Below are 144,179 nucleotides of genomic sequence, written 5' to 3'. Positions count from 1 at the left end.
ATTTTCCATAACCCTTCTTCTTAAGTTAGTTAGAGTCAAGGAAAAGAAGGAAGAACAATATGTATTTACCTCACAGCTTCTTTATTTAATCTGCAGCAGCAAGATTTAATTATGGGAAACCTTCCTCTCCAGACTTTTCCTTCTTGCTAATACAAAATCGCTGCCCTTGGGAGGAGGCAGTGTTAAGTGGGTTGAGTGAAACGTCTTTCACCCCATATACACACTAAAAAAACCTACCCAACCTGGATTGATTCTATTACATAAGCCTGATCCTGAATAGGGAAGAAAACTGATATTTAAAGAAATAATATACTAGTTCATTGGAACTTTGGTAGTCATAATATCTCCCGATTTAACCTATGACCAGTGTTCCCTCTAAGCTGAGTTAGCATGAGCCAGCTCACAGATTTTTAGCTTCCAGCTCATACATTTTTGTCCTAGCTCAGGAAGGATGACCCCAGAGTACAATAATTTATGCAGGAGCTCACAACTTTCATGCCAGTATCTCACAAAGCAGAATTTTTGGCTCACAAGACTCTGCAGCTTAGAGGGAACATTGGCTATGACTGGTCATTTTTTTTCTTTTGCCTCCCTCAAAAAGAAAAGTGTCAGGCCTAGTCAATGGTCACTTATGGGTCCATTAGCCTATTGACAGAGGAGCAGACTGAAAAGTGGCCCTGGAACAAGCCAAGCTGAGTGGCCACAGCTGCAGGGGTCACTCAGTACAGCAGTTCCAGCAATGGGTGTTACCTCATTACTTCCTCTTTCAAACAGATAGCAGCATGGGAGGCAATGAGTAAGCTGACATCAAAGACTATTGCCTCCACTGACCAATGTCCTCAGTTTAGTTTTTAGAGTTGCCAGGTCTGACTCAAGAAATATCTGGGGGCTTTGACGGTGGAGCCAGGAGACTATGGGGTGGAGTCAGGACCAAGGGTATGACAAGCATGATTGAACTCCAAAACAAGTTTTGGCAATCATATTTAAAGGGACCGCATGCCTTTTGGACCACTCCTCCATTTGGAAATAATAGATAGGGGCACCTTCTTTTGAGGCTCATGGAATTGGACCCCCCGGTCCAATCTTATTGAAACTTGGGGTGGGGGGTGTTTTAAGGAGAGGCACCAGATGCTATACTGAAGATGTGGTGCCTCTATCTAAACAAACTGTCCTCCCCCAGAGTCCAAGATATCCATGGATCAATTTTCCATTATACCCTATGGAAATTGGTCTTCATGGGGTATAATGGAGTGCCCAGTAGACATTTCCCTCCCCCCTCACTTTCAGATAGCCCTGAAGTAGGGGGAAGGCCTCCAAACCTGGGGATCCCCTGCCCCCAACTGGGGGTTGGCAACACTAGTCACATTCCCCCAAATAGTATGTCTAAGAGACAAAATCTCAGACATTCTACCAAGATCGCATGGGAGACAGGGCCCAAACAGTCAAAATAATACTGTTCTCTATTTAAAACAATTTAATATAAATCTCAAATGGGTCTGCTAGCAAATTTTGCAGTTCCACCACTTGAACTTAACAATCACTTGTTTTGATTTTAAGAAGGCCTATGTGAATAAGAAATTTTCAGAGCTGGCTCTTCTTATGCTAACTTGTAATTGATATGTAAGCTTCTGAATACTTAAAATATCCCATATTTTGTTAAACCAAAGATTAAATGCAGGTGCAGATTTGCTCTTCCAGTTTTGTGCAATTAGTAATTTGGCTGCTAACAAATGCCATAGAATTAGTTCGCTCTATGAAAAGTATGTAACATTACTTGGAAAACGATGTTGAAACTGTAATAATGGGCTTCTAGGTATTGTTTGAATTGTAATTTTTTGTACATAATTTTACAGGATGGTACTTTTTTCCTTCCATATAACAGCCCACACACATGCATGCACACACAGAGACAGACACAAAGCCTTTTGTGCACTACCCTAAAGAGAAATGTAGAAGAAAAGAGAGAAAGAAATCCAGATTTTTTGGGGGTGGGAGGAATCAGAGAGGAAGAATGGACTTTAAAAACACGAAAGTCTTATGTTTTGCAGTTCAAAATAGAAGCCAGGAAGTTCAGAGTTCTAATCTCATTTCAGCTTCCTTTGTTAAACAATAAAGATAGATTGGTACTTATTTTGCATTCAAAAATCACATTTCTGCAAAAAGGTTATAGATAACCAATATCCCAGACTTTACAAATACAATGTATAAATTTAACTTCACATTTGCTGTTCTGCTCATTAAAATGAGACCATATTTAAGTAAACAGAGAAACGCAGAAGCAAAGAGCTGGAAGGAACTTCAAGGATTACCTGGCCAAACCACTGCACAATGCAGGAGATTCACAACTCCCCCCCACTCCCCCAATTTCATCTACTGTAAACCTCCAGGGTCCTTGGTCTAATTTGGGCTGGAGGAAACTTATCCACCATACTAAGAATAGCACACACAAAAAAATTGCTAGAATATTACAAAGGTATGCTTGAAATTTCATCAACACTTTTCAATAAACTGTTTATATTTTCTTCAGATCTCATTACACTTCAGATGTCATCAGTGTTATAGCGTTTTCAAAAGTCCAGCTAAAAACTCATCTGACCCAGTCTCCAGTCAGAATTTTGTTCATCCATAGTCCAATGGAAAGTCAGTGTTGTTCAGTCTGTTTCGAACCAACAATGTCCTTTCTCAATTATCTTATAATTTCTGTTTACTGGTTAATTTTCTCCTGAAGTGTTCAAAACATTTATGACAATTTGGAATGCTGCCTTTTGTCTTCTGTATCACTGCCTTCATGCCATGCTTTGTGTAATCATTTCAAAAAGTGCAATGCATTGAGATTCCAGTGAGGAGGACAGTTCTTGAGTACTCCGGCATCAATTTTGGACGGCACAAAGAAAATTGGGAATGTTCAATCTGCAGAAGAGGAGGTTGAAGGGGAACATGAGTGCTCACTTTAAGTATTGAAGGGCTGTCACTTACAGGAGGGTAGAAGAAGAAGAAGACGACAGTGGATTTATATTCTGCCCTCCACTCAAGAGTCTCAGAGCAGCTCACAATCTCCTTTATCTCCCTCCCCCACAACAGACACCCTGTGAGGTGGGTGGAGCTGGAGAGGGCTCTCACACCAGCTGCCCTTTCAAGGACAACCTCTGCCAGAGCTATGGCTGACCCAAGGCCATTCCAGCAGCTGCAAGTGGAGGAGTGGGGAATCAAACCTGGTTCTCCCAGATAAGAGTCTGCACACTTAACCACTACACCAAACTGGCTCTCTGGGTAGAGAGCTGTTGGCTGCAGAAGAGAGGACTCATAGTGACGGGTTTAAATTAAGGGCAGGAAGGTGCCATCTGGATATTAGGAAAAACTTATTTACAGTAAGAGTTGTTCATTCAACAGTGGAATCAGCTACCGAGGGAGATGGTGATCTCCCCCTCACTGGCAGTCTTTAAGCAGTGGCTGGACAAACACTTGCTAGGGATGCTCTAGGCTGATCCTGCATTGAGCAGAGTGTTAGACTAGATGGTCTGTATGGCCCCTTCCAGCTCTGTGATTCTATGATTCTATTCTATAATTCCAATTATTAGCCATTTTGATGTAGTGGTTAAGTGTGGTGGACTCTAATCTGGAGAATGGGGTTTGATTCCCCAATCCCCACTCCTCTGAATAAAGTCTGCTGGATGACCTTGGGCCAGTCATAGTTCTCTCTGAGCCTCAACTACCTTGCAAGGTGCCTGTTGTGGGGAGGAGAAGGGAATGTGATTGTAAGCCACTTTGGAACTCCTTTTGGTAGAGAAAAGTGGGGTATAAAAACCTATTCTTCTTCTAAAAAAGAATGTAGCACATATGAGGGTCAGAATTTCAACAGAGAAATGAAAGGTGCTGTCCTGAGGGCTTAGTCATGTGCATAACCTCCATTGAATAGCATGAGAGTCACTTCTAGGTAAACCTGATTAGGCTTGCTCCAAAAGTGCAGCAAGAACTAACAAACATGTAATGTATTATCTATATCATAAAGTTGCAGTATTTTCTATAATTTACATCTCCCCACCTCCCCCTCCTACACATTGACTTTGCGATTACTCAGGATACTATCTTGTTATGGTTAATGCTGTTCTGTCCCAAACGTTCCATTCTGTACTACTCATCCCAGCTTTAAATAAGTTTGTTTTGTTTAAGTGTCAATTCAGATTTGAATGAGAAAAAATGCATCCCTTTTACAGCTGAAAGTGTTATAACAATAACTGTTTTAAGCATATATTTTTTCCTGTGAATTACAAAATTTCAGCCCAAGGAAATACTGAAAGAATCTATACTCCCCAAACAATGGAATTCCCTTCACTTGAAAATTTAGAAGATTTCACACTTGTCACATATTTCTGACTGACAGATTGAAGATACCCCCATGTATATATCTCCATGAACTATCTGTAGAGATCATCATGCAATATTGTTAAAGTCTCATTTTTGTATCTCCAGCCATTAGTTCTGGGATTTCAATCACACTACAAAATCTAGGAATAAACTTATCTTTAGGAAGATGCTTAGCACTGCACGTCCCAAATTTATCACTTTTCTTTTAAAATATATATTGGAAAAGGCTTGCTTTTATCCACAAAGAGCATATTTTTCCAAGTATGAAAGTACTATCAGAGCGTAAATGAAACAATGGGGTTTTTGAAAGAAGTATAGATTCTCCCTCTAGAAGGCTGAGTGAAATTATAAATCACTCCAGAAAAGAAAGAATGGAATAAATTGAAATGTAATTAAATGTCAAAATTAATGACAGGTCCAAGTTCTTTCTTGCCCATGGGCATTAGAACACAGATTTGCAAAACTAGTTCTCATTTTGATTAAAATAAAGTTGTATTTGTAGTCTACTCTCATGCTCTGCTGGAGCAGAAATCCGGGTGACGGGTCCCATGTCTGGCTAGCAGGTAGCAAATTGATAGGGACTGTACTTATTTTCTAACATAAGTGCCTTCTGGAAGGTTCATCCATGCTAAGAAGAAACAACAGGAGGTTCTATGCCATTACATTCATACCCCATTGACTATTGTTGGAACAAAATGTTGGGCTGGACAGAACTTGACCTGATCCAACAATGCAATTCTTCTGTGGCAGCAACTTGTATTTGGGGATTATTTGTTTAATGCATGAAAATTAGGATCCCCTGGTTCAAGGAACATCTTAAGCAGCAGCTCTATGTAGAGATCTGTACGAAATTTGAATTAGCAAGGGTAGAATTCTAGCAGGAGCTCCTTTGCACATTAGGCCACACTCCCCTGATGTAGCCAATCCTCCAAGAGTTTACAAGGCTCTTTTTTTGTAAGCTCTTTGAGGACTGGCTACATCAGGGGGACATGGCCTAATATGCAAAGGAGCTCCTGCTAGAATTCTACCCCTGGGTAGGTAATTAGGTTTAATGAAGATCTGTTTACTTATACAGGAATCTGTGCATATGGAAACAGGCACAATGGCAGTCAAGCTAAGGTAGCCACCATGCTTCCATTAGGATGGTTATTTAAATCTTAATGCAAGAGCAAGTGTACATCTGCTGGTGTCATACAGACACAAATGCTTATTAACAAACAAGACAATCAAAGGACCAGCTCTTGACTTTTTGAAAGGGGGACAATTCAGGAAAAAACAAACTTATCTCAAGAGCTACATAGACATGTGCAAGGGGCATGCACTAAGCTATTGGAATTTGGGACATTTTTGTTTGTTTGTTTGGGACTGCTGAGTGTCCTGGCATATTGCAAAATGCTTTTGAATGAAGTTCCCTTCATTTTTGCAAGGTTATTTTTTTTTACGTCCAAGCAGAATTTTTAGCATTGTAAGGGGGAAAGAACAACCCTGTGAGATACCTTAGGCAAGAGAGTATATGACTGGCCCATAGTCATAGCATTATGGTAGAAATATGGAAGCTGGGTCTCCCAGAACCCCATCCAGCACCCCAACCTCAATATCATTCTGGTCCTCCCCTTTTCTTAAGGTAGCATTTCAGAGAGAGGGAGAGAGAGAGAGAGGAAAAACAGCCTGGTGGCAAATTGGAACTGAAAGATGTATCAGGTATTGAAACAGTTAAGCACACACTAACCCCTAGGGTTTTACCTACACCAAATTACTTCTCTTGAAGCTGACCTTCAGAAAAAAAAGAACCAACATCTGGATTTTGTTCATTTTTATCTGTGTAATGTTTGGTGAGGCTTTTATGCCCATTCAGCCTATACAAACTTCCAGTGACTTTTCAGTACATTTGGAACCTGCAAATATGTTGTGTCACATGTGAACCAAATGAAATCTGCAAACTTTTACATCATCTTAAATGAAAGTGTTTTTGTTAAAATGCAATATTTTTTTTACAAATGTTTGATTGTTCAATGTTATATAATGTCTGCATTTTAAAAAATGGCTTCCCAGACATCATTTCAGAACATAAATGTCTTGAAAGCCATCTAATGTATGAACAGTTAATTGGGTACAATTAGGTCTCTAAAAACATGTGTTTGAACTTCGTGGACAACTAGTATTACCCTTATCCCAGGTATTAACCTTTTCTCTCCTTCCATTTGTAAATTGTTGCTGTAGAATCAGTCTTTTCTTAAATTGAAAGACAAAGAATAAAATGATTTTTTTCTCTCTCTCTCTGATATCTTGTATGTATTTCTGGTTTTCTTTGTGTTGAGATTCTTCTTTTAAGCCATAAGGTTACCAGACATGAAGATCACGAACTGTAAGTGAATGATGTAGAAAATGGAGCATCAGCTTACCGTCCTGCACTTGGACTTCTGACAGGTATTCCGTTCCATTTTAAAGTGTATTTCCTTTCTGTGGAAGTACAGCTACATACAATATGGTTGAAAACAAAGTCAGGCCTAAAAGGAGATTACACAATTTCCCCCAAAGGTATAATAAAAGTGAACAAATGCCTTCCTAGACAGGAATCCAGGATGTAAAAGGAGTAATTCCATAACCAGCTGTATATATATATATATATATATATATATATATATATATATATATATATATATATATATATATATATATATATTTATTACAAAGGTTGCATGAATCCCTATAGGGGATGTAAAAATCACTTTCAGATACCCCCATGGACATGAACCTTCTGCATGGCAAGCAAAGGAAGTCGCCAAGAACATGATGTCCTAGAATAATATAAAGCAAAATGCTATCCTATGGGAAGGGAATTAGCCAAAGAATGGGGTTGTTAAAGTGTTTGATTGGGCACAACTTTAGTGTTCTATGAAATCTATAAGAACATAAGGAAAGCCATACTGGATCAGACCAATGGCCCATCTAGTCCAAAACTCCATGTCACACAGTGGCCAAAACCCAGGTGCAAGAAATCTGGAGCACAAAATATGATAACATGTTAGCTGGAATAACTCAGTGGCTTAGATCACCTGGAAGACTTTTGTGGATTAAAGAAAATGTGCTCAGATAGTGCAACTTTCTCCATTTCATGGCAGTCTGACATGCCCCCTCACTTATTTCTTAGAAACAAGAACAAGATTTTGGGATGCATTTCAGGCTGCCATGGGAAGGGAGAGGTGAGAAAGCAGTATATCTTCGGGATATAAGTATTAGCAATGGGCCCTTTCCACTTTTCAATAGGATTTAGGCTATCATTCACCATAAAGTGATTTATGGTGCAGCAAACTGACCTATTAGACCTTGAACCTTTGTTGCCATGTCCCTATATCAGAGTTTGGGTCATACTATCAATAGCTTGAAGGTGTGCTCTGTGTACTCGAGGCGCACCACAACATTCAGAAACCACATTGAGAACAAGGGACACGCAGTCAATGACACAAGTTGGGTCACTCTTTCCCCACTACTTAATGGTAACTATGGACACTTTCATTTTATTTTCAGAAATGCATTTCTTTTCTTTGCATTCGTTATTGCAGCCATTCCTTCTTTCCCTTATATCTGTTTCCATTTCCCATTGGCTTCAATGTGAAACATGTTTCAATTAGAAACAGATATACCGTACTTTTGAAATTTTGGGGGTTTGTTTTCCATCCAAGTTGAGCACAATTTTCAACTATTGTCTGTCTCATGAGGAGATCTTTTTTGCTAGCTTTCAGACAGATAAGAGTCCTGAGTTTTATAGGTGATTAAAGTCAAGGCACATTGGCGCGGATCCTAGAATGAGGGCATGTAAGGGCAGTCATGACAAAGATTTTGCCTGCCATCTTCTCTTCCCTTAGCGAGCCCCCGAGGCCTTCAAAGAACAAATTCTGGTCATTTGCATGGACAAAAATCCATGTGGCTTGGGAAGCTACACTGAGGAAGTGAAACCAGGTCTAAAATTGTTTTCCCCTTTTCTGATTTAGCAGCACTATTCACAACCTGTTAGTATCTATTCACAGGAACAACCTATTTGCAGTCACCAGATGACTCCCAGATGGAGGATCTCCCAGCTCCTGATACCCTGCTGAGAAAATTTTCCTCTGTGCCAAACAGATAATTTTTAGAGTGAGATGGGGAATTAGGAGTTAACAAGCAGATGACTGTGGGAATCCACTAGAAGTCAAGTTCTTCTGATCTCCCAATGGAAACATTGCTGCATCCCAGACTTGCTTAGAATTGTGCAGCAAATTTGGAGATTCTCCTTCTCTTCTCCCTAACCATGACTATCAGCTTGAGCTATAAAAAAAGGTGATCACTTCTGTTCTCTGAAGCACTAGCTCTCAGTTTGGAGTAGAAGGGAAAAGCAGATTGCTTCTTTCCTCCCCACCGATTTGTTTGGGCTACAAGTCTCTCTTTCTGCTCTCTTTTTTGCAATGGGGAGAGTTGCTTCACTTTCACCTCCCCCAAAATGGCCTGCAGGGGGGAGGTGATTGATTTTTTTTTAAAATGTACCTTTCCGCTGAAAACTCTGCATTTGTCATTCTTCTTTGTTTTGGTGTGTTGTTTGTTTCCTTTCATAAAGTGAAGAAGGTTTCCTTTGTGGAATCCACCCCCAGAGTGTGTTTAACATCAAACAATATATGGAGGACTTTTTATAGGAGAGGGTCAAGTGGCTGGGTTTTTTTTTCAACCAAATGACTCTAAGAATGGCAGGGGACGTAGTACTGCCCATCCACTGAAGTCCTAGAACATAAGAGAAGCCATGTTGGATCAGGACAAAGGCCCATCCAGTCCAACACTCTGTCACACAGTGGCCAAAAACTCAAGCGCCATCAAGAGGTCCACCAGTGGGGCTAGAAGCCCTTCGCTGTGCTCCCCCCAAGCACAAGAATACAGAGCATCACTGCCCCAGACAGAGAGTTCCAACAATAAGCTGTGGCTAATAGCCACTGATGAACCTCTGCTCCATATGCTTACCCAAGGCTTCCCAATCTGCTCCATATACTTATCCCTCCCAATTTTCAAGGAGATTGGACCAATGGGTCCAATTCTACAGACCCCTGAAGAAGGTGCCCCCAGCCATCCTACAATCAGAGCTGTAGCCCCTCTCTACAGTAGAGGTAGGGAAGGACAGCAAGGCACCTGAAGATTTGTTGAGCCCTGTGCCTAACCGAAGCTACCCTCCCCAGGCCAAGTGCTATTCATGCCAGCCTTTGAGCTGCCTTCCCTGGGCCAGGCAGCACTTGCTTGATTGGATCCAGTTGGAAGGGAGAAATGCCACTGCCTGCGGATTATGGTGAATCAACGAAAAAAGACACCTGCTGCTGATGGTAAGAACATTTTAAAAATGAAATAAAAACCCTACATGGATTATTTTGGGGTGTTTGTAATGACTCAGAATCCCAGATTTTTGTTGCTGTTACAAAAAAAATTCATAGTAATGACCCAAAACAGCAATTTTCATGTATTTTAGGGAGTTGGGAGCATTGATTTCTTTATGCCTCTATTGTGACCCCTCTGGATGAGCATAGCTGCATCTGTATGGGGAGAGATTATGTTTTTATTCTTTTATGCTTCCCTTTTTGGTGGGGAGTGAGATGAACTGAGCTCCTTCCTGCCTTTAGCTTGGCTCACAATATCTGCAAGAGGCTCTTTGAAACAATCAAGTCTTTCCCCAGACATCACGCTGATCAGATTATCAGGAACAGAGGCACCAGTGCTCTTTGGAGACTGCTGTGAGGCAGCCCGGCGTGTTGCGCAGAGCAGGTGCTTGCCTTCAATATCTCACATGCTGTTTCCATCCCAAATAAGAACAATTTTATTTTTGCCTCTCATTGTATGCTGTGCTTTCCGAAAGCCATATTTTTATGCTCTTTTCTTGCCAATTTATTCTTAAACACATCAGCATGAGTGGCAAAGTGAGCAAGCTGAACCTGTACACTTGGCAAAACATGAAGAGTGTAGTCTGGCCTCGGCATATTTGTCTTCCTGCTTAGCATCATTCCATTATACACAAAATTGTTGTTGCTATATTGGTAACACAGAGGAACAAGTTGATGTAGCTAAAGAATGCTAAGCCATATTGGTAATCGAGTAGAAGTACTGCCTTATTTCAGAGCCAGTTTGGTGCAGTGGTTAAGTGTGAGGACTCTTATCTGGGAGAACTGGGTTTGATTCCCCACTCTTCCACTTGCAGCTGCTGGAATGGCCTTGGGACAGCCATAGCTATCGCAGGAGTTGTCCTTGAAAGGGCAGCTGCTGTGAGAGCCCTCTCAGCCCCACTCACCTCACAGGGTGTCTGTTGTGGGGGGAGAAGATATAGGAGATGGTAAGTCGCTGTGAGTCTCTGATTCAGAGAGAAGGGTGGGTATAAATCTGCAGTCTTTTTCTTTGTCAAATATATTCATTGCCACCTTAGCCACAGACAAACAATATTATTGTCTTTCAACATCAGTCACTCCCTTCAGTATTATTTAAGAGGAGGAATAGGAATTGGGACCAACAAATCAGGTTTTTAAGGCTCATCACCTGATTCTGATGCTCTGCCTCTATGCGTCAGGCAATTACCAGCAGGGAACCAGCCTAAAGCTCAGGTCTTCTCAGAGCATAAAGAGCCAAATGAGCTGCTGTTGTTCCCTCACTTGTTTCATCATGTCCCCTTTGAGCTTCTGGGTAGAAGGAGATACTAGGGGCTTTAAAACACCTAAGAAAGGTGGCTGAGGAGAATGTACCAGATCCGACTCCTAGTTTAGAAGGGAGTAGTGGTTGTGAAGAAATGTTGGAATAAGGATCTACTCAACTCCCACCTCTCCATATCTGCACCCCAGGGAAGGCATTTCATCCAAGAAAGATGCATTATTTATTTATTTATTTATTCCTCGCATTTATATCCCACCCTTTCTGCCGAAGCAGGCTCAGGGCAGCTAACAACAATAAAAAAACAAACAATAAAACAGTGAGCAAACAGTTAAAATTAACAATCATTACCAGTTAAACAATTTAAAACAGTTTAAAATAATTTAAAAAAAAATTTGGTGCTAGTGTTGGTACCATTACATTCAGCGATGTTGGGCATCTACTTGTACTGTAGTTTAACTAAAGGGAAGTTGAAATAGAACTGTTTTACAGGCCTTGCGGAACTGGGCAAGGTTCGTGCCAAATACGTGCCAAAGTGCCTGAGAGGGGAAATCTTGAAGCAGTGCCACTCTAGCCACCTGGCAGGGCACTTTGGTTACGTAAAGACGCTACACTTAGTAGCATGTCAATTCTGGTGGCTCTGGCCCTTCACTTGAATAGGTGGAGGCTTCATTCCATGCAAAAAAATGCCCATGGCCAAGAAACTGGCCTACCTATTTTTCCACCATGTGGTCCGCCTCCACTCGTTCCCAGATAAGGTAATTAGTGACCGCGGGCCACAGTTTGTTGCCAACTTCTGGCGGGAGTTTTGTAAAATCACCGGCATGGAGCAAGGACTCAGCTCCGCCTACCACCTCCAAACCGACGGACAGACAGAGAGGGTGAACGGGCTCCTGGAGCAGTACCTCAGGTGTTATGTCAATTACCAACAGACTTAACTGGGTAGAGCTCCTTCCTTTTGCAGAGTATGGATACAACAACAGTCTACACAGCTCCGGCAAAACCTCCCCGTTCCAGATCGTCAATGGCTACGAAGGAAAACCATTTCCCCAATTAACAGCACCCCCGGAAGCCTCAGGGCCAACCTCATGCCAACAATGGTGGGAGGGGATTCGGGAGGGGTGGAAGGTGATACAGGAGAACTTGGAGAGTGCGAAGGAAGAGTATAAAAAACATTTCAATCGGAAGCACTCCCTGCAGTGGGCATTCAGGGAAGGGGAAAGTGTATTCCTGTCAACTAAGAACCTACCCCTTCCCCAAGCTTGTCGGAAGCTGTCATACAAGTACTTGGGTCCATTAAAAATAAAGAGGGTAATCAATGAGGTTACCGTAGAACTGGAACTACCCAAGATGTTTAGTAAGATCCACCCTGTTTTTCATTGCAGCCTTCTTCGCAAAGATCCTGGAGCTACGTCTTGGCACCCTCGCCCTCCAGAGCCTCTACCTATTCAAGTGAAGGGCCAGAGCCACCATGAGGTGCAGGAAATCCTAGACTCCAGGGTCCAACGGGGGGTGTTGTACTACTTAATCAGGTGGAAGTACTTCCCCCCTAGCTGCGACGAGTGGGTCAAAGCTAGTGATGTGTCTGCTCCACAATTGCTTAAGAAATTCCACCTACTGTACCCATACAAGCCCAAGACGAGAGCTTAGGGGGGGCAGTATGTCAGAACTTGTAACTATCCTGTTTGCTGAGCTTGGGGCATTAGCCTAACCGACTCCATATTGTAAATGCTTACTAACCCCTTGTCCTTGTAACTGCGCTTGCTAACCAAATGCTTACACTTCAAACGAACTGTAACCACTGAAGTGTGACTGATAGCTTCTGGAAAACATCTGCAGGTGCCCTTTGAAGCCAGCCTGCCAGGACAACACAGCAGGGCTTCTCCCCCCCGCTTTGGAGATAAGGGGGCCTGGGAACAGACAACTGTCTCTTCGAGTGTGAGAAATGATTTTATTGTTTTGTTACAACCGCATAAAGAATGTAGCCATCACTGTACTAGTTATCAGAGTCAACTTGTATCTTCCCTGAATGCAGTTCTCAATAAACACCTTATACTTTTGAAACAAAGTAATGGGTCTCGTTTGAAATTCTTCAAGTTCTGACACTTACATCTTCTGGGAGTTGGTTCCACCCGTGGGGGGCAGCAATTGAGAAGGCTCTTTCTCTGGTAGCCTTCAGTCTCGCCTCCCTTGGCCCGAGGATTGACAATGAATTCTGCGATCCAGATCTAAGTACCCTCTGGGGAACATGTGGGGAGAGACGGTCCCTAAGGTAGTGCATGTGAAGCTACCTTATATTGAATCAGATAACTGGTCTACCAAAATCAGTTGTGTCTGTCTCCACCAGGGTTTTATGTAGAGGTCTTTCACATCACCTGCTGCCAGATTCTTTAACAGGAGGTGCTGGAGATTGAACCTGGGACCTTCTGCATGCCAAACAGGTGCTATACCCCTGGGCCATGGCTCTCCCTTTGGTGGTCATGATCTGGAACTTGACAAGAAGCAGTCTTGTAAGATAAGGCTGGGAACTGAAGGAGTACAGCTTGCCTAAGTTCACTCAGTAAGCTTATAGCCAAGAGGAGACTTGAAGTTGCAGCCTCCCAGATGACAGCTCATTCACATAGCTACTATGCTACACCATTTTCTGTTGAGCCAGTAAGTAATATTTATGCACATTCCATTGAAATGTGTAGTATTCAAAAGTGCTTACCTTTAGCAGGGCTGTACTTCTAGGCAGTTATCACTATTGAAAAGAAAGCTGATTTATAGTGAATACCAGGTTTAGGAGATGGTGCATACGTGTACTCTGAGCCAATTTAACAGGGTGATTTCATACAATGCATGGAACAAAGAAGGCTGGTGCTGATGAAGCATATTTTTTTTAAAAGTGTACTCTATGATGTATTTTGAAAAAGGTCTACATTAAGTGACTAAAAGTACCTTTCTAAGCAGAATACACCCTGTTTTAAAAGGAGGCTATTTCATAATTCTTTTTCATTTTTATCTGAAGGCAGCTGGATCAAGGCAGATTGGTGGAGCTGCTACTGTTATGAGATTTTATGGCAGTGTTTGATATGGATTGTGATCTTTTGACCACGGCCTTGCTGATATAGGAGTTCAAGGGTTCACCCTTCAAAGATTTAACTAATTTCTCCAAGGTTGGGGACAAAGGGTTGCGCTGGGTGAGAAGATGTCCTCTATATACGCTCTGACATGTGGAGTCCCTCAGGAGGCACTTCTTTCCACAACATTTTTAATATCTATATACATCCTCTTCCCCTGATGGTGAGGAGTTTTGGGCTTGAATGTACTGATGACACCCCAGCTGTATCTGTTATTGAATGGTCACCTGGATGCTGCCCCACATAGTTTGGCCATGGGTTTGGAAACTGTGGCTGGGTGGTTAACACAGAATAAGCTGAAGCTGAATCCAACTAAGACAGCTGGAGGGGGTGCTTCGGGACTGGGGCATAGATTGCCAGCTCTTGATGGATTCCTGCACAATCCATCAAGAGTTTAGGAGCGATCTTGGACCCCACCCTGACTATGAAGGCCCAGGTCACTCATATTGCCAAGCTGGCATTCTTTCATCTATGCCAAACTCAACAATTGACTGCTTACCTATCATGCTGTGATCTGGTCATGGTAATTCATGTAATGGTCACCTCCAAGTTGGACTACTGTAATTCAATCTATGCTGACCTGTCCTTGAGACTGACCCAGAAGCTTCAATTGGTCCAGAATGTGGCAGTGTGAGTCCTCAAAGGAACATCAAGGATGGCACATATACATCCTGCACTATGTCAGCTACACTGGCTTCCAGTGGAGTACCAAGTCAAATTCAAGGTTTTGGTATTGACCTATAAGGCCTTGAGTGATCAGGGACCAATATACTTACAGGACCATCTCCTCCATTATATCCCTGGGAGAGCACTGAGCTCCTTAGACAACAACTTGCTGGTAGTCCCCAGCCCTAAAGACATCCAGCTGTCCTCAACCAGAGCTAGGGCCTTTTCAGCCCTGGTCCCAAACTGGTGAAACTTTCTGCCAAATAACAACTGGTCCGCACAGGGTTTGCAAGGCAGAGATGTTATGCCAGGCTTTTGGTTGAAGACAGCAACAGTTTCCACCTGGCTGACAGCCTTCTCTACTAATTATGTCTATTTTGCCCTCTTCCCCCTTGCCCATGAATGTTGCCTGGCAGTTGGGACTGGGATTGTTTATCACCATCAGATTATTAAAATGTTTTGTGAAAGGTTCTGTAAATCAATTTTACAGCTCATCATAACTATCATCATCATGGATTTGTCACCATTTGTGTGTGTATGTAAAGTGTCATCCAGTTGCAGACAACTTATGGTGACCTCATAGGGCTTTCAAGGCAAGTGCTTAAGCAAAGATGGTTTGCCACTGCCTTCCTCTGCAAACTCTTCCTTGCTGGTCTCCCATCCAAGTACTGACCCTGCTTGACAACATTGGGCTATACTATATCTTCCTGCATCTAAGCCACCATTTATGCTGATGTGAAAATGTATCCAGCAGAATGATTTGAATAGGATTTGAACCAACCTGGACCGATAGGAGTATTTTTCCCAGGTTTTTGCTGATGGTTTATTCTGACTTTACAGCGCATAGGATAAGGATAACAAAATCATCATGTGTTTACATCATCTTGACAAGGTTCATTTCCAAATGCATCTTAGAATTTCCAACATTGATTTTTATCCATCTTAGCATCTCTCTATATCATTCTGCACATTCTGCACACATAGCTTTATTTTTTTGCTTGATTTGTTTTAATTTCTCAAAATGATCTCATTCATGACCTCTTTGTGTGGGTGTTATACCAGGGAATAAATAGCCGTGACTAAGATCTTTCTCAGCTGATTATGTATTTTAACGTCTCCTTGGAAGACCAGGATGGGATCCTTGTCTCAAGGCAGTGCCTGCAAATAGTCTCTGCAGGGGAAAGGCCCTTCAAAATGATCACCTGTTTGTTCCAGGCATCAGTGGCTTCAGAGATCTGAGCGTCGATTTATTTGCAAAATGCTTGGACTGTGATTCCTTCAAAGCAATCAAGGCAACCTATATCAGGGGTGGCCAACGGTAGCTCTCCAGATGTTTTTGCCTACAACTCCCATCAGCCCCAGCCATGCTGGCTGGGGATGATGGGAGTTGTAGGCAAAAAACATCTGGAGAGCTACCGTTGGCCACCCCTGACCTATATGGTTCTCTTCTACTTTATTTTTACAATAACTCTGTGAAGCAGATTAGGTTGAGAGAAAATGTTCTCAAGGTTCATTGAAGCAGGCCCATAGCTACAGTGGGGCCCAAAGGGGCAGGCTCATCCTTTCAACCCCCCTACTTCCAACTGTATGGCTCCTCCATTGGAGGGCCCCCAATCTGTCTCTTTTGCTCACCGCCACTCTGAACAAGTAGTAGTATTGCTGCTGGTCTTTTCACTTTTTTCTCTCCTCTTCCCTAACACAGCATGCAGAGCAAAGGAGGGGGGAGAGTCTTCTTGCAGCCAGCCTTCTGAGCACCCAACTTTAGTTCAAGAAGTCTCTGCCTCTCTAGGAGAGGGGCACATAAGAAAGGGGGGGGGGGAACGGAGCTGCTGTGACTACCCAGGCAAAGGGGGGTTAGCTTGTGGGACTCAAGGGAGCTTACAGTGCTGAGATCCCAGGGCTACCAAACTGGGTGCCCCCCCCCCCAGGTCCCCCAAACAAATCCTGCCGTGGGCCCCACCAAACATGAAATCCTGGCTACAGCTCTGCATTGTAGACTGGAGATTTAGATTTCAGCCTCCCCAGTCCGAGTCCAGCACTTGAGAAACTGTATGACAGTACACCAGTTCTCATAAAGGAATACCTGTATTGACCCAAACCATTTATTCCACAGCCCCCATTCTATCATCTCTTTCAATTAGAGGAGTTTGCAAACATCCCATTTTGGAAGAAGAGAAGTTGAAGCTTCCACTGCACACAGGTTGAATGCTAACCAGTTTGAAAGGCAACTCTGAACAGAAAGGGGTTTGTGGTGGTTGCCAACTCTGAGTTGGGAAATTCCTGGAGATATAGGGGTGGCAGGAGGGCTGACATTTGGATATAGATTTGGACATTTGCCATAGAGTTCATCAGGAAAACCAATCTCTTTCATCTGGACATGAGTGGTAATTCCAGGTGATCTGCAGCCTCCACCTGGAGGTTGGCAACTCTAGATATATTACTGAGATACAGGTTATTCCAGATTCTACACCTTTTTTCCAAGCAGCTATGCAGGAGGCAGAAACCAAGACATGATTTTCCTCAACTTAACTTAATTGTTAAGAGCCCTGTGGCGCAGAGTGGTAAAGTTGCAGTACTGCAGTCCTAAGCTCTGCTCACAACCTGAGTTTGATCCTGGAGGAAGCTGGGTTCAGGTAGCCAGCTCAAGGTTGACTCAGCCTTCCATCCTTCTGATGTTGGTAAAATGAGTACCCAGCTTGCTGTGGGGGGGGGGGAGTGTAGATGACTGGGGAAGGCAATGGCAAACCACCCTGTAAAAGGTCTGCTGTGAAAACGTAAAAGCAATGTCACCCCAGAGTCAGAAACGACTGGTGCTTGCACAGAGGACCTTTACCTTTAAAAAAATAATAATTATTTAATCCAACCATCCATGACCCTGGAAGAGAACAGATTTCACTTACTATATAGATAGAAAAGTAGCTTGCCAAGGAAGAAAAAATGAAACTGAAACACCACTGCTCCAGTGCATCTACAGAGGTGATCAGCAGCTGTTTGAGGTAGAAGGCAGTGAAGTAGATCCAAGACTCAGCTTGTGAATGAGTTTCAGTAATGTTTACTGGCCCAGCCTGATTGGTGCAATGTTTGCAGCATCCCTACTAGCATCTTGGGCTGCTTCCAATAGTACAGGAAGGCCAGCAAGATGGAGACTCCAGGAATAGCTAACTGTAGGAATGGGAGAAGGGCTCAAAGTGAAACCAATAAAGAGGGATCATGGAGCCCATAGCCTCCAGGGCTAGTTGTAGATCAGAATGGATGTGCTATTATAACATTTTTTTCTCAGGAAAAAAGTGCCTCACATCAATATTGACAGGGACCCTTTGAAAGCATAAATATCCAGAGCTCAGGATCTGCTGCAGTCTTTAGAGTCTTTTTGAAAATGAATGGGACCATTTTCCTGTTTGTAGAATGTGTCACATTTGGCCACTGTATTTTCAGGGGAAACCTCAATGGCTTATCTATTTCTAATTTGTGCAGGTCAATCCAGTCCCTGGGAGATCGAGAGAATGTTGCTCTCTAGAGAGCACCTGACGCCTTAGTTCAGGAAGCAGTCAATTACCCCAATTCATCATTCCCCCCATTCTGCCATTCCACATCTCTCGACCACAGCTATGATTATTGAAAGGATGCTCAAATGGCACATAATTGCCTTTTTATTGTCCATCATTCTCCTTTATATTTCCTAGCCAGTGATTTTCAGGCATTGCCATTTTGCTATTCCCTCCACTATCTCTAAATCATTATTCCCTGCATTGAATAAATAGCTACAGTTTGTTTAAGGTCCAGTTCTTAAGAGACATTGCTTATCTACTCAGAATAACTTTGTTTATTAACACCTTCTGCATCCTGCCTTTAAATATTGGATTAATTCTTTCTCTTGCTGGATTTTGTTTCCTAACTGCTAAGAGGCACATCTTTTGATATCACATCCTCAATTATTAGTTGTGCTCCTGGGGGTTATTTTAACTTTTCTTTTGGCATCCATGGCTCCAATTTCAACACTTTGTTTCCATTTGGCACCAAAATTTGGTTTATTTTCACCCCTGATTCCATCCACTTTTGAGGGAGTTGGATTTTCTTTTTCATCCCAGATTTCTCACACCTATCCCTTTCCATTTATTATTTTCAGGGGCAGGGGGAATCTGTTTGAAAATGTGAGCTGACTTCTTCATGCCCAGCTAATCTTTCAAGCATCTGAAAAAAGGCACAAAGATCAATGTTTACAAAGCGGTTGTGATGACAACCCTCATCTATGGCTCCGAATCGTGGGTTTTATACCGTCATCACCTGCGACTCCTTGAGCGCTTTCATCAGCGCTGCCTTCGCACTATCCTCAACATCCACTGGAGTGACTTTGTGACCAACACTGAAGTTCTCAAGAGGGCGGAGGTTACCAGCATCGAGGCACTGCTGTTGAAGACGCAGCTGCGCTGGGCAGGGCATATTTCTAGGATGGAAAACCACCGCCTTCCCAAGATTGCCCTGTATGGCGAACTCTCCACCGGCCATCGAAATAGAGGGGCACCAAAGAAGAGGTACAAGGACTCCTTGAAGAAATCCCTTGGCACCTGTCACATCAACCATCACCAGTGGTCTGACCTAGCCTCAGATCGCAAAGCATGGAGGCACACCATCCACCAGGCTGTCTCTTCTTTTGAGAACGCACGCATAGCTGGTCTTGAGGACAAAAGGAGATTGAGGAAGAATCGCACTGCTACAGCACCAGCCCTAAATCAGACTTTTCCCTGCAGCCACTGTGGCCGGACCTGCCTGTCCCACATTGGTCTTGTCAGCCACCAGCGAGCCTGCAGCAGACGTGGACTATTGCACCCTTCTTAAATCTTCGTTCGCGAAGCCAAGCCAAGATATGCTATATTCTTCCTGCATCACATATCAAATTCCTCTCACAAGCAAAATCACACTGAATGTTACCATATCATGGCCAACAGTTCACTTTCCAAATAGGAGCAATCAAGAAAACCCCTATACAAAAAAAAGTGTATATATATATGGATAGAGTTTTCATGTGTTCAAGAAGTCCAAATTCTTCCCACCAAAATTCTCTTTTTTAAAAAAAATCTCATTGTATCACAGAATTTTAGTCAAGCTTATTTTATGCCTGCCTTTTCTTTAGCATTTAATGATTTATTTAAAAAAAAATGGGATTGCTTTAGATGGAGTGAAAAAAACTGGAATACTGCTATGAGTAGTAGTACTATGACTTCTACTACTATAACTAGTTAAGGACTGCCTCTTCCCACACATTCCCCAGAGAGTACTGTAATCTGGAGCTCAAAACCTTGTTATCAATGATTCCCAGGCCAAGGGAGGCAAGATTTACAACAACACATAAAAGAGCCTTCTCTGTGGCTGCCACCTACTGGTGGAATCAACTTCCAGAAGACGCTAGAGCTTTGGGGGACCTTGCCCAATTCCACAAAGCCTGTAAAACTGTTATTCCACCTTGTGTTTGATTGTAAGTCATCAACTGGAATTAGTAACATCAAACCTGCAATGTCATTACCTAAGACATCAGATGAGAAGAATGGTTATAAAGTTTAATTTAATGGTGCCTACTTAAATTATCTATTTAATCTTTTATTGAATGGTATGGAAATTAGCACCAATTGTTTTAATTGATGTTTTAATCTTGTTTTATTATCATATGTTTTGAGCCACCCTGAGCCCGGTTGTCAGGAAGGGCGGGATATAAGTCAAACTGAACTAAACTACTATGGCTGCTGCTACTGATGATGATGATGTGGGGGCATGGACTGCACCAAGAACAATAACATTACAGGAAGTTCCTGAGCACTTTCAAAAGTGGCAGTGGTGCCTAGGTTTACCATTTTTCCTAAAAGAGACACCTGCACCCTTAACATGCAAAACTGCCTTATACTGGAGAGATCATTTGGACTGTCTAATCAATAGGGATGAGTGCAAACTGGTCCATACAGGTCCAGAGTATACCCATCAACCCAGAGACAGGTTGTGAAGGACAGAAGGCAGACATCCCCAGAGTTTTGACAGGCTCTTCCTAAAGTAACTCCTTAGCAGATTGGCAGAGTTCCATGGCAAGCACTGGAACCCAGTGAGAGGTGCCCATAATGCTCCCAGGCTCCCACAGGCCCAAACATATAGATCCTCTAGTCACAGCCCACCCTAGATGAAATTTCTGATTATTAAACATTAGCAGAACACATTGTACAGATAAGAAATCGCCTGTTCCGAATTGTACAGATGCAATAGAAAGGGGTAGTCAAACAGGAGCTTTCTTGTACAAGGTACATGTTTGCTAAGGTGGATGCTGTTCCATGAAGTAGGTGTTGTGTTATGAGGTAGACTTTTTTTCATGAGATAAGTGTTGTGTTATGAGGTAAGTGTTTCATGAAGCAAGTGTTGAGTGATGGAGATTTTCAGTAAAAGTAAAGGTGAATATTCAGGGTTTTCTCAGTGGAAGAATTTCAGTGGGAAAGACTTTCATGTGGGGCCAGCCCACCCCACCTCCACTCAGCTGAGATGGACACCTAACATACAAACCCCATACAAAGAGGTGTTCACAATCAGGGACAAATAAATGTGCTCTGCTTTTAACATGTTCCGTGCCTCTCTGTCTAACTGCCAATATCCAACAGAAGAGTGGATGCAGAACTGAGCAGGGTATATATAGCATTCTGACCCCACTGAACAGAATTGGCAGCCAGCAGTGCCTGTTAAGCTTTGGAGGTCCCCTAATAATATTCCCAAGGCTGGAAAATTCTATACTCTCTCCCTCCATAGTTTTGAAGTTTGGTAAACATTTTAATTGAGTGGAGACAGTCTGTCCAGAAATGAATCCATTCACAAATCATCACAAACCACTTGACCTGCCATGAACTGCAGTTTGTGAATCACAAACTGGCTAAAATTCATCACAAACTTTAGTTTGTGAACCAGCTCATGCTCATTTCTAGTAATCAATTGTCTTTTCTAATTGGCAGCTTGAGACTTCGAGAAGATGGGTTTTGGTGGTCTTCAGAAAGGAGGGAAATTTTTTTCTTGGAGATGTTGAGATGTAACCTGGAATTCTACCATTCTATATTTCAGCTACAGTCATGCAGTTTCACTGGAAAATTGAAGGTAAACAAAAAGTCCTTAAAATTGCAATATTCCTTAAACACAGCATAAATACTCATTAGATGCAAAAACTAAATGTTTTACTTGGGTTCCTTTCTTCATTACTGTTTATCTGATACTTGCAATAAGTTGAGAAGGGGAATTTTGTGCGTCTGCAACTTTCCCCTCCTTTCTGAATCCCTCTTTCCATGTTCCCTAACGTCAAGGTCCTTTTCAGTTCTTCACTGTTTTCAACTGATAAAAGGAGGCAGAAGCCAAGTATCTTGAAGCTACGCATCTCACAATCCCAGGTACCAAAGATTTGGAACATACATACAGTACACATTTGGAACAGTTTCATATTAGCCATAGTTTCTCCCTAGGAGCTATAGTGCTAAAAATTCTGTTCCAAAACTTCTCTAGGAAGCAGAAATGTTGATTAAACTAGATTAAGTTTGTGTATCCAGTATGTCTTTAGAGGGGAGTTCTGCTTTCTGTACAAATATTGCATAGACTCCCTTTCTATACTTTTTATACTTTTCCTGTTTTATCTATCAGCTTGAGAAGTATTTGACTTATATATATAAAGAAAGCAAATGCAGATATGCTAAAATCAGGCACCTTGGTTACAGAAAAAGCTTCCCTTCTTGCTAATGACTGATTTGGCCTCTCTACCTGCAACCATGCCCTCCCTAATTGTTGACAGATCTGTTTTCTCTCACTTCCTTAAGTGATAAGCAAGCATCACGGGAACCAAGCTACTGCAGGCAAGGAAGATTCTCCATTAGGCTTGTTCTGCAAAGAACAAATCCCCTTCCCCAGGTGCCACTACAAAGGCTCTGCTTCTTAATAAAGCTGCCTGTGTAATCAAATACAAATAGCTGAGCACCAGACCACAAATTATATACAGCCTAATTCTATAGACCAATGTCCTGTGCAGATGGCTACAAATCTTCAGATAATCAATATGGGCAAGGAGAGGAATTTGTGCCTGCTAGCCCTGTTCTTCTTCCACACAGAGCCTAAGTGTGCTCAAGCTGCAAATGTGTAGGCTTTCTCTGCATATACAGGAAAGAGGAGGTGATTCTTGGAGTTTCAGAGCAGTTTACAATCTCCTCTCCCTTTCTCTCCCCACAACACACAACCTGTGAGGTAGGTGGGACTGAGAAAGCTTTTTTGAGAACTGCTCCTATGAGAACAGCTCTGTGAGAACTTGTGACTGACTCAAGGTCACATCATCAGGTACATGTGGAAGAGTGGGGAATAAAACCTGGTTCTCCCAGATTAGCATCCGTGCTCCTAACTATTACCTGAAACTGCCTCTTGCATCTGTGACGTAAGAGACAGAGTAACGACGGGCAGTAGCAGTGTGCACACTGACACTGGGAGCCTTGCTGTTGCTTCTCAGTGGGCTATTTCAGTCCACTTAGAAGCACGGGTGGGAGAGAGGGCCCAGCTTGGCACTCCAGACAGCCACCTACTCTGGCTCAATGGATGTGCCATGCCTGCCTAGGATTTCTGAAGAATGCCCTATCAGTCAGGAGCAGGCCAGTACAACAGTCTTTAGCATGTATACTTTCATTATCTAGAGAGACACATAGTGGCTTTAGTGATTAAAATATCAGATTAGGAACTGAGAGACCTAGCTTCAACTTCCCACTCTGCCAAGAAGCTCAGTGGCTGATTTTTGGATCAATCACTGCCCCTCAGCCCAACTTGCATCACAGGTTATGAGGCAAAAGAGGGGAAGGGAGATATGCACCACCCTGAGAGGAAGGGGAGGATAAAACATGTAATTGATAGATATTTTTTTTAAAGAGAAGAAGAACAGAGCTGTAGTTCCTGCAGTAGAAGTTCAGTGCTTGTCCATCACACAAAGATATCCTGAAATGTTCTGTTAGTATAAAATGCTTGTTTCAGGATAACAGCAAAGCACTGCTGTGTTATTCTTTCTAGATGTAGGGGCTGTAGCACAGAGGGTGGATTATAAGTGGGTGTTGCTGACTCTGCATCCTTCCCATCCATTTTCCAACCCAAATAAAATATAAATCATACGGAAAAAAAGGTAATGCAACTACAGAAATGGCTGCTACTTCACAAATTCTTCCGTTGGAGTTACTTGGCTGATTGATTACTGGCACAGCTATCTACAGCTCAATTCAAACTGCAACTATCAATATTTTTTAATAATCTTTGGTCAATTGATTTCATCAAAACCTCTAATTCAGATTTGAACAAGAGGATTAAAGGCAGACTTTTTGATGCCTTTAAAATTGATAATAGGTATATTGCTATAGCATCATAACATTATACCTCAGATAATAGCCCCATCTATTGGTGCTACAAATGCCTGTGTAGCGATGAAACCAAAACCAGGAATTGTGTTTGTGGTTAAGTTTAACAGCTGTTTGTTGGCCTCAGCAAAAACCCTAAGGCTTTAAGCTCTCCATTAGCTTTCAGCTGCTGGTATGTGAGAGCCATGCCATTCTGTGACTCTAGAGCTAAGCCAAAGGCAGTCAAACAAACTGAGACACATCTGCCTGCCATCTCCCATTAGATCAACCATTCAATGTTGGGTGGTACTCAGTCTAGTGGCTTCAAATTTATTTAATACAAGGATAAGAGGGAGTGGGATTGTTTCTCTGCAGGTTTTGAGCTGTATTCCCTCCCCCAAAACTGCAGGAAGACTTTTTTGTGTGTGCATGTTTGCTTGTTTTGCTTTGCTTTGCAATCATACACCGCCTGGGTTTTCCCATGACCGACTACATTTACTCCAAAACCTGCTTTGGTAAGATCTCTCTTGAAAAAAAGCATATTTAAATCAGGTTTGGTTACCATGAAGGTGCAGTTGTCTGGATCGTCTTCTCTATATCTGCTACCATTTCTACCCGCATCCTTTTGTGCTCATCATTTCCACCACCACCACTGGCAGGATTTTTGCTGACTTAAAAAAAAAAAGACAATATATTGCTGTAGTGTCATTGACACCATACTTTGGAAAATGACCTCATGTTGGCCCTCTGATGCCATTACAAATGACCGTGCTGCAATGAGACCACACCAAGAGCGACCCCACGTGGAAGCAACCTGATACGAGGCAATGTGAGCTTCTGTTCGATGCAATGAGCTCTGATGTAAAATTAGATTTGGAAGGGTATAGTTGAATACAAGATTTTGCCATTATGCTTCTCAGAACTAATATCTGATTCATTTTGATCCTTGCAAACATTAAGGTGGGGATCAAAGAACGAAAACAGGATGGTTAATGTATCAATTCCTGCTGACAAGCATGTAGCAGCCAACCCTCTGAAGGAGGCAGCTAATTTTTAAAAGACTTTTAGAGAGTCAATATGTAAAGAAAACTTTATAGCAAAGACAAATAAGCCTAATATATCAATTCCTAACAGAACAAGAGGCTCATGTTCAAAATAGCTTCAAGAAACTTGAGTTTTGCATTAGACACAGATCTATTTTTAATCCACTAATTTTCCATTCCTGCCTCTGCTGTCTGACAGCTTTACCCATTCTCTGTATTAATTTATAATTCTCCAGATGATGTCAGGCAAACCTCAGATCCTACTGTTTATATCAAAAATAATTTGCTCCAGATTTTATTTGGTATTGTGTTTTTCTTTATGCCAAGGACCACACAAAGGCTTTTGAAAATTTATTTAATTTTTTCTCTCTCTCTCTAAGCTTCTGGTATGTGGTAAATCTTAGTTTTGGAAAAAAAATGCTTTTCTGCAGTTGGTGCCAGTTCTCATTTGAAATTTATTCTCTTTTTTAGGATAATGACTTTGTGTTTAATTAAAAATGACGATCAAAGCAATCCTATCCCCAAATTACACTCGGTGGAAAGGACAGAATTGCTCTTATTTCTTTTGGACCATAACAATAAGTCCACAAAGCACTCCAAAGAATAAAAAGCAGACATCAGCTAGAAGCAGACATCAGGATGGTGTGCCATCAAAATAACATTCAGGTGACTTTGTAGGTGCGTGTGTGTGCACTGCAGAGTTGTAATAAATGACACTTTGTTTCTTATACTGTTGAGCATTCTGAAGGCAGGAAGCTGAGCTCCGAATCAGGAAACTACAAACTTTCCCAACATCACAAGACTCAAATACTTTTTCTGAGATGCCTCTGAATTCCTCATACTGCTCTCTTACCCTCTAAGACCTGATGTGGTGGCATCATCACAGTGTGCTGATTAGTGGGGGGAGGGAACTTGCACACATGAAGCTGCCTTAAACTGATTCAGACCCCTGATCGATCAAGATCAATACTGTTTACTCTCATTGGCATTGAGAGCCAGTGTGGTGTAGTGGTCAAGAGTGGTGGTTTCTAATCTGGAGAACCAAATTTGATTTCCCACTCCTCCACATGAAGTCTGCTGGCTGACCTTGGGCCAGTCATAGTTTTCTCCAACTCTCTCAGCCCCACCTACTTCACAAGGTGCCTGTTGAGGGGAGAGGAAAGGAAGGAAATCATAAGCCATTTTGAGATGCCTGAAGGTAGAAAAAAGTGAGGGATTAAACCCAACTCTTCTTCTGGCAGCAGGTCTTTTCGCATCACCTACCTTATCTTTTTAACAGGAGATGCTGGGAATTGAATCTGAGACCTTCTGCATGCCAAGCACATATTCCGCTACTGAATCACAGCCCCTTTTATACTGTAACTCTGCTGGTGGTGGATAATAGAATGGTAACTAGCATTAACTTGCACATGGATGCCAAACAGTATGAACAAATTAGCTGTTTGTTTCCTTCTTCCTTATCAAGTTTCATACAAGTATAAAAATAAGGGGAAATATTAATATTTCCAAATGTACACACTCTGATTCTTCAGAACAGGGCAAGATAGATCAAAATACATAAATAACACAAAATGCAGTGAGATACAGTTGAACAGTCAAGTATGCCTGATGAAATCGATTCTGAAGTAGCAAGACCAGTTCCGCACTACTCCCTCCTGGAAGGAAGCCTCACGTTTCCCTGATTTCCACTTTCCAAAGCAACACTCACCTATTCACTATTGCAGATAAAAGCCCTTTCTATGGTTCAGTTCTACTTTACTCTGCTTGGGCAACAGCAGGAGCTCAGGACTGTGTGAGAGAAGCATGGGATTGTCTAGCAGGAGCATGTAAAGACAGAGGAGTCAGACTCAAATGCCTGGAAAACCCAGATCCTCGTCCAACAGACACTCCACTCCTCATTTTTCCATGGAACAATGTCAGTCGCACCTGAATTTTAAACCAAACCATCAATTTCAGTTAAACATCATATTTTTAAAGCAAAGATATTTTTTTGCTGCACCTGTGGCAAATTATCTGTTCTCAGGCATAACTGAGATGAATATGAAACCAAAATGCTATTTTTCATGCATATCTATGTCTTTTATGTGCAAAGAATTTAGGGGTTGGATCCTATCAGGGTTCCCCCTCCTTCTCTATTTGATCTTACCCAATTCTCTTCTTTACTGCAGTCATTTTTCTGTCTGTTTTTTTGTCTATGCAAGATCTCACTTCCTGTCTGTTTTTTGTCCATGCAGGCCTCAGCAGTACAACTTGGCAAGTGAACTCAGGCATGTAAAGAGACCCTTTAAATGGCTGAGTTCACACACCAAGTTGCACTACCACAGCAGCAGTGGTGGTGTGGGCTGCTTAGAGAAGCTGGCCTGTGCTGCCACTATGGTAGTGTGACTTGGTGAATGAACTCAGAAGGCATTTAAAGAGACTACGGTTGTAACTAAATAAAGTTGTAATTAAATCTCTCGGCTTGACTTCGCGAATGAAGATTTAAGAAAGGTGCAATAGTCCACGTCTGCTGCAGGCTTGCTGGTGGCTGACAAGACCAATGCGGGACAGGTAGGTCCGGCCACAGTGGCTACAGGGAAAAGTCTGATTTGGGGTTGGTGCTGTAGCAGTACGATTCTTCCTCAATCTCCTTTTGTCCTCAAGACCAGCTATGCGTGCGTTCTCAAAGGAAGATACAGCCTGGTGGACGGTGTGCCTCCATGCTTTGCGATCTGAGGCTAGGTCAGACCACTGGTGATGGTTAATGAAACAGGTACCAAGGGATTTCTTCAAGGAGTCCTTGTACCTCTTCTTTGGTGCCCCTCTATTTCGATGGCTGGTGGAAAGTTCGCCATACAGGGCAATATTGGGAAGGTGGTGGTTTTCCATCCTGGAGATATGCCCTGCCCAGCGCAGCTGCGTCTTCAACAACAATGCCTCGATGCTTATAACCTCCGCCCGCTTGAGGACTTCAGTGTTGGTCACAAAGTCACTCCAGTGGATGTTGAGGATGGTGCGAAGGCAGCGCTGATGAAAGCGCTGAAGGAGTCGCAGGTGATGACGGTATAATACCCACGATTCGGAGCCGTAGATGAGGGTTGTCATCACAACCGCTTTGTAAACATTGATCTTTGTGCCTTTTTTCAGATGCTTGTTGCTCTACACTCTTTTATGCAGTCGGCCAAATGCACGGTTTGCCTTTGCCAGTCTATTGTCAATCTCCTTGTCGAACTTGGCATCTGAGGAGATGATGCACCCCAGGTAGCTGAACTGCTGGACTGTCTTCAAAACTGATTCACCCACAGTGATGCAAGGAGGGTGATAATCTTGCTGGGGTGCAGGCTGGTGGAGAACTTCTGTCTTCTTCAGACTAACTTCTAGGCCAAATAGCTTGGCAGCCTCTGCAAAGCAGGACGTCATATGCTGCAGAGCTGATACCGAGTGGGAGACAAGTGCAGCATCATCAGCAAACAGTAGCTCTCGGATAAGTTTTTCCATTGTCTTGGAGTGGGCCTTTTGTTGCCTCAGGTTGAACAGGCTGCCATCGGTACGATAGTGGATGTAGACACCATCATCATCATCTAAATCTACTGCGGCTCTTTGAAGCATCATGCTAAAGAAGATTGTAAAGAGAGTTGGCATGAGAACACAGCCTTGCTTTACACCTGTGCCTATTGGGAAGGGCTCCGAGAGATCGTTGCAGTGTCTGACTTGGCCTCGCTAGTCTTCATGTAACTAGATTACCATACTGAGGAACCTTGGGGGACATCCTAAACATTCCAAGGTTTGCCACAGGCCGTTCCTGCTAACGGTATCAAAAGCTTTGGTAAGGTCGACAAAAGTCACATATAGACCCTTGTTCTGTTCCCTGCATTTCTCTTGGAGCTGCCTGAGAACAAATACCATGTCTGTGGTGCTCCTGTTAGCTCTGAAGCCACACTGGCTCTCTGGGAGGAGTTCTTCTGCAATGGTGGGCACCAGTCTGTTCAGGAGTATTCTAGCAAGGATTTTGCCTGCGATGGAGAGCAGGGTTATCCCCCGGTAGCTGGAGCAGTCTGACTTTTCCCCTTTGTTCTTATGTACAGTAATGATGATTGCATCATGAAAGTCCTGTGGTAGTTTGCCTTGTTCCCAGCAGGTGACAAGTACTTTGTGAAGTGTCCTATGTAGTACTATGCCACCATGCTTCCAGATCTCTGGTGGGATTCCATCAACTCCCACTGCCTTGCCACTTTTCAGTTGCTTGATGGCTTTAACAGTCTCTTCTAGGGTGGGGATCTCATCCAACTCTGTTTTCACTAGTTGAAGTGGGGTGAGGTGGATTGCTGAATCTTGAACTACGCGATTGGCACTGAAGAGAACCTGAAAATACTCCAACCACCGGTTCAGTATGGATGCCTTGTCTGTGAGGAGCACTTGGCCGTCTGCACTACGCAAGAGACTCTGAGCCTGATATGATGGACCATATACTGCCTTCAGGGCTTCGTAGAACCCACTTAAATCACCAGTGTCTGCACACAGCTGGGTTCTCTCTGCAAGCTTGGTCCACCACTTGTTCTGAATGTCTCGAAGCTTGCGCTGGAGGTTGCTACATGCAGCGCGAAATGTTGCTTTTTTCCCAGGACAGGAGGGCTGAGCAAGATGTGCTTGGTAGGCAGATCTCTTTTTCGCCAGTAATTCTTGGATCTCTTGATTGTTCTCGTCAAACCAGTCCTTGTTCTTCCTTGTGGAGAACCCGAGGACTTCTTCAGAGGTCAACAGGATGGTAGTTTTTAGGTGTTCCCAGAGTGCTTCTGGAGAAGGATCTGTGAGGCAACTGGGGTCCTCAATTCTTGACTGGAGTTTTGCCTGGAAGGCAGCTTTAACTTCGGCTGACTGAAGGCTGCCAACCTAAAACTTCCTCCGGGGGATACCGCCTCTCCTGGGTGTAGATTTAAAGTGAAGACGGAGATTGCAGCGTACAAGACAATGATCCGTATGACATTCTGCACTGGGCATTACTCGAGTGTGTAAGACATCTCGAAGGTCTCTCTGGCGCACCAGAATGTAGTCAATAAGGTGCCAATGCTTGGACCGTGGGTGCATCCAGGTTGTCTTCAGACTGTTCTTCTGCTGAAAGATAGTGTTGGTGATGGTGAGCTGATGCTCCGTGCAGAATTCTAGCAGGAGGCGCCCATTATCATTGCAGTTGCCAATGCCGTGTTTGCCAAGTACTCCTTTCCAGGCTTCCGAGTCTTTACCTACTCTGGCATTGAAGTCGCCAAGGATGATCACCTTGTCCTCTGTAGGGGTCTTCCATACGAGGTTACATAGATCAGCATAGAACTTGTTCTTTTCTGCAGGATCTGCTTGAAGGGTTGGGGCATACACACTAAAGAGGGTTGCATGCTGCTTGTTTTGAAGTGGGAGGCGCATAGACATGATGCGATCTAAGTGACCTGTTGGCAGGTTTTCGAGTTTAGAGGCAATGGAGTTCCTGATCATGAAGCCAACGCCAGAAAGGCGGCTCTCAGCCTTTGACTTACCCGACCAGTAGAGGGTATAGCCAGCTCCGTGTTCTTGAAGACTACCTTCCTCAGGGAAACGGACCTCACTGAGAGCTGCTATGTCGATATTCAACCTGAGAAGTTCATGGGCAACTAGAGCAGAGCGTCGTTCAGGGCGACCACTGTCTACTGTGTCAAGCATGGTTCTGATGTTCCAACACGCAAACTTTAGCCTTTGCACACTTTGTGAGGCAGGTGCATGCCTTTTCTTTGTTGTTATTTTTCGACCGCAAGTAAGGATGCCCGTTGACCGCAGCTAGCCAATGGGGGGGGGGGGAGGAGACGAGCTTTGTTTAGGCCACCTTTTCTAGGCCCCTCTCCATACGGAGCAAGCAGTGCTGTCCCTAAATAAGGCTGCTTGGTCGTTCAGGGTGCTGCCGAAAAAAGCTTTCGTCTCCAGGTCAGCATCAGGCGACCAATACCCTGAACCGCCTACATGCAGAATCGGGACTGCGGCTTCCAGTGGCATCTTCCACCTGCCATTTCGCCCCTTGCCCATCGCTGCAGGACTTAATATGTTGTGGGTTGTGGATGTGGATACCCTTCAGGCCTGCGCAGAGGAATTTTTAAGTGAAGCGCAGTGTGCGCAGTACTTTCACCATGGGGTCATCTGCCATGGCCCAATAAGCCAGGACACCAGCAGCGAGTCCTCCAGGTGGTAGATGTTACATTAACGAGCTCTGTCTGCCCGGGCTTGATGTTAGAGTTTTCCTTCTCTTGGCTGGCAATGTTGGTGAGCCCAACCTGCCCATCCGGTTATACCGCCGGACATTCGGTCGCACCATGACGTGGCAAACTCTGTGAAAATGGGGGGGACCAGCGAGAAGGTGTTACCATGGATGCAGTAATGTAGGAGAGGCCATTGCAGTGTCCATCTGCCAGGCATAGCCAGACAGTGACCACGCAGCGTTCACTACACCGGGAAAGGAGAGGCGATGTATTGTGCATGCACTTTCCCGGGGGGGGGCAGGACACCCAGAGGGAGCCCACCCCCACCCCCCAATTAAATTAAAATAAATTAAATAAAAGCCAATTAAATAAAAGCCAAATAATATCAGCATTTATTTGGGATCAGCTATACCAGTAGCCAAATCAGATTAGAGAATATGTATTCAGCCAAATAAATCCCCCAAAATATTGATAAGTGTTTTCAGGTATTTATTTGATTACGTTTATACCATACACATAGCCCTCGTCTGAGGTCTACTGCCCTAACACTTCTCTCTACCATTCCTACTTCCCAGTTTGGTAAAGAAGTTGGGTTATATTATACCATCCGGATTCTGACTACATCAATTTTCAGTGCTCTGCAGTGTGGTATTCGGCTTATCCAATGGTAATTTAAATATTTGGTTGTCTGTCTCTAAGCAATGGTAAGTAAATATATATGCTTAATTGCTTTCAGATGTTTGGGGTTTTTAATCGGGAGAAGGGGGAGAAAGCAAAAATAGTTACATCACATATCATATGAGCCAGGACTGAAGTCAACTGGTCTCAATGCATTTTAAAAATTAGACCATTAAACTTGGGGGAAGGGACAGGGATTCATAGTGTATACATTCTTCTTTGAAATATAAAAAATGGCCACATACAATGCATAGGGGAATAGGGAAAGTCTATTCAGACTCATCTTTCTGAATCCCTGTTCATGAGTCAGAGGTCTGCTTGGCAAGCTACTGTAGACAGAGAGATTTATAATGAATTACTCATTATATTGGAATAAAATCAGGGAAAATGAAAGAAAAGCTCCGGAAACTCTACACTGCCTTGCTTCTGTTCATTAAAAGAAGTCCAACCAAACAGTTATAAATAATTTCATCTTTAAAATTACTGTAATCAGCTGACCTTAAAAAACCCTCATCAGTGATGACTTAACTTTCCAAGATTCCCTCCCTTGCTGTGGTCAGCACCACTTAACGGTGCATACTAGAAAAAAAATGTAAATCCTTCCTAAAAATGAAAACGGACACACACAAATGATTATGTGTAATGCTAAAGGATAGGATAAAGGAGGGAAGTAATGAAGCTAGTTGATCTGAGATAAGGACTTTTTAAAAATGCTCGTTGGTAAATACAATTTCCCAGTAAAATGCTTGAAAGCTTTGTGGACTTTGGTGGATCAGAAAATAATACATGAGGCTTACTGCTTGGCATGGTTCCTGTCTCAACAAATCCCAGAAGATTTTGAGAAGAGAGTCTGGGGAGGGATAGGAGAGTAGTCTGGGGAGGGAGAAGTTTTGGAAGGATTTAATGTCACTTCCAGGTGATGCTTTAGGCTGCCTCTCCTAGCCATGATGTTCTTTATCATAAAGAAAAACTAAGGGAAACATCTAGAGCATCACTATGTGGACTCCATTGTTTTTCTAGCTCCTCAGCTCTTCAGGGCTAGGAATAGGAGTGGGTACAAACTGGCTGATGAACTAAAGTTCACCACAAATTTTGGCCAGTTTGCGGTTCATGTAGTGATGTTCACAAACTGAAGGATTTTATTTAGAACCTTCTGAGCTCTGTGTTGCAGACTGCTCTTCCTCTTGCAGGGGGTGCCACCATGGGCACTCATCTTCTTGGCTGCTGAAGCTGGAAGAATGGGCCCTTCGTTCACTGGAAGAATGATCCTTGGTACTCAAGACCCCCCTTGCCCCTATCTGCAGGGGGTTTCCATGTTAGCCAGGGAGTCCTGCCCCAGGGGAGTGAGCCCAGCTCTTTAACATATTCATTAGGGCACATCAGGACCTACAAGATGTCCTGTATTACAAATCGTGCTTTCTGACGCAAAGGGACTGGTGTGGGTACCCATTTCATTGAGAGCCAGTTTGATGTAGTGGTTAATTGTGTGGACTCTTATCTGGGAAAACGAAGTTTGATTTCCCACTCCCCCACATGCACCTGCTAATGTGACCTTGAGTCAGTCACAAGTTCTTGCAGAGCTGTTACTCTGAAGAGCAGTTTCTGTCAGCCCCACCTACCTTACAGGGTGACTGTTGTGGGAAGGGGAGGGGAAAGGAGATTGTAAGCCGCTCTGAGACTCCTTTGGGTAGTGAAGGGTGGGGTATAAATACAATCTCCTCCTCCTCTCCTCTTCCTCCTCCTCTTCATTGTTGTCTTCTTCCTCTTCCGTTGCTGCTGCATAAGACCTGACTAGTTACAGGCTGGCTCCCCTGACCCAACAAGGGCAGGAGGCCACTGTCTATTTGGTGGTAGAAGGGCAGGATACCACCAAACATTTGGCCAAGGATAAGGAGGAAGTGATGTCTGGTTGGCCAAGGTGAAGTAGAATGGGCCACTGATCACTTGATGGAGGTGGTGGGTCTCTTGGGAACTCATGTGTCAGAATTGTGCCTCCAGGAGCTGCTGCATTCACAGCGGGGTCTCTGGCACCTGGCAGGGCCACTGGGAGCCACTGTGTTGGTTGCAGGATCCCCAGGAGCTGCTGTGTCAGCAGCAGGGCCCCTGGCAACCAGCAGGGCCCCCAGGAATTGCTACATCAGCAGCAGAGCCCCTGACAGCTGGCAGAGCCCTGGTATCTGTTTCATCACATTTAATTGCAGTGAGGATCCAGGAGGCTACTGTACACATGCACATATACTTTTATTGTTTGGGGTGGGGGATTTAACCACACAAATATTCTTTTAAGAGTTATTTTTATTTTCTGCAAACCTGGGGCAACCCCCAAATTTGGAGAAAATGATCCTTTCTGTCAATGTGGGCCTAATCTATGGATTTAGATATATGCAGATTGGCCCAAACTTTAATATAGATATAAGAGCCTCATGGTGCAGAGTGGTAAAGCTGCAGTACTGCAATCGGAGCCCTCTGCTTACGACCTGAGTTCGATCCCAGCGAAAGCTGGTGCAGGTAGCCAGCTCCAGGTTGACTCAGCCTTCTATCCTTCCGAGGTCGGTAAAATGAGTACCCAGCTTGCTGGAGGGAAAGTTTAGATGACTAGGGAAGGCAATGGCAAACCACCCCATAAAAAAGTCTGCTGTGAAAACGTTGCGGAAGCAAAATCATCCCAGAGTCAAAAACGACTGGTGCTTGCACAGGGGACTACCTTTACCTTTCTTACTATAGATATATAGATGTCAACAGTATTCATATTCATACTGCACAAAAGATAAAGTCAGAATTAGTCCTAGTAAGTAAAGTAAAGTAAAATTTTATTTATATCCCGCCCTCCCCCGCCAAGCAGGCTCAGGGCGGCTAACAACAGCAAAACAACAATACATTTAACAAAACATTAAATTAACCCCAAACCGATTAATACATTAGTTAAAACAGTTACTAAGTTACTAAGTCTAAAAACATTAAGTCCTAATAGTAGGAGCCACCAATAGTTTTTTTTAACCTACATTAACTGGATGGATCAGATAAAACCCTCCCCACTCCATGATTCTGTTTCCATTAAAAGCCAAACAGAGGCTCATGGACACTTATAAACAGAGGACAGTGGCAATTGTCTCCCCTTGTAGCCCCGTGGCGCAGAGTGGAAAGCTGCAGTACCACAATCCATGCTCTGCTCACAACCTGAGTTTGATCTCAGCGGAAGCTGGGTTCAGGTAGCTGCCTCAAGGCTGACTCAGCCTTTCATCCTTCCGAGGTCTGTAAAATGAGTACCCAGCTTGCTAGGGGTAAAGTGTAGATGACTGGGGAAGGCAATGGCAAACCACCTCACAAAAAGTCTGTTGTAAAAATGTCATGATACAATGGCACCCCAGAGTTGGAAATGACTGGTGCTTGCACAGGGGGCTACCTTTACCTATTTATAGCTTATCCATGGCATCTGGTATCCAGCGGTGTACTGAAGTATACCTTAAAGTTCTGTTTACATGGCTAGGCACTATTTGCTTCATGGATTTATCAATTCCTGCAGGTATTGCTAAAATGAGGATAAATTTCACATATTCAAATCAAACGGATTTTTATAAAAACTATTTCTCAGTGAAGCCAGAAGAATCAGTAGGAGATGTTTAATAGGCTTACCATGAGCTTAAAAATTATCTATGTATTGTGATGGCTGGGCAGGGAGAGCAAAGCTCAGAGCGAAATGATGCAAGAGAAAACAGAACCAGGCTACGTCTTGTCTACAAGTTTAACACAGGCTGGGGTCCCAGGGGCATCTGAATATCTTGATAAAAACAATAAATAAAAAGAAAAGGGGAAAATGTAATAAACGGTAATGGAAAACATGTTTCTGTTCTATTGCCAGAAGGGATTACAATATTATTTTATGTACTTTGCCAAACGGAAAGAAGAGATAGGCAAAGGGGTGGGGGGGAGAAGAGGGTGGAAAGGACCAAGAAAACAAAACTTCCATTTGCTTTTATATCTCAAAATATAAAGAGATCTTTGGGGGGAAATTGAGTTGATATGAAGAAAGACAGTTTTCATGCAGTGGCCTCATCAAATACTGGAAAACCTCACACTCCTGGCATATGCATCTAGGTTGCAGACACTTGTTTTGGGAGGAAAAAAACAAAAGAAAAATAAAAAGGAAGGGTTAAGTGGGGGAAGCATCATCAGTGAATGTAAACCTAGGAAACAATTTTAGGAGAGCCCTTTCTTTAATGCTTGTTTTAAATAATGAAAGGTTGTTAGAGTGTCTAGATTTATCCTTTGTAGTGAAATCCCTGCAAATCTGAGATATGCTTTTAATAAATGCACTAGAACCGATCAATTAGAAGAGGACTCTCAGTAGACTTTGAAAAAATCCATCAACAGGGTTGCATCAGGTTGGAAAGTCTTCTCTTACATGCTTTGGGGGGTGGGTGTTCAGTTTAATTGTTCCTCAAGGGACGAATTCAGCTATGGGAGTACAGTCTTCCTGCAAATCAGTTATAACAAAGGCATCTTGACTGATTTGAAGCTGTCCATTACTCATTGCATTTTTATCCCAGCTTTCTTTTCAGGATGCCACACATTGTTCTCCCCTTGTATATTTTAGCCTCTCAACAACCCTGCGAGGTAGGTCAAGCTGACAGTATATGAATAGCAGTGTTCCCTCTAAGCTGAGTTAGCATGAGCTAGCTCACAGATTTTTAGCCTCCAGCTCACAGATTGTTCTCTTAGCTCTAGAAGGATGACCCCAGAGCACAATAATCCATGCAGTAGCTCACAACTTTAATGCCAGTAGCTCACAACTTTAACGTAGTAGCTCACAGAGTAGAATTTTTGCTCGCAAGACTGCAGTTTACAACAACAACAACAAATTTTATTTGTATCCCGCCCTCCCCGCCGGAGCAGGCTCAGGGCAGCTAACAACATAGTTCATACATTAATTATACAAAATTGAATAAAACTACATTTAAACAGTTTAGTTAAAATCCTGATTAAGTTTTTAAAATTAATTAATAAAAGTGCTAGTGTTATGTTTGCTTTTATGATGGCGGTTTTCTTAACAATTTCCTTCTTCTTCAGCGAAAGCCGATCGGAAGAGGATGGTCTTGCAGGCCCTGCGGAACTGTTCAAGGTCCCGCAGGGCCCGCATTTCCTCTGGAAGTTGATTCCATAGGCTCGGAGCTATAGAGGAGAAGGCCCGGTTACGGGTGCTTTGCAACTTCACCTCTTTCGGTCCGGGAATGGTCAATAGGTTTTTTCCGGCTGACCTCAGTGCTCTCTGGGGTTCATATGGGGAGAGACGGTCCCTAAGGTAGGCAGGTCCTCGACCATATTAGAGGGAATATATTAGAGGGAACACTGATGCATGGTTCAGTGAATTTTGGGGCTGAGCAGTGATGTGAATTTAGATCTCCCTGGCTCACCCGTCTAAAGCAAAAGAAGAATTTCACACATTGGGACTAGCAAGCAACTGCATCCTAAAGATGTTTATTTTATTTTATTCCATTTATATACTGTCCTCTCTGCAAGTAGGCTCAGGGAGGTTCCATCATAAAACTACACAATAACAAAACATTCAGTCATTTAAAGGCATAATGCATAATCAAACTATCAGCTCTGGAGGGGAGGCCAGATATAAGGTGAACACCCACTGCCTTAACTAAAGGCCTGATAGAAGAGCTCCATTTTACAGGCCCTGTGAAATGGTAATAGGCCACACAGGGCCCTGATCTCTAAAGTTCATTTTATTTTATTCCATTCCATGTTTACTGAAATAGAAATGGCAAGGCTTCAGTGACTCTTATTTTTACATAAGAATGATAGAAGAAGGCCTTTTGGTTGTGACAAAATTTAGATCTGGAAAGAATACTGAACACCTCACGGGTCTGGACAAAAGAAGGACTTAGCACTAAATCTTCTGAGTTGCAGGAAAGATTGTTGGAAACTGATTTTTCATAAGCATGTTCATGCTTGATGGTTGTGCATGCTTTTTTTTTTCTCTTTGAGCCCTGCTTCTAACCTGGGATTGATTTACAATATAGATTTACAATCCACAAAATGCAAACTGTAATACTATGACTCTAGCCTTACGTGCTATTGTTGTCAAGACAATAGAGTCACTGATACCGCAATCTCCTTCCAAAACATTTTCTATTAGACCACATGGTCCCAGGTAAGTTTTTATTTAATTTCCAACCCACCTTTCTTTCATTATGAAACTCAAGGTGGCTTACACAGAAGGTCTCCTATCCAGGTACCCATCAAATCCAAATATGCTGATCATCAGCAATATTGCTGTATCAAGTGGCCTCCAAGTATACCCAGTCTCTTCCACATGAACACATGGAGCTGCCTTTAACATGCCAGATACATGAAGCTGCCTTGTAACATATTGTGGTCAGCCTTTTCTATTCAGACTAGAATCATGGAGTTGGAAGGAACCTTCAGGGTCATCTAGTCCAACCCCTTGCACAATGCAGGAAATTCAAAAATACCTCTCCCCACACACACCCAGTGACACCTGCTCCATGGTCAGAAGATAGCAAAAAAACCCCTCCAGGTTCCCTGACAAAACTGGCCTGGAGACAAATTGCTGTCTAACCCCAAAGTGGTGAACAGCATTTCCCTGGGTGTGTAAGGAAGAGCCACAAGAATTAAGCACTGATGCAACCCTTCCTGCCCTCCTTCTCATGGACTGCCTAAGTTTACAGAATCAGCATTGCTGTCAGATGGCCATCTAGCCTGTGTTTAAAAACCTCCAAACGAGAGCACACCACTTCCCAAGGAAACCCGTTCCATTGAGGAATCGCTCTGTCATGAAGTTCTTCCTAATGTTGAGCTGGAAACTCTTTTGATTTAATTTCAACCCATTGGTTGTGGTCCGACCTGGGGCCACAGAAAACAACTCAGCAGCTCCATCCTCTATATGACAGCCCTTCAAGTACTTGAAGATGGTTATTGTGTCACCTCTCACTTGTCTCCTCTCCAGGCTAAACATACCCAGCTCCTTCAACCTTTCCTTGTAGGACTTGGTCTCCAGATCCCTCACCATCTTCATTGCCCTTCTTTGGACACATTCCAGCTTGTCTATGTCCTTCTGAAATTGTGGTGCCCAAAACTGAACACAATACTCCTGGTGAGGTCTAACCAGAGCAGAGTAAAGTGATACCATCACTTCATATGGTCTGGACCAGGAGTGGACAAACTGCAGCTCGGGAGTCACATGTGGCTCTTTTACACATTATGTAGCAGTCCCCCACTGCCCCATCAGCTAAGAAAAAGGCATTTCTCTCTTTAAATCACTTCTCGAAGCCAAGCCAGTCAGCAGCTTGGAGAATGCATTTAAAGTTAAAGTTGCTTTCTTTCCACCTCCACCTCCCCCATCTATTTGCCTGCCTGCCTTCTCTCAAACTTGTGGCTCTCAAACATCTGATGTTTATTCTATGTGGCTCTTATGTTAAGCAAGTTTGGCCACCCCTGGTCTGGACAGTATACTACTGCCAAAACAAGTTTCACCCATCCTTTAATTATGCATTTGTATTGTTCTACCTAAATGCAGAACTATACATTTATCCCCATTGAGATTCATGTTATTTATTTTAGCCAAGTTTTCCAGCCTAACAGTAATAGGATCCAAACCACATTTTACCAACTTGTCAACAAGAATATTATGTTTATCTTGATTTCAGTAAGGCTTATCAAAAGCCTTACTGAAATCAAGATAAACTATGTCTACAGCATTCCCTTGATCCAACTGTTGGAGGATTTCTAGTGTACCCCCAACAATATAAAACCCAAACTAAAACCCTGCAGTTACCAAAGCAACCTGCAGTTACCAGAAGGCTAATACTTACTCACTAATAAGTTTTAAAATCTCGTAGATAAACTTTCTTAGACTCCATATTTAGAAAAGCAAACAGTTTATTAGATTCCCAAGTTTCTCTTTAGACAGAAGGCTTCAAATATAGTTAGAAAGGCAAAACAAGTGATTCCCAGGGCTTTTTTTGAGCCAGAACGCACCGGAACGCCGTTCCAGCTGGCACAGGAAGTGTTCCTCCTGCCTGCACTAGCGTTCCGGCTCAACCCCAGGAATCCGGGAGCCCAACCATGCCTGTGCGGCCTCTTCCGGGCTCCCTGCTCACCAGCTGGGGTTGGGGGGCCTAATCGCACCTCCACGACCTCTTCCAGGCTCCTTGCTTGCTGGCCAGGATTGGGGGACCAACCACACCTGTGCGGCCTCTTCTGGGCTCCTCGCTCACCGGCTGAGGTCAGAGGGTGGAGCTGTGCTTTTGCGGCATTTTCCTGGCTTTCTGATGGCCGGCAGAGGGCCGAGCTGTGCTGCGCAGCATCCTCCCTGTGCCTCGCTAGCTGGGAGGCTTTTGGGGCCCAGCTGAAGCAGCGGGATTGTTCCTGGCTGGGGTTCTCTTCTGTGGAAGAGTCAGCATTGCACTTCAGGTTAAGTTGGGTTGCTCCCATTCCCTTTATTTCCATTTCTTTTTCCTCTTTCTTTCTTTTCATTTCTTCCTCTTTTTTTCCTCTTTCTTTCTCTTCCCATTTTCTTTCTTTCTTTCTTTCTTTCTTTCTTTCAATTTATTTCTCTTTCTTTCTCTCTCTCTCTTTCGCTCTCTTTTTCCTTCCTTTCTTCTCTCAAACATCTGACATTCATGTCTTAAAGCTCTCAGTCATCTGATGTTTATTTTATGTGGTTCTTATATTAAGCAAAATTCCTTTAGACTTAAAAAGACTCATTTAGAAGGCTTAAAATATATAGATAGAAAACAAAACAGAAAACAGTTACACAGTTAGAATTCAGACAAGCCTAAAGCATAACATACAATCAGCAGAGGGTATAATGAAACATATACGTCCCAACAGGGATTTTGCCTATTAGTTACATTTTTCCCATTTAGAATCTAAGTCCCATTCTAGCAGAGCTATGCTCTGTGTTCAATGTTTGAGGCCTCAAACAGAAATTAACAAAGATTGTTAATTTCTGGGCTAGACTGACAAATCGGTCCCTGCTTCTGATACAGTCTGCACCTTTTGCTCAAAAGTGCAGGGTTTATAAAGGCTTCAGCACATCTCTTTATCAGACCTACTGGGTCACACTGAACCTCTGATGTAAACACTTTTACAGCCAAATGTAAACAATCAGAGCTTAGCTTGTCCTCAGCTCACTTTGGCCTTTCACCCACTTAGCAGGCTTAGTAGCCATCCTGTCTCCTGCCATACCATATGTGGACCTTACCATATAGGAAGAGTCCTGTCCTTAAAATACACTCAACTTTCACCCACTTAGCAATACGCATGCATGATAATGCTAAATAGCTTAGAACTCTGGTGGCCAACTTCATAACTGCAGCCAAAAAACAGAGAGAAATATAGAGGCTTCTAAGGTGTTTGAAGAGCTTAGTGCTCATTTCATAAAAGCATGACTACTTTCAGAAAGCGTTCTTGTAGCCAATTTCATAAAGAGTATGTTTAAGATCATAAAGAGGGTCAACCCAAAATAAATTCCGCCACAGTAACTTTTTCCAAAAAAGATATTTTAGTCTGACATTACTTGTTCTTGAGAAAACCATGCTGGCTCTTAGTAATCACAGCTGTCCTTTCTAAATGCTCAAGACTGATTGTTTCATGATTTAGAACAAAGTAGGAGTCGAGTTGCACCTTTAAGACCAACTAAGTTTTATTCAGAATGCAAGCTTTTGTATCATATACATGCATACTTCTTCAGATGAGGGGAGAGGGTACAGTGGGCTGAAATACATGTAGTTGGTGGGTTAAAAGTGTAAACTGATACAAAAGATCAAATGACAAAACAGTGTAATAAATTGGAAGACCATTTGGTCTGGATAGCAATAAAAGGTAATAAAAATTGCTTGTTAATTGCAGTTGCTGAACGTCTAGGTAAAACAAAAGGACATGTATTTCCTAGTTCTTGCCCACTTAATTTACCTTTTTACATCATTCTATACATTATAAACATCATTCTAGTTTCATGATTTGTTCTAAAACTTTTCCAGATATAGATGTCAATCTTACTGGTTGGTAGTTACCTGGATCCTCCTTTTTCTCCTTCTTGAAGATGGGGACATTTGCTCACCTCCAATCTTTCAGTACCTCACCTGTTCTCCAAGAATTCTCAAAATTAATGGCCAGATCAATGTATTAATGCAGATGTATTAAGATGTATTATTGGACCCGATCAAGGGGAAACATTTGAAGTGATAAATATGTCAAAATATGAGGTAAGTGTGTAAGAGAATACTTTCTACCTGTGGGAAAGTTAACTTTATGATGGCCATCTGCCCACCCCACCCCCCTCAGGTGTGGAGGTAACAATTGCTATATTTTTCTAAATACTTGGATCCATACAGCTATTGACCCTGTGCACTTGGCTTATTGTCCCTTCTTTGTCTCAAAATGTTTACATCACGTTATATCCTATTTTTTTTTCTCAACCCTGTCTATATGTTTGAATGCTTTTCTCCCATTTCATTGTATCTGAAGAAGTGTGTGTGTACCCACAAAAGCTCATACCTCACATGAAACGTTGTTGGTCTTAAAGGCACCACTGGACTCTAACTTTATTCTCTGTGTGTGTGTGATGCTAAAGATTGATCTTGGGCCTTCGTCAGAATACAAAGCAGATGCTCTACCACAAAGTCATAGCCCCCCATATTCCAAGGAGCCCCTATCTCTTCCCAAATCTGGGACACAATCCTGTGTGCATATCCCCAACGAAATACAACTGTCTGACTTGGCAAGCTGCTTGTTCATTTCCATGAGACTTGAAACAGACTCATACTTGGAATGCAATATGTTAAACAGGAGTAACAGCTTCAAAATCAGAAAGCGACATTAATGTCTGAACTGGGTCACCAAAGGCTTCTCAAAGAAGTGCATTACAGTTTGTTACAACTCTGGAGATGTTCGTGATGAAAGTTCCAAGAAGGCACTCTTCCTTCCCACCCCCTTTTTCCCCCTCTCCACACTTTCTCACACAATTAGCCAGTGAGGCATCTGCCAAAAACGATGCAATGAAATTGTTAGCAAAATATACAATCCTTGACTGATGAAATGCAGGGCAAGCAAAATACATCTATGCATGGTTCCTTCTAAGGCTCGCATTATGGAAAGCCTGGTGCTCAATGCTTCCATCTCTGTATGTAGCAGGATTATATAGCAATGCTGGTGTTTCTGTGCCAAAGGCTAGTCACGCCAACTACACATGTTTGAGATAAACAGATGTGTTTTGATAACAAAAACAAATTTTCCCTTTCATTTTACTGAATCCCTAATTCTCATTTACATTCTTAACACTTTGTGATTACCCTGATCTGCAACCACCCCTTCCTCCAGCACCCTAAACTATTTCTGCCATTTTATCTGCCTGCAATGCCAAAGTGATAACACAGCATTGCATAGTTCCATTCCATCTTGTGTCTTCCATTCCAAATTCAGCCAATTTGATAGCCAGATGAGAAAATAAAGCTGCCTTATATGGGGCCCATCAAGTTCAGTACTGTCTGCTCTGACTGGCAGCAACTCTCTAGGGTTTCTAGCGGTCTTTCACTTCTACACAGGTCCTTTGGGATTGAAGCTGGGACCTTCTGCATGTAAGGCAGATACTCTGTCATTGAGCCAAAGCTCACCACATTCCTATGACATTCCACACTGAATGAGGAGAGTCATGCAGCTCTTGTGAACCATATTTGGTAATAATGTATAGTCAAAATAAATGCAAATTATACAATGCATCCTAGGACCCCACCAGTCCTGGTACCCAGGACCCTGTGAGCGTCATCGCAGCCTCTGGTGAGGCAGAACGGTAGGAAAAGATATTGATAGTCACATGAGAGTAACAAAAGTTCTCAGGATGCAGATTTTTAAAACTGCAAGAAGATTAAAAAGGACCCAGGGATTGGTGGCTTTTATATCACATGTTGTTCATCAACCAGATACAGATATAATTTACAAATCTGTAACGGTGGCTAAATTGAATCATTACTGTTCACTGTTAGCATTGTCATCAGCTGAGATTCAGTAAGTATTGTTGGACTGTGGCCGGCAGATCTGCGTTTTCAAGTTGGAATAGCAGCCAAAGTACATTTAAATTAACCATATATCAGAAAGTGTGGATACATATGCATTAATGCATTCCTTGGAATGACCCCAACATGGATTTGTTTACTTCCTGGTGGCTGGTATAGTTTCGAAGATTACAGGATTATTTAGCTAGTTTCACATTGATCAGCTAAAGTTTTTGAAGGCAAGGGCTCAACAGAAAGCAGGTTAGCTGTGCACATGCCAATAATGCAGTTGCTTTTAGGCAAAATCTTTTTCAGTCTAAGTAACAGACCTGGCCAAATTCCTAAATGGAACCTGTTAATTACCAGTCTTGCTGATATCACTCACCACTTACATGGTCACACTTCATCTGTGGTCGCTGCAATCCCTGCAGCATAGATTAATCTTTAGGATTAGAACAAAAATCATTAGACTATTTTAGCATGTTCTTTTCCAAAATTCTTCTCTGCAACAGTGGACTGGTGCAGGTGGAAGTCGTCTTAAACCAGCTATCTGGATACTATTAATCACCTGTGGTCCCCATCTGTGGATAGCTAAAACTGCAGATTGAGGCCACACAGAAACTAAGCAGATCTTTCTTCAGACTTCAGGGACCTCCCAAGCTTACAGAAAAAAATCTAAAATGTAGAATAAAAAGTAGAATAAAAATGGTGAGGGAACTAAATAAAAGCTGGGGGAGGGGAGTGCAGACAATGCACTTACTTTGCTTCTGTGGCCCCTGGGAGCTCTATTGGAGCCTGGCAAGCAGCTGCAGTGGACAATGGGAGCCTCTTGGAGCCCAGTCACCACCATGGAGGACAAAGGAGCCACTCTGGGCTCGGCTGCCACAGACACAGGAGCTGCTTGGGGCCTGGCCATTTTGGCAGCAGTTGCAGGGAGCTGTTTGGGGTTTGGCTGTGGTAGCAGCACATGCTGGGAGCTGATTGGAGAGGCTCCCAGACACTGTTGTAGCGAGGCTCCGAGGTGAGTGGTTAGGTTTGGAAGCACTGCCTCAGCGAGTGGGGGAACCCCCTTGTTGTATATCTAAGTAGAGATCAAGGAGAACCAAGATTGTAAACCTGAAGCTATCAGCTCCTGCCTTCCTAAACTTCTGTCCTGACCTTTTTCCTTGCCATTTTCAGGGCAAGGAATTGTTCTTTCTAGAATTACCATGAAGTTCCATAGCAGACAGACTTCAGGTCTGGCTTTCCAATGCACCACGTATGTTTCTATTTGGTTCTGTGGCTTCTCCTGCCATTGAGGCTGTGGAGTTTCTCACAAACTAGATTTAGGATTAGATCAACTCCCTTGAGCAGTTTTAGCAGATAACACTTTTGAAACAGATGAATAGACCAGGGACTGTGTCTTTCAAGGAACTTTCATGAACATTGCCTACTCAGGCTAAGATTACAGAGTGGAGGGTTTCCCTAATACATTTTCTCATAACAGGGTAGGTCCTTCAGAGTTGCCATTGAAACCTTTCCATAAAGATTAGAGAAGGGAATTCGCTATACATCTTAAGGGACTGTTTTCACATATCACCCAGAAATCACAGTTAGTGATTACCTGCCCTGGGCTATCACCACCCTCCACACTCCTCCATATCATGAATTAGATTTGTTCTCCAGAATCAGCTTTGCATTCTAAATACATCTGATGTTGCAATGAGCTTCTACCACTAATGAAAATCAAAATTAAACTTCTGATGTTAATTAAAAGTGTGAACAAGTTCTCTTCCCAACAGGTACTAACAGGACTCCCCTGACTGAATTGTCTATACCCAAAGATCCCTGAACACAGAGACTTTGATGGGTAAACAGAACTTTGTTGTTATGGAAGCAGGGCTGGCCCTTCCACTCGGCAAACTAGGTGACTGCCTAGGGTGCCAGCCTCCTGGGGCAGCGAATTGGGTGCCCCCATATAACTCGGTGACATTATCAGTGTGGGGGGAGGGGGGACCAGAAGTTAGCCTTGCCTATGGTGCCACAAAGTCTAGGGCTGGCCCTGTATGGAAGAACATTCAACAGCCCAGACACAAGATTAACACCTCAGCGAGAAAATAGGCATTGTTGAATCTAATCATTTAAGAGACTAAAAATAAAAACCAGATGGAGTGAAAGTTATGCCACAAAAAGTCTGTGTGCAGCATCCTTTGGATGAATCAGCTGGTAGTTGCTTGTAAATACCACTCTGACAAAAAGAAAAAAAGAAAAATAATCACAGCTGATTTTAAATGAACCAATGCTATTTTCAAGAATTTGTTGCTGCCAAGCTCAAACATACTAGGGCATTGACCACAATTGGGAACACAGGTATATTTTCCAATGTGGAGACAATTAATTGCACTCAGCAGTCGAACTGGAAAAGGGCAGCCCTGCTTAGGTTGATGAAGCAGCAACATATACCAAGTTTCTGCTGCAGGGGTAGTTACAGATGTTCCCATCTCAGCTGTCGTTTAGATACCACAGGCATTCCTTGGCTGCAGAGATTAAACAGCCTGCAACAGAGAGCAAAACTGCCTGAGGTAACTGCAACTAGTCCTAACAAATCGCAGGGAGATAACTTCCTGCATATCTTGAGGAACAGCAGTTTTAAAATAGCAGGGTTCTTTTTTTTCAACCTGGTGACCTTCTTTAAAATGACAAGAGCAGCTCATGATTTGAGAAACACAATCATTACTGTTAGCACGAATGACGTTGTTTATGCAATAACCTTGGGGACAGGAACACTGACAATGATCCTCCACATCTGCAGTTCTATGAATGGAGGTGGGAAGAGGACGGATCCTACCCGGGTTGTTTCAGATTGCTGTTGGCGTCGCAGTGCTGAGCATTGTATATTTAATGCCACCAAGTCAGCAGCTTGCAGTTCCCCTGTCTCATTTTTATGTGACTAATAATCATCTGTTTAGAGCCATTTGCAGAGAAGGAATGCAGCCAGATGCTGCTTGAGCAACTGTAGTTTCTGTAGTGGAGGACAACTTACAGAGGTTTCTGCCCACCTGCCTGGGAGCAGCACCTCCTTCAGAAACCTGAATTTGACTTGTGTGTGTGTATTTAAGTACTGGTATTGTGCAGAGACACTCACAACCAGACAGCGATTTCTGCACTAGACTGAATTTCCTCTGCTCTTTTCTCCCCAGCTGGGATTGGGGGAAAATACATCTACTGATATACTTCACAACTACTGAAGTAGAAAGAAAGCTGCTTCCTTACATGTTTGCATGGATTGCCACTGCTGTGGGTGTTAGTGAATGGAAGAACTAACCTGTCACATGGGAAAATAAGAGTCTCTTCAGGGGTATTAATTCTCTCCCCTTGAACTGTTTTTTTTTTTTTTTTTTTTTAGCAATGGGAGAGTAAGCACAACTTCCTGTGTATGATGCATATTGCAAGCAACCTTGAAAGTTCTTTCTTAACACCACTTTAAAAAGAGAGAGGAGGAGGAGAAGAATACAGGCTCTCCATAAAAAAGCAGAATTATTTCTCAAGGAGTCATTTTCTAGTTCATTATTATAAAGATGATCCTAGGGTCTGAGCCATCAGGAAGGTCTTCACTCTTAAGTGTACCAAGTAATAACCTATGGGAGTGAAAGTTACAAACACATGTTTTTGAGTATATTTTGACTTTAGTGAAAAGATTTTATCTTTGGTTGAAAAAAAAAGAAAAGCTCCCCCCCCCCCCCCAAATGGCAGAATGGTATTGTGCATGACTAAAAAAGATTTTTCCCCTCATTCTTCATATTGTTTTACAAAATTTATCCCCTGTGTGTCTGCCTTCATAAGGACCACCAAGTCAGCAAGCAAATGGAAACATGCAGAATGAGATCACATCTTAAAAACTATTAAAACCAACAAAAACACATCACTAAAATATGTACAAAACATAAAAACAGCAACGAAAACATTGGGAAGGGGGTGTCACTGAGGGAATGCCAAATGAAAACAAAAGGGTCTTCACACACTGACATACAATGGCAACAGAAGGGGACTGATGAATCTCCCTGGAAAGAGAGTTCCAGAGCTTTGGTGCTTACTCACAACAGGTGGAAAAAAGCTGTTTCCTGAGTTGCCACCAGCCTAAGCTCATGTTCCTAAGAGAGTAGGCAGTCTTTTAGGTATGCTGGCCCCTGACCATGTGTGGCTTTAAAGGTCAGCACCAGTATCTTTAATTTTGCCTGAGAAAAGACTGGGAGCAGGTGCAGACAGGCCAAGACAAGCCACTTATAGAAAAAAAAAATCCTGGCTGCAGCATTCTACACCACTTGAAATTTTTAAACACTTCTCAAGAGCAGCCCCACATAGAGTGCATTGCAGTAATCTAATCTAGATGTAACCAGGGCATGCATTACAATAGCCACATCTTTTCTGCCCAGGAAAAACCCTAGCTGGGTGTGAGCTGGAGGCTAAAAATCTATGAGCTAGCTCACGCTAACTCAGCTTAGAGGGAACACTGGTCCTGAGTCCAAAAACACCCCCAGACTATGGACCTGTTCCTTCAAGGGGAGTGCAACCCTATCCAGAGCGAGTGACATCTTAAACTTGGGGTCATACCTTCTACTCACCAGTAGCATTTCCATTTTATTGGAATTAACCATAACTTTATATATATATATATATATATATATATATATATATATATATATATATATATATATATATATATATATATATATATATATATATATGAGTTTATTATTTATAGCGGCCCCATGGCACAGAATGGTAAAGCAGCAGTACTGCAGTACATAAGAACATAAGAGAAGCTATGTTAGATCAGGCCAATGGCCCATCCAGTCCAACACTCTGTGGTCCAGTACTGTGATCTGAACTCTCTGCTCAGGACCTGAGTTCGATTCTGGAGGAAGCTGGATTTAGGTAGCCGACCCAAGGTTGACTCAGCCTTCCATCCTTCCGAGGTCGGTAAAATAAGTACCCAGCTTGCTGGGGGGGAAGTGTAGATGACTGGGGAAGGCAATGGCAAACCACCCTGTAAAAAGTCTGCCGTGAAAATATTGTGAAAGCGATGTCACTCCAGATTCGGAAATGACTGGTGCTTACACGGGACATTTCTTTATTAGCTCACATCCATTCCAAAGCTTCTATCAGGCACCATTTCATGGTTTCTACAGACTTCCTGGGGCCTGCAGAAAGCATGATATAGGGCTAGCTGTCATTCACATATTGGTGACAACTCATCCCAAGTAGTAGTTAAAGAGTATAGGGGAGAAGATGGAATTTAGTGAGACCCCACAAGCCAAGGGACTGAGTAGCAGTCCCCTAGCACAGTCTTCAAATATCTACCCTCCAGGTAGGGCTAGAACCACTGCAAACTGTGCCTCCCAATCCCAATGTGGAAAGTAGGTGCAGAAGGATACTGTGATAGATGTTGCTGAAAACCACTGAAATGTCCAGGAGAATCAAAAGAAGCATAATACCTCTGTTCATCTCCTGGCACAGGTCATCTACCAGGGTGATCGAGGCTGTTTCAGTCCCATAATCAGGCCTAAAATGGATTGGAAAGGATCTAAACAATCCATTTCATCTAGAAAACTTGAAGTTTTCCAGCCACTGTAAGAGCCATAGTCAAGGAAAAGACAATTGAAGTTCAAGATCTTTATTCCAGCTTCATGGGCATACACATGCATTGTTGGAACTGACCTCTCTGTCACTCCCTCTAACTTATAAACCTTTGCCCTGACCATTATAATTCAAGACAAAGCGCACCAAGCAAAAGCGGGGGTTTTGCATGAGGTTTTGCTAAGCTCTTATCACCACAGGTGCCTATATCAGTTCATGGTTCACATCTCCTCCAGCTCTTTGACCTTGGTTACATAGCAACTAGACAAATTCCCAAACATGCCATCCTCCCTCCAGATAAGCAGCAAGTAACAGTTAGATCAAAGGCATAGCAAGCACAGCCTAGCATTGAAGCACAGCATAGCATTGTACAATTGAATACATATGACAGGAGGAACAAAATGGAGTGACTCTTGACATTCTGCCCCCCCCCCCCAAGACCCCCTTCCCCTGGGCTTATTAGGATGTTTGTTGTAAAAGTCTTTAATTAAAGCTTTACAGATGGTATCTTTGGAACTGACCCATTCGGCTTGACTTAATGGAAAGTGAGTCCATTTGATGAGATAAAACAGTTCACCATGTTCGATCTTGGCATCAAGGATTTCCTGCACAGCCTAGCATTGAAGCACAGCATAGCATTATACAATTGAATACATATGACAAGAGGAACAAAATGGAGTGATTCTTGACAGCCATCACCTATTCAATCACCTTGACCAAGAACAGAGCATTTGTAACTGGGTGATACATATCTTGGGTTCAAGGTAGGCTTCTTTAGAAGGTGATGTACCACAGCCTATTCCAAGGCTGGGGCAACCACTGACTACCTCAAGGAGATACCACCCACTATCTCAACTACCTCTAGACCCAGTTATCCCTCCTCCACCAGCAGATTTAAGTAACCAAGAAAGGAAGGGTCAAACAAACAGATGGCCGCCTCAAACATCCAATGATCCCATCTATATTTGTTTCATCTATTTTTCAAAATGACTCCCTTTTGCCGCTGTCTGTTATGTAATGTCAGTCTTAATAGTTGATGACTTGATTAATGAATATGCTTTGTTCATTGATAATTGTAAATTGAACATATATTGGTGTAGCCAGTTTGGTGTAGTGTGCAGACTCTAATCTGGGAGAACTGAGTTTGTTTCCCCACTGCTCCACTTGAAGCCAGCTGGATGACCTTGAGTCAGCCATTATTCTTGAAGAGCTGTTCTTCCAAGAGCAGTTCTCTGAGAGCTCTCTCAGCCCCATCTACCTCATAAGATGTCTGTTATGGGGAAAGGAAGAGAAGGAGATTGTAAACTGCTCTGAGACTCTGAGTGAAGGGTGGGGTATAAATCCAATCTCTTCTTCTTCTATTAATATTACAGTCTCAATGCTACTTTTCTTCCTATGTGATCTCTTGACATCAAATTTTGCCAAAATATCTAGTGAATCAACTGTCTAGACCGTGAGGTCATGACATTCTTGTATTATAAGAACTGGCCTTTAACTGGATTTTGTTCAGTATGTTAATGTCAGCCAATGAGAGTTAGGAATAAAGTTCCTATTATATGATGACTATGATAATCAGGGTATAATGGGACAGAGTCATGTCCAGACTTCCACCTTCTAAGCTATCCACTAAACTCAAGACAGGGCCTTTTCAAAGTGGTATTCAGATTATAGAATTATTTCACGAGAGATTTGTTTGCCTCTCTTTTTCTTTTAGAGTTCAGATGGAACATTAAATAAGAGATGTTTTAATTCTTTCCTCACCTATTGTGACTTCACTGTTTAAGTGGATGTTTCTTATTTTTGCTTAAAAATATTTTAATTTCTCCTAGCTACCTGATAAATTCTTATTGATGAAAATATCTGCAAATATTTAAAATAAAGAAGTGAGTGCCATTCCCTTCCTGGTTTTCTTGCTTCAAATGGGGTGGCCTAACTTTTCTATTCCATTCACTTCTACATATTTCAGAAGCAAGAAAGAAGCAATGGAAGAATATGGGGGGGGGGTGGATCTCGTTGAAAGACAGGCAACCTTCTGGCAATCATCTCATGGTCGCCAAAGTTTAGACTCCTGTTGCTAAAATGAAACACACAAAGCCTTGCCAGAGATGCTGCTAGGTATTGATTTAAGGCCTCTGGGTATCTTCAAATAACATAACCTCTGTTTCACACAAAAATCTAACAAAGGTAGCAGAGAATAATACACATGAGATAGCAGTACAAGATTATACTGCTTCAAATATGCTATGGATTGGATTGGATCCAAATTATTACAAACTCATAGACTGGAACTTTCTCATCCCCACCTCCTGCTTCAGGGCATTGAGGACTCCCCCAGAAGTCTGCACTAGCAGCAGGGAGATAAAGTGTGGGGGGGGGCTGCAGTGGGAGGGGAATTCTTCCTTGGGTGCGCCTTATTGAGCAGAGCACATAGAGACTTAGCTTCACAACTTTTGCCATTAAGGATACTGTTACCTAATAACAATAACAACACACTGCATACGATATATTTCTTTAAATAAAACACATCTGGATTATAGAATAAGACACCAAAATCTATCAACTTTGCAATTTTTTGTAATTTTGCTTTTTTTTTTTTTTTTGCTCCAAATAATATAATACATTGGCTTGGATCCATTCATCTACAGATCCAAGGTTCTCAGAGCTTGCCCATATCCCCACAACAAAGTCCTTTCCAGATCTGGGACCTACTTGGATTAGCATCTATGCAGATAAGAAGATTGCAATAAGCAGGGTAAAGGGGAAGAAATCCATCAGTGGAACAGTATAGATGAAAAAGGAAGAAAGGGGAATTACTTTTTCTCCCATTCCTTCCCCCTTCCCATTGTAGCCTCCCACCCTGCATGGATTGAGTCCACACAAGCCCACAACTCTGCAACTAAATTTTTTGGGGGAAGAGGTACATATGAAAGATCTGCAACCATATATGCTTTCTGCTGAGAGATTGCTGGATCCATCCCATTGAAGGTGTTGGAGCAAAAAAAATATGCACATTTGTTCAAAGAACACTGGTCAAGGGCTCCGGAGATATACAGCACAACCTCTCTCACACATGCTTTGGCTGAAAGAGGCCCTGATATCATTCCACGGAACTAGTGTAAGTTAATAAATATGCATAAAGGAAGTATAACCTAAATAAATTTTCCTTCTCATATGAAAGTGGGTATCAAGACTTTGCATGTTGAAGCAGGCTCTGGGAGTTGTGAAACTTGATTACTTTGGCCAGCAAAACCAAATTTGTGTATGTGTGTGTGTGGAAGATTGTTCTATACCATGATACATTGGAATTTGGCTTGGGGTAGTTAATAAATCTCAAATGCATTTCTTCCCCACAGTGTTGACTTTAAAGGAGAAAGAAATTCATTCTTTCTACTTCAACGGAAAATATCAGTGGTTACACATGACACTTTCTCATATTGATTTGAATAGAAAACAAGTACTGGGTCAATTGGATGTGTTTTTTTACTGTTTACAAAATGATATTACACATAATGGATGGTGAAATCAAATGTTGCAAAATCAATTTGCTTCACACGGAAATAAAGCACTAGGCTCACATCAGGATGGAAGCAATCTATATGAACATGTAAAGTAAAAGAAAACAAATGAGACTATAGGTGTTAGTATCTGAATGAGTTATAATAGGATGTAAATTACATAGGGAAACATGGTGAATTTAGATAACTATTGGTTTGAGATCAATGACTGGATAATAATGCCTCTTTTTGTCTGCAAAGTGCACAGTTGGAATTAATAATGAAATCAGATCACTAAAGGCAGCACTCTTATCGGTATTCCTATTTTTCCCATGAGGATGGAATATGTCCATTCTTGACTAGGACTCAAATGTGGATCCTGAAGAGAAGTCTCATCCCTATCTCTACCCATTCTGGCAAGTCATTCCAGTAGTATATGAAATCATGATTTCCTGGCAGGGAGGCTAGACACTACACACAGGAATTTTCCTTCCTCTCATAATGCAGTTTCTCAAATATCCGATTGAACTGGGGTTCCCAGAAGAAAATTTAAAATAGAAAACTGGGTCTGGACCTGAGTATGAGTTATACTCAGGTCCAGACCCTATGCCCTCAAACCCAGTTTTCTGTTTTAAATTTTCTTCTGGGAACCCCAGTTCAATCGGGTATTTGAAAAACTGCAGGAAATCATCCTACTCATGCATGCCTGGATTGCTATCTGAAGTAAAACTGATAGGCATGAAATGGTTTGCTTTTGAAAAATGAAAAACAAACCTTGATTTAGGGGTATTTCATGGACTGAGGCAAATATTAACAATTACTATAACTAGAGAAACAATACAGCCCTCAGGAAAAAAAAAACACTCCTTCAGGAAGGTTCAGAATGTACTAACGCAGCACTGTTCTGCAACTAGATAACACAACCAAGTCCAGTAAAACCTTACTGGCCTACCGTAACACCTCAGTATATGAGTTCCCTCAACAAGGAAACTCCTTGTTAAACATGTGATAACTCCTGAGACCTTTAATTCATACTCTTGCAGGATGAATGATACTATCAAAAGTAATCAAGAGATCAAAAAGCACCAACATGGAAACATTCCCGATGACAACTGCCTGATTCCGGTCCCTCAAGCAGAGTTATTAAAGTAGTGTCAGTCCCATGACCATATCAGAAACTGAATTGAAAGGTATCTAGACTCGGGATGGGCACAAACTGACAAATGGACCCTTGTTCAAGAATGAATCAGGCCTGTTCATGGTTTGTAAACCAAGGGTTTGGCTCCCACAATCTGTTCACAATCTCCAAGTTTTCATAGAGGTTCATCAGGTTCATGGGAAATGAATGCAAGCTCCAAAGGCATTTAAATACCTTCAGAGCATACTTCTGGGTCTGGCAGCTCAACTGGAAGTGAGCTCCAAAGGTAGGTAGGTAGGTAGGTAGGTAGGTAGATAGATAGATAGATAGATAGATAGATAGATAGATAGATAGATAGATAGATAGATAGATAGATAGATAGATAGATAGATAGATAGATAGATAGATAGATAGATAGATAGATAGATAGATAGATAGATAGATAGATAGATAATTTTATTTATATCCCGCCCTCCCCGCCGGAGCAGGCTCAGGGCGGCTATTTAAATGGCCCAACCTGATTGAATTCCAAAGGCATTTAAATGCAAAACAAGGGCCCTCCCAAATGCAATAATGGGAAAGGAAAGGTCCCCTGTGCAAGCACCAGTCATTTCCGACTCTGGGGTGATGTTGCTTTCACAACGTTTTCACAGCAGACTTTTTACGGCGTGGTTTGCCATTGCCTTCCCCAGTCATCTACACTTTCCCCCCAGCAAGCTGGGTTTTCATTTTACCAACCTCAGAAGAATGGAAGGCTGAGTCAACCTTGAGCCAGCTACCTGAAAACCCAGCTTCCGCTGGGGATCGAACTCAGGTCGTGAGCAGAGCTTAGGACTGCAATACTACAGCTTTAACACTCTGTGCCACGGGGCTCTTAAATGCAATAATAGGGGAAAGTTATTAATTTCTGGCAGCATAACAGCTTTTTAAATGTCAAGTTTAGCATTGTAAGCTACTGAGGAAGAGAATATGAAAAGAGATCCCTCTTGGCCCTTTTTCATCATGTAGGAGCAAACACTGAGGTTGAAACATGTGGGCAGAAAGATAGCAGTCAGCCATAGGAGCTGACTGCTATTTTGAGAAATGCTATTGTTCATTTATTGTCTTCCCCTTATGTTGTTGTTGTAAGGCTTTTTTGTTTCATCCATGTTCATATTTGTGCACATTATTTCCCAACTCACCCCCCCCCCAAAAAAAAAAGTACGGTTCTTCTGTGGTCACCATAGCAATGTCGTGGTGGTTTTCTTTGTCCATGTCTTACACTTCTGGTGTAATCCCTTCCTTCTCCCTTCCTGCTCCTTTGTCATGCTCACTGGTATAGAAGACACTTTGCCCAGAAGAGGAGTTATACTTCTGATCTTAGGAACTTGCTGAATTAAGTTCATGTTCCAATTTCAATATTGGTACTGGCTTGTCTTATATCAGCATCAGTCTCAAGTTGCAGGAATGTCAACACAATGGAATGAAGTGTTATTGCTACATCACAAACTTTTCTCCTTTCATGTAAAAAGTTTCCAGAATTAGACTCAGTTTCAGAGGGTAGATATATTTGACTCCAGTGGAAGAGCTAGATTCAAGTCCAGTGGTATCTTAGATACCAACAGGATTCTGGGGGTATAAGCTTTTGAGAGTCAAAGGTCCTTTCTTCAGATACCAGGATTAGGCTGTGGGTTAAAAAAAAAAAATAAGATAAAATGGTGTCCAACATAATGACATGCAGCTCATCATTGAAAAAAACGTACGAATTCTGTAATATAAAGTTCCTAGAAGTAATATTATCCAATTTCATTACTACTCTGGGTCAGTTTAAAAGTTGAATGAACTTTGATAGCAAAATTAACATTAACATATAAATGTCATAAAAACGGGCCATTGTAAAAATGCTGTAAAATGGCGTAATGAAAACAGCATAAAATGCTGCACTACACCTGAACACAACAGGGAAATTGGCAGTAAAAATATTCAAGACACTTCCAGAACTTCATAGGCACAAGGATTGTGGATCCTTCCCTTGTTTCCCTCCCTTCAGCTGTACTTTTCAACCCCCAGTAAGTTGATTGTTTCCCATATATTGTGTGTGTGTATGCAGAAAAAGTCCAGCAGGAACTCATTTGCATATTAGAACACATCCCCTGATGTCACCATTGTACCACACAGGGCTTTTTTTGTAGGCAAAACCCAACAGGAACTTATTTGCATATTAGACCACACACCCCTGATGCCAAGCCAGCTGGAACTGCGTTCCTATGTGTTCTTGCTCAAAAAAAGCACTGTATATGCATATATATATATCATTCTTGGTAAAATCCCTCCCCAAATTATCCCATCCACAGACACCACCCTCCAATCTCCAGGTGTTTTCCAGGCCAGAGTTAGTAACCCTAATGTATTGGTTCATTCCTAAGTCATCTAGGAAAATAGAAATTCTTATTTACTTACCTCATTTATACCCTACTTGTATCCTCAGCTGGGACTCAAGGCAAATTACATCAGGCTCTAATCCCCCTTCTGTCCTCACAACATCCCTGTTAGGTATGTTAGGCTGAGAGTATGTGTGTAATGACATGCAGGCTCTGGATGTCTGGTTACAGCATCTTGTTCTCTTTCCAAGATAACAAAGCCAGAAGGAGTTTCTGAAGTCTAGCTTGTACAATTCAAGGTCAGAGTTTCAGAATTCAATTAAAGTGGTGTCCTCCTGTCCAAGGTCAGGAGTTCAGAATTCACTCAAGGTTCAGTCCAGGAGTCAGGCTTCCAGGAATCTATCAGGTGGTATCAGCAGTTCAGCCTCTATGTGCACACATTGTGTCCACACCCAAAAAGCCTCTTTCTTGGAAGGCTTTATAGCCAAATGATCAAATGTCATGCTTCTGACCAGCTGCTACAGAGTAGTCATGCAACAACTCATCTTCTTTATCAGCAGGCAGCTAGCAGGCAGCTAGCAGTGAGCCAGGAGGTGTGCACTTTATTGTCTGACCTGTAGCTCAGCTCGCAGCTTTTGTCTGCAGTGTTCCAAAGCTGCAGGTAATCCTGGAGGGCTGGGAGCTGTCAACTAACTTTCACCTGCTACGTTGGTGGTGGAGGTGGTTCTGCCCCAGCTGTTGGCTGTAAGTCCTGGCATGTCAGCTCATTTTCCTACTGTTTGGCTTGTGTCAACTCTGGGCTGACAACACAGGACTCCTCTTTCTTTGAGGAGATCTCACTATTGCTGAGCTCTTGCTGACCCATGGCAGTGTGACTGGCCCATGACAGCTTCCATGGCAGAGTGGGAATTTGAACCTGGGTCTCCAAGATCCTAGGCCAAACCAAAACTACTACACCACACTGGTGGTCAAACATATCTTTCAGTACAAGGCTGAGGGAACTGGGAGGGAGAAGAGCATGCTGTGGTCCTCACTTAGCGATAACAATGTATAAGGATTTTTTTTTCTTACCAACTATGTTTAGGAAGATAAAAGTAGTGAATGAATGAACTCAAAATCCCGGAGTAATCCCGGAGCTAGTTCAAGGGAAGATGAAGCATTAAGGCATTACCCATCAAATAGTAAGCTCCTTCCTGTCAGGAAGACCATCCCAAGTGTTTTTGCCTACTTCAGTTCAGCTTTAGAGGATAAAAAACTTTTTGGCTGATGTTCTCAGAAACTAGTGAGAAAGTATAAGTGTAAAATTAAAACTAAAAAATCAGCTGCACAGAACAAATGGAATATGCAATCGCGTGAAGCAGCGTAATTTGGCAGAACAAAATTTTTAAAAAGCATCATTTTATTGGCATATCCAAAAGTGCTTCGGCATGGATCAAGCAACACCCCCTCCCTGTGCCCCTAAGCCATTAGAAGTAATGGGGTGTAAGTTCTAGCCTGTGAATAGCAGGAAACAAATTCCTTCTCAAGGCTAAAGCTGTAACAGCCACATTAATGTATTAGTATCAGTAGATGAAACATAGCTAATATTACACCTCATTTGCATAATGGATGAGACGGCGGAAGCAGTTCCAGATGGCAGATGAGCACCTGGAGCCAAAAAAGTGAGTTTTTTTAAAAAAAATCTGAGATGCTGATGGAAATATATGTTCAGTGTGATTTGTTGTGCATGATGGGAAAGAAAGTTGAGAAACTTCTTAAGAAATGCAACAATGTCACTGAACAGCAAGGATTCTCCATTAGGTCACAGTTCATCAGCAGAGCATAGGTTTTCAGTCCCCAGTATCTCCAGTTAAAGAATCTCAAGCAGCAGGACTGGGAAAGATTTCAGAGATCTCCAGTCATAATAGACAATATTGTGCTTGACTTAAAAAAGATGGTTTGACTCAGCAGAAAGCAGTTTCATAAGGACAATTGCTAGTGGTGATACTGTATCCTTCTGGATTGGATTATTTTCATTTAGCGCAAATAAGTGGTACATAGAATTAATGAATCAGGACCAAATGGGAAGGGAAGAGAAAATGTAACCCCTTCAGCCCCCATTCAGTTTTTCTAACTCTTCCTTTTCTAGAAGTCCAAGTCAAAACTATGCATGCAATTTACCTTTTACACAGTTGCTTTGGCCTCCATTTGAGTTTACTATCTCAACATTACCGTATATTGTAAATCTTTTGTAAGAACTTGTAATTCTTCCTCCAGTAGAAGAGATATTTAATATGGAGGAAGGCTCTTTAGACTGGAGAATCAAACTTGAGCCAAAAGGCTAGAACACATCGCTATACAGCATCTGGGGGAAATTAAAAGCTTCATTTCATCACAGTCAAGGCGATCATCAGTGCCACCACAAAGCTGAAGAACTGAAGATGACTTTCTTGCTTAAGTCCATTAAATGAGGAAAAACACTGACTCCTCTCCGCACAAACACAATATATAACAAATATCTGTGTTTACTAGGAAATATAAATTGTAGTGTTTTCAGTGACATAGTGTGTGCTGTGGATGGATATTTTATTGTATGATCTCCTGATTAATGTATGTGTTTTCACAGAGAGGAGTCAGTGTTTTTCCTCATAGTTGTTCCTCCAGGGTCCTGGCAACTTGTGGCAAGTCTATTAAAGGGCATGAACAGCCAGTTTTGAGTCTAGTAGCATTTTAGGGACCAATAGGATTTTTATGGTATAAACTTTCTGAAGTCAATACTGCCTCCATTAGATATTAGATGAGAATACAAATTCAGGAATGTCTAGAATCTCTCTATTCATCCATCCATCCATCCATCTGTCTGTATGTCCATACATCTGTTCATTTTGAATCGTTTAATCTTGCCACTCCAAGCCTCTTAAGAAACCCACACTAATAAGAGGAATAAGCAATGTCGCAACTCCACTGTTAATTATTTTACTAAAAGTTAAGTTTAAGTTTACTCTTTTTTTTTAAGTCTTCATTTTTGCAGTGTGGGGAAAACTGATAGCTGACTTAAAACAAAACGGAGTATTTTTTCATATATTCTTTGAGCCAATTAACACAGTCAAATGTTGAAGAATATTTCAGTATCACACTCTGAATGTTGATAAAATTTTATTTCAGCTCTTCAGACATATGGTTGTTAGATTATAGAGTCAGTTGAGAGGGCAAGACAGATAAAGAGCTACAACTGCACAATATAGATAGGTCTTGGCTATATGAATGTGCCCAGATATAGCGAAGGCTGCCTTTGAGCTGCCAGATATTTTATTATAATTATAACTGATGATAACTAAAGGAGTGAAAGTTTGTTGTTCACAGACATAGAATGAAGGAATATCTAATGTGTTAATTCTTTGTGCAGATAACTGAATGCATGCTGGGGATTCTGATTCCTGTGATCCTGTGTCCAAAGCACTGACGTGATGAGGTGATAGCTGCACATTGCTTTCTAAACCAATGTTGGAGATGCACAGCAGTTACTGTGACAGGTATTCAATTACAAATGAAAAAACAGATCCTCAGAAATAGATTCCCCTGCTTGTCATTGTCAGGTTTTATGTCATTGTGGTTGTCCTGTATAATTCAAACACACACACAAAGGAAGTAAAGGCAGATTCATTTTTAACAATTTCACACTGAGGAATGATATTAAAGTTTACAGAATAGCAAGAAATTAAAGCAGGAAGTCTAGAAATGGTTGTGAATGCTATTGCCCAGTCAGCAATAATAAAACTAGTAAAGAGAACATTGTTTAAGAAGAAGTAATCACATCCAAAATGCAGAAACACTGGCTTCTGTGTAACTGTATATGGTTTCATAGTCATGTACTGTAGGCATGCGTGCTTTGTCAAGGCACTCCAGTTCCTTAAACAGAGCCCACGTGCACATAACAGGCCTGAGGAAATCAATTCTGAAAAACTACTTCTCCTTTGCAGTCTCTTATGTTGAGAATGGCTGGCCTCTTTTTAGCATTGACAGAAGCAAGGTTTTCTGGACTAAGGTGCCTGGCAGCTGATTGGAGAGTTGTGGGTGGTGATGGGGGAGGGAGAGGGTTTGCAGTGTTGGCTATGGTGCCATGTCACTTACATACATATACATATTACACACAGGGAGGGAGGGAGAGAGAGAGATCATTCCCCAGTAGGGTAATAGCGCCCCTATCCTGAACAGCAGATTCTTACATACTTTCTAGACCCCATAATATTAAATCACCAAATGATGCGCTACCAGTAATAAGGCTGCTTTTGACTTTGTAGAGAAGTAGTACTGCAAGATTAGAGATGGTAAAGGAATATACTAATAGGATTAAAATTAGAAATAAAGGAAGACCAAAGAAACCATGAAGGGATTAGAAAATCATGAGAGAACACCAAGTGCCAAGCGTCTAAGCACATTATCCTAAATGTTAAAAGGAGAGGGACTGCAGAGAATGATGGTGGAAGAAACAAAATTTAAGAAGTGGAGATCTATATCATGACATCCAATGGTGAGCTCAACAACCTGTCAGAATTGGCAGGGTAGAAAGAAAATCCAAAGCGGGGGAGAAGCAGGACTGCATGTTGTGTATCAGATAGGTCCAAACAGCTCATAAGACACAGATAGTCTTCTTGGGGACACAAAGTCAGGGGTGGGTGGAATCCTGTGAGTGTAAAAGAATCCAGCCCAGTGTCAAGGATATAAAAGGAACCCGTGGTATGGAGGAATGGAGATCTGCATCTAATGCAATCATTCTAGTTCAGAGTGGTCTGAGACAAGCTTGGAAGGCAAAAACCTGTGGCTGTGACTCACCCAAAGACTGGCACTCAGAGATCATAGAATCACAGAGTTGAAAAAGGCCATACAGGCCATCTAGTCCAACCCCCAGCTCATGATGATCAAACCACAATTAGCTGTTGGAAAAGGAAATGTCTGGTGTACAAAGAAAAAGAGAAGAGGACCCTGCCAGGGGCATGAAGATAGGATAGAGAGGTCAGTACCTTCTCCCCTGTTAAGTGTAATTCCTTGTCTGTTGCAAGATTGCTACTCTTATGGCAATTTCCTCCTCCTTTTAAGAAGTGCCACACTCAGTCTTATCCTCGCTCTCAGCTAGAGATGTGGTCAGGAATCTATCTCTGTCTCTATTCTTTCCTATCAAATGTGTTAATTCCCAAATAAACCTTTATCTACTCTTTAATCAGGTTGTGCGCTGTTGCTGTGTTAATTACTCCACCAGCATTAGCATCCTCTGGTAGTTTCATCAATTGACTTTTGGTTACAAAAGAATCACCTAGCCATCGTTAGCATATGCATTTTCCAATTTAGCTGGACCTAACCTTTCACCATAAACATGCTCATTACATCTCACAGGAGCCAGGCTCATATTTAAGAACAGCCACCTCTATGCCCCATTTTCAGTTTTCATATAGAGTTTGAATTTGCCTCTGCCCTCTGACTTCATAGGACCAACAGTGACAGACCTTTTCTTGGAATCAAGGGGACCACTTCTGTTTAGAATTGTAAATCTTTTCCTCAGGTTATAAGACGTTCTTAGGGGTAGCAAGTGTGAAGACATTGGGTTCACTGCCATGAGGTATGTTTTGTGGTCTTGGGATGAGAGTGAAAGCAGGCCTCAGTGCGACAATACAGTTCCAGTATCCAAAATAAAGACTGCGTGATTATAAATGCAAAACCCCCCAACAACAACAACATATCGCTGCACAGCACTGAAGTTTAGAATTTTTACCTTGAGCAACTTACCAGTTATCCTATGCACTATTACTTCCATCTACCACTGGTCTAAGGGAATTAGACAGGAGTAATTCTGCATAGAACTGCACTTCAAGAGTTTCTGTTTTCTGAAATGAGCATCTTATAAATTCTAAGGACAACCAAGTAATTCCTGTGGCTAACATAGTTCACTCTCAGACAGCATAGTCATCATGTCTACATATGACGGGATACAAAGATCACATTTATGAGCTCAAAATAGTAATGCAGAAGAATACTCCCCAGCCTCACTCTGCTGCTATCCAAGTTCTTCAGTTGGTTCTGGAGAACATGATATACGGGCTCCTGCAGTTTAAGAAAAGTGGTCAAGAATGTGGAGTCTGTCAAAGTTTTCTATATTCATCATGTGAATATAGGCCAGCCAACCCTCTGGTTGGGGCAGTGAACTCCCTACCCAGAACAATCATTATCCACTACTGCTCCAAGCAGTGGCAGGGGGGGGGGGAACTCACTGATTTCACAGTTGTACCCCACTGATGTCTCTGTCATCCCTAGGCTCCATCCCCACATCTCCAGAGGTTTCCTGGATCTGTCAACCTTATCCTCCCATTCGCTGCCAATGGCCGGGGTGGGGTGTGTGGGCTGGCAACCCAAACACCCCTTCAATAAGAATCTGCATAGGGAGCAGCTGTATATGCTTGGTCCACCTACTAGCAGCCCACTTTTCAAAATGGCAGTGGTCCAGCTCAGACCCCACCATACAGAACAATGTGGAATTAGACATTTGCCATTTTTGGCCAAGCAAAAATTGGAGGGAGGCTTCATTTAAATTTTCTTGGAAGGGGCTTTTTGCCTGCTTCATGATGAACTCAGGGTAAAGGTGCAACAATTAATAAGGCTTGGACCTTAGAAACAGATTAGGCCCTAACGACCAATGGATGGGACAGTAAATTAATCATCAGTAACCACTCATCATCCTAAATCAGCAGATGATTGACTTGTATGCCTGGGAGGGTGGGGGGAGTGAGAAAGGGACCCTCTTGATGCTGAGAAGCATCCACTGAACCCTCAACTGATTTGCAGCGTGGAAGGAAAATAGGGCTGCCAAGTTCCTGGGCAGGGTGGGGTTCTCCTGCCCTGGAGGTTCCCAACCCACCAGCCCACAGTGGGCCGGCGGGGGTATCCCTTCCTGATATCACTGGCACAATGATATCACTCGCAAGTGACATCATCAGGCCAGAAATGTCGTACACCGGCCACTCTAGGAGCTTCCAGGAAACTCTATGGTTTTCCCGGATGTTCTAGCAATTTGGGAGGAAAACTCTATGGTACCACTGTGAGGAAAAGCCCCCTTTTCCCCGAACATCATATCCACCAGTATGGTTGCCAGGGCACCTGGAGAAGTGAGCTCGCACACGTCTGGCCAGAGAGTGTGGGCAAAACTATCCAGGAACCTCAAGGGACTTATGTGTACAAGCAGCCCCAAGTTTGCAGGCATTCTAACCCAGTACAGAGTGCTTGCTAACACACACACACAGACGTTTCCCTGTCACTGCATGGGCCAGCCATGGAACGGAAGAAGCTGCGCCGCCACGGAGCTATCCAGGCGACCGGTTATGGAGCGCTGAACATGGAATCCACCGTGTATCGCTAACACCACTCGTAGCCATCTTCCTGCCAGGCTGGACTTCATTCCCTCATAGTGGAAGACTCACGTACACACCCTATGTCACCCTTAGCCCGCAAGCAACCCATCTGCCCCATGAATGGATTAACAGCTCAACTGTAGCTCCTGATTGTCTGGCAAAACCCTAGACAAAGGCTCCTGCCCAGAAGATGATGGGAAAAGAGGAAGAACATCTCCTGTCCCAACCAAGTCTTTTGTCTACACCGGGGATACCTAGGTCAATATTTGATTCCCTATTGTCACCTTCCCAGATAAGCCCATTTAATCTTAAGTATTTAGCCATTTCCATTCTTCTCCCCGTCTGACACCTTGGAGCCGCCCCAGGCCCTGTTGCAATCTGGAAGTTTTCTGGTACACAGGACCAAGGCGAAGTTCATTGGTCAAAAGCAGGCACCCAATTAGGTGCCACCAAGAGCCTCGCTATTGGCTCTGCAAATGTCCAGCCTTCGTGGTCATTTCAGAGCCTCCCCTTTCTCCTCCCTGATACCTCCCATCCCCTGAGGGCTCAAGAGAGTCCTTATAACCTGTGGACTAGCTACCCACAGGTGTGCTTCTATCAGTAACCCACCTTCCGCTGCATAGATCCATCCCCGATTCCTGATCAGTTTCGGGTCCTTTTCCCCCATCCTCTTTTGTCGCCATTGGAGACTTCCTCGAAGACTGTGATAGGTAATATAACCCTGTATGTCCACCCTTTTATGTTCCCCTATCGATCTATCTACATTTCTTAGGACTGTATGAATGTGTGATTGTTTATGTGTTTTTATCTTGTATGGAAGACTATATTTTTTCTCAATAAATCACAATTGGTTTTATTAAATTAGAATCCTTTATTGAGCATCACTCTCTGGCTGGTTGAACCTTGTATACATTGGTAAAAAGATTCCTAGTGAGCCAGGTGCCCACCTAACTAATTCCCCAACCTCGTTTTGAGGGCATTTCGGCTTACACCACTGAAAAACTCTATAGTACCACCATCGTCCCACTGACAAAAGTCCCCCGCAGGATGCCACGGAGGGACTTGGCAACCCCAAATGAAAAGCCTAAATCCTGGCATTTCTTGGCACAGTTCTGCTGTGCTGGGAAGGATAAACAGGGCAGGAAGCAATTTTGGCTGAGTTTGGAGCCAGAGTGGGATTACTCAAAATGTTGGCAGCTGAGAGAGGCATGCTGCAATGGGAAGGGAGTACTTAACATTCTGCAGATCACCTGCCAATAAAAACCTAGTTTTAACTCCATGCATAACTTGTCTCATATCTTTCTTCCTGGCTATGAGAACAATTAGCAGTATCCTGTGAGTGTGAGACATATACAAAAAAGACACTATGGATGATCAGGTATAAGCCAAGCTCTAAAATCCCAGGACATATTTATTCTAAGAGTCCTAGGCAACATTTCTCACCATTTAAGAGTGATGCTATCAGTTCCAGAATAGGAAACTAGATGGTCACTGGACGTACTGTAGAACAGCCTTTTATGCTTAGTATCAAAGCAAAATTATTTGTCAAGTCTTATTCATGTTCTTAACCATGCAATACAAACATATTTGAGCCATGATCTTGGTTGGGTTTTGGGTTTTTTTGGAGGGGGGAGGTTGCATTTGCCTTTTCAGCACAATGCTGAGCTCTACATCATCTGGTTTGGATCTAAAGGAAATGCTGACAATCATAAGGCTACCGGGAGATGATTCAGAATGGTGAGAATAATATGGAAACACATCACTTTGTGCAATATAAAGTATAAAAAGAAAACATATTTCATGAAATGGTGCCACATATGAAACCCATTTTAACATAACCAGAAAATTTATGTTGAATAGATATTATAGATTTAGACAAAACAGCAAAATATCAATAGGAATGCTTATTCATATTGTTATGCACTTGTGGGAGATTTTTTCCTAAATTTATTGAAACATATAGTCACACTGATTTGACCCAAGGGATTTTTCCTGTTTCTTTCCATATGCTTTGCCTATCTTTTCCTAATTGATTCAAACACCTTTTTGATCTTTAAATTAAACAGGTTTTCCTTCTCTCTCAAGACATTTCTACCTCATTGCAAACTGGGATTATTGAATATGAAGACTAGAGATGTACAAGTATGTAATAGCTTGGTTCTCTCTGGTTTCTTTCATGTTCAGGAAATCCCTAGTCTTTCTGCCTTCGGTGATTTCTTTTTTGGCTGTTTTGATGTATGTTTTATGACTGCTTTTATGCATGTTTTGGGGGACGGGGTCTGCTTCTCATGGAAAATAGAATGTGCCCTTAGCTCTTGCCAGGCAACAGAGAGTAACAGACTCAAATTCAAGGCAAGCTAGACACTCTTACTTCTACATTTCCCTATAGATAGACAAATAGGATTGCCTTATTACAGGCCAGGTCTTTGCTTGTCTGTGGCTGGGGGTCTTCTTATGCAGGTCTCTGTTATGTTGGACCTCCTACACCCTTGTTCTCCATAATTTCTGGCGGGCAGTCTCTCTATCCTCCCTCCTCCCCCTTGTTACTGGTCTTGTTTGTGACATTGGGCCATATCACAGTGCTCCCAATATCAATAAGTCATTTCTCATCTAGTTTGACTGGGCTCACTAAAATTTCACATCACTGAAGTGATTACAGTAGTCCAGTTCCTAATAAGCACCCAGTAAAGTTTATTTAATATGCTTCTTGGTGGTAAATAATTAGAGTGCCAGGTCTAACTCAGAAAATATCTGGGGACTTTGGGGGTAGAGCCAGGAGACTTTCCCATTCCATAAAATAAATAAAAATACATCAGTGCAGTTCCCCTGAATATAGTCTTCATTTTCTTATCCTGCAGCAGCTAAACTTCCACTAAATGAAGCACACACAAAGCAGCCAAAATAAGCAGTTTGCAAGTCCATACTTTTGTGATCTCACTGGGGCAATTTACTCATCATGAAAGCTTATGAATGTAACAATCTGCTGTATTCAACCAAGTTCTTCAGACTAAGACAGGGAAACCAAAGGTTCTAGTTTACTCTTCGCTCTCTATTTTACTGTGCAAACGACTTCTAGAAGAAATGTAAAACAAATGGAGGGACTGTGATGATTTCTCTTCCTTTCTTACAGCACACTGGGAACAGCCATATTATTCTGCCAGCTTGCTCCACCCTCATTCAGTCTGGCTCCTACAAGAGATTTAAAGACACACACATTTTCCAAAAAAAAAAAAAAAAGCAAGCCCCCTGCTCCAATACCCAGAAGATGTTTTTGTTTTTTTAAACCCTCTAGGGTCCCTGGTCAAACTGATCTGGAGAAAAATTGCTTCCTGACCCCAAAGTGGCAATCAGTATTTCCCTGGCTGTGTAAGAAATGGTCATGAGATCTAAGCATTGATGCAACACTTCCTGCCCTCCCTTTCATGATCGGCCTAAATTCACAGAATCAGCATTACAGTCAGATAGCCATCTACCCTCTAATTAAAAACCTCCAAAGAAGGAGAGTCCACCACCTCCCATGGAAGCCTGTTCCACCTCCCATGGAAGCCTGTTTTTGATTCTCAGGACCCAGAAATAGAGACCCAGTGGAAATATTATGGAAGGGCCACCCTGTTCCTAAAGACAGGCATGGCCCAAATAACAAAGCAATCAACTGTGAAATAATAATTAGCACAAATAATTGAGAAAATCTGCTGCTGCCCACAAACCAGAAAAATGAACCCCTTTTGTGTTGTAGGCATAAATTCCATAGAGGGGATGTAATGCTTAACATGTCCTTTGTAATTCAATTACAAGGGAGAAATTGTGGATTTCCGCTTTGACTTTCTTGTGCAGAGCTCAAGTAGGCTTGAGTCATTATGGAATTTTGTTACCGTAACCACATGCTATATTTTGTGTCAGCTCTGATCTTTGTTGACAGTGAGATTTTGCCGTCTCAAGCCTCCAGAATGGTTTGACGGTAAAAAAGTCAATGCAAATTGGTTTGTGTGGATATCTCTAGGGATGACTGAGAGAAATTCCATCCCCAATACTATAGGACTTTCCCCTATTTCTCCTTTTTTTACCCACATGCTACCCCAAACCACCTAATCAATTTTTCATTCTGTGCACACACTCTTTCCAACAGAAACAAAAACACATCAAAGCACCCTTCTGCTTCCCGCTGATGACTGTTGTTGCACTTGATGAACCAGCAAAACCACTGAGTTTGGAATCATCTCTGTTTTCACAAAATTGGTGTTCTGCTCTTTTTCCCATAGCAACAAATGACAGCAAACCCAACAGTGTTTCAGACTACTGGTGAATTTAAGACACTTTTGGGAAGGATTCAAGCACTCTTTTCTGACATGGGAGGAGTCATCAGAGGAACAGACTTCCTTTAATGGAAGGGAATAATTTTGTTTGAACAAGAATACCCACCACTGTTAGGGCAGAGATGCCAGTCTCCAGGTGGGAGCTGGGGGAAATTATAGACTACAGAATCAGTTCCCCTGGAGAAAAATAGATGTTTTGGAGGGTTGACTCTATGGCATTGTACCCCACTGAGATCCCTGTCCTCCTCAAGATCCACCCTCAAATCTCAAGAGTTTCCCAACTTGGAGCTGGCAACCATACCTTCCCATCCCTTCCTGGTGGTGGTGGGAGACAGACAGGGTAACCCTCTGATCCCAAAATAATGACTTTTGGGAGAAGCAAAAAGGGCTTCTGAGAAAATGTAGGGAAAGCCCATGCTTTACACTTGTGGCTTGCAGAATGCAACCAATTACTTAAATATTCTATTTAAATAGAGTATATTATAGATGCACGAAAACTAAATGAGGATTAAAAAAATTAAGGCCTCTCTTATTATAACCACAAAAGAGATCATTTTAAAGCATTGCTTCAGACATTAAAGTAAACTAAGAAGGGTATCAGTAAATCTTATCCTTCTGCTACCAGGGTACCATAGTGAACTTGGAAATTGCTCTGAACAAATTATAGCCCTTTGAATGTTATCTCTGTCTGTTTGATGCAGAGTAACTAAATTGATAGGATGCTTTATTCAATCTTAGTGAAATTGAACTTGGCTTGAAATTAGTTCTTGATTATAATTCTATTTAGAAAATCAATGGGAAGCTAGTAAGCATCGTGTCCTTCCCCGAAGGCTTTGTGCTGCAGACAATTGCCATATTCCCCTTGTATATGCAGTCTATTTAATATCAATACAGTTTGTGCTATAAAGAGTTGCCTAATTCAAGACTGAGTGATGAAGGGAGGCACCTAATGCTTTGGACTTATCATCTAAGTAGACACTGTTCTTTCTGACTGGAGGTGTATTGACGGACGTATGAGGAATACCTCCTAGACCAAGACAAATGAAAGGCAAAGAGTAAAATAATGAACTCAAAATTAAAATTCAAGTGGTGTTTGCAGAAACCACACTGGAAATAAGAACAACTGCTTGGTCAACTGAATTGGTTTGCAGATCTCTATTGCATTTCCATTCTGATGCCACAAATATGGTGAACAAACCATGGTTGTTCATTATAAGACACTGGAGTCTTTGAACTCATAAGCTCTCCCCACCCCATGTGTGTTTGTTTTTATGCTCTGATTTATTTTTTAATTGATAGCTTTTATGCTATGACTTGTTTTTATGAATCAAGAGAACAATCCCCGGAATATTTTATTAGGCTCAGTCCAGTGACATTCAGCAGTATACAAGCTTTTGAGTTCATCAGAATTCTTCTCCAGGCTGGATTTTACAAAGAAAATTATATAAAAAGAGTTTCAAGATGGAAAAAATGCAATAAATCAGTTATACTTCAGGAGGGGACTCCAACAAATGTCTCTAATATCTCTCTAAACCATGAGAATCAGAATCTCTTTGTAGAAGAAAAACTAGAAATCACTTTGAAGCCATTTATCAAGTGATAAATGTAAAGCATTGAACAAAATGCAGAATTAACTGAAATCAAATTAGGTAGTTTTGTCTGATGTTGCTTTCTCATGTTGCAATTTGTCACTAGCCACATTACCCTCCAGATATCACATATCTCTTTTAATCAGCTGAATTCAGGATATCATAAAAGTAGAAAGAAGTTGTTAACAGCCACATCAGTGCAAAAGCAAAACCCAAGATCACAATCCCTGTAATACTTTTTCTTAGGAACAACCCAGTGATACATAACACCCTGAAGAACAGTTCTGGCGAACTCAACAGCTCACATATGTGTCATTGGGTTGATCCTAAGATAAGATATTGATGACAGATAGTGCTGTCATGGGCCATCCATGTCAGTGCAGAAAGGATATTACATAGATTATATTATTGGTATGGGAATTTTACTTTTGGACTGGGTCAGAAAAAGTGTCTTTTGAAAAGTATAGAATAAGACTTGACAAGAAAAATGATCTCCAAACAAGTGAAGGTCAGTATGTTGAGGAAGAAAATAATATGTGCCCATTAGTGTTTTCAATAGGATTTGTTGGGAATGTGATGTATAATTATTTAAATAACATAATATACCCAGAGTTTGCTTGCTAGAATTTGCATTATATAAGAAGAAGCAATATAACATCTAAACTCTTTTGGAATTAAATTTTTCTGCTTAATATTTTTAAATTTAATATGTGTTTTAACACCATTAACATTTATATAATTTCTATTTTTCTCCTGCTTCTGGAATATGACCATAATATTTTTGACATTCAATTGAGTTTATTACTGAGAGAAGGGTCTCTTGTTTATCTCTAGTCTGAAGAAAGGAATGTGTCAGAGCAGGAGGATGTCTGTACTAGAGGCCTTGTAACAGGGAGCTGGAAAGTGGGTGAAGGGTTGGTATGCAGGGAAATAGATAAGGGGGGAAACAGGAGGGGGGAAATGTACTCATGGTTTGGGGCATGCGCGGTACTGTTAGAAAAGATTGTGAGGGGATCAGCCAATTGGATGGTCTCACAGGCTTTAGGCTTTTGGCAAAAACTATTTAACAGCTGTGCTGCGTCACGGCGGGCAGAGTCGGCGGGTGGGATTTTCTCTCCCCTCGGCTCTCCATGCTCTGCAGAATACGCTTTCAATAAACGATCCTTGCTGGACCCAGACGTGTGAGTGTTTACTGTCAGGGGGACAGTTCTTTCTGGGTTAGAGTCCCAGGTCATTACTCTACACGTGTCATTACCATTGTAGCTATTATTGTCCTCAAGTACTTCTCATGCTATCCAGGGTCATATGCATCTGTCCTAAACTAGTGATCAAGTGAATGAGGGTGAATAAGCTGAAATCGAATTTGGAGGGGAATTATTTGGATGGAGACCGCCAAGAAATATTAGGGTCATGATGCAGAGGCAGGCAATAGCAAACCACCTCTGAACATCTCTTGCCTTGAAAACCCTATGGGGTTGCCTTAAAGTCAGCTATGACTTGATAGCACTTTCCACCATCAATGCTGTCTAGATTAGGCTGCCTTTGAAGATAACCTGAAATTGGATCATTAACAGCAGTTTTAACTAGTCTTATGTAAATTCAGCTCTCTGTCAGTTACATTGTTTAGCAATCTGCTTCAGGGTCAACACCAGGTATCAGAGTTAATCTTTCCCAGGTCATCATCAGTGTACTCTGTGACACACTAGCTTGCCTGGGACAATTGTGACTCATCCCAAGAGAATGACAAGTTGCAAATCTGTTCTAAATGGCTTGGATGGTTGTTTTACATGAAACAATTACACAAAAATGGAGTGACTTTAGTTGTTAGTGAAAAATGATTGTGTAAATACATCCATACACCTTTTGGAATTTACAGCACATAGAAATCCACATTGTTGTTGAGGATACAATATAGAAATTTCAGAAATATAAAGCTGGACAGCTAGAAGCAAAACAAAACAACAACAAAAAATGAATGGGTCTTTGACTTTTATTTTCTTACTTTACAACACAATCTTCTTCAGGAACTCTAGCAGTGAACCCCTGATAAAGGAGAAATTGGTTGTTAAAATGAAACAATCCTTTGCAATCAGGTCACACTTGAGTGAGTTTCTTCTGAAATGGAAGGACTAAAGCATTTTGTTGTGAGATCGCCTTAATATTTTTGTCTCTAGTCCAGCAAATGTGAATTTAGCATTTGTGTTCAGGGCTCAAAACTTTGTTCAGTGTCAATGGAAATGGGCAATTATGGCACAAACTGCATTTTCATATTGTTTACATGTAATCTGTAAATGAACTTATAAAGAAGGGGAAATTTGGAGTCATATAAATACAGCAAATAATTCTTCAGGATCCATTTCTTAAACACTGAGTTTCTGAACTGAACTTTACAGCAACAAAAGTTACCATTTTTATCTTGTTTGTCTGTTTCATTTGAAGATAAAGAAGAAGAAGAAGAAGAAGAAGAAGAAGAAGAAGAAGAAGAAGAAGAAGAAGAAGAAGAAGAAGAAGAAGAAGAAGAAGAAGAAGAAGAAGAAGAAGAAGAAGAAGAAGAAGAAGATGATGATGATGATGATGATGATGATGATGATGATGATGATGATGATGATGATGATGATGATGATGATGATGATATTGGATTTATATCCCGTCCTCCACTCCAAATCTCGGAGTCTCAGAGCAGCTTACAATCGCCTTTATTTCCCTCCCCCACAACAGACGCCCTGTGATGTGGGTGGGGCTGAGAGGACTCTCACAGCAGCTGCCCTTTCAAGGACAACCTCTGCCAGAGCTACAGCTTACCCAAGGCCATTCCAGCAGGTGCAAGTGGAGGAGTAGGGAATCAAACCTGGCTCTCCGAGACAAGAGTCTGCACATTTAATCACTACACCAAACTGGCTCATTCTAATGAACTTTGCACAGCAGCATTCATCTAATATGCACTGAATAGTCCCAAAATACCCAGCATTTTTGTTTACATTGATACAGTATATTACATTTACATCATAGAACTTTGGGCTGCTTGATCAAAGCTCTTCAGAATGAACTGTGACAGTGCTAGTCATAATTACCTGAACCTGCATGCTGACCAGCATAGGGGAATGGTGCTGATGTAGGCTGACATCTCCAGTTAAAAAGGATCAAGGGATGTAAGACACCCTAGAAAGCAGCTGCCAGCAAGAGTAGACAGTATTGACCTTGATAGACCAGTGGTCTGGCTCCGTAAAAGACAGTTTCATTTATTGATGTGTAGAATCTCTCAGCATAGTTTAGTGTGCAGGCATGGAGGGGCTGCCTAAACAGACTGAGTTTGGAGCCCCAGTCAAACTATCCAAATATTAGTGAATCTGTTGTGTAGGCTATTAGGGAAATTGTGCCAAAAGGAGAGGGAATAAATTTAGTAGATTGCATTTCAGCTGTTACCATTAATAAATCCTAGCTCAGAGTTTTCCAACATGGTGCCTTTGGGGGTCATGGTGCCCCCAGTATTTTCCCTGGTGCCTTCTGTGGTTTTCAGAAAGTAAGTGGGGCCATTGTAAGGAAAGTTTTGTTAATGGCTGTCTTCATTCTAATGAAATAGCAGCTACAACACACTGGAGAATCAGAAGGACTGATAGAAAGCCAGGCTTGTGGTTCCACATCCCTTTCAGGCTTTTGTTCCTTTCATTTCCCTTCTCATATGCCCCTTCCTCCCTCCCCATGAGCTTTCCTTCATTCATTTCTGGTATTCTTTTGCAAAGCAAGGAGAAAGGTATAGTGTTTGGTTTCACCTCCTGAGGCAGCCATTTTTGTTTGGTTCCATCTCCACTTAGAGTTTAGCTATCTTCTGTGGCAGCCATTTTGGGGTGATTCTCACCACCCCTTCTCAAAATTCTAAAGGTGCCCACAGGTCAAAAAGTTTTTTTTGTTTTGGGGGGGGGGGCTTTTTCTTAAATGTAGCTCTATTTTTTGGGGGGGGGGTGGCTTATGAACTAAACAGCATGGGTTGAAACTTCCAAATCACTGGGAGCAGTTATAGTTGGCCTGCTAGAAACAAGACAAAAGAACAACAAGAAACATTCACAAGTTGGACAGAAATGACCCTCAAACTGCTTTTCAGTTCTTTTCCCACCATTAGTGTCTGTGGTGTGTGTGTGTGTGTATCACAGTCTAATTTAAATGCATATCAGTTCCTGGCTTGTAAAAAAAAAAATAAGGAAATTTGAATGTGCTTGCATAAGATCTTTGAAATCAATCAATAGCCAAGCAGGAAGGCTGATTTCCAATTGTATTTCAGTCTTTATAATGCACATGTAATTTTGATCTAAGAATCCAATGTGAAAATTCTATTCATTTCCCCTATTAAAAATTCTATTCATTTCCCCAATTAGGGGGTCTTATTCAAACCTCCTAGGTCTGTATTTCTAGTGGATGTGAGCCTGTGTATCTACCTTTGCCATTCCATCTAGATCAAGACTAGCTTTCCTTCTGAATGATTTCCATGGTATTGCCAGGGATGCTGCTGACCCAGGTTGTGACTACCATACCAGCATAAATGAGGACTTCAAAGGAAAGTTGAGCATGTAAGATTATTGCCTATGAACTCACTGGGAGACATAATCCCAATTTTCCATTTCCTATAAAAAGGAAATGAGCTTCTCAAATGACAGAAAGACAAAATATGGATAGGAAAGACTAGATCATTTATAAGATGCAAATTTACCTGGTTTTACCTGCAACTCAATACCCAGCACATTTAACTTTTTAAAGAAGCATTAAGTCCATTGGTTTAAATAAATTGAGTAGGAAAATGGGTGAATCTTCCTCAGCTTGAATCACAAAATGAGCACAAATTAGGGGAAATGCTATCACTTTTTATTGAAAACATTTATGGGGGGGGTGTTCACTTTTTATTGAAAACTTGAATATCGTCTTGCAAATATTTTACACATACATACTACTTCCTTCAGCTTCCCCTGTCCCTGTCCACTCAACCCATCAAATGTTGGGGGGGGGGGGGCTTAATGGACAGAAGAGAAACCTTTCTGAGTACTCTCAGTGCTGCTAGGGTACGATGAAGGAAGCTACATGGTTTGTCTCTCTACCATTCCAGCCTTTCTCATTTTCTCTTCCAGAAGTTGTGAGTTCATGTTAATGTAACATTTTACATAGGCTTTCACTTACTGTATGTGTTCTTGCTGTGCTTCTTGGGATCTGAAGTTTGAACCTAAAAGCTCTGAGCATGTCCCAACATGGGGAGTGTTGCCAAATGATGAATGCCATACTACAGGCCCAAATACAGCACATAGGCTTGAAACCCAACTGACTGTAAATGATGTATGACCCTCTCAAGATGACCCTGTGGCATACATAATCCAAACAATCCACGGATTAGGGAAAAGCACCACCAGCAATTGTGCAGATATGAATCAGTTCGAAAACTGCCATGGCAAATGCCAGGAGATTTGAAGGACAGTGCCTGAGAAGGGCAGAATTTAAGGAAGATGCAATATCACTTCTGGGTGGCACTGTAGACTGTCTCCCCAGGTCTCTGTATTCTTTACCATAGAGACTAAGTGTAATTCCTATAGTGCCACTGCTATAAGGAGACTATTTCCTCCACTCTTCAGGTTCTTGAGGATAGGAAATTGGGGGTGGGGGCCGTAATCCCTGCCCTGGTGGATAAATGAGAAGCTTATGCATTGTGCCATTGTCAGCTGTAACAGTATCCCTGAATGAAGGCGTAAAATGGCAGTACATGAGTTAAATTAGTTTTGTTAATCAAACAAACAAATATAACTTTAGTCTGGGTTGCTGCCAATGAGCAGCCTGCCACATCACTCAACATTTTGGGCACATCCACCTAGGATTCAAACCTGGCCAAGAATTACCACTGGCTTTCCTTATCCTAGCCCTCATATGTATCAGTTTCTCCTCCAAAATGTTCTTCCGGCAAGTTGGCTGTCCCTCCCCAACACACCCAGCTGTTCAAGCTGCTTGATAGGCTAGGCTGGGAAGGGACTTTCATCCTTTTATTATTCAGGGTGCTTGCTTGTTAGCCAAACCTATATTGTAGTAACCCACAATATTCTTACTAGAAGTAAGTATGGCCTAATTGGTGATGTCATTGGCACCACTAAGCCATCTACCACTACTTAATATAAAGGGAAAGATTTTTACCTGAGACCCTGGAGAGCTGCTGCCAATATTGACCATGATGGACCAATAACTCTGACTCAAAATCCCTGTTCACAAGTTCAAGTGAATTTATATACAATCTGTGTGATTCCAACCCTACATTTATCCAGGTACTGGTTCCTAATATCATTTGTACAATGAATGCAGGCAGGCTGTTTCTTACATGCAGATGTATGCATATACATGCACATGATTATGATTACTATAACATGTGAACAAGGCTTGTATAAGGTATACAAGTTGCCATACACGTGGCCACCATGCTCCTAAGCAATGAGGTTCACATGTTCTAAAACTTAAAATGTGATAGTATGGCTCATGTTGGTACTTGGGAGTCTCTTCTCTATGATATTACTTTCAGAGTGGCACTTTCAGAAAGGATGTCATCATGTCCGACAAGGCTTAGAAGAGAATAACATAGATGACAAATGGTCTGAAATGCAATCAGTAAGAGAAAAAGTCTGAAGGAACTAGACATGTTTAGCCTAGAGAAAAGGAAGATTAGCAAGAGATATGAGAGCAACCTTCAGATAAGTAAGTGAAAACCATTCATCCCTTTCCTGAGGGAAGGGCAAAAAGAGATGAATTTAAGTGGCAAGCACAAAAGATTTAGGCTATATACAAAGGAATGAAAGCTTTCCAGCAGCATGGGCAGTAGAACAAGGTGCCTAAGGAAAGTTGTGGAAACTCAATCACTGGAAGCTGAAGAGAAGGCTAGACTGGCACCAGTGGAGGATGCTTTTAGAGAATTCAGCCTCAGGTGGGGAATGAGACAATATGGTTCCTTCTAGTTTGTCCTTTCCAAGCTGCTGTCATTCTAAAAAAAAAATAATGGATGCCTGTATCTTATCTTTTGCTGCCTCCCTAGCTGAGAAAGAGCACAAAGAGATTATAAAAGATTGAACAGCTTTTCATTTCTCCAAGTATCAGTTAGAACTAGTCTAAAAATATGTACTGGACAGAATGTGTCCATTTGTAAGTGAAGTAGTCCCATAGGAAACCAGAGGTTAATTTTTTTTCATAATACATACCCCCAAAGCAAATCCATACCAAGTCAATGGCTCCACAATTAGAACAGGAAATTCTAGGTGAGATTTGTCCTAGAATGAAAGTAACCCATCAGGAAATATTACATTTTCTAAGTGGCTGATGGGATGATGCTATTTTAGCCGCCGTATGCAAGCAATTATGAATGGAGGAAGATTTTGAGTGTGAAGGAAGGGGAGATCAGAAATAAACTTCCATAGTACAGAAATTTCTGAGCCATTAAAAGATGACCTGCTCAGCTCATATTTTGTCTCGATTTATAATCATTCATACTGGCATCATCTGCCTGTTTTTCGCCTTTGTTTACCACACTTCCACAAATATCAAATTGTGTGGTAGAAAGCAAATGTTAGCAGTGTTGAAGCTGAGAGTTATTGTAGGTGAAACAGTTCCTGTCTATTTCAATTTTGGGACATGTAATTTTTACTACTACCAATAATACTTTTAACAATAAAAACTCACTAGTGTTGCCATAGGGAAGAGGTAGGAACAGAGGGGTTGCCAGAGTTTCTGGTGATTCCTACAGCAAACAAATATCACTTGACAACATTTTTTTTTAAAAAAAAGGCCACTGGAGGGGTGACAGGAAATGGGAGCTAGTGGCAGGAAACCCCCCACCATTCTATAGCTCATTGAGAGAATTAAAAATATTCCAGAGTTAAACTGAGGGGGGGTTTTCAATCTCCAACATATACTTCCGAACATTTTCATAATCTATATTGCTGAGTCTAGAAGTTTCTATTTAAATTTCTCCTGACTCACAGTGTAACCTTGTACAGAGCAGTGGGCTGGACTAGATGGCCTGTATGGCCCCTTCAAACCCTGTGATTCTTTGAGAGTTACACCTGTGGTATAGGCTGCAAAGTCTTCACAGCACATAGCTAGAATATGGAGTCCCCATGTTTTGCTAGTCCTTTCAGCTTTTGTTTTCACTTTTCTCTCCCCATGTTAGTTTAGAAGGCTGGGGACAAAGAAAAGTTTTGCCTACCCACTTTTTCTTAGGTTTCTCCAGAAAGGACTGGAAAGTCTCAAACAACTGCAAATTAAGATAGGTGGATTTTGCCCACTTCGACACCTGGCTTCCTGCAAATAGAACATACCCCTGTAGCTCTCCTGCAGTCATCCATTAAAAACAAACAAACTATGGTAAAGATTTGCAAAACTCTTCTGAGCAATGTTGCCTAGGCCTTTCAAAACTAGTTTACAATCAATTACATAAATTTTGCCAGAGCAGAAGCTTCTCGATTCACCTTGAGTTTCTTCTTAGGTGACATTCAACAACTTACGTTACCAGTCCTCTCTGAACTGTGGCATTTTGTGAACACAAAACTGTGCTGGCCCTTCAGGGATAGGGACACAGTGACATTGCTTAACCCTCCTACGCTTGTAAAAAGCACTTGACTAATCAGAAATTGGGGTCAAAGAGACCTCTGGTTAGTCATAGTGTTATTGTTTTCCTTTTTTATTTTGAAGTTGAGCTGTACTTGACAATGAATCAAATTTAATATAAAATGTGATATTGTATTAAGTATTAGTTTTTATCATTTGGAGGCACAAGTATATCTGAGTGGTGGCTAAACTCTATAATGACCCTTAGTGTTAGTTTTTATGGTGCCTTACAGTTTCTGGTACTTTTATCATTTAGTTTTTTCTCTTCTGCTAAGACTGAACTAAAACAGAGAATGCTTCTAAAGAATCTTTACCTTTCCTCATACACAAATAGCACCCTGATGTTTGACTGAGGAGGGCCTCCTGGATGATTTTTTTTCCCCCATGGGAGGCATTGGAGAGATGAAGCATGTCCCCAGCACACAGAAACACAGGCGCAAATACATAGATTTCACATTGTCCAAGCCCAGCTGGCATTTAGGAGATAAGTCCACTCTGACTTCATAGCTCTGATGGCCTGCAACTTCAGCACCATTATTTTCTGCAAACCATGCTCTTTCTTCATAGAAATAGTAATGCCTTCATGTAGTACAATTCCATGCAGGGTTTATTGAATCCTATCCAGTATACCAAACTGTGCTTCTCTTGTTAAATTACCTGGAACTTTTGCCTAAAGTAATGTCATGTTTCTAAATTGGCTCTGATTTTCGGAGTCAAGTTGGGTTCTAACACAAATTTCATATATGCACAAAACCTCTGAACTTTCTTTAGTATTGTTAATGGGAAATCAAAAGTCAAAGCTGTTCAATAGTAACTTTATACTTTTTTCCGCAAAAAAACCCCACAACCTGGCCCCTATGGGGATTGAAGCCACAACCCCAGCATGGGTAGCACCACATTCTAGACAACTGAGCTAACTGTCAGTTCTCAGTAGTTCATATTCAGTCTCTGGGCTTCTAGTCTAGACGCTCTTCCAAGCCATAATATAGTTTTGCCATTCTTATTTTGCCATCCCTCTGGATGTCTGCATTTGGAGATACACTTCTCAAATGATTCCGTGTCATCAATAAGACAGTACTGATCTGCAGTACTTGTCTTATTGATGACATGGAATCCCTTGAGGCACTGTACTGAAATGCTCTCTGTGGTTTCTATTTGTTCTGCTTCTTATCTCTAATTTGGCAAGGAAGAATGTGTCACAAGTGGTTGAGTGAGCTCAACAGCCCACCTGACTTGTGACCAATGCAGAAAGGCTGTACATGAACGAGGGGCAGCAGATCAGAACCTAGACAGACAAGAGGCTGAAATCTCTGGGTAGCTGGTATCATTCATATGTGGGCACACCCAGATGCTCACTTGCTCCCTTTCTTTGTTCCTTGGTGCATCTGCCACTGAGGGATTACTGAAAATCTCATAATGCACCAGCTTGTAAAAAAACAAACAAATCAAAAATTGAAAAGATGGAAAACCTAAGCAATAGTGAAGCTTGTATATCAATGAAGGGGGGAGAACCACTAATTTTTGACCAAGATGCTTATCTAAGAGTACATGTAGATTGAAAAATCTCCTGTTTCAAAAAGCACACCCAGAGCTAAACTGACCAGTAAGGAGTGGGAGGAAGGAACTCAATGTGGGTGGAGGAATGGCCTCCGAGGGGCTGGAAGAGGCCAAGGCAGTTAAAAATCTGAGGAAATTTGTATGCTTTTGAATGGCCCTCAGCTTGGAAGCAAAGCAATGGGAAGAACCACCACAAAACCATTCTCAAATATCCCAGGAAAACAGCAAGTAGAAAATGAGCTGAGTGCTGCAGGGAGGAAAACAATGAAGAACAGGAACCTCCGTCCCCCAACATACATGCACAGTGAAAGTGATGGGAATGCGGAATGACAAAGAAAACGCAATGAACATGCATAGTGAAAGCGAGGCAAAACACCAGTGCATAATAGGCCAATATAGTTTGGTGGGAGTTGCAGGTCTTTCACAGGAAAGAGAAATGAAAACTGCCAAGGTGACAAAATTCCCTTTTGTCATAACAGAATGTTGCTCTCCAGTTCTATATTTTGCTTCCCTCAGGCACTAGGACTCTGTAGCTTGTTGGGTCTTTCTGACATGACATTTTTGTTAGACAATTCCTTCTAGAGTAGACCAGCCCAGCACATTAAAAATAAAGGCACAAAAAGGATAGTGGGTAGAAGTTAGCATGTAAAATTAAGGTGAGACCTAAAATCAAATCTCCCAGTCAATAGGTTGTCATGTGGGGGCTGGAGATCTCCTGGAATTACAACTGTTCTCCAGACTACAGAGTTCAGTTTCCCCTGCAGAAAATGGCTGCTTTGGAGGTGGACTCTGTACCCCACAGAGTTCCTGGATAGCCAGTTTGGTATATTGGTTAAGTGCTCAGACTCTTATGTCCGGCCCCTCCCAGCCAAGCCGGCTCGCCGGCGCTCAGGCTGGGGGCCGCCTTTGCCGCCCCGGAAGGAGGGAGGGGCAACATCACCCCACATACGGGTGTTTGTTGTAGGCGCGGAGCCGGGGCTATATAAGCCCCGGCCCCCGCCTCCTCTCCACGCAGTTCCTTTGGCTCTCTGAGGGAGAGCCACGTGCATTGCAGCGAGGAGGAGGCCTCACCTGGACTTCGCGCGGCTGGGAACTGCTCGGGAGCGCACGACTTCGGGAGCTCGGCGAAGGCGCTTGCGGCTCTGACGGCTGAGTTGATTGCTGACTTGAGTCAGCGTGGGTTGTTTGGGCTTCCGGGGGATCAGCTGTTTGGCGGCCCCCTTTTGAACAGCGCGGCGAGCGGCGAGCTTCCTGATCAGCTGTTTGGCGTGGGGCTCAGCTCAGCTGTTTGGCGCGGGGCTTCTCGCGCGGCGAGGCGCGCTTGCGGCGGCTGTTTCCGGCCAGGGTCGGGCGGGGCGAGCTCAGCGCGGCGGTCTTAAGCAGCAGCGGCTTGGTGGGCCTGAGCGAGCAAGCCCTGCGTGGTGGCCTCGGCCTTGTTACTCCTTGGGGGGCGTGTGATTTGCGCAGCGCCTTCTTGTGAGGGGAAAGTTCGCAGGCGGGGGCTAATTCTTTGGCTGGCCTTCGTTTTAACGGCCTCCTTGGAGCGTGCTTTTAGCCACTTGGCCGCCAACGACGCACTTCTCCCTTCGGGGTCCCTGGCCGTGGGCCATCCACCTTTCCTTTCTTCTTGGGTGCAGGTGGCCTGAGGCGGCTATTTTGGGACGGGTTGGGTTTTGCCTTCTGGTTGGGTGCCAAGGGGTCGCCACCATCACTTAGATTGGGGGCTTGATTGGGCTTCTGGCTGGTTGGGGAGAGTTTGGGGGGACGCCTCTCTTGTTTTCAACCCTCCTTCTGCCACATTATTCTGGGCAGGCGAGTGCACGGTGGGTGCCTTTGATAGGGGTTGGGTGGTCACTCCTTCCTTTTGGCCTGTGCTTGAGCCCTAGCGGGGCAACAAGTCTCTCCCCCTTCTACCACCCCCCCCACCCCAGTCAGGCAGTTCTAGCTACCTTTAGGGCCCTACCTTATCTGGGTAGTTGCCTGTGGAGGCAGGTAGCGGCTGTGTTCCAGGTATTCAACCCCCCCCCCCGCATTTGTGGACGGGGGTAGTGGGTGGTTTTTTGGCGCCCCCCCCACCACACTGTTCCCCCGGCTATAGGGCGGTGCAGTTAGTTTTTGCAGGAGCACTTCACCTGTGCACCCCCCCCCCCTTCTCTCTTAGTAACATACCTCCCTGGCGGGTGGGTTTTAGAAGGCTCCTTGGGTGCTCGTTGCATTATACGTTGCTATCTGGTGACTTGCACAGGATGGCTCCAAAGAAAGGCCAGGGCAAGTCGAAGGGAAAACAGCCCGCCCGCCCACCCCGTGTGCGGGGCAGGCAGGATACTCCAGCCGAGGAGCCTGGCCAAGGAGAGAGGGTGAGGCTCGCTATCATGAGCCAGCTGGATGCTTTAGAACAGGATAGTTTGGCTAGGGGCGCTCCCATTTGGGGGGGGCGTCGCCGGGCCTCCGGCCGGTCGGCGCGCCCGACTTTTGAGGCGGAAGTGCTTGCACGTTTATCTGCTTTGCAGGGTGGGCCACCTGAGCCTGAATCTCTGACGGTACTGGACCAGGAGGAAGATCCACAGGAGGGTCCATCAGGTACGGCGTTTGGTAGTGGTGCAGCCGGAGGTAGCGAGCAGCGGCCCTCTAGAGGCGCAGGCGTTTTTCCCGGTGGTGGTGGTAAGTCCCCTCTCCTGCCAATTCAGGGGTGGCCGTTGGGTCCCAGTCAACTTCCCCCCCCCCCGGCGGCCCCGAGTGGGGCGGCCTGGGGTATGGGGCAACTGGGATTAGTTGAACAGCCGGGTCCTGTCCAGCCTTGGGCTTGGGGTTTTCAGGGATCCAACCCACTCCCCTTTCCGGTCTCATCCACAAGCGGCCAGTTGGCAGGCGCTGCGGCGCCGCCCACGGCCCCCTCAGCCCCGCCTGCATCGGGCGTTTTGCCATGGGGCGGTCAGCAGATGGTGCCTCATAGTAGCGGGTGGTTTTACCCCCCCAACCCATATACTAGCATCCCCTTTCATTCCCTTCCATACGGCGATATTTCTCTGCCGTTGGGGGATCATTTAACGGTGGCCACGCGTGAGAAAATCCTCCGTGGCGAGTACGTGGATGTTTTCGGTCTCCTTTTCAGAGAGCTCGAAAAGAAAAATAAAGATGAGCTCGATGACAGGGAGAAGGAAAAGCTGAAACGGCGGAAGGTTGATAGGTCCTGGGCGAACTGGTTGCCCGGATTTTTGATTTACGCCGGAGTAATCGCGAGAGCGCAGCCGGCGCGGGCGGCGGCCCTTTTTCAGTATATAGACATCGTCTATAGGGCATATACGGACTTCGTGGGTGCAGCCTGGCTGCAGTACGACGAGGCTTTCCGTATGAGGGCCGCCGTTAATCCAGGGATGCCGTGGGATCAAATAAATCAGCAGCTGTGGTTACAGCTGATGTCCCCGGCAAAACCAAATGCCGGAGATAGGTCTGACAGTGGCCATTTAATGCAGAGGTTGCAGCAGCAACAGTGCCCTACAGGGGCCGGTGATACCTCGGGCCAGACAGTCCAGTCCCGGCTTTTATGTTGGGAATTCGCAGCTAAGGGTGCGTGCCCCAGGAAACCTTGTAAGTTTCGGCATGAGTGCCCGCTCTGCAGCGGGGCTCACGCGCTTTCGGCCTGTAGCAGATCTACATCCAGACCAGGCGGTAAGACCCACGGGAGTAGCAGTGGCGGGCAGCAGCCACCCGGGAAAGGGGCCCAGCCCCATCCGCCCGATGGCGCTCTGCCATCCGGCACATGAGCACCGGCCGGTTTACGGCTGGCTGAACTTATGTGGCCCTCTGGTCACCACTGGGGGGTGAGGGGCCTTTTTTGAGTTGTATTGTTGTATTGTTTTATGCTGACTCCTGTTTGTCTTTTCAGATGCTGGGCTCGTGGTGAGTGACATAGGTTCTCATCGGCGGGCACAGCACGGTTTTCAGTTTCCTATTTTCCAGACGGTCTCCGGTGGGCACCCAGCCTGGCCTCAGTGGGGCTACCGTTGGCCTGGGATCCATCCCTGTTGTTCTAGTTGGCTGACTGGTATCGGCCAGATGGTGTTTTGAGTTGGGCACCCGGGCCGTTTGTGGGCTATGGCAGGGGGTTTTCGGTTGGCTCTGGGCCACCCGGTGGGGCGCTAATGCCTAAGCAGAGGCTTGGCATTGGCGGTGGCTGGAGGTGGTTTGGCCACAGGGTTTTCCAGGGGAGCACCTATGGCCTAGCACCGTTGGTGCGGTGGTCTGCAGGAACCGTAGATGGGCTACACGGCTCAGTGCGGTGATGCAGATCACTCGGAGCCTCACCTGGTTGGATCTTTCCATGGGGATCGATGCCAGCCCAGATGGTGATGGCTGGAGGCCTGGCCGCTCGGCTACAACCCGAATATGGCGGGCTTGTGCTGGGGGCAGGGTGGCTCGCCCTTTGGACAAGGCGGGGTCCAGGTGTTGACCCCAGGGCTTGTCTGGTTCAGGTTTCACCCCCTGCCAGTTACAGTGTTATGTGTTTAATAAAGCGGCCCGGTTTTAAACCCAATTCCTGTGTCTGCCTCTTCATTCCGACTGGGGGGGCAATGTCCGGCCCCTCCCAGCCAAGCCGGCTCGCTGGCGCTCAGGCTGGGGGCCGCCTTTGCCGCCCCGGAAGGAGGGAGGGGCAACATCACCCCACATACGGGTGTTTGTTGCAGGCGCGGAGCCGGGGCTATATAAGCCCCGGCCCCCGCCTCCTCTCCACGCAGTTCCTTTGGCTCTCTGCCCGCCCACCCATCCCTTTCGGTAGTACAGGCGTATGCCGGTCGCCTTATTAGGGGCCAGGTAGGAATTTTTTCATCTCCACACAATTGGCCATTGTGGGGGTGTTTTTCGCCTACCTTGTACTGCTGGTTAGTTTAGTTTTGTTATGGGTAATGGTTAAGGTCGCAGGCTGGAGGTGGTTTGGCCACAGGGTTTTCCAGGGGAGCACCTATGGCCTAGCACCGTTGTTTCGGTGGTCTGCAGGAACCGTAGATGGGCTACACGGCTCAGTGCGGTGATGCAGATCACTCGGAGCCTCACCTGGTTGGATCTTTCCATGGGGATCGATGCCAGCCCAGATGGTGATGGCTGGAGGCCTGGCCGCTCGGCTACAACCCGAATATGGCGGGCTTGTGCTGGGGGCAGGGTGGCTCGCCCTTTGGACAAGGCGGGGTCCAGGTGTTGACCCCAGGGCTTGTCTGGTTCAGGTTTCACCCCCTGCCAGTTACAGTGTTATGTGTTTAATAAAGCGGCCCGGTTTTAAACCCAATTCCTGTGTCTGCCTCTTCATTCCGACTGGGGGGGCAATCTGAGAGAACAGAGTTTAATTCCCCACTCTTCCACATGCAGCTTGGATCTCAGAGTTGTTCTGCTCAAGAGCAGTTCTTAGAGAGCTCTATCAGCCCCACATACCTCACAGGGTGTCTGTTGTGGGAAGGGAAGGGAAGGGAAAGGAGATTGTAAACCACTCTGAGACTCCAAGTGAAGGACAGGATATAAATCTCCCCCTCCTCCTCCTCTTCTTCTCAACAAACCTCACCCTTTCTGGGCTCCACCCAACAAATCTCCAGGGATTTCCACACTCAGAGTTGACAACCCAACACATTGACAATGAAGTTCACATTTAGCTTAACCTACTTCCAAAGGTTGTCGTGAAGATAATGTGTGAGTTGGGTGGGGGGAGAACCGTGCTGACCATATGGAGCATCTTTGAGGAGGGGCAGAATAAAAACAAGCAAGTCATCTGATAGAAAAGGGGAAGTCATTCTACTGTTCCTTGGGCTGAAACTCCCGCCCAGTAGCTAGGGCTAGGGTCAGGCTTTATTCCATATCAGTGGATCAGGGCAGAGAACAGAAGTAAGAGACAGAATCCAGCTCTTCATTTCTTCTGTCAGAACAGATTATCAGGGGCACTGAACAAACATCAGAGAAGATGCTTTTCTGGGCCTTCAGTCTAGACAATTACATGTGTATCCCTTCTTCTGAGCTTATGTTTTCCGTTGCTGGATTAGGGTCATCATGTTATATTTTCACTTTCACTCTTCTTAAATCATTTGCAGGCATATTTCCATTTTGCTTCATGTATTAAATGCACAAAGTATATTGGCTAAGATGAGATGGGAAAGGAAGCTTTTTAAAATAATCTGCTTTCCAATGGCTGTGCATTGCCAACAAAAACAAAAGAACATTAAAGTGGTAAAGCAAAAAAGAAAGAAAATTCTATCTGTCCAAGGACAACAATATATCAAGGAAGAATAATTCTTTGTCCTACCTTGGGGTTAAATGCTTGCCTCTGCCTGGGTAAGCTCGCATTTCTTTTGTGCTTGGGTATGCCTGTGAATGTTTTATGAATGTAATTGAGCTTAGGAATCAAGTTTCTGAGAGAGACACAGTTTATTCTGAAGAATAAAGATACAGCAGAAAGTTATTGATTTTGGAGGAATCTACGCCTTGTGAAAAATTAACCAGACATTCCTTCCAAATCAATACGATTATCCCTGCCGCTTCAGGACCACTTAATCGGATCCAAAGAAGGTCCCCAGTGCATAGTCGCTACATTATTGCCTTAGAAAAAAGCATTACAGTCTATTCTTTGTCTTCTATATGCACATTTCTCTGAACAATGAGTCTTTAAGCAGATTAGGGGTTATATCCAGCTTTTCCCCTGACCCAAGACAGAGTAGTGGCAATCTTGCCTGGGAATCATCCTCACTACAATCCCCCAAATTCCATGTATAGCCTTTCCTGAGGTTAAAAGAACCTCCTCTCTCTTTTCTGGTGGAAAACCAGGTAATATGCAGCCCCACAGCTGAAAAATTAATAATGTTCCACAATGACACTTTAATTCTCCAAATGATGTGGCTAAAGAAAAAAAAATCTAAATTCAGCAAATATCATGTGCACATGAAACTTTTTTATGTTGAGTCAGATAACTGTTTTGTCAAAGTCAGTGTTGTCTACTCCTGACTGGTTGTGGGTCTTCAACACATCAGGCAGAAGTCTTCCACATCAACTATTCTCTGATCCTTTTAACTGGAGACCCCTTAAGTCCTGTGCAGCGTAAAATGATGTGCCATTTATCCCTAGCCAGAGTGAATGGTCATATACAATCAAATTTTACTTTGTCCATGACCATGTTATCCTGATGATATTTTCCATGGTAAAATTTGAAGAATGCTCTTTTAAAAAATGTTTCATCACTTGACTAATTTTCACTAATTTCTTAGGCTGTAATCAGTCTCAAATACAATGGGAACTCAATTTTTTTTTAAAAAAATGTTCTCCCTATGAAAACAAGACAAATTAACTTCCTGTTTAAGGATGGGCATGAACCAGGAAAATGGGGTTCAGTTTGGTTCATGGTTCATGATATGCTCAATTTGTGAACCACGTCATCATGAATTTTTAGCCACCTCATGAACCAGTGTGGTCTTTGAAGTTTGTGAGACAGCAGAACAATCTTGTGAAGTGCTAGAGGCACCAAACTAACAAGGAACTCTGGCTGACTCTCCTCTACCTGACCTCCAAATTTGATGAGGATTGGATTTAAAGGATTTATGAGCCCCCTAAGAAGGTGCCCGAGGAAGCTGCTTTCTGGGGAAATGACAGGTGGTCATTTTCCCTGGAAAGTACCCACAAATCCAATCCTCACCAAACTCAGAAGGCAGGTAGAGGAGAATCCACTGGAGAGCCCCTGTGAGTTTGGTGTCTCTGCCTTGCATAGGATCTGTTCTATACACTCCTGAACTTCCTGAATTTGTGCCTGTCAAAATAATCAAGGTTCAGGAGTGTATAGAATAGATCCTGTGCAAGGCAGAGACACCAAACGCACAGGGGCTCTCCAGTGGATTCTCCTCTACATGTCCTCCAAGTTGTTGCTTTGGAGTTTTGTAAACATTTTGATTGAGCAGAGACAGTCTGTCTGGAAATGTCTCTACTCACAAACCCTCATGAATCTCCATCTGCAGCTTGAAAGTTCATGGAAAGTTTGTGCCATGTGACCTGCCATTAACTTGGCTATGTGAAGCACAAACTGGCCAAAATTGATCATGAAGTTTAGTTCATGAGACACTTCATGCCCATCCCTATTTCCATTATCCTTATTGCAAATGAACATGAGGACATGTCCACAGATATAATCTTCAAGCCACCTTACCATGGAAAGATCATACTTGCTCATGAGCATGTTTCTGACACTCCAAGGCTTTCTCAAATGGTATACTATATAGATAATACATTTAAACTTTGCTCATTTTGTTTTAGTTTTTATCTCCTCATTTCTGCGTAGCTATTTATCCCAGTAGGTGATATTCTATTCTGATCTATAAACACGTTAATTAGTTTTCTACTGAAAACAATGTAATGTACACATTCTCAAAACAACAAAAGTTCCAAAGGGTAACCGTGCTGTCTACAGTAGGATAGCTAAATATGTCCAATAGCTCCTCTTGTTGGTCTCTAAGGTGCTGCTGGATAAGCAAACAACAAAAGAAAAACTAACAATTCATTAAGACAGGCAAGTCAATCTAAAAATGCAACCATATCAGAGATCTCCTTCAAACTGTTTAAAATGTCATCTACAATACAGAATTCAGACTCTTCAATTCTCAGTTCAAGGCGTTCAGGTCTCCAGTGTTTTAAATGGCCCTTTAAATAAGAACATGTTAACCTGATGCTAGAATGAGTCATGGAAAGAAACTTGGGAGTTCTTTTCAAAGTAGGACACATCTTCTGTGGCCTCACAATAAACTACATGTATGTGGTACTATCTGCAGAAGAGAAGAGGTTTCATTGTGTCTCAACTAGGAATGAATTCACTGAATGTTTAGATGGGATTCTACTTTCATTCCATTTTCCATTTTATTGCCAGAGTTTGCCTGGGTGCCATCACTCCCAAAACCAGACCTAGGGGATGCATTTTCCACTTAGGGTAATGAAGATCAGCAGCTTTAGCCAGGAAAGCCAAAGCCTGAAGTGCAGCTAGCAGATTAAGCAAAGACAGAAAGCCAGGCTCCTAGTGCTTATACTAGAATCATAGAGTCAGAAGGGACCTCCAGGGTCATCTAGCCCAACCCCCTTCACAATGCAGGAAATGCACAAATACCTCTCCCCATACACACCCAGTTGCCCCTGCTCAATGTCCAGAAGATGCCCCCCTCCCCCCCCCCCAAAAAAAAAACAACCTCTGAGGTCCCTGGCAATTTACCTGGAGAAAAATTGCTGCCTGATCCCAAAGTGGCAAACAGCATTTCCTGGAGTGGGTAAGAAAGGGCACGAGAACTAAACACTTATGTGAGCCTTCCTGTCCACCTTCCAAAGCAGCCATTTACTTCAGGTGAACTGATCATTATTGTCTAGAGATGAGTTGTAATCCCAGGAGATCTCCAGCCACCACCTAGAGGTTAGCAACCCTGATCGTGGCCAATATTGTGTTGTGTAAATGAGTTAATCCTCTTTCTCTCTTTGCTCTAGGTTTCATTTCCAGCTAAGACAATTTCTTGTCTAAAACAAAGCATCTGTATCACATATATATTTTTATGGGTCTACTGAGGTGCAGTTTTGTGCCTCAGATTCTGAAAACCTTTATGTGCAATGAGTGATAAATCAAATTGCCATGTCATTTCCCCCCTCTTAATTTAATCCCAAAACTATACAGAGTGCAATAGTTTCTTATTGCTCCCCTGGATAATGTAATAACAGTTAAGTATTATAAGTAAATCTCATGATTAATGATCATGTTCCTTTACTGTGTTGACAAAATAAGCACCCTATTCCCCAATAGGGAAGTTAAACTAGTTATAATTGGCACCTATTTTATGACCACTTTCCACTTGATTTCAACAGGTAAATGGTATGCCAGCTCACAATTTCATGTGCTTATACCCCTATATAATTACAATAAACCTACTAATCCCTCAAAACCAATCTCAGAAAGAAAAATAGATCCGTAGACATTATCATGTGTAGACTTCACTGGTAAATTGAACAGAGGTGTACATAATTGGAATGGGGAATAACACTTTGCATTCTGTGGAAGCACCACAGTACAGTGGCTGGTTCACATTACTTCATTGCTGGGAGACTTCTACTCTCATTAGCAGTTTTAATGTCTATGGCTCCAATTCCAATTAATGTCAGTGAACCTGTATGCCCCATTTAAGGTCTGAAGCAGGGGAGGTGTGTGTGAGGATAACAATGGCTCATACTGGACTAATCCACCCACTGGAACTCCACCTACAGTATGAGATGCGTCTGGCAGAGAAGAAGAGCCCAGTGCAGGATATCATCTGCTTCATGGCCATCCTTCATGGAGAAGAGGAGCTCAGCATCAGCTCCAGTGACTGGCTGACCTTTCCCAAATCGTGCAGGTCCTCAAGTTCTTCCAGGACACTACCTATGTGCTCTGTGCACATATAGCCATCATGGGGCAAGCCATCCCTCTGATTCAGAGGCTGGACTGGGCACTGGTATCCACACTGCAGCCAGGCTCAGAGATGTTGTAAGTGGGCAGCACCACCAGCTTTCATTCTCTCTGCAAGTTAGGAGAATATAGGTTGATCTGTATGTGTGAGCTCTCTGGAATGCAGAACTCATGCAATGGAAGCATGAGCTCTGCAAAGAAGTGCAGAGGCTACAGGCAAGCAGATGTGACCAGGGGGAACAGCAGGTGGAAGAGGCTGGGCAGGAGGAAGAGGAGGAGGATGCATTGCCCAGAACCTCTGCCTCAAAGAGCCAAGCCAGGGAGAAGCCTCACTACTGTTTATCAGGGGTGAACTGTGAGGCCAGGAACAGTGGGGATGCCAGGCATGCAATGGAGGAGGATTTGGCAGAGGTGATGGTGAGGGACTACCTCACTGAATCCCCTGAGTCCACTTCCATAGATTCCCCATGCAAGGCTGACATCTGACCCAACCTCTCTTATATGGCCATGAGTCCTGCCATCCCACCAGTGTCCAGAATGGGTGGGAGACATTCTCACCTGCCACTGTTCCCACCTGGATCTGACCAGGGTGGATGAGTTGGTCTTCCTGAAAGCTAGCCTCACTCTGCTGAGCTACCCCTCTTGGGACCTCACAAGGTCTCCTGTTGTCCCCCTGTGTGTGTTCCCATTCCTCCTCCTCTCTGGGTGATCTGATCTGTGGGTTGTACCCTTGGTGCTTGTGTGGGAAGATAGCACCTCTGTCAGGTGGGGCTCCCTTACCCAACACCTACCTCATGAAACAATATCTATCTTAGAACACAACACCTATCTCATGATCACTTTAAATGGAAAAAATGTTTATATTTCTGTTGTGGTTGCCATCACTAATCACTTTAAGTGGAAAACTGTTCAGGTGGGGCTGGAGTACCCCACCAAGCTATCCTGGGGTTAGGTTGGTTTTGCCCCTCCAAAACTCTGGGGATATCTGCCCTTCTGTCCTTCAAAACTTGCTTTGGAGGGGCTGTGAATGTAGGTAGAATGCTTGCCTTACTCCCAGTGTCAGGTTGAGGGGTGTCAGCCAGAGATACCTTTTGAGTTTGGTATCTCTAGCACACTGGGGAGCCATTCTACAGCATCACAGACCTCATGAACCAAACTATTTTGTCTGGCATCAAAAAGTTTGTGATGGTCTGTGATTCACAAGCTGTGCATACCACAAAAGACAATCTGAACCACATTTTCCTAGTTTGTGCCCACCCCTATTCCAATGTGCTTTGTCTCTATGTTGTTCTTTTCTGAAAGAGACAGGGTTATACAACTCTGGTTATCCTCTAGCATTTGAACTGACAAAGGTTCCTTAATACCAAAATCCTCCAGGAATGTTATAAGCCATTCTAATTTTCTGCACACTTCGGAAGCAGATACAAATTCTCCTTCAGTACATGAGTGGGCAGCAATTTCTTGTTTATGACTTGCCCAAGTTATGATACCAGCTTCAAGGTTAAAACAAAAAGAGGCATCTCATTCAAGGAGTCTACACATTTAGAGTGATGTAGAGCCCCCTTGCAATATCCAGACATGCTGAGTTGCTCACTCCAACCCTCACTCGCTGTTTTCTAATCTCTTCTCAAATCCCTCCTTTGTAATGATGTGTTTAGTCCACATTTCCTAAAGAATCTAAGTACACACGATCTAAGTAAACACAAACTTGTCTCTTGTTGCTCTTCTCCTCACTTTTCCCTCTCTGTTATTGTCTTCTCTGTCCAACAGTAGTCTGTAAACTCCTTGAAAAGTGAACTATGCTTATATTATGTTGCCCCCTCAAGCATCATGGAATTCCATGGCACTCCATAAATTCATGACAACAGGTTATAATCCATTGCTCCACTAATGTTGATGCCTTCATTCAGGCCAATGAGTCTTCCTCTTGCATAAAAGGCCCTTTCATAAGTGGAGGAGCTTCTTGCTTCCAAGGAAGGCAGGACAGTCAGGGGAGTGGAGCAGTAGAATACAACTAGTTTTATGCAATGAGTTGGCTTAAGAAATTCTCATTTCTGCCCATATCCCTCTTTGACTTAATTTCTTTGCATGCTGGACTCATGGGTTTCTACTCTGCAACTGCTAACATCAGCTTTGAATGTGGCCTTTATTGACTGCTTAAGTTTGATTTTCTCATCTTATGCACAGATCAAAGAGATCTATAGCATACATTTCAGGATCTCTGAGTTTAATTAAACCCTTAAAGCCCCTACAAACTTATGACTCAGCCATTAAAGAATTTTTGATGACAAATAGCCCAAATCCTTCTAGCACTTTTTATGCAACGCATAACTGAGTGATGATGTCCCAAGTTAGACATAAAATGAGGACGACCCCAGGCTTTGAAAAACAGATGGATTAAACTCTAGAGTAAAAGGCATTTTATTTTTCAAGCCTCAGGAATCTTATTTATTTTCTTGTTACAAATTATCTATAGTATGAACTTCCCTGTTCTTGCCCTTTTCTTTGTGTAATAAATAAAACCCATTTATGGATCTGCTTGTACTCTCAATGGCATAATGTGCATTATTTCAATGAGGCCAAGATTAGGTCTTAAATCATGGATTTTTTTTCTGTGGCAGAAAAAAAAATTGCAATGAACAGCTTTCTGGGAAGGAAAGGGGAGAAGGAAGGTGAAATTTTGTTACACAAAAACATAATACATTTTCCTGGATCTAAGAAACTACCCATTTGCCAGCTGGCTGTATTAGGAACTCTGAACCTGAGTCCAGAGTTTGGCCTCTGAGCATAACCTTCTAAAACAGCATCTAAATTCTGTAGCTAAGAAATGGGGCTGCTGTTTTGGGGCTATATTTATTTGCATCAGGAACTGTCTGCTGTAAAGTGGCTTACTATATAACAATGTTTTGGTTCAATGCCCTTTGTGTGGTTCTTTGCAGAGAGGCATGGAAACCTCTGCATTCAGCATTACCATAGAGAGGCCTGATTGATACATTTTAACTAGTTTATGAATTTTATTTGTATGTTTGAGGAGTAGGCACAGCTGTGTGAAGGAACATCTGATGCAAGAGCTCTTTGATTGGGTTATTTATACACAGACTTGTTTCATCCAATACTTCCTCTCCATCACATGGAAGACCCTTGGCTCAAACCACAGTTTTTGGCAATTCCTAGAGAGAACCAATATCACTTCTGGGTTTTCCTGGAAGTGATATCACACTATTGACCAACAGCCATTTTTATTTTATTTTTTGCTCATTGCCACTTGAACCAGCTGAGGATGGAGAATCACCTGCCCCCACAAGGGGGCTGACAACCCTACCTTCAAGTCAAGTAAATGACTATGGGTGGCATCCAATCAGTTTTTCTGCTCTTTGACTACCCAAAAAGGCTATGCTGAGGATCAGGGTACCTGCATGGACAAAATCCATGTGGGTTGGGGTTAGGCCTTCCAACACTGCCTTGGCAAATGCTGGGACAAATTGATCATCATGCTTGTGGAGGGAAGAGTTTGTGGATCATGAGATGTCACTTCAGGGTTATACAGTGAGTTGGTTCCCCTAATCTTTGTTGTCCTGCCATACTATTTATCAGTATGCACTTATGGACAGGGCTTTTTCTTTTTCTTTCTGGAGCAGGAATGCACAGGAATGCAGTTCCAGTTGGCTTGGTATCAGGGGTGTGGCCTAACATGCAAATGATGTCCTGGTGAGCTCTTTCTACAAAAAAAGCCCTGTGTGCAACAATGGTGACATCAGTGGGTGTGGCCTAATATGCAAATAAGTGCCTGCTGGGCTTTTTCTACAACAAAAGCCTTGGTTATGAAGCACGAGGGCTTTTTCTCCAAGGCTACCATTAATACCTAGCATATTCTTAACTGACACTCTTGTAGGAAAACTTTCCTGTGTATCATTAACAGGGACCAAATGTTGGATTAGTCATATAACAGTAGCTTAAATTTTGCCTTTGGCAGAAGTCATTCTGCTCTAGAACTAGGTTTTGGTTGCAGAACACTAGTCCCCCCCTCCCCCAGTTATTGCTTTGAGCATGCAGAAGGCAGTAAAGTAAAAAACATTCTTTCTCATTCTTCCCTTCCCTTTCTTACAAACCCCAATAAGACATGACTTATTGGGATGATTTCTACAGGCCCTAAAGCAATACTAAACCACATTTGGCTGAACTCCATAAATGCACAAGCAGCGGTAACAAAGTGAATAGTGATGGATGAAACTGTTACCACATGCTGTAAATAAAATTATGGAGCTATATTTTCTGGAAGCGTTAAGACAAAGAAAGAGCATTTAATTAATAGAGAATTATTATACTATTAATATGTTTTTTAAAAGGACAGGTTTTAATGTATACTGTATAATATTTGGAATCAGTAATAATTACTTCCATCCTGTTTGAAGAAAATGTTCTCTGTAGAAATTAAGGTGAATAAATCCTAACATATCTAAACACAGTACTGCATCCTACCATTCTGTTGAATTAAAAGAGCCACATTTAACTGCAGGGAATACTTCTAAGAATGGGCACAGACTGGGAAAGCTGATTCGGTTCAGAGTTAGTCCAGACTAGTCCAATTTCTTCATTTCTCAGAAGATATGCAGTTAGCCCTGGTTCATATTTGAATGGGAGAACACAAGGGAAGTCCAGGTTGCTATGCAGAGAAGGGAATGGCAAACTACCTGTTCATCTCATGCCATGAAGACACTATGGAATTGCTATAAGTTGGCTGTCACTTGACTGTATTTTCCACCACTGTAATTATTTATTCTTATTTTCCACAGTTAGAAGCCATCTTTTGTTCTCTGTCCTTATGGGACCTCATCAAGTCCTCTGGTTTTCAGTACCAGTTATATGCTGATGGCGCACAACCTGGCCTCAGATTCAGCAGGAACTCACAGGAGTGCAGCTCCTGAACCTTTCTGAGAGTTCCGCCTCTTCCTCCCCACCTGCCTTGTCCATTGAATAGTAGGTGCGGCTGCATAACAATCCCTGGATTAGGAGAGCAGGCAGCCAGGCAGCCACCAGGGGCTTTGCCACACCCCCAGCAATCCTTATTAACCCCTGGAGAAGCCCACACCACCTTTCTCCACTTTTTATGTGATTTTGGGTGGTGGGTGGCTTGCTGCTCTTTTGGCTAGCCAGCCCAAGCAGGCCTCTCTTGCCCAGGGCTCCCCTTTCTTGCATTGGGTTGCTTTGTCTGGGGGGGGGGCAGCATATGCTAAGGAGTAACGCTAATGAGTTCCACCACCTATTTTTCTACAAAATGACCCCTGCACACAACTATACTGCTCTACCCCTGAACTTTCCCTGAGTATCCTATCCCGTCTCTTCAACATCCCATCTGACATTTCTGCTTGAATGTCTCCAACACATTATGTCTAACTAATAACAAGGCCCATTGTGAAGAAAAATACAATGAGCTCTAGAAAGAAGCTCTGGGTGAGTGCCCCCCCCCCCAAGTGAAGGCATTCACTCCCCCGCACCTCAAATGGAGCTGAACTCTGCCATCTGGAGAACAGTTGTAATTCTGAGTGATCTCCATCCTTCACCTGGAGATTGGTAACAACAATTGAAGAAAATAGCATTGTATCTGTCTGAGGTACCACTGCTCCTTAAACCCCACTCTCTCCAGGCCCTATCCCTTAAATCTTCAGGAATTTCCTAACCTGGAGTTGGTAACCCTATCTCCTTCCCTTTATCTGCCCCTCTGAATTTAGCTTTCCATTGCCTTCCCCTCCATGCAACCTCTACATAGGAAAAGGATAATCTTTCTTCAAAGTGGAGAAGGCCCAAAGCAACTTATATCATTCTCCTCTCACAACCCTTTGAGGTGAGTTAGGCTGGAAGTCTGTGAGTCTGAAATCACCCAATCAGCTTCCACAGCAAGAACCTGGGTCTGACTGAAAGCCCTAAATCCTATGCCACAGTGGCTGTCATGGGGGTGGGGGGGGCCTGCTGCTGAACAGTAGCAAGCACCCAGGCATATAGTAGCTAACCCCTAGGTGGAGCCTGAACTGAACTCCGGGCAACAGATCTCTCTCCCCATCCTGGAGGAAATAACTGATATGGAGGGTGGACTCTATGGCATTCTATTCAACTGAGACCTCTCCCTGTACTGAGAAAAGGAGCCTGGGTTGCCTAGCAATAGCCTCTGGCTAGCACTTCCCAGGCAGCAGCCATGGCCTCTAAGAGACTAAGGAAACACTCTCAGTGGGGTCTGGGCACCCTGTCTATTTCTGTGGCCTTTGGAGGCTGCATGTGCTGGGATGCCTTTTGTGAGGCCACAGTATCTCTGCAGCCCTTTCTGAGGCTGGTTGACAGAGAAGACACGCAGAAGCACTGGAGATGTGTCTCTCTCTGAGCTAAGACTGCTTTTGACAGTTTATTCAACATTCCTTGGCCTGAGTAGGTGGGGTCAAGGGAGTCAGCCAATGGGAGGCCAGAAACTCTGACTGAGCCATGATAGGCCAATTATTTGTTTCTGCAGATATTATCAAATGGTAGTGCTGGATTTGGCCATGTCCCAGGAGAATTATAATTAAAGATAGGTTTGTACAATATGCTCTTTTGTTCCTGTTTTCTAGAAAGCATCATGAATATTGATGGTATTATATAACTAATTAATAATAATAAAAATATGGAATCCAGCAATAATTTGGACTGCCTATAGTGCTAATTGGAAGACATGAACCCTTTGCTAAGCAGTGAGTGGAGATAAAGGAATACATTATATTAGTAAAGATGAAGTGATAACTAGGTAAAGCTTCATAACATTTGGCAGATGTCAACTAAAAGTACAATCCTTTTTACTTGTTCTTGGTAATAAGGTCCACTGGACACAAAAGGACTTACTTCTGAGTAAACATACAGCATTACATAGATTCATAAATGTGATGAACACTAAATGAATTCAAGTTAATGAATGTCTGAAAATAGACATAATTTCTCACCTTTCCATCATGTACCAATCAACGCTGCCCATCACATTTAAGTATCTGAGCACATCCTGTTATGGATTACTGAACATCTGTACCTTTGTAAAATGTAGCTGGGATTGTCAATGCTCAGGTGTGAATGTCAACTAGAATCACAGGTACATGGAGGATTGTAGATGACTCTGTCCTTGGTTGACATTCACATGGCAAGACTTTCTTCCAGGGATATTTCAGCCCCCTTCCCTAAATATTCACATCATTTCAAAAAAAGTGTCTTGCCTCATGAAGTATGAGGAAGAAATAATATTCTGCCAACTTTTACTGTTCTGACCAACCTGATCAATGAGTGCAAAAGTCATGGGGATAAAAATGGATACCAGATACTGATTTGTAAAGTGTATAAAAATATTAACATTCGTGTATCAATATAGATTCTAGCTATTATGCAATTCTATACCCCAACTCCAGCCACTGCCATGGACACTTCAAAATGAGAAGGAACAAATATTCCTTTTTGTTTCATTTCTCTCAGACTCCGTTTAGATTTTTATGGATGGTTTTTAGTTTTCTGGTTTTTTGCGGACATTTTTTTTATTGGAAAGCTTGAAAAGAAAATGGCCCCTTATCTTGATCTGGCTGATCTGGCCACCTGGATCCATGCCACAGTGACACTGAAAGTAGACTATTGTAATACACTGTACATTGCTCTCCCCTCAAAATCAGTTTGGAAACTCCAGTTGATGCAGAATACCTCAGTTCAGCTACTATCAGAAGCTAGATAGAGAGTGCATATTACTCCCATTATACAGGCACTTCACTGGCTGCCCAGCAGTTACCAGGCTCAATTTAAAGCAATGGCTATGGCATATAAAGCCCTTCATGTCCTTGGACCTTCATATTTGTGACCCTCTCCCCAATTATCTCTGCCAGGTCAGCTTTGGTGATTTGTGCTTGGCCTTCTGCAGGACTGTCCCATCCTCTTGATTGCATTGATTCACTTTGTGTAATCCTCCATCCCAGGGAGCCCAATGAGAGTCCCAGTGAGAAAGGCAGACTATAAATTACATAAATACAATGTTGTGTGGTTGTATATCTACCTTATCCATACATTGCATGCCATTCATATTCACAATGTTCAAAACAGCATGCATTAGAAATCTGAAATTGCCTGAACTTCAGACCTTCCACCACAAAATGTCTAGTTCCTAGACTGCTGTCAACATTCAAAACTCCTCAGATAGTCACCATAATATTAAAAATGCCTGGCATGCTTTGGGTGTGCATGATGTACACAGAAGCCATAGTTTTGGTGTATAATGTACACCTTCACTTTTCCAATTTGGAAATGTGCACTTGGATTACTTTTGTTTCATGATCCTTGGATTTGTGTTGTTTTATGTTGTTTAGGGTTGTTTTTTAAAGTTTTATTTATGTTATAAACCCAAAGTAAATGCACCCATTTGCATATTGTTAAGGAAGTATAAAACCTTTATGGAGTTTTAATCAGGATTTACAGAATACAATAAACTTGATATATGCCCAGCACTTGTGTAATTGAACGGTGGTAGACAAACTGCACTAATGATGCCAATTTCTCAGAATATTTATGGTTTCAAATAACACAGCTAGTCACGAACATACAGTGTTATAAAACATTAAATAAAAAGAATGCAACCTTCAAATCTCAAAATCAATGCTCTGGTCCCAGTGGAGTTGGCTAGGCAGCAGTGTTTGCCCCTGCCCAGGAAGTTGTAGACAATAAGGTAGGTTTTCTGTTAATATTTCTTTGACCAACTGCTGATAGCAGCCTTGGAGGATTGGCTACTTTAGGGGTGTATGGCACATAAAACTGCCTTACACTGAATCAGACCCTCAGTCCATCAAAGTCAGTATTGTCTACTCAATAGAACTTCTTCAAATACCTTTAATCATTGTAAAAACCTGGCCTTTTTTTTGTAAACCTGAGTGTATTTTGCCCTGCTATCTAGAATCACTTAAATACCTTGGATCTACAGTATGGGCTGAAGCAGGGATGAGTGAGGCCAATTCACATGAATTTATGCTTCTCATAAGGTGCTTTATACCTGTTGGAAAGGTTGTGGCTTAATGGCAGAGCATGATAATTTGCATGCAAAAGGTTTACAGTCAATTTGTAGAAGGATCTCATTGAAGGATCTCAGGTAGCAGATGCTGGGAAAGACCCTTTTTTGCCTGAGACATTGGATAGCCATTGCCTATCAGAATAGATAACACTGTACTAAATGGAACAGTGGTCTGACTCAGTGTATGGTAGGGTTGCCAAGTCCAATTCAAGAAATATCTGGGGACTTTGGGGATGGAGCCAGGAGACATTGGGGTTGGGGCCATAAACAAAGTTATGACATGCACAACTGAACTCCAGAGGGAGTTCTGGCCATCACATTTAAAGGAACCACACACCTTTTAAATGCCTTCCCTACATCAGAAATAATGAAGGATAGGGACACCATATTTTGGGGCTCAGAGAATTGGACTCTCTGGTCCAATCTTTTTGAAACTTGGAGAGCATTTTGAGAAGAGTCATCAGATGATATGCCATAACTTTGGTGCTTCTACCTCAAAAAACAACCCCTCCAGAGCCCCAGATATCCCCAGATCAATTATCTACTATACCTTATGGGAATTGATCTCGATAGGGAATAATGAAGTGCCCGGCAGACATTTCCCTCCCTCCCCCCCACCCTCATTTCTGAAGACTCTGAAGCAGGACAGGGCTCCCACCGGGGGATTGACATCTCTACTCATGAGTTGCTGAACTTCCAACTTCTTCAAAGATAACACAACAACCAAAGGTTCAAGTTTACCTTTCCTATGCAAACGACCTCTGAAAAGATTGTGCAACCAATCCTCAAGACCCCCAGGAGGGTCTGGGCTGCTTTCACAGGCACTGGGAGCTGCCATGTTGTTCTGCCTCTTCCCACCAACCCACCCTGCCCCCATTCAGCCTTAAAGACACAGACACACCATTCCAAGAGGAAGCTTCCGGAGGTGGAAAGGCACATGGTGGCTGTGGGGGCAAGGCTTCCCCCCACCGGCCAGCTGACTGGGAGTGGAAAGCAGCCTGGGAAAGCAGGAGAACCCCCGCTGGGACCTGGGGATTGGCAAGCCTAGTGTATGGTGACTTTACATGTTCATTCAGTGGCTTGGACCCACAGTACATTCTGAGGTCATGTGACTGTATCCTACCTGAAGCTAAGCAGGTCTGCATCAGGTTAGTGCCTATATGGGTGAGCATGGGGGAATCTCCTAAGTATGCCTTTTTGAAGCCTATCATGAAGAAAGGTGATGTACAACTTGCATTAAAAAAATGGACTCCTGAAGTCATCCGTTTGTTTGGTAACATGTAGCACAAGCTTGTTGGAACAAGTATATAGAACTGTTTTGTTCTGAGTCATATCTCTGGTTCAGCATTGTCTACACTGACTGGCAGCAGCTCTCCAAGATCGCAGGCAGAGAAAGACCTTCCCCAGCATCCACTGCCTGAGACTTATGGTGACCTCAGCATGGGGCTTTCAAGACAAGTGAGAAGCAGAGGTGGTTTTCCAGTGTCTGCCTCTGCAGAGTCTTTCTTGGTGGTTCCCCATTTAAATACCACTCCTGCTTAGCTTCTGAGATCTGATGAGATCAGACTATTCTATTTCACCTTTGCGCCCCTAAGATATTGCCTAATAACTAATTTATCCAATGTAGCTCCGCTCCTAGAAACTGGGTTCCCTATCTCTTTAGATATTATATTTCTGCAAACTCTCTTTTGGGGCTTTTTATTGTTGTTGCTTGACAGCAAAAACAACAAATATTTAGTTTGATCTGCTTTCTTTTCTCTCCTTTTCCCTGTTCTTTCTCTCTGCTTTTTGCACAATAATTAAGCAACATATTATCAGATTACACTGGCAAATAAATTAATTTCATTAGGTGTAATTTCTCAAGTGCGGGGGAAAAACATTCTACCCAGTCACTGAATAACAATTAATATACCCCTGTTGCATTAAAAAAAAAAAAAAAAGACTGTTCAGCCTTGACCAGAAAGATGCCACTGAAGCATTTTGGCATATATTACGAGGCAGAGCAGAGTCATACTCACTTGGCTTGCTGCTTCCATGTCAAATTATTTTATAATTCATGCACACAGAATGTTAAATCTTCAGAGGAGCTTGAAAGGAGCCAGAGAGAGAGCGACGAGGAGACAATAAAGTTTTGTTTACTTTGCAGGCAGATTAAAAGACTGTAGCGAGTCTTTTGCCTCACTATTAAATCTGCATAATCAGACAGACATCCGCATGTTCCCCAAGGGAGTAGGAAATCAGATATCCAAATCTTTCAAAGTTGACGCCAAATTTCATTTCCTAGCAAATATATTAAGAAGCACGGTTCAAAACAATCCACGCAACACATGTCTCCTGACAGTCCATGGGGACCCCCCTGCCCCGTCCGTTCCTTTTAACAGGATTGAAACAGGGCCAAGCTTAAGTCTTGAAAAGCAAAGGTTTGAAAAGCCATATTTTCTGTCCGGAGGCTTGATGCAATGACAGGGGCAATCCTAAGCAGTTACACCCATCAGCTGAAGTTAATGGTTTTAGAAGGGATGGCACTCTGAGTCACTTAATTCAGGTGCCCATTCCTTATAATGCACCATGCATTGCTTCTGCAAATTGGGCCATCCAGGAATATTAACACACACTAAAATTTGGACTCTGCCACATGCTGGAAAATAAGGTTGCCATCAGGAGAGAGCTAGGCAGAGATGTGATGCCATAAAGGAAACCAGTTTAGAGGCTGGAGATGAGTTGCAATTCCCAGGAAAATTCAAGTCCTGACTGGAGGCTGGCAACCCTAATAACCTAATGGGCTAAGTTTCTATATGTTACCGACCTTGACAGGAAGAAATTTAATGCTGTTTGTATTTGAAAGAAGATGCCCTTAGTTAAGTGTTGCCTACGTCAGATAATTTTATTACTATTTTGATGGTTGTACATAGTTTTATATTGTTATGTTATATTTTAGCTTGGTGTTGTGTTGTACTGTTATTGATGAGTTGTGTTGTTGTTGTTGATTGGCCTAGAGCCGCAATAAACTGACTGACTGACTGACTAATGGGCCATAGATCTTCCCTCTTCCATCACCACCCATGCAATGGACTGAGGGAGTACAGCAGGACAGGAAAGCTTGAGGCCCACCAGTAAGATGTTGCATAGTAGGCCTATTCCTAAGAATAGTTGTGCATAGAGATGCCTTGGAAGTGAATAGTGGTTCCTGTTTCTAGTCATCACAGCTTGTCACTTACCTGTCCAGGTTTAAAAAGCAGCCTAATCTTTTCCTCTGTCTGTTCCTAGCAGTCATCACTACTGTTGAGGAGAAAGCATAGAGGACATGGGAAGAGCAGAGGGGTGTACAGACTCAGTGCTCCAGGTGGTATTCTATTACAGGATGCTAATGCCACCATGACCAGAGCATTGTAGAAGGCTGTCATTGTCATTACTGCTTCTGCTGCAAAGTTAGGGTTGCCAGATCCCCTGATGAGGGTCCTCAGCTGCCATACTCCACCTTTTCACTGTCAATAAACTGGTCAGTAATGGGCCTTCCCCCCCCCCCAAAAAAAAGGGACAAACATTTGACATTTTAGTGATGTGCCTATATGACTTCAATGTGACCTGGAAGTGATGCACACATGCCGGGGACATCACAGTAATGTTATGGTTTGGGGGTAAAAACTCTATGGTAGAAGCGAATGCTATCAAAGAGGTTTTGACTAAAAAACAGAGCATTACCCTGATGTCCCCGATGTGCCTACATCACTTCCAGGTCATGTTGGAAGTCACGTGGGCACATTGCTGAATTTTCAGATAAAACTCCCAGCTCCTGGTAAGCCTATCCCCCATTCCCTGCCAGATGCCAGAAGAGACATGGCAACCCTATTCAAAGTGGAAGGACATAGGCATCAGCTGTGGGGTTACCAGTTCCAGGTTAAGAAATGCCTGGAGATTTTGAGGTTGGAGCCTGGGGAGAGTGAGGTTTGGGGAGGGGAGGGGCCTCAGTGGGCTATCATGCCATAGAGTTCATCTTCCAAAGCAGCCATCTTTCTCCAGGAACTGATCTCTGTAACCTGAAGACCAGTTGTAATTCTGGAAGATCTCCAACCACCACCTGGAGACTGTCGACCATACCCAGCAGATGTCCAACAATGCCAATCCCTGTAGCCAGCTCTGTGTCAGGACCCAAATTAATCTTCCTCTTCACGAAGAATTAAGAATTGCGCACATGCTTGATTGCAACCAGCACAAGCTTCTAAAATGGCCTCTGAAATATCTGCCTGGGATTAGATGTTCCTATGTGGTAGCTTTGTTTGTCTCAAACAGCCATGAATTCCTCCTGAACTAGTTTGCATCAGAATTTCACAAAATTGCTTCTGCGCAAAGGCTCTGCTGATTCAAACTGATCAGCAGCCATCAGCATCATGATGGTAGATTTAGCCCACCCTAGGAGTAGGTTTCTAACCCTCCCTATTTTGGGGAAGGCTAAAACATAGCAAAGTTAGAGATCAGAGCATAAGGGCCTCTGACTTTCCTGTCCTTCAGCCTTCCCCAAACACAATTGCAGAGGAAATTAGAAGCCTCTCCTAGAGGGCACAGACCTGTATCCATGCTTTTTATTGTGCAATGAGTAGGCATGGATGAGATGTGCAGTCTTCCTATGCATTTGGGGCCAGATGTAAAAATCATGAGGATCCAGGATTTGTAGTGGTGCTGCCTGTAGAGCAAGATATGAGCTATGATACCAAAGCAGGTTTGTTTTATTTCAGTGTAAAAAGCCTATGAATTCATGAGGATCCATTTAAAATAATATAGATTCAGCTTTTCCCCTGTCTCCCCCCAAACACAGCTGAACACAGCCACTTATCTCTAAGAGTGGACTTCTAATCCATAAACGCACCCCCCACTCCCATTGCTGTGTTTGGGGAAGGCTGTTTTGTAGAAATTGTGAGAGAGGAGAAAAAACTGTTCTCCCCAGTGTACTGTCTATTAAAAGAGTGTGTGAGAGCTTGTAAGTCAAAGTGTGAGAGATATTTGAGGAAGTGCTTAATCTAACACCGCCACTTCCTGTCATAAAGAAGGCACTTATTTAGATGCTGTCTCTTGTGATCTATCTATTTCTCACTCTCACTCTCTATTCAGTACCAAATTGAGACACAAAGAATGCTGCAAGTGGGATGCTGACCTGAGAGGTTCACTTACACGAAAAGATGCCTAGTGTCTAATATCCTGATGTCTGTCTGGCACTTCCTTTTTTTCTTACTCATACTTTCCTTATTATTATTATTCTCCTTCCTTTGCACCATCAATAACAGCAGTGCAGGGAATATACTCTGTTTGGCCACAACATGAAGCTGATAAAACCTAATTCAGTTTGTTCCCGTTAGCCTCCAAAGCTTTCCATCTGACAGATAAAGCAAAAAAAAAGAAAGAGAAAGAGAGAAAAAACAAGATTTGAGACTACGGCTGATTTTACACTGGGCAAAAGATCCCATCTTAGTGCACTTCGAAAAGTGACCATTTACATTACAGTCCGCCTTCACTTCTGTCTTGCTCTGGCATTTTGGTTGTCATTTACATTAACATTCCTGAATTGGCACTGGAAACATTTTCGCCACAGAGTTGCTCCTTGCTTTTCAAGACCACTTTTGAACGGGGGTTTTCTGGCAGGTTTGGATCTAAAGTTGTAAGTCTAGATGGGGAGGGATGGTGGCTCAGTGGTAGAGCATCTGCTTGGGAAGCAGAAGGTCCCAGGTTCAATCCCTGGCATCTCCAAAAAAGGGTCCAGGCAGATAGGTCTGAAAAACCTCAGCTTGAGACCCTGGAGAGCCGCTGCAAGTTTGAGAAGACAATACTGACTTTGATGGACCAAAAGTCTGATTCAGTATAAGGCAGCTTCATATGTTCATATGTTCATGTTTTCCTTTCAAGTTTTTGAACTCCTCCCCAAAGCCCTGTCCTTACTAGAGCACTAATTCAGGAAGTCACTAGATGTGTTGCTCAAAGGAATGTTGGTGTGTGCTCTCCTCCAAGCCGGGCGAGAATGTGCCCCACCAGCAGCCAGGCAAGGCGACTTAGAGGAGAACACCTCTGCAGAGCACTCTCGGAGGTGCTCCACACCTCCGAGAGTGCACTGTGCAGGCCTGGCTCAGTCAGAGCCCGCCCAGCTCTCCTTCCATGCCACATAGACTGCTCTTCCCATGGGTGGGAGTGTGGCAGCGAGGCAGGTGCAGCTGGGGAAGCACATGGCAGGTGCCAGCCTGGGGTGCCCGAAGCCCTACCACTGGGCCTGCCCGGGTCCTGGGCAGGCAAAAGAGGAGGCAGGCAAAGGAAGGCAGCCTCCAAACAGTGGAGAGGTGTCCTGCCACCCCCTTCACCTACCTGTGTCCAGGGCAGGTGAATGAGGTGGTGCGCAGCAGCAATATGCTCACTGCTGTGAGAGGCGGGGTCCTTGCCTGGATCTATGGAACTACAAGTAATGTGTAGTTCTACCCTGGAGCATGCAGAATAATTTCAGTAACAAGGTGGCAATAAAAACAAATTAAAGCTAAATCAATATGTGGACAAAAGGAAAATCTGAGGTACTTGTTCACACCAGTGGAATCACAAGACCTATGGAAGAAGTGGAAACTGGCAGATTAGCACAGCTTCCCTATGGTCTAAGCTGTTTCTGGAAAGATGTTATGTGGTGTGTTTATGTGTATATGTAAAAGAGAATTCAAAACATGATTTTCTTCCATAATACCATGTGGCTGCATGTGCAGACCAGGCCTTATAGTATGAGAAAAGAGATACAAAAGATACAAACAGTATTCAGTCAGAATGAAGGAATACTGAGAGGAGAAGAGCTATAGGAAACAGATGAACATGAAGATATATTATGAAGGGGATAAGTCGTTGAGTCAGTTCTGACAACAGGCAAATCTTCACAACAGCTATATATTTTGCACACAAAACCACCTGTGCATGATACACACACACAAAGAGATAGACATTCACTATTAACACAGGTTAAATTATTTCCTCCTAAAAGCAACACTGTCAGTGGGAAGAATATGTCAATAAAAGAAAATAGACTCCTTCTTAAAAATTTATGGTACCATCTACTATCAAAAAAATTCTATAAACTGAAATCTATTACCTTGGTAAAATGGCAATGAAAATTACTACCTAGCCCTATAGGACCCGTTTTATATATTTATTTATTTAAAAAAATATTTCTGGCCTAGCAGCCTTCACTACGAATGTTACAAAAAAGATGAACTACCCAGCAACAGGATGGACTGTTATCATTTTACAGTGTACTGTACATCTGTGGCATGATATTCACCATCTTCCCAGGCAGCAGTTTCAGAGTGCAATCCTGGTTTAATTTCAGACGACAGTCCCTTAGCGGTAAAGGTCACCATTTAAAACTCAGCTCCCACTGAAACCACCATAAGATGGAGAAGCCTAGCTGCTGTAAGCCTGCAGACAGGGCCTGTCCTAAGCAGAGCGCCACTCATCTTCAGCCCACTGATTTGATCGTAGGCACTGAATAAGCTAAGAGAGGAGAGGGGCCATTATAGTTCAGTCCCTGAACTGCTTAGCATGCAGACAGTTCCAGGTTCAATACCTGTACTCCCTTGTGAACAGATATTGTATAAGTTAGATAAGGTATAGAAGGTATTTTTTTAAAAAATTATTTATAGTCCTCCTTTCCCGCAGGGCTTCAAAGCAGCTTACATACAATGAGTCACTAGTCAACAAAATGGGACATTCAGGAACCAATGCAGTCATATTGTCTGAGTCTGGAACCAACCAGGAACAACCAAAATGTAGCATAAGCATTAATATGACACATTAAGTGATATAAAAATTACACAATAGGCTCCTACGCACCATAAGCTATACACAACAGGACAGACCACAGTCCCTAATCATTGATCCAAGTAGGTTTGTGAACCATTTTGTAAAATGCAACTCTATGACCTGCACAGAAAAAGCCCTCTTGAATGGTTCAGTTCTGAATCATTTGTGGAAAGACAGGTGAGGGGAGGGGGCTTTCCTGACCTCAGGCAGGTCATTCCGTAAGGTGGAAACCACATAGGAAAAAGTTAGATGCATTAGAGTTGGTTAGGGTTGCCAAGTCCAATTCAAGAAATATCTGGGGACTTTGGGGGTGGAGCCAGGAGACTTTGGGGGTGGAGCCAGGAGACATTGGGGCGGAGCCAGGAACAAGAGTGTGACAAGCATAATTGAACTCCAAGAGAGTTCTGGCCATCACATTTAAAGGGACAGCACACCTTTTTAAATGTCTTCGTTCCATAGGAAATAATAAAAGACAAGGGCACCTTCTTTTGGGGCTCATAGAATTGGACCCCCTGGTCCAATCATTTTGAAATTTGGGGGATACTTTGGGGAGGGGCACTAGATACTATATTGAAAATTTGGTGCCTCTACCTCAAAAAACAGCTCCCCCAGAGCCCCCGAAACCTCCAAATCAATTCCCCATTATACCCTATGAGAATCGATCTTCACATAGGGAATAATGAAGACGTTTCCCTCTTCACCCCCCTTCCCCCTCCGCCCCCCCCCCCATTTCTGGCAAATCTGATGCAGGGGACTGGCCTCTACTCACGAGTTGCTGCCAGCTTCTCACAGCAACACAGGCACACCAGCTGGGCACTTTATGGCATGGAATAGGAAGCCGGCAGAACTCACTCACCTCCGGAGGTGCAAAGGCACATGGTCCTTTGGAGGCGGGGCTGGGCTCCCCTCCCTTCACCGGCCAGCTGACTGGGGGCAGGAAGCAGCCTGAGAAAACGGAAGAGCTCTGGCTGCTGCGATCGGGGCTGGGTGGGAAGGGCTGCCATTCTCCCCCCCTCCCGCTTTCCCTTTTTTGCCGCGCGGGGGGAGGAGGCTCCAAATCGGGGGTCTCCAGGCCAAGCGGGGGATTTGGGAAGCCTAGAGTTGGTGCCTGGATTTGCTTCTTTTCCTCTACTCTTTTTACCTCCTCTTCCTTGTCTTGTTCTGCATTACAGGAGTTATTTTGAACCAGGGTCAGCATTCACATATCTTGAAATGGGGCAGCTGCAGCTTCTGGGGCTCAGGGTTTCTGGCAGGGCCCACTTTCTGGCAGCACCCCATGCCCACTCACTTCTTAGTATTCCACCACCCATGCTCTCTGTTGCACACACTGCCCAGGGTCACTGGAACAGGTCTGAAGGAAGCTGTGAGCTTGGGTGGTGAGAGGTGAGAAGCCTGCATTTGTGTGGGAGGGCACAAGTACTGCTGGTGGGCAGAGCAGAGGAGGGGGGCCTGGGAATTCTCTGCCCAGGGCCCCCAAAAACCTGTTTTGAATTGTAAACACCTTGGATGCAACAGCAGAAAGGTGGTGTATTGATATATCAAATACATAAATAAAGAAGAAGACTGCAGATTTAAACCCTGCCCTTCTCTCTGAATCAGGGACTCAGAGCGGTTTACAATCACCTATCTCTTCTCCCCCCACAACAGACACCCTGTGAGGTGGGTGGGGCTGAGAGGGCTCTCACAGCAGCTGCCCTTTCAAGGACAACTCTATTAGAGCAACGGCTAACCCAAGGCCATCCCAGCAGCTGTAAGTGGAGGAGTGGCGAATCAAACCTGGTTCTCCCAGATAAGAGTCCGCATACTTAACCACTACACCAAACTAGCTCTCTCAAGTAGGAACAGCCAGATGGAGTTAACAGTACTGAGCTAAATGGACTGATGGTGTGATTCTCAAGAAGCCAAAAAATGGGGTTGAATCAGGGTGCATGATTTAACATTTCATGACTGCGGCACATTGGGAAGAGAAGCACCAGGGAAAGGTGTGCTGAAGGTGTGAAATCTCAAGGGGCATAATCATACAAACACTTTTGCCCTCCTTTTGTGCCCCCAATATTGCCAGAGAAAAATGGGAAGGGGAAAAATGCTCATGAAACGCAGGCACTCATTGAAGGCTCATCAGCGCTACTGTTAATGGATCGATATCAATAGCAGAACTTCTTGTGACAGAGAGAGGCCATCAAAGGGAAATTATTTTTTGCATCCTCTGAGCCTCAATAAGATTTTAAGCAACCTCCTAAAGATGAAAAGCTTTCCCATCTTCAATCCGGTCCCATGAGCTTCCCCCTCTCAACCTTGAAAGAGGAAGCTGTTGCTGATGTAGCAGGGCTAGAAGGAATATTTCTGCTGTAGCTCCATCTGGGTCAGCTCTTCATTGACTTCATTGCCAGACCTGAAAGGAAGCAGACTGAGAGTTCAGGGCAGGCCACCATGAAGAAGGGAAAACAAGAAGAAAAGTGAGGCTGGCGGTTTTATCTGGGGTGTTAGAATTCGGAGCATCTGAACAGTCTCATTCCAAGCAGAGGGGAAGAAAAGAAAGAATCTCACGTTATTTTAGGATTCAAAGGGGTGAGCAGATTAATCAGATTCACCATACTCAAATTGGTGCACTCAAAATGTATTTGTTGACTGGGTTTAGAAACCTTCATTTGCAAAGAGGGACTTCAGTGTTACTCATTAGCTGGTTGACTCATCTGGATTTCTCTAAGGGGATTTCTAATACATTTCAGAGTCAATTTGGTGTAGTGGTTAAGTGCACAGAATCTAACCTGAGAGAACTGGAATTGGGATTGACTCCCCACTCCTCCACATAAAGCTGTTGGTGTGACCTTAAGAACATAAGAGAAGCCATGTTGGATCAGGCAAATGGCCCATCCAGTCCAACACTCTGTGTCACACAGTGGCCAATACACACACACACACACTGTGGCTAATAGCCACTGATGGACCTCTGCTCCATATTTTTATCTAACCCCCTCTTGAAGCTGTCTATGCTTGTAGCCGCCACCACCTCCTGTGGCAGTGAATTCCACATGTTAATCACTCTTTGGGTGAAGAAGTACTTCCTTTTATCCATTTTAACCCAACTGCTCAGCAATTTCATCGAATGCCCACGAGTTCTTGTATTGTGAGAAAGGGAGAAAAGTACTTCTTTCTCTACTTTCTCCATCGCATGCATAATCTTGTAAACCTCTATCATGTCACCCCGCAGTCGACGTTTCTCCAAGCTAAAGAGCCCCAAGAGTTTAAACCTTTCTTCATAGCCAGGAGATTTTGAGGATGGAGCCAGAAGCAAGGGTGTGACAAGCATAATTGAACTCCAAAGGGAGTTCTGGCCATCACATTTAAAGGGACAGCACACCTTTTAAATGCCTTCCTTCCATAGGAAATAATGAAGGATAGGGGCACCTCCTTTTGGGGCTCATAGAATTTGATCCCCTGGTTCAATCTTTTTGAAACTTGGGGGGTATTTTGGGGAGAGACACTGGATGCTATACTGAAAATTTGGTGCCTCTACCTAAAACAACAGCCCCCCCAGAGCCCCAGATACCTGAGGATCAATTCTCCATTATTTTCTATGGGAATAAGTCTCCATAGGGAATATAGAGTTCCCAGCAGACAATTCCCTCCCCCTTCCTGCTTTCTGATGACCCTGAAGCGGGGGGAGGGCCTCCAAACTGGGGGATCCCCTGCTCCCACCTGAGAATTGGCAACCCTATACTGAACCAAGCCTCTTCCTTCTGTTGGCTGAGACTCTGCCCCCTCCTCATCCCGAGAAGGGAGGGAAAGAGCCAGAGCTTCCTTTGCCCAGTTCACTCTGTCACACAGGAGAGATACAGATCTTTAATTGTTTGTTTGTGTCCTTTATAAAGTTTATATCTTTGCTACCTGACATTACATTTTACGACACACATCGTCTGGCCCGATGAAGTTTCACTTATGTCAGATCTGGCCCTCATAACAAATAAGTTTGATGCCCCTGGCCTAGAGCATCCCTGTCAAGTGTTTGTCCAGCCACAGCTTAAAGACTGCCAGTGAGGGGGAGCTCACCACCTTCCTAGGTAGCTGATTCCACGGTTGAACAACTCTTACTGTAAAAAAGTTTTTCCTAATATCCAACCGGTACCTTCTCATCCTTAATTTAAACCCATTATTGTGAGTCCTATCCTCTGCTGCCAACAGGAACAGCTCCCTGCCCTCCTCTAAGTGACAGCCCTTTAATACTTAAAGAGACCAATCATGTCTCCCCTCAATCTTCTCTTCTCCAGACTGAACATTCTGGAATTGGAGGTTCTCGGCAGAACATCTGATGGCATACACAGAAAGGCTCATTTGCACATGCACAATAGAAATAATCTTTTTAAAATGTGTTTTTAAAATGAGGGCAATAAGGCAGCAGTTCCAAATGCATGTCCCATTTCTTAAAAGATTATTCTCAGCCCAGTGGAAACTGCACAAAGCATCAAAGCAAACCTACTTGGCCAACACACTTTAACTTGTTGATTAAAGTTTTTGCAAGCATGCTGCATCCAACATGGATCTCTAACTGTGCTGCCAACTTGAAACGCAAATGGTGATTTATCACCACCTACGAAAGAGTGGAACTGACTGAAATTCAAGGTATAAACCCTTTATTTGTTCAGAACACAGTCAGGCTTATTTTTCCAGTCACCAGTTAGGCAGGGACATCTTTGAACACTTGCCTTTTATTCTGCTAAAGCTCCATTTCCGTTACTTAATCTTATAGATGCCTGCATTCAGCTGTAACAAGATTGGATAAGAATTGCAAGGTCAAGTTATCAACAGTCAATGTATTACCAGTCAGTGTGAAAAATTGGAAAGTGTCAGCAGTACCTAAAATGATGTGTAATTAATTCCCCTGATTCCTGGAAGATCAGAAGCATCATAAAATGGCCTGTTTGATCCATCCCAACCAGAATTCATAGCAGAGGTCAGGATGGGTCAGTTCTTTGGTCTTGAAATAATATGCAAGAAAAGGCCAAGTGCACTCTGGGAATGTTTCCAGGTTGGACCAGGCTTTGGACTTAGTCCACTTTAATCCACAGTGAGGCTCAAAGTAGCTCACAAAAACACAATGTAAATAAATAAACTGGATATAATAAAGAATGCAATAAACTATGTCCTGGGCTGGTACTGGATCTACTGGACTGGCTCATTTAAGGCCATAGTCCTAGCCTGCAGACTACAGGCTAAAAGACAAGCTACAGGCTAAAAGACAGGAGTCAAGATCCCTTTGGCTCCTGCCCTATGGCTCTATGCTTACCAGCCTCCAGGAGGGATTTAGAGTTCTCTCAGAATTACAATTTACCTCAAGACTACAGACTACTTTCCTCCATCAATTCCACTGGAGGAAATGGCCACTTGACTCACATCCCTGCTGAACACCCTTCCCTTCTCCAGCTTCTACTCTCCTCTTGCATGACCCACAAATCTCTAGGAATTTCTCAGGCTGGAGGTTCATTTGCTCATACTCAAAAGCTCATACCTCTGGTTAGGTCCAGGCTTAAATACCTGCAACTAGAAGGGGAACAGAAGATCCATCTACATCTTAGGTAGCTGGTAGACATATTCCCAAGAATTCTCCTCCGTTGGTAGAAGCCCCTATAACCACGCCCAGGCTTAAGTATTGGCAACAGGGAGTGAAATAGAAGATCAGCTCTGTTCCTTAGGAATGTGACATAACAATAACCATACTGTATCAGACCAGTGGTCCATCTAGGATGAAAGCCAGAGGCAGGGCTCACAAACTATGGCCCTCATCTGCTGAATGCTTCATATCCTCTGGTATTCATCCCCTCTTTGAACTCAGAGGTTCCCCATTTTGGCTAACATCAAGAACTATATCAATCTTCCTTAAATCTGTCAATTCTCCTCTTTTACATTAATCTGTACATTTCATGCCACACAAACCCATTTTGTTCTGTACTGTGTTTGGAGCATCCTGGGGACATTTTTGTGTCATGGTGGGCTCTCAGTGGCTTGCCAAATCTATTCTTGATGCAACTAGAAAGAGTGCAATCAACATATTCCAGGCTCGCTCCTAATTTTCTGGACAGAATCAAACAGTTCTTCCCCAGCCTACAATCAGTCAATTCTTCTCAACTGAGCTTTATTATATCAGCACTTCATATTAGAAAATCAACTTGGGTTGTGTTTAGCTGGTATATTGCCCCTCTCACTTCATCTTTCCCCAGTAAATCAGAAGTCCCTTTTCATGCTGCTTTTACAGTACATGAAAAGTAGGGACCAACTACCAATTAAACACCACCAATGCCAGGGCAGAGGGCAGAGCAGAGGGGGAGCTTGCCCCAGGCACTGCTGGGGCGAGGCCAAATTGGGTATGGAGTCCATTCTGTTCTATGGGCCCATGAAATAAAATGGGCCCGTAAGGGGGCATCATTTTTTTAATTCCCCACCCCTCAAAAAACATGTAGATCCAGTCCAGACCTACTAAGATGTGTCAGACTGAGGGTCAGGGTATCAGACAAAGATCTGGAATCTCCAGGTTCAAATCTCTACTCTCCTATGAAGCTCATTGAGTGATCGTGATACAGTCACTAAGTCTAAATTACCTCACAGGGTTACTTTGAGGATAATATGGAAGAGGTGGAAATGACCCACACTATACAAGCTCCTTGGAAGGTGGATGGAATTAAAATGTACTAAATATATATTATGTGCTGTAGTTGGGATAGGTACCCTTGTACAGATGTTTGCCAAGGTTCTCTGACTGTACTGCCATTGGGAATGACAGGATCAGATCAGTATACATTAGCATCATAAGTTTGTTGCAGGACTAAACATACCTATTTTTTGTGTATGCTGAATCCTATGTATGCTTGCTATTAGACCATTTGCACTTCTTTCATTATTAATTAGAATCATTATGAAAATTGAGTGTTTTGTAATTATCTCCATTTGAACTCAGTGGAATCTACTCCAGAAAAATTAGTATATTATTAAACTGCTCCTTTCTTGTAATAGTTACAAGGGAATCATAATTTCCCTGTAGTCTGTAGTAATTTATAACAAATGTCTCAATATTTCTTCCCTTTCCCATACAACTCCTAGAAATGTGTCCATATTTTATCTCTTATTATTATTTTCCAGAATTTACCTTGTGAAGCATAGTAAATAATGTTAAAGCTAGGACCAAAGCACAATGCGAAAAGTTTCCATGAACATTTTCACCCCCAGCAAGTACTTTTGGCAACTGATATAAACTCACAGGGGCTAAAGTGTTTGCCCATGCAGTAAGAATGGAAAGCTTTCACTATGAATTGTTTCAGGACATTGTCAGGTAGCCAAATCTGATTGATTACCTGAAGTCATTACAACCATGGAGTCCTTTTAGCATGAGCACAGCCTACAAGAACTTCACTCTGAACTGACTTTATGACATGAAACAGCCAAATCGCATTAGCTGTGTGACATCATCAGGGTAGTTAGATGATCCCCAATTGGCTAAGATCATTAATGAGAGAAGCAGCCAAATAGGTATGAAAAAGGTGGATATTTAAGGGAGGCACATTTTAAGCTCACCTGAAAATCCCATTGGAATATCAGTAATGTTCATCAAGGAGTATTTGACAAAGACTTCCATTTACGTTATGCTCCACTTAGATGCAACCATAAAATATTCTTTTATGTTCAAAGAAGAATGGGACATATTTAGTTATACTGAAGATCAACAACTTAAGACCCATAAGACAAATCTCCCCTGCCTCAGACAATAACAGCATGCTCTCTCAATTGTCATAATAAAAGCCAGAGAAATGTGTGGATGGAATTTGCTAGCAATCATTCTGGGAAACTGGATTTCTATCCCTTCTTCAAAGCAGTCTTCTCATATGCTGTTAAGAGAATAGCATATTTTAAGTGCCATGTTAAAGAATTGTTTCAGATCTTTCACTCATTCTTCTTCAAATTCTTCAAATTCATTATTAAATTGCTAATCAATTAATAACATGCCTAGGCTTTAAAGAGCATTTATTCTACCATGTAATGGTGAGGTTGTCTGATAAATGAAGACCCTAGTTCTAATCTCTGCTCAACCAACCACAAATGCTCACATGGTGACCTCTGACCAATTACTAGGCTCTCAGCTTGACCTACTTTACAAGGTTGAAGAATAAGGAATAATAATGCTGTCATCAGCTCTCTGGAAGAAGGGCAGGCTAAAAATGTAATAAAATAAATTTTACATTGAACAATTGATGATCTGAAAGATTCCTTTGAGACCACTCCCTAGTTCCTTGCTTTTTAAAAAAAGAAACAGTATTTCTTGGCCACCTTGCCTTCTCCATATAAGTGGGTAGATTTTAATATCTTTGCTATTTTATTTAATCATTCTGCCATTTTTCATCTTCAGGTGAATGCCACTGTGAATGCCAGTGCAAAGAAAAGTGCTAACAACATCTGGATATACCCTCCCGATGTTGATTTGACAAGTGCCATATCTGGACACAACTCATCACCTTTCTATAAGAATGACTTCAGGGAATAATTTTAAGTCTACTATTCCATCACTACAGTGACTTGCAGTGCAATCCTGAATATCATTATATCAACATAAACCCACTGACTTCAGTGGACTTTAGAAGGGTACAACTCTGTTTAGGAGCAGCACTGTGGAAGTTTTTATTAGTTACTTTCCATTAATTTTGTTACTTATTATGGTTCCGCCTTAGCAAGCTAATATATTGGTGATGGGGGAAAATACTCACAGCTTATATTCACAAGACTAGTTTTTGGTTAATGGCCTGGATGTAGAAAGATAACCTGTATTAACCTGAAAAAATCTTAATGTAATTTTTAGAGACTGGCATATTTAAAAAATCATCTGCATAGATTCTGTCATCTCAGTAGTTTAATCATACATAGTTTCAGGTTAATGCTATGTAATTGAACAATTTGTTCCTCTGATTATCTCTAGTGCATTCAAATTAGAAATGCACTAACTATGCAGTGATGGCCTAGCCTTCAGTACCTAAGATTTAGCAAAGCCATTTATACGAGGTGCAACCAAACTCAGAAGACAAAGGCTGATGAGAACCACATGACCTCCCCACTCCACTTCCTCCATGGCTGTATCTGGTTGAGCTCAGCTCTCCATTTATCACTGGATGGGAAATATTTATAAACAGAATTAAATCAAATATTCTCACAAACCTTAATCATTATGGGTGATTAATTTTCGATTCCCAGCTCCATTAAGTCTCTGTACAAATGCTCTTTCCACAGGCCTTAGATCTCTAATTTATTTGAGCCACCCCCTCCTATTGGTACATGGTCGTGCTGGGATACTCATTAGTTTTATATGAGCAATTCTGCCAGACACCTCAGAGGCATCACCATCACCTTAGAAATCATTAATGTAACTGGTACTGCAATCTAAAGCTGCCAAGTGTAGACTAATCATTTAGAGCCTGAAACATGTTCCTCCATAAATGAGCATTTGGGGAGGGGGCAGGGAGTGTTTGTGTTTCAGTCATTTGAGAGAGAGAAAGATCAAATTTGACTTGCGGCCATATTTCTGTGAAATTCCTGACACATCTGGAAAAAAAAATAGAAACAGGGTGTTCCTCTATCAGTCTATGGTGACAAAACAGATAGGCAGTGTGATAGCAAGGTGAGTTTGAAGTGATGATGAGCACATTGTGTTTTCAGGTCCCTCTTACATTCTTACATATAAGCCTGCTAAATAAAAAATAATAAATTCTTTAAAACATGGCTGAAATTCATGCAGTTTTCTCTCGTTTTTCCCCTTATCCTCCATTTTCATGTTGTTGTTGTTCAGTCGCACAGTCGAGTCCAACTCTTTGCGTTAGTGCCATCCTAAGCAAAGTTACAACTTTCTAAGACTATTGGTTTCAATTAACTTAGAAAGTGGTAACTCTGCTTAGGATGGCAATAGGTGTGTGTTTTGTGCCACCAGCTCACTTTCAACTAATGGTGACACCATGTTAGTGTCTTCCAAAATGCCCTCCCTTTGACAGTTGAGGTCTGGCAAGCTGAAGCCTATCTGGCAAGCTGAATCCTTTACTGAGTCAATGAATCTCATGATGGGTCTTGTTTTTTCCTACTACCTTCAGCTTTTCACAGCATTACTGCTTTTTCCAGTGGGGTCTTCTCATGATGTGACCACAGTACAATTTAGTCATTTTAGCTTTTAGGGAAAATTCAGGCTTGGTATGATCTAGGATTCACTTATTTGTCTTTCTGGCAGTCCACAGTATCTTCAGGGCTTTTCTCTCTTTTTTTTTTAGTAGGAATGCACAGGAATGCAGTTCCAGCTGGCTTGGCCTCAGGGGGTGTGGCCTAGTATGCAAATGAGTTTCTGCTGGGCTTTTCCACCAAGAAAGCCCTGAGTATCTTTAAAACTCTTCCCTCCAACACCACATTTCAAATGTATCCGTTTTCTTCCTGCCAGCTTTCTTCATTCAGGTAGTACTATAGATCACCATGATATGATTTGTTTTACAATAATAATGCGAGAGTAGCTGAGTAGCATGAAGTCAACTTTCCCACTTCCCCTCTCAGACTGTGGAGGGTACCAAAACACAACTGGCTTCTGCTTTCCTCCAGAAAATATGCAAAATGATGGCAATGATATGAATAGGAATCTCAGTGTCTTGAGCCCATGTATTTCCCTTTGCTGCTTATTTTTCAGCAAACAATAGAAGTGTGATTTAAGACATGCAGAGCAGGCAGAGTCATTAGCCATATGGTTTCAAGTGCATCTATTAGCCCAAGATAGTTCTGCTAATTAAATAGGAATTGATAAAAATCCAAGATCATGGAACCCATTATCAACTAGTATCCCATCATGCTTTGGATAAAACCCTGATCCAGCTCAGCACACGTCAAATAAAATCAAATTCTGAAATCATTGGCAGAAGTCTTGCCCCTACAACCTCTGATGCAAAGTAAGTGACCACTAAGGACAAAGCCTTCTCTGTTGTGGCATCTAATATGTGGAACACCCTCCCACTAAACCTGAGTGTGGTGACAAAACTGTTGGTTGTGGAATTTACACTCTTAAAAAAAAAACTTTCTCAGGCATTTTATAAGTTAATTCTGTATTCTGGGTGCTTGGGGGGGGCATAGTGGGAGTGCTTCCAGTGTCCTGGCCCCACTGGTGGACCTCCTGATGGCACTTGGGGTTTTTTTGCCACTGTGTGACACAGAGTGTTGGACTGGATGGGCCATTGGCCTGAACCAACATGGCTTCTCTTATATTCTTATGTTATGTTCTTAATAGTTGTTTTAGCCTTCTCTTCTTTAACTGTTTTGCAGTGTTTTAAGATCTATTGTCATATCTGGTATCTTGTTGCTGTTTTTGACAGTGGTTTAATATATTCTGCTTGCATGTTGAATTTGGTGATTATTCTGTTCTTAAACTCTTTACTTTACTTCTTTTGCAGCGTTTGTGCTGCTTTTACTGTTTCAGTGCATTGAGTTGAATTATTCACAAACGCCTTGAACAAATTTTGGGAGAGTGAGTGGCATCTAAATATATTGAACAAAGAAATCAATAATTAAAGTCACATGAGGAAAAGCTTCAAATGATTTCCAAGGGTGTCAAATCCACAAGATTCCAGTCCAGACATCAAACCAGTAGGAATTCAACAAATCCCAATGCACTAGCTACTGAGCTAGTTTAAAGTCCCATATGGTATTTCATCAGAAGCTGTCTAGCCACAGATTCTCACAGACACTAGGAGGATTTTAAATTATTCTGTGAAATATTATGTGCAATCAATAAAGCATTATTTAGCACAGGTGTTTCTGTAATTGAGGCACAATGGAAGAATTCACACTGCTCTGCATTTTTCAGACACACAAATAGACTCCCCCATGTCTGGTGGTCTGGCGTTAAAATACAGAGTGCTTGTGCCATGGAAAGCAAGGATGATGGTGGCATTGCAATTCATGTTTGCCCATAAACTCTGGCTTTTTCTTAGAAGAGCCACCATAAGTATTTACTTATTAAATATAGTATTAAGTCTTACTTGCATTGTCCAAGACATGGTTCCAGGACATGACTGTTATAGAAATGAGTTGTAAATAGAGACTAAGGAATTCTTTTATATACTTATGAGTAGCATAAGCCTAGTTCTAGGTTAGGAAGATAACTGGATGTGTCAGACACACAATTATTTGATGTTCTTTAAAAAAAAAAACTATTTAAATCTTTTTCCCCAAATGTAAAATTAGAGAATGAAATTTTGTAAATGTTATTACATTTGCCATAAGCGTGAAGGTGAAATTAGAAAGAAAAAAATGTTTATTCTAATGAGAGAGAAAAAAGAGATTTGGGGTAAGTTGAAAGTGACTACCCATTAAGACAATTTTTGAGTTTCCATGGGCTTTAAATCTGGTCTATGTTTGGAGACACTAAAAAAGTTTAGTATTAAAGTTGTTTCCATGTCAAGGATTAAATTAATATCAATCATATTCTTTGGTATTTTTGCACAGTTCATCACTTGTGCCACCCTTCAAAGTCTATGGGCTTTGAAGAGCACAGCTCTGTTTCAGATGGTATGGTACTGCAAGTGTTCCATTCCACATCCTTCAAAAGAAACATGGTGAATTTCTGTGGACTTTGTGAGGATCTTCTTGCAATGCATTTTTCAATACCCAGTTTATATTTGTTTGAAATTGTATGACATGTGATGCAACCTGTGCTTTCATGAGCCCTCCATGCAGGGAAGGAAAGGATATAAACCCAAATTATAAACAAACAGAATCTTTCCACTACCACTACCATCTACCACTCCTCCATGACCCAGTGGTGGGAGGAACCCCACTCATAGATACATCACTCAGATATGGACAAATATGTTCTATTCTGCAACGACTCACATCGTAGCAGTGTAGTCTGGACAGCGTTCTGATCAAAAAGGAATCCAGAAGTATACCTGGTTTCATTAGAATCACCTCACTGCATCCTTCCCTACAACAGAAGAAATGAGGAGCTTCTTGAGATAGATAGAGCACTGGAATGTACCCAAGAGATTCAAGAGCCAATCAGATTAGTTCTGTAAGTCAGCTGGTAGAAGCAGAATACTGGGAAAGTTAAGGTATGAAAGGGAAAGTTATTAATTGGTAGAAGTTAGTTTTGAGGGCTGCGGGAAAGGGTTAATGTAGCCAGAAGTGTTTCGCTCAGTCCAGTATGTATCTAAGTTGCAGCAGAGTGCTGTGCTAATATGTTATAAACCTACCTGAGTCAATGTTTTTCCTTGGGTATGAATTGTACATAACCAAATATCCCACAATTCATGGTTTGGTGCTAATGTTTACTTAAAAAAAATTACTGAATAAATGTTGTTCTTGATTACTTTTAAAAAGAACACCCAAAGACACAGGAGCAAACAAAGCAGCCATTGGCCAAAAGCCTTCCAATATAAACAGGAACAACAAGCCCATCAGTACCAATGCAGAACCAAGGAATCCCAGCAGAACCATGGGGCAAAATAATTTCACAGTAGAGAACCCAAGCCAAACCAATTTAACAAGCAGGGATGCACAAAAAATGACAGGATTGACCACTGGAAACAATGGAAGATGCTGGAATACTCACTGGATATAACAAGAGCCAAGAATGTCAAGTGTATGGGCTCCATTGAAATATATTACAGCCAGAGCTGGCTTCAGGGCATCTGGTGCCCAAGGTGAGGCCCTGTCCCGCCGCCCCCTTTCTCCCTCGCCTCTGGAGAGGATGACCACAGCAGCAGCAGCATGGTGCAGCACCTGTGCCACTGCGCTCACCCATTTCCCTTGCTGAGGAGGTGAGGGTGGGCAGGAGAGCCCAACTAAGCACCCCACCAGGGCCATGCCCTAGGTAGCTGCCTAGGGCTGCCTAATGGATGGGCCAGTCCTGATTACAGCACATTAAAGTTGCAATGCAAATGCAGAATTGACTTTTAATGAGGGTCTCTGGGCCAAGAGACACTGCTATAGAACTGGAATGATATTTCTCAGAGTAGAATGACAATCCCTCCGAATAACAGAAGTGTTCTGGCCTTGGAATGACAGATTCCAGAGTGGAATGACTGTCCTTGTAACCAGATGAACTGCTCTGAGACACCTTTATTGGTATCCAGATGGCATTTGGGATTTTCCAAGATACTGGGAAATGGGTCTCCAAAAATCCCAGATATATTCAGGATTTACCAAGAGGGAGCCAGCATTTGAAGGGGAGGGTTCAGGGAGGGTTTGGGCTGGCTCTGATGGCATTGAAATACCTTCAGAGCACAACTGGAAGTGAGCTCTGAAAGGCATTTAAATGCCATCAGAGCCCACTACCAGCCTGTGGCCTGACCTGAGTGAGCTCCAAAGCCATTTCAAGCTAACTTCAGATTGGGCCAGCCTGACTGAGCTTACTTCAGGTTGGGCCACTCTCTGAGTGAGTTTACAAACCTCCAGAGCCCACCTCTGGGTGGATCCTACTATATAAGGGCATATAAGACCTATAAATTACTTCGGAGCTCACTCTCAGAGCTCAGTTGGGCCAGCCCAACCCAGAGGTGGGTTCTGAAGGCATTTAAATAGGCTCCAGTGGATGTAAAGGTTTATACATCAGCACTTCTATAGAACTACACTTAGTCCTGACTAAGTGTAGTTCCATAACATAACTGACTAACTCCATAGTTCCATAATGGAACTCCCAAGCTGAAAATATACACGAACATTGATATTTCAGGTAATTACTTTGGGTTCATGGTATGGTATTAGGAATCTGAGATTCCTACTGAAATACAAATGCCTTCCCTAAAAATCTATGTTATTTCAAGTTTGGTTGCTATTACTTACCAAGCCAGCAAGACCATGCACTTGCTGTGTTGTTCTTGAATTGTGTTGGTTTTCCCAGACAATAGCCTTCTACCAATCAATTGGATCATGGTAAGGTTTTAGCCCTCCTAGATAATCATCTTTTAATGCATTGTGCCAGCTCACCATATATGTGCACCTCTTTATCTCTGATGATGCTCATTTCCCAAGCAATAGCATCCTTCCTTCCAACCAGATCTTGGCAAGGGATGCATTTAACATGTCCAAGCCTTACACATCAATGTCCCCTGCATGCAGTAAACTATACAGGATGGGGAGAATGCCTTTTATCTGCATTTGCATGTGTGGTCCTGCCTCATGCAACCCACCAATAATAAGCTTTGAAAAGTTGGCTTATCTTTGGTGACCATGCCTTTACTATGCATGGAACAGAACATTGTGTGCATTGTCCATGTAAAGATATGAACTCCTTTTGGTGAGGAGAGGCTGCTAAAACAGTGCGATTTTACTGTATTTGCCTGAGGTTTGGAGGATATGCAGAGGAGAGGGACAACTGCGTTCCATGTAATTCTGAGGGCAATATGTACCATGGCTGCAGCATGGGAGACCCTCGAATTGGCTGTGCATTGAACTGAACAGTGTCTGCAATGTTCATGAAAACACACCACAGATATTAAGCTCAAACTAGTAACACCCTACCCAAAACCAAGCAATCAAAGTGATTTTTTGCCTCTCAAAGCCCAGATCCAAAACTGTAAATATTTTTTTTTTCTCAGTGTACACTTCTAGTCCTGAACCTGGCAGTGCCACTGTTCACCACCAAAGTATTGGGGCCACCAAGCATCTGTATCAGACCAGAGATAGCTGTGACTTGATTACAAAGTAATGGGGTGTCTGAAAAATCAATATGTGAAAGGCCATGACTGAATGGTAGTGCATCTGCTCAGCATGGCATGCAGAAGGCCTCAAGTTCAATCCCCAACATCTCCAGTTTAAAATCTGGCAGTAGGGATGTGGAAGACCTGGTATTCTTGAAGGCTACTGCCAGTATGAGTAGACAATACTGACTTTAGTAGACAGAGTGTCTGGTTTAGTATAAGGCACCTTCATATATTTATGTGCTATACTTACATTTATGTTATTAGTTGTTTCTAGGTCAGCCATACCCTAAAGTAAAAAAAAAAAAAAAAGAATCCCAGTGTGTGAAACAAAGTAGTATCCTACAAGGATACATGTATCTGAGTGTCTTACTGTCAAAATTGATGGAGATCTTAAAAGATCTTAAAAGATGGTTTGGGGGTGGTGGTGGTGGCAGGAATCAGTGTTTCTTCTTAATGGAAAACTCACCTGTCTGATGGACTGTGTTCTGCCAAGGAATGTGTGGATTACAATGTTTAACGATATCGTTGTCGGCAAGTTATAAATATGAGCAGGCTCTCTGGACCCCAGATGGGAAAACCAGATAATGTAAAGTATCAAGAATGGGGCATAAAAACATACACGTTGCCAGATTTCATGAAGGAAGAAAAGAATTAAATTGATTAATAAAGTGGTTATCCTAAAGATAAACCTTACTTTTTATGATCCTAGTGGGATAAATGCAGAAAGAGAGGGATTTACAAAGGGTCTCTCATTTGATTTATCTAAGTGAAACCAGCTAAGCATAAGGGGGAGGGGAAAATCTGTGTTCTTCTTTTCTTTAATACTTCCCGGATTTTTCGTCACCTTGTTGGTAACAACTCTAGTCCACCAAACAATTCAATTTAATGAGAGTTGCTGGTCATTTTTCACTTAAATGTTAGTACTGCTTAAATTGGGAAAAGTGTGTTTTTGGCATGCAAAAGGATTTTTTTATTATTATTATTATTATTAGAACTTTTCAGACATGTTCTAAAAACTGGCAAAGGATGAAAATGATTACTTACGGGACATTATTATGTATCCGAGAAGAGAGAGAAAAGTTACTGATGGTGATTCTATTTGCACAATAGACTACCTATTTCCTCCGCAAAGCCTAGCACTGAAACATTTGATGCTAAGCCACAAACAGTCAAAAAAGAGGTTTATGGGGATACAGATCTATAAATTGTGAGCTCTGTTGGCAGGCCACAAATTAGAATTGAGAATCTGTGTGGTACCTAAGTACAAGGCACCATGCCAACATTTGAAAATAATTATATATTAAAATATCTGTACAGCTGCATTTGCGATTATGGAAAATGGTGGAAAATTTCTTCATATGTCTCTGACCACCTAGTTCACAATCCCACTTTAGCTCCATCAGTTCAAACAATAGCTGCCGTTGCTGTGGTAGAATCCAATCCAGTATCAAGCAGTCATGAAAGAGAAGAGATGGCTTCTATCTGGACTGGACACCTCTAGTGGCATCCAGCACTTTTTTTTTTTACTTGAGTTAGAGCTCTTGTGTAAACAGAAATGTAAAAACAACAAAAAGAGACTGTGGTAGCCACTTGTGCTTAAGTCAGCCTTACAGTACCCTCCCTTGCATTTCTGCTTGAACAATATCTTGTGCCATCAATTTTGTGGCTCCATAATATGCAGGGTAGAAAATACTAGATGTTGCACAAAATAATGTTCAAGCAGAAGTGCACTGTCTGTTTAGGTTTCCACTTGCACATCTTTGGATCTAAGTCTGTAGAGTTGTTTTTTGTTCCCCCTGCCAAAGAACCAAAGTAGAGACAACTGTCATCTCTTGCAAACAACTTCTGCAGGGTTTTGTAGTGTTTCAAAAGCCTTTAAAACCGCTATTTTACTATTGATCACAGTAGGACAAAAGGACTTCATGAAGCATTCACTAGTGAAAATTATTAGAACAGCATGGAATTTACAGCGCTTTCACAGTTGTCTCCAGAACCCCCAGTTTGTTCACATCTAGAGCCACCTCTTGTGTCTTAACTTGTTTTTGTTTTTCTTCTCAACTAAAATAAGTCTTGGGGTTTGTGCTGTCCCCTAGTGGTATTAGAGCCAGGCAATGGCAAACCACCTCTGATTGCTTGTTGCCTTCAAAACCCATGGAGTTGCCTAAATCAGCTGAGACTTGATGGTACTTTACACACAAAAATGTTTTGTTTATTCATTTGGAATATTTCTACTCCTCCTGTCTATGCTAATATCCTGGTTCTGAAAGGTATTCAAAGATGATATCAGAAACAGGAAGTGGGTAAAAGCATTCCATCAGAGATAATGCCAGTCGGGAAAGCTAATCGTTCAACAGCATTTGGATGCACTTGTTCTGCATGGAGTTGTCTTTTGCAAAGCATAGTAAAAGTTCAGTGGTCCCATGGTCCCAACCTTGCTGTTTCAAAAGCAGATTGGTGCACTGTCCAAGAGTGTGTCCTATCAATTGCATCTGGTTCTGCAACTCTCTCCTCCCTCAGATTCATCTGTCCTTGCCATGCTTATCCATGCATTTGCAACTTCATTGATGGACTCTGGTTTGGGATTGCTAATCTCAAAGAGATGAAGGTGTAGCTGTTACTGTTCTACAGGGAAATGGATTAGGGCTGGCCACTATGAGGGTTTTGATTGCCTGACAAGGTCTAGAGGCTGTAGGAGGAAGGTTGCAGGCTTAACCTGTCTGGAAAATTATAGATGTTTATATACAAATGTTAGAAGTGTCTGAGGTAAAATGGGGGAGCTGGAATGCTTAGTGCCAGAGGAGAACATAGACATTGTTGGAGCTTCAGAAACTTGCTGGTATGAGGATAATCAGTGAGATACAGTGATTCATGGATATAAATTGTATTGGAAGGATAGGGAGGGAAGGGTCAGAGGTGCAGTGTCTCAATAAGACTGAGAATGTAAGAGAAACAGATTTGATTACAGAAACACTATGGGTGGAAACTGTGTGCCCAAAAGGAAGTTTAACTCTATGAGTTTATCACCCATCAGATCAAAGGATAGAGATGACTTAAAAATAGCAAAAAATTAAGGAAAGCAGCTAGACAAAATAACTGTCATAATATGTTATTTTAACTACCCACACATTGATTGGGTCAATATGTGTACAGGTCAGGAGAAAGGGTTTCTAGACACTCTCAGTGATATGCTATGGGGCAGATGGTCACAGAACCTACCAGGGGAAAATTGATCCTGGCCTTGTTCCTGAGTAATGCCCAAGACCTAGTGAGAGATGTAAATGTGATAATATTAGTTGGGAACAGTGACTATAATGCTATAAATTTCAACATTTATGTAAACAGGGAATTGGCCAGAAAGACCAACCCAACCACTTTTCTCAAATGAGGGGGCTTGTGAAGAAGAAACTGAAAGAAAAGTAAGGAGGGTCAAATCCCTTTGGGAAGCTTGGAGGCTATTTAAAATGACAGCTCTAGAAGCTCAGATAAAATGTATACCACAGGTTAGGAAAGGTATGAATAGGTATTAAAAAGGCCTTCATGGTTAACAAACAAAATAATAAAAGCAGTAAAAGGTACAAAGGGTTCCTTTAAGTGGTGGAAGGCTAATCTGAGTGAGGTAAATAAAAGGGAATACAGGCTGTGGTGAATAAAATGCAAGTCAGTGATCAGACAGACAAAAAGGGACTATGAGGAATATATTGCAAAAAAGGGAACTAGATAAACATATGGAGCAGAGGTCCATCAGTGGCTATTACCCACAAGGTATAGGAGGAACACTATGTCTGGGGCAGTGATGCTCTGTATTCTTAGTGCTTGGGAGGGGGCAACAGTGAGATGGCTTCTGGAGTTCTGGCCTCACTGGAGGACCTCTTGATGGTATCTGGTGACAGAGTGTAGGACTGGATGGGCCACTGGCCTGATCCAATATGGCTTCTCTTATGTTGTTATAACTACCATAACATTCCTTTTGTGGGGTTGCCCTGAAAGAAAAACTCATAAATAGTAACTGGTTCAGAATGCAGCAGCCCATTGCTATCAAGAATTAGGCTGACAGGAACACATCTTGGCTACTTTAAAGCAGCAAACTAAAGAAAGAAACAAATTAAAAAGGTACTAGAGGTTACAAATGAAAAAAAATGCATTTTTGAACATTTTGTCTATGACTGGACATTGTAGGGCCATTATTGTGCATTTAACTCTTAGAATATTGTCTTAACACATCATTCGGAGAGACATATTATATCATACAATTCAGTATTTTTCGTGTGTTTCTTTTGGATTCCCACAATACATTTAAGTTTTCATTTGAAACCTCTAGTACTTTTGTACTTTTTGGGTGGCTGTAGAGGCTTGATCTCCTCTTTTTTAATTTTTTTTTAAATTTATTTGATTTGATTTTTAGCCTGCCCTTCCCGTAGGACAGGCTCAGGGTGGGTTATGTTGGCAGTCAGTTTGTTAATGAGTTTTTTAAGGTGCTGGTTTTAAGTAGAGATGCTGCACATTTCTCAGCAAAGCTGTTCAGCAGTCAGACTTCCTTTGTTTCACACTCACTGTGGGTCAATCAAGTATATGTCTGGACTGGACTGTACTGAGCAAGTCAAACAGATGCGAAACCCATTTGCATTTGCCTGATGGTCAGAACCTCACTCCCACCTGATCTGTTCCACACACACAGCCCATTCAATGAAAATAGCTACACAGTGAAGCTGCAAAGGAGCTGAGAAAGAGCCGGTTTCTCTCCCTCCCCTTGGTATGTATATTTACATGAGTCCTGGAGAGCTGATTTCTGTTTCTCCATTAAGGGACAGAATAAATGTTTCTGAGCACCCCACCACAAAAGGGAAAGGAGAAAGATCTAGTTTCTGTCCTTATATTTGCAGGCTGACAGCTTGAGACAGAGAGAAAGGGAGTCAGCTTGGCTCCTGAGCTAAATGTGCTACCTCTCAGAAAGTCGGGTAAAAGGTAAAGGTAGTCCCCTGTGCAAGCACCAGTCATTTCCGACTTTGGGGTGATGTCACATCATGATGTTTTCACGGCAGACTTTTTTATGGGGTGATTTGCCTTTGCCTTCCCATTCATCTACATTTTCCCCTAAGCAAGCTGGGTACTTATTTTACGAACCTCAGAAGGATGAAAGGCTGAGTCAACCTTGAGCCAGCTACCTGAACCCAGCTTATGCTAGGATCAAACTCAGGTCATGAGCAGAGTTCAAACTCCAGTACTGCAGCTTTGCTACTCTGTGCCATGGGGGTCAGGAGGGAGCAAAATTTATAGGATGGGAGATCAGAAGAGCCCAACAGCAAGAGGATCAGCTGGGAGTCAGCTCCTGATCCCTCCCCCCCCCCAAAAAAAAACCCCTCTGAAGATTACAATTTCCTCATCAGGAGATCAGAAGCCATCTCCCAATTTACCTCTCATTAGCTAGGGGTTGGTTTCTGCTGGCTGCAAGTAGTAAAAGAGCTTGCAAACAACCAAACAGCTAATAAATTAATTAACTGGTTTCCTGATCAGCACTAACTGTAATGTACCAGTCGTGGAGACGATTGTAGGGCAACATAGTTTATTACATGGTACAAAACACGAAGGAAAACAAGAACACGCGGGCCGGGCCCCGCATATATACAGCACCGGAACTATTCTTCCTGCCGGCCAGTCCAATGCAGGCCAGTCATATTTCCCGCCACTAGCTGTGATTGGCGGGTGGCGGCGCCCCGCGCGGAGGCACCTGGATGTTCTCAGTTGCCTCTGCTGCTTGGGCGGACTAACGCTATTTCGCTGTTGCGCTATTATGAAATGGTTGCGTTCTGCGAACGCCATACATTACACCCCTCCCCCCTTAGTTCGTGACATAATCCTGGAGGTAAGCGGGAGGTCGGCGCTCCCGTGTTGAACGCCTTGGGGTTGCTTGCGGTGCCGGGGTGGCTTCGGTTTCTGGGGTCCCTCCGGGGGCCTGAGCGTCGGTGGGCTGCGGGTCTGTCTCTGGGGTTTGGTTCCCCTCTGCTTGCGGTTGCGGGCTTGGTGCTGGCGCAGGGGTTGTTGGTGGCTCCTCGGACCCCGCCACCTCCCTCGTTTCCGTGGGTACCTCTGGTAGGGTCCAGCGGCGCATCTGATCGATGTGCCGGTGTAGGATCTGGCCCCCCTTGGAGGATACCTCGTAGTGGCGGGACCCCACGACCCGTAGTACCCTCCCGGCTACCCACTCTGGTCCCGAAGTGTAGCTGCGGGCGAACACTGGGTCCCCCGCGGAGAACCCCCTAGCCGCGTCTCTGATCTCCGGGGACCCTCGCACGTCGGAGGCTTGGTCGGGGTGCAGTCGGTCCAGCCTTGTGGTTAGCTTGCGTCCCATGAGGAGCTCGGCGGGGCTGACCCCGGTGACTGGGTTCGGAATGACCCGGTTGTCGAAGAGGAACGCGGCTAGTCTGTGGTCTCAATCGCCCTGCACTATTCTGCCCAGGGCCTCTTTAGTTGTACGAACCATCCGCTCAGCCTGGCCGTTGGTGGCCGGATGGAAGGGGGCCGACCTGATATGTCTTATGAGGTACCTTTGGAGGAACGCCTGGAATTCCCCCGAGGTGAATGCTGCCCCGTTGTCTGAGACCACGGTGTCCGGGATGCCGTGGGTGCACAGGACCCTGCGCAGTGCTCTAATTGCCGCTGCGGAAGAGGTGGACCCCACGGGGATGACCTCCAACCATTTTGTGTGCGTCTACAATGATTATGAAGATCTGCCCCTGGAATGGCCCCGCGAAGTCTATGTGGAGCCGGGACCATGGTTTCCTTGTCGTCTCCCACCGTATAGCCGGGGCGCTGGGCGGGTCCGGCCGCGACTCCTGGCACGCGCTGCACCGCTGGACCCAGTTTTCTATCTCCCCGTCCATTCCCGGCCACCACACATAGCTCCTGGCTATGGCCTTCATTCTCACTATGCCCGGGTTTGTTTCATGGAGTGATTCCAGGACCCGTTTCTGTAGGGGGGGGGACCACCACCCGGCTCCCCCATAGCAGGCACCCCTTGTGGGCTGCAAGTTCCTCCCGTCTCATTTTGTAGGGCTTGAACTCTTCCCCCATGTCCCCTTCTGGCCACCCCCTTACCACCCAGTCGAGCACCCTTGCCAGAGTTTTGTTTTTCCGGGTGGCCTTGGCCACATCTGCCACGTGGAGAGGCTGGTCTGGGAGTGACTCGACTGACATGATATGGTGTGCTGGGGCAGGATCGGGGCCCGTGTCTGGAAGCGGCAAGCGGCTGAGTGCGTCAGCGTGGCCCATTGCCTTACCCGCCCTGTGTACCAAGGTGTAGGTGTATGAGTTGAGGAATTGGTTCCACCTCAACACCCTTTGGGACAGGATTTGTGGAGTTTGGCGGTCGGGGGCCAGCAGACCCAAGAGCGGCTTATGGTCGGTCGCTATTGTGAACCGGCGCCCGTACAAATAATCATTAAATTTGTGGACGCCCGCTACAATGGCCAGGGCTTCCTTGTCGATTTGAGCGTAATTCCGCTCCGCCGATGTCAGTGTGCGCGAATAGTAAGCGACCAGTACCTCTCGGCCGTCCGGTAGTTCGTGTCCCAGGACTGCGCCCACCCCGTACGGCGATGCATCGCATGCCAGGATGACCGGGAGGCGCTCGTCGAAGTGGTGCAGTACCGCGTTTGAGACCAGAACGTCCTTCACTGCCTGGAAAGCGGCGGCTTGCCTCTTCCCCCACACCCATGGAGCTTTTTTGTCAAGTAACCTGTGTACGGGCTCGGCAATGGCCGCCTTGTGGGGTATGAAAGTGTGGTAAAAATTGAGAACCCCCAAGAAGCTCTGTAGCTCCGCTTTACACGTGGGCGCTGGGGCTTGAATGATGGCCCTGGTTTTCTCCTCGGTCGGGTGGATTCCCTCCACGTCCACGGCGAATCCCAGGAATTCCATCCGTGGCACCCCCAGCAAGCACTTCTCCCTCTTTACTCTTAGGCCAGCAGCTTGGAAACGGCGGAGCACTTCCCTGAGGCGGTTGCTGAACTCCTCAGGGTCCGGGGTGGTGATTAAAACGTCATCGAAAAACGGCTGGACTCGGGGAATCCCTTTGAGGAGAGCATCCATTATACTCTGGAAGATCCCCGGAGCTACGCTGACCCCAAACTGTAGCCTGTTCACTCTGAATGCCCCCCTGTGGGTGACTATCGTCTGTGCCTCAGCCATTTTGGCGTCCACCGGGAGCTGCTGGTAGGCTTTTGCCAAGTCCAGCTTCCCGAAAATCTTTGACCCTGCAAGGGCAGCCAGGACGTGGCTGACTACCGGCACTGGGTATGGGTTATCTTGGAGCGCTTTGTTGATTGTGCACTTATAGTCTGCACATATCCGCACTTCCCCATTGGGTTTGACCGGAGTCACTATGGGGGTCTCCCACATGGCATAGTCGACCGGCTCCAGGACCCCTTGTGCTACTAGGCGGTCCAACTCCGCCTCGATTTTAGGCTTCAGGGCGAAGGGGACCCTCCTTGCCTTGAGCCGGATCGGTCTGACCGTTGGGTCGAGCGGTAGGGAGATGGCCGGGCCCTTGTAACTACCCAGCGACCCGTCAAATACATCTGGGAACTCTCTGCACACCTCCCCGAACCCTCCTGCTGTGGCCGTTTGCGCTACCTCAATGCGGATTCCCAAGGGGCCGAACCATGCAAGATCCAACAGGGTGGTAAGCGGTTGCTTGACCACCAGGATGTCTAGCGGGCCCCTGAAGGACCCTCGTTCCACGTGTACCCGTGCCCACCCCGCGATCTGAACCGGGTTTTTCTGGAAGTCCCGCAAGATAAAATTTGCCGGACGCAGCTGCACCCCCTGGCTGGGGCATAGCTTTCTCAGGGTCTCTTCCACGATTATGGAAATGGAGGAGCCTGAGTCCACTTCCATGAGGCAGGGGGCTCCTTCTATGAGGACCGCCATCTTGATCTTGTTGGGAGTGGTAAGGGGCAAGTTCAGTACCTGGAGCGTGGTGGAGGCCGTGGAGTGGGACTCGGCAGCCTCGTGGTGCGCGGTTGGCCATGGGCGGTTGAACTTGGCTTGGCAAGCCCGCGCTATGTGGCTGGTCTTCCCGCAGCTCCTGCAGTCCCAGGTCCGGTACTGGCAGTCCCGTCGGTCGTGGGGGTCGCCGCAGCTGGCGCATTTGGTCCTTTCGTTGGTGCGTTGATTCGGCCGTTCGCTGGCTCAGGGGCACTGTGGAGCTCGGGCGGTAGGTCCTGTGGAGCGGCGCATCTGGAAGGCTTTTCCCTCATCCAGGTGCTCGGGTTCCAGCTCCTCGTTATGGGCGGTCTCAGTCTTGGCCCTGGGGAAGGTCCGGGTGGTCCTCTCGAATGCTACAGCCTCGCTGAAAGCGCTCTGGAGGGTGAGCTCCTCTTTGGCAAAGAGCTTCTGCTGGAGCCTCTCGTTGCGGAGGCCCCACGTGAATCGGTCGGCCAGGGTGTCTTCCAGCTGGGGGAAGTTGCAGTTCCCGGCGATTTTGCGGAGGGCCGCCAAGTAGTCAGAGGCCGATTCCCCTACAGCCTGGTCCCTTCTGTGGAACAGGAACCTGCGGGCCACCCGTGAAGGCTGGGGCGAGAAATGGCCGGTGAGGAGCCTGATGATGTCCTCGTAGGACTTCTCAGTTAGGCGGGCGGGAGCCGAGAGACCCTTGGCGATCTCGAACGTGGCTGGGCCGCAGACGCTCAGGAGAACGTCCCTCTTCATGCAAGCGTCGGTGATCTTGTTGGCCCTAAGGTAGAACTCAACCCGTTCCGCGTAGGACTCCCAGCCCTCTGGATTTGCGGGGTCGAAGGTCTCGATGTAGCTGGTGGTTCCGCGCTGGGTTGCCATGGCGGCGGCGGTCGTCGTGACCCGTGGTTGCCCTGGATCTCCGTAGTAGCCGATGAGGCTAGAATCCCACCTTCATCGCCACTGTAATGTACCAGTCGTGGAGACGATTGTAGGGCAACATAGTTTATTGCATGGTTCAAAACACGAAGGAAGACAAGAACACGCGGGCCGGGCCCCGCATATATACAGCACCGGAACTATTCTTCCTGCCGGCCAGTCCAATGCAGGCCAGTCATATTTCCCGCCACTAGCTGTGATTGGCGGGTGGCAGCGCCCCGCGCGGAGGCACCTGGATGTTCTCAGTTGCCTCTGCTGCTTGGGCGGACTAACGCTATTTCGCTGTTGCGCTATTATGAAATGGTTGCGTTCTGCGAACGCCATACATTACACTAACTATAAGGAAATGAGTTGAACAGACAAGTGTTTGAGCATACCTAGTCATAGACAATAATGCATTTCATAGCCTAGGACCCATATATCTGAATGACAATCTCTGTATGACCCTGTGTGCCAGTTGTGGTGTCTGTTTGGCATTAAGTTTTTTGACAATAGTAGTTCCCACTTTGTGGAATGGGCTTCTTGCAGGTGACTCTCAGTGGCTCAAGAGCCACATGTGGCTCTATGACATGCCCCTGGAGGTTCTTTTCCCACATTGAAACAGTCATCACTGAAGGAATGGATAACATGAAAACTTCCCCAAGGTTCAGGCCTCATGCCAGTGATGGAAGCAAATGTGGTTCTTTTGACTGATTGTAATTGTGAACGTGTCACTCAGTGAGAAAGGGAGTGAGTACCACTGGTTTAAGAGGACTTGAAGGCTGTTTTATTTACTAAATATTTATATAGGTAGCCCTGATCTGGATGGCCCAGGCTAGCTTGCTCTTGTGAGATCTTGGAAGCCAAGCGGGGTCAGCCCTGGTTAGTATGTATATGGGAGACCACCAAGGAAGTCCAGGGCAGATAATGGTAAACCATCTCTGTTAGTCTCTGGCCTTAAAAACCCTACAGGGTTGCTCTAAGGCAGCTGTGACTTGATGACCCTTTACACACATCTGCAACCACTAAAAACCACCAAGCAGCGGTGGAACATGAAGTGAATACAGAGATAATGACATGGCCAGGTTAACTTTTTTTTTGTCACCTCAAGTGATGGGGAGATGCACCCCCTCACTTCAAGTTGGTTATGCTTCCCCTGTTTGCCCTAACCAGCTCCAAAGCGTTTGGGAGGTTTTCTCAGCACCCTATTGGAACCAGCTAGAAGTAGCACAATGGGGAAGTAGGATCCACTCCCAACCCATATGGGCTGCCCCAGCTCTAAAAAGTGCAGCTTCTTTTTTTTTGCTTCTCATAATTATTATGGCATAACTTAGCCAAGCAATTTACATCCTATTGATTTCAATGGGACAGGTTTAAATACTTGCTTAATTATCTCCCTTTAGAATCAATAGGATTAAAACACATAACTCTGGCTAAGCCATGCCTTATACAGGATTCTTTGGGGGAGGGAATATTTCTTATGTTTTATGTGTGTGTGTGGGGGGGGGTTCTACAGGACTACTGTGCTACTGGCAGTGGGAGGAAATGATCTGACCCAACAAGCTGGGTCTTTTAGAGGGAGATTGTAAGAGGGAGAGGAAGGAATGAAAAGAAAACAGCTACAGATTGGTGTAGTGACAGTTTGGTGTAGTGGTTAAGAGCACGGACTCTAATCTGGAGAACCAGGTTTGATTCCCCATTCCTCCTGCACCTACTGAGTTCTCTCAGACCTCCCTCAGCCCCACCTACCTCATGGGGTGGCTGTTGTGGGGAAGGGAAGGGAAAGGAGATTGCAAGCCACTCTGAGACTCCGAGTGAAGGGTGGGGTAGAAATCCAATCTCTTCTTTTCTTCTTTGTCTACACAGGCACCAATGGCATGGGATGGAGACAAAGAGAAAGGAGAGACCCGTGGATCAAAGTGTCCTGACAAAAGTGGTTATTTAGATTTTAGATAGATATGTGAAATATTCGCTATTTTCTTTTTATAGCATTTTAGTTAGAGAGAAAAGTAGTGCTAGTGACTATTGCTGCCACCAATTGCTGTAGCTGTGTCTTTCATAGAATCCTAGAGTTGGAAGGGACCTCCAGGGTCATCTAGTCCAACTCCCTGCGCAATCCAGGAAACTCACAAATACACAATGCAGGAAACTCACAAACACCTCCCCCTAAATTCACAGGATCCTCATTGCTGTCAAATGGCCACCACAGTTGCAGCTGTGGTGTAGATGGCCATCTTTCTCCTTATATTCTCTAGGACCTTAAACCAAAAGAGGAAACACAAGATATATTTAAATAAATAAATCCCGTTATATATTGATTCTGTGGAACTGGCAGCACTTCTGAGAATGCTACTTTTGAGGTCCAACTCCTGGCCTTTAACTTTCTGCCTAGAAAGATAAAAAAATGTTTGCTCCAAAACCACACAATTACAGTTCCCAGTGCCATTGGTGCCAATGTGCATCATGGCAGATGACTTCTCCCTAGCACTATTAACTTTCTAGACAACATGTGATGTCCACAACATTTGCACCAAACAGGCAAGTCACCATGTGGTCAAAATACCCATCACAGACCCCACTCTCTGTATTCCTAATTATCAGCCATTACCAAAAGTCCACCTCTCCTCAACCTCAAAGGAATATCCTTTATGACAACCCCCTAGAGTTTTCAAGGGAAGAGACATTCAAAGGTGGTTTGCTATTGCCTTCATCTGCATAGCGATCGTTTACTTCCTTGGTGGTCTCTGATCCAAATATTAACCAGGAGCAACCCTGAATAGCTTCTGAGATCTGACAAGATCAGGCCAGCCCGCGCAATCAAAATTGGGGTGATATGCATACATATAGGGCTCTTTTTAAAAAGTGAGAATGAATACCCAGAGCTCAGAGACAGGACCAATAGATGCAGTACAGAATCATGATGACAGTGCTAAATTATGCAATTTATCATCTTGTGATGCGCAGGTCTGTTCTGAATCAAGCACTATTTACATGAGAAGTGGGTATTTCATCTTGAAACAGGAAAAGAAATGGGATAAGGTTTGGATGAGAGAACTGTTATCAAAAAGTAAGACTTTTCCCTCAAGAATTCTCTGAAAAGGCTTACAATCTTATGTTCATAAATACCAGCTAAATCCAAATTCAGCTGCAGGGAGTTTGTCCATCATCACTAATCTAGATGACCCCCTCCACCCATTCATTGTCCACAGAATTTGGTTGAATGAATAGAGCTGAAGCCATAGTAAACTGGGGCTGTCAACTGTTTCTGTATGACATATCCCTTTGCAGCATTCCCTCTTTATATTTCCAGGTGTACATTTAATACATTTTAGGTGTGCAGAAGGAGGGGGGAAATGTGTGACATGACCCTGAGCTCATCTCTAGATTCTGAATTCTGCAGAGTTGACAGGCTCTGTATCTCTTTGCTTTCTCATTGTAGCTAACATAAAACGGCTTGACAGCCTTCTGTTATAAATGATATAATGGAGTATCTGGAATCCTGAGCCTCTTGAGCTGCCTAACAATGCATCGTTTGAGGTAGGCTACAAGAGTGCAGAGGCTGCGGTTAGCGGTGAAAAGACAGAGCAGCCAATTCTCAGAAATTGTCCCCTCTCCCATTTTTAGGACTTTTTGGAAAGATAAAATGGTCAATATTGAGATCGAGTGTCTCTGCATGACTCATGAGGGTTATACGACTAACATTTCTTATTTTATAAAGGAGAGATTCTTAGATTATTAATGAGATCTATAGCTTTTAAATTGCAATTGCTTGGGAAAAATCAAACTAAGAGTCCAGATATTGCCAGTAAAAACCCCAACTGAGACCAAAATTCTTTCCTAAATTTAGACCCATTTTATATGTTCAGGTGCCTGGGGCTCTTCTGTTGCCATTAAAGGCAGAGCTGTTATCACCTGCTGACAGACACACTCCTTCACAATCTGTAGATTAGTTTGTTCACAGGGGTACCAGCTGTGGGTTGGTAAATTTCTGGAGATTTGGGGGACAGAGCCTTAGGAGGGCAGGGTTTCTTGATGGGAGGGACCTCAGAGGAATATAATGCCAAGGAATCCATTTTCCAAAGCACTTGTTTTCTCCAGGGGAACCACGGCTCTTTCTACCGAATCTCCAAAAATTTACCAACCCACAGCTGGTATCTCTGTCATCTAGAACAAGAAGAAGAAGATATTGGATTTATATCCCACCCTCCACTCCGAAGAGTCTCAGAGCAGCTCACAATCTCCTTTACCTTCCTCCCCCACAACAGACACCCTGTGAGGTGGGTGGGGCTGGAGAGTGCTCTCACAGCAGCTGCCCTTTCAAGGACAACCTCTGCCAGAGCTATGGCTGATGAAAGGCCATGCTAGCAGGTGCAAGTGGAGGAATGGAGAATCAAACCCGGTTCTCCCAGATAAGAGTCTGCACACTTAACCACTACACCAAACTGGAGATCAGTTGCAACTTCAGGAGATATCCAGGGCCCACCTGAAGGATTGAAACCCAATCTATTCATGGCAGATAGATTTGTTGTAAAAGTAACCTGGGTTAAAATATTTGTAGCATTCAGTGGTTTCCCATTGGTGGTTCTGACACTGTAGGTCACTTTGAGTCTTCATAGAGCAGAGAAAAGCAAATTAAAAGCACCCAAATAAAGTGAATTGATAGACTAAAATGTAGGCTACCGCTGAGATTTTAACCATTCCCAATTTTATTGTTATATTAATTTAGATTTTTGTCCTAAGACTGTAAGAGATGCCATGCTGAACCAGGCTAGAGGTCTATAATCCTGTTTCACTCAGTGGGTAACCAGCTGCATCTGTGGGCCAGCAAACAGGGCACACAAGCCAAGGCATTCCACTGCTGTTGCTTCTTAGCACTCATATTCAGAGGTTTACTGCCTCTGGACATTACTGCCATCCAAAACAGGGCAACTCAGAATTCCACTTAAGTTTATCCTATGCAGCTTGCTCCCCAGAAAGTGTGTGTGTGTGTGTGTGTTTGGATTGCACTGACAGGCATCTGGGCTAGTAGCTATAGGTAGGAGGAACAGCTTAGTGGTTGGTAGAACATCTGCTTGGCATACAGAGGTTCCATATTCAACCACCAGTATAAGTCTGGGGTAGTAGATGATGTGAGAAAGCTCTACATGAGCTGCTACCAGTCAGAATAGGCAATACTGAACTGGGTGAGTTTCATGTGTTGCAATGGTTTTGTTCTCCACATTTTACTGTTGCTTTTTTGGCTTTGTTTGTATAATGAGCACATGTTCTGTGGTTTTTATATGGAATGTATTTATGTATCATGTAAAATGCTCATTTATTGATGCATACCTAATGCTGAAAAATAAATGCATTTTATGGGGGAAATCTGGAAGAAGGAAACAGAAAAGCCCACAACATTAATGAATTACATGATCTGTTCTCACAAAAGAGAGGCCAAACTGCAACAGGGGGTTTGGGGTCAAAGAAGAAGGAATGAAAAGTAGAACAAACTGAGCATGAAGTGAAGGGATGGGAGAAATGCTGTGGGATTCTGTCTCAGCCCCACAGACGCTAAGTACTCATGGTATCCATATTTCACTTTTCTCGTCCTTAAAAATAGTCTAAAACAGCTTATAATTTGCACTTTTCATACCAAGTAACAGCATGGTTATTGGAAACACACTTTCACCCCGCAAACATATCTAATTGCAGTTCTGACTGAGACATGCTTGGATTTTTTTTTTTACCTTGAGTTTTTGATTGTAAAATTGCCGCTTGCTTTCATCTGTTTTGTATTTGAAAATCCCATCTGTGCGCAGCTCAAAAGGAGAACTGCAACATATACAAAAAAGTTACAGCTGCTTAACTGAGATGAACAATATTTTCTGGGTTTATTTGGCCACAGCGATGTTTCAAGAAGATCTTTGCTTGGTAAACTATGAGGCTTCAGCTCATATAACTGCTAAAGTTAATTAGGCTGCACGGGTGAGATGTAAAGCAGATCTCCAACCCAACTGGGGCTGGGGAGACCAGCAGCACTACAAACTCGAGTGTTGGTCTCTTCTAAAGTGTATATACTTAAACTAATTATATCAAGCTTTGGATAATCACAAGTCTTCATCTTTCGTTTCCAGTGAGTGATCAGAAAATATTTTGGTAAGCCTGCTCAAACATTCTTTCTGTTTTGCTATTAAAAACAATGCATTTATTTCCCTTTGGTGGCAATCACATCAAAGTTATTTTATTGTTTATAAATCTGTCCTACACGATATAATCTATAGCACATGAGTGGCACACAGGAGAAGCACTGAGTGAGCATGGCCAACTGGCTTGGGAAAGCCTGAGAGGCTCCCTCTCATAAGAACGAATGTAAAGGGAGCCGGGAGGAAGACGAAAGAACAGCTCTGAGAGGGCTAGGATTTTGTTCTTTAACAAATGGGATTTGGACCCTTTGGTCAAAAGAATGTCATAAATTGCAGCTTCCACATTTAGGCCTATCAAAAAAAACAAGTTTTGACATCCAAAAGAGAGCCACACCTATATTTCGCAAGCAGGATCTGAGGCTCAAAGGGGAAGGTTTAAATCATGCATCAGTTCTATACACTTCAAAATGTGAGGCAAGTCTCCCTAAAGAGCTATTGTGCACATTCCTCCTTGGTAACTAGTTTTCTTTTCCTCTGCTGGATTGAAAAAGCAGCACATCTGGAATCTGGGAACGTTTCTTCAAGAAATCCTGAGAAAAGCAGGATATAAATGACCAAATAAATAAAACAGAATATCTTTAGGAAACTGCCCTTGTTACAGATAGCAGTAAGTGGAAAGAATTTTGATTGTGAGGACCCCAACAACTAGTACTTAGGGAATGGGCAGATTCTGCTTTTCCTCTTTAGCCTCCTTTTCCCATTGAACTCCATGAAAATATTGTTATCCTTGATTCAAAATGCTTTCAAATACCCTTGAGGGGATCCAGGAGGGCCTGTAGCTGTTTGGTCTTCCCTGTCTGTCTCTGGTTCCAGTAGAGACTGCAAGGCTGTCAAATGATTCAGACAGTCAGAAGAGGGAATTAGCTATACCTTGGCTGGATTCAGATGCGTGATTTGGGGTGACATAGGCACTTCTCGCAGTCCGATCAAAAAGGCAAGGTCAGACACGCACAGTTGCTGCCCATTCTGCCCTCGCACTCACCCTGTTCTCTGATGTCTCTGAGGCGCATCGAATAGCTACCAGTTGAGAAGTGCTAGCAAAGTCTTCTGTCTCACACCTCCTGGTTTTCCTGGCATCTGATCACAGAAACACAAAAGCAAGGCAGACTGGTGGTATGAATCTGCCAATCTGCTCAAGGCACTCACCAGTATTCTTTTTTTCAGAATCAATGTCACAAAGTGGATGATTGCATATGTGCATGGCTCCTAAAAATGTAAGGGGAAAACACAGCCTCATAGCCAGGATCTGGAAGGTCAGGGGGCCTTTGATTTTTTGAGGGGCACTCAATGGCCCCAACCCATAGCTGCTCTCATGGTCACCCTAACCTACCATCGTACTGGCTGGTGCCCCACACAGCCAGAATTAAACTTTGTTGGCCTTAAAAGAACCACCGGACTCAAATTTTGTTCTATTACTCAGACCAACGCTGCTACCCACCCAAATCTGTTTCTGTTCCTAGAACACTCAAACTCCTCACAGAGACTGTAATTCCAATTTGGGGCTGTCATTCCAGTCCTCAAATGCTCACACTACTTTCTCAAGGGACTGTCATTCCACTCAGGGGGGCATCATTCCTGGTTCAGAACACTGATTTGAGTCCTGCGGACTGTCATTCCACTATGTGTGTGTGCAGGTGCCCTAGGCAAAGCTAATTTCTGTTCCCCCTGCCCCCACACACAGATAACCAATTTTCAAAAACTTGAAATTGCTCTGGCAAGTATTTGGATGGGAGACCTCCTTGGAATAACGAAGTTGGGAGGGCGGGGTGTGTGTGAAAATTAAAGCAAACTACAGGAAGGTCATCTGAAGCAATGGGAAGCAGAACTACCTTCAGTCCTCTTATTCACTGGGTTTACTCCCAGAATATAGGGCTACCAAACTCCTGGTGGGACCTGGAGATCACCCAGAATTACAACTGTTCTCTGGACTACAGAGATAATTTCCTCTGTATAGAATGGGGTTTTTTTTTGGGGGGGGGGTGGAGTTTACATGCCACTGAGCTCCCTGTCCTTCTCAAAAGCAACCCAAAATATCCAGGAATTTACCAGCCAGAGTTGTCAGCTCTGTGAATTGAAGCCCATATATCACAGTTCCGCTACCCAGATCCAAGGATAACTGTATTGAAAGCGTATTGCCAGCCTCCCCCCCCCCCGCAACACACAAGCACACACACAAGTCCTGCTCACAAGTTACAGTGAACACACATACTTGTTATTTAAATATGCATTGAGTCATTCTCTTGGTAGGAAGTCGTGGAACCAGCGTTGTAGAGCTGGGGCTGAATAAATGGCTTGCTAGAGAGACCGAGGAAGGAAAGGGAGGGTTTAAAAGAAGAAATGCTCTTTCCCTGTGGGGTGGATGGATGGGAGAGAGGGTTTTACCTTGTGAACTACAAAGGAGAACACAAAGAGTTTCAGATATGGAGCAGAAGGGGAAAGTTTTGCAGTCAGATTGGAACATTTACTTACCAGGATGTGTGTGTGTGTGGGGGGGGAAGCTTTTAGATACTGAAAAGCTGCTGAAATTTACAGAGGCTCCCGGTGGCCTGGAGAGAGTCACAGCGGGCTGAAAACAGGCAGCCTGCAGGGTCTGTTTCACAGGGTCCTAGTGCTACTCCCAGGGGCTGTTAATGTAGTGCCAGAGCATTTATCTTCTTGCAAGAGGCTGTCATGCCAGACCTTCATTAAAAACCCATTCTGTAACGTATTTCAACGCAGCCAAAACGACTGCTATTGCTGTCTCCCATTATATCCAGTGGAAATTCCTAGCTGTTCCACTGCAGATGCATGCTTTTGCAAGCCCAACCCCCCCTCCCAATGCCACTCCCACAGCCACCCTGTGCCTGTAGATCTCTGGCAGGTTTAAAAACCTGCAAACAGGTCCGGTTTTAAAATGTGTGTGTTTGTACCTTTAAGGTTGAGCAGGAAGTACTTCATGGGGAAGGGTCAGTAGCAGAACCTGTCAGAGCACAGCCCCTCTGTTTGTTTTGCTTTCATTTCAGAGCAAGGAAATGGATGGGTGTGAGTGGGTGTGAGAGAGAGAGAGCAGCCTAGCCCATGTACTTTTCAGACCTCCTTGTGGAGGAATCAGATACAGTTAAGTGTGTGTGTGTGTGTGTGTGTGAGAGAGAGAGAGAGAGAGAGAGAGAGAGAGAGAGAGAGCAACCCCTGTACTTTTCAGAAGTCTTTGTAGAGACCGTAAGAGGGTGTGTGTCTCTGTGCTTGTTCTGCATTGTTTTCAGAGACTTTGTATAGGAACTTGTTTATGGGATGGAGGAAAACTCCATCTCTCTCTCTTTTTGTTTGCCAGTGTTAGCCTGAAGAACAGCAATTCCTGTGAGTAAAGCCCCAGTGAAATGTGAGCTTGCAAACTCTGTGTGCATTTTGGCTGCTTTGTGTGCATTCATTTTCATTTACTAGAATTGCAGCTATTGGGTGATGAGGAAATGATGACTATTCAGGTGAACTGCACTGCTGTATTTTTATGTATTTATTTTGGGAATGGGAAAGTCTGGCTCCACCCCAAAGTCTCCTGGCTCCACCCCAAAGTCCCCAGATATTTTCTGAATTAGACTTGGCAACCAGTATTTACTATCAAGTTCTTGGGAGGTCTTAGTGGAAATCAGAAGAAGAAGATGGTGATATTGGATTTATACTCCTGCCCTTCACTACCCAAAGGAGTCTCAGAACAGCTTATAGTCTCCCTTTCCTTCTCCTCCCCACAACAGGCACTCTGTGAGGTAGGTGGGGCTGAGAGCTTTGACATAAACTGCTGTTGAGAGGAGCAGCTTCTGATAGAGTTATAACTGACCCAAGGTCACTCCAGTAGTTGCATGTGGAGGAGGAGAGACTCAAACCCTGTTCTCCCAGTTAAGAGCCTGCAAACTTAACCACTACACCAAACTGGCTCTTGTAAATAAAATCAGACACTCTGAACTGATACAAAACACTTGTCATAAAGGGGAACTGACCTCATCTACCCTGAAAGGTTTACATCCCTGGGTGTTTGAAACAGTGTAATGGTCCAGGTGGTTCTCTGCTTAATTTCCCCCCCGCCCCCCTTCATGAAGCCATTCTCTCTTAGCCTCTCACCAGCACTATGAGAAAATAATTCTGGACTACGTTACCTAGTTGTAAAGATTGTTGGATAATGTATATGGACCACGTTGAACATGCAAAGTGCTAAGTAGTGTGAATATATTTGTGGATCCATCTCAGTAACATCTAGGAATTCCATTTCAGTGCTGTGGTCATATCTAGCAATTTGTGCTACTACCAGTCAGCATGAAATCTGGAATGTGAAAATTATTCATAAACTTCAGAAAGCTCTAGTCATTTTTCTGTTTTCTTTTCTGAAATGACAGCTTAGCCCAGCAGGAAAATAGAAGATATTAGAAAACTTTGTGTGTTTTTTTTTCCAGAGATAGTATGGGTTTGGATAACATTCTTAAAAGATGAGTTTCCTCTCACTACTGTGTGTGGGGGGAGAGATTGCTACATTTGTTTGAACATGCACATGGGTACCAGATTTTCAGACATTCTTGTTTCCTCTTGACTAAGAGAGTGAGGAAACAATATAATCCAGATGCCTTGTCCATTGTTTGATTGTATTTTTTTTCTTGGCAGATTCATACCCATAATCATGGGTGCCTGAACATGTGGACCCCTAAAGACATAAAGGCACAGTCGGAGCCATAATCAAGGGCTTCGACTTTATGCCAGAAGTTTTGACTGGTAGCTTTTACTATCACGCATCATCACCATACTCACTTTAATAAACCTGCCAAATACATGGATTGAATCAACCAATTCCCATTTTAGGTAGCACTATTAAGCGATTACTTACCACATATTCACACATGGTTTCTAGTGCAAGTTACAATGCATGTGGTCATCAACTTTTTTGTCATCTTATTCCCCAACTGAAGGGGGAAAGTCACAGCTTAATTTTAATTTCTCAAGTCAATTCAAGGGTCAGA

The sequence above is a fragment of the Heteronotia binoei genome, chromosome 21 (genome assembly GCF_032191835.1).
Source record: "Heteronotia binoei isolate CCM8104 ecotype False Entrance Well chromosome 21, APGP_CSIRO_Hbin_v1, whole genome shotgun sequence".
Lineage (NCBI taxonomy): Eukaryota > Metazoa > Chordata > Lepidosauria > Squamata > Gekkonidae > Heteronotia > Heteronotia binoei.
This window is presented reverse-complemented; position numbering follows the sequence as displayed.